We start from the raw sequence: 131591 nt of genomic DNA, 5'->3' as shown, positions 1-131591 counted from the left end.
GGGCGAAGGCACCGCGCAGCCCCACCCCACGCTTCCCTCTCAACGCTGTAGCAGACAACCAGCGAACTGCAGATTAAGCCGCGACTGCGGCGCCGCTACTTCTACGGAGGATTACGACCGCGGCGATAACTTTCCACGCGCTATCCGTGCATGGAGTATTAGAAGCGTAGGAAACTGTATGGTTAGAAGGGCTCCATAGATGCGCAGTATTCGTCTGCGCAAGCGACGAAGCCAAGTGGACGCACCTTCAAGCCGAGAAACTGTGTGAATGAAAGAAATGCCTGGTTTATGTTATCCTTCTTGGCGCTCTTTCTTTTCGGAGTATGGCCACAGTGCACTGGTCTCAGCGGTACGTACAGTAAACGTCAACTATATATATACTCCGTTTCATACATCAGGTACAATGATGTGGAAACTATGTGAGAAGTGCGGTCACCAAAATATGTTACTCCGCGCGTTCCTTGTACGCTTCACTATGCGCCAGTGGCGTTTGCTCGCTCGAGCATGCACCTTGGGCTGGCGCAACGAGCTGCAAAAAAAAAAAAAAAAAATCCCAGGTGTCCTTAGCTATTGCCTAAGAGACGCGAAGGCGAAAGCCTTGTAAAACCTATCGTAATTCATCTTAATCAACCCTAATCCACCTTAGTCCACTGTAGTCTACCTTAATACACCATATTCCACGTTAATCCTCTTTAATCGACCTTAATTTTTCATTAATACAATCACTGATCAATCATTAATTAACTTAGCTAATAATTAATCAACTCATACGCGGCTGTACATGTTCTGGTTAGATTCTGGCCTTTCTTGAGTCACGTGATTGCTATTGCTATGAGCTATTGCCTAAGAGACGCGAAGGCGAAAGCCTTGTAAAACCTATCGTAATTCATCTTAATCAACCCTAATCCACCTTAGTCCACTGTAGTCTACCTTAATACACCATATCCCACGTTAATCCTCTTTAATCGACCTTAATTTTTCATTAATACAATCACTGATCAATCATTAATTAACTTAGCTAATAATTAATCAACTCATACGCGGCTGTACATGTTCTGGTTAGATTCTGGCCTTTCTTGAGTCACGTGATCCTTTCTGTTGCTCACAACGCGACCTTGAAACATAGATACTTGAGGCTTTCGACTTAAAAAAACCAAAAGCAAATTTATCTAAAACATCGTGCAACCGTGCGAGTACATGGTTTGTTTGTTTCTGATTAAACGTTGTTTTCATTCGGAACTGTGCTTACAGACTTTTTTATCGTTGTTCCCGTCGGCGCCACCATGCTTGATCACGTGGTGACGCGTGCATTGCTTGCCTCAGCTGCCCCCGCTCTATGCATGCTTACAATGCATGTGCGTGACGCCATTGCGGCTCAGGAAACCTCATAGCCGTATCTACCTGGGGGTTAAGGGGGGGGGCACCTGCACCCCCACCGCCCACTGTCAAAAGTGAGGGGGCAAAGTATGTCATTTGCCCCCTCCCCCATTCACTTTTGAAAGCGGGCACTAGCACTTGCGGCTGCACGCTGGAAAGTGCATTGAAACTACAGCTGAAGCTAGATTTTCTTTCTTAGTAGAGTGACCCCATAAGTTATGCTTTTCTTTACTACGCATATCCCTACTTGAACAACGACAATTTCCTTCTGTCCCTTCTCGGTATGCCCTGTAGCGGACGACGCGCTGGATTCACCATACACGCTCGCGTTGCCTATAACGCCTGGCGCTGGGCAGTTCCCGCCACAGCAAACTGTCAGCTTGCGCAACTTGCACCACGCCCAGTTTCTTGGGACGGCTATATCGGTATTCTAAAACACAATCAGCTTTTTACATTTAATCTGTAGGTGAGGGGAAGATCCGGATAAAGTAGTATGATCAGCCGCTCCCAACGACAGGTAAGCCTTACGGCCTGAAATCGTTGGATTATCAAACGCAGGAACTGTTTAATCTCTCTCCGCTGCAGCGTTGCAGTCTCAGTACCTTATCATCATAAGAAATCTAATCAAACCTCTTACAGGTATAACTGTCGAATTCCATTGTGTAGTGACAACACGTCGTAGACATGCTCGTGAAAATGACTTTGGTCGAACTCGCAGAGCCATTTCAATAGTAATATAAGGCACTGAGTTTAATTTTACAGCTAGGCTGTTTAGGGCTACTTTCCCCACTATCGTGTTCGCGTGTAGAAAAAAAAAAATTCCCGACCATAGCGCAATGCCGGGCCGACCCACGGCAGTTCGCCCCACATACACAGATTCGCTGGTCATCCTTCTTCACAGAGTGGAAGGGCTCTGAGTTTTTTCTGTAGGTTCATTACAGCCTTTGTAGAAAGTTACTCAATGAAGCGTTCCAGGGTGTCATACTGCTGCGAATCTAGATGTTTCCTAGACTCCTAAAACAACGTACGAGATACGGACGTGAAGTTCCGTGAAAATGGGGAAATTTTAAGCGCAATGCGTTGCGAAACTTTCACGTTCCTGCTTTAAATGCGAGTGTCGCAGGTAATTACTAAACCCTCGTTTTCTCATGCATTTTCGTTGAAATACCTTCAGTCACGAATTGCGATAGACTGACGATAAATGTGTGAAATTTACATAATTCTATCCCAAGGTGGCTGGAGACTCCATAGAGAAAGCAAGTCAAGGCGGAAGAATGAGTCTGTGCATTTTATAGTGACCCATCATGACTACACAGTAACTAAATATTCATTTATTGTACAGTCAGTCATTATACGTTCCTTCATTAAATGTATTGAACCACCCGTTCGAATTACATGCACGGGTTAATTATTGGGCACACGCATTACAAAAAGGGAAGAAATACTTTTTCGCGATTACTACCAAAACTCCCCACTTCAGGCGTCCCGTCAAAGATGGTAGTGCCTTCAAGAAAGCGGTCGTGTGAAGCGATACATTTCACTCAGTAGAGAAATGGGTGTACTTTAAGAAAGTAGAATGTTTAACTTACTCAAAGCTTAATGTTCGTTGTCTATTTCTTGCAACACAGGCACGTACCCAAGGGGGGGCCCGAGGGGGCCTGGCCCCCCTTCCCCCCCGAAATTAAGACTCATACACCACTCCCTCCCCGCCCTACGTCACCACTTCTCACCCACATTCCTAAAGCGCCGCCAAATCAATGTTGAAACTTGACAGCTATTCGGCGGTCGACATTTTGCTGCCTTTTTCACTCCTTTTGGATGGCGGTAGTTATATCGGCATCTCCTGGGGTGTGAAGGCCAGTTTTCTCATCGATTCGGTGCCCGCACGATTAACTCGAGATGCATTCAGTTGTCACCGTTTTTCGACGGTCACGCGCATCGCTGTTGCTTCGTTAGTTCAACTTTGTTTGTTTAGACTGACCGAGGGACCAGGAAAGGGATTCAGTTCGTGGTCAGCTGGTCTGTATGCACGTGGAACGAGTTGCGGTCAGAGAAAACGCCAGTTGCGTTTAACTTTTCCTTTTGCTTCATTATTTCCTCGAGTAACGGCTTGCCGCGACGCTGACAGATCCTCGGAAGCATATATCCGTGATACGGGTTAGATAAGGTGTAAAATAAAATAATGCGAGACAACGTCCATCATCAAACTCTGCAATAACCCTGAAACTCACAGGCAATAAGACTGTCACCCCTAAACTCGTCTGGTTCTTCCCTTATTATAGAGCTCTTTTCGTGCAACATTGCCAACTGGAAAGAAGAGTCGCAAGGAGTTGAGAAATTAGGCGATCTACTAAGGGAGAGAGCAAAGGCAACAGCCAAACAGGAAGTAAAAGCGAAAACTATCAAATTTAACCGTTGTTTATGAAAGTATTTGTGGATCAACATCTTTTTATTTAAAAAGGAAGTAGAACAGAAAAAGGAAGTGGATAACAGTTCCGTGGGTTCTGAATGACGCTTCTACAGTTATCATTAGAACCACCTAACGTAGCCACTTCTTTGCTGTGCTTATGTAGGTGTTTTTCTAACCTTCCGCGGTGGGCATAGTACGTCTAGAATCACAGCATCCTGCGCCCTACGCTGTTGTACGCGACTGGCACCCACGCGTCGTTACGTAACTTCCCAAATAACAATACGAGTCGTTTGTGGCACTTGGTAGAGCATAAACGAGGGATCCAAAAGAACTGTGATTGTTCCGCAAATATATATTTCTGCATAATTACTCCAGAGCTAATTCAAAAAGCGCTACTATAGTCGGGTACAAATTAAGTCTGCAGTGAAGCCCCGCCCACGGCCTCATAATCGCCAGCCACTGTTCCTCCGCGAGGCTGCAAATAATTCGTACTTCAAACTTTTCCTGTTACCCGAATAAGGCGGTAACCACAAAAATTAAATTATTAGCGCGTAATTTTATACCTTTTCCCTTGCGTATTAACCTGTTATAGTGGAATGGCCAAAGCCTCATTCTTTATTGAACTGAAATAACATGCTTGCTTTGCTGCAACTATTTATTGTCAAGTTTCACTTCAGTTCGCACTGAAGTTTCACGAGTAAAACTGGTTCAGCAGTGAAATGAACGGCACCGCAGACTTTTGAAGAGTGAAATCCTCAGGCTCCGTACCCTTTGTCCATGCCTGGTGCACACCTCATTGCTTCCGCCGATGAAAAGACTCTTCAAGGACTGCAGACGCTCCGGAGGTGTCAAGTACGACGCGATTTCGAAAAGGCTCCATGACGACGATTTTGTTTGCTTCTGTGACTGGCTGGCGAAGTAACACAACTCCGCGCGGTTTGTGTGGCTTGGTCGCCAACTGCTGTGTTTCTTTAAGTTGTACTATACTAAAGTAAACTTTATTTTACACTTTGGCTTCTTTACTTGTTCTTGGCAGTGTTCTTCCTGCGCTTCTTTCCTGCGCAAGTCCATTTGGCGTAGTTCCTTGTTTGCCAAGTAAAGGAGAGTTGTATCGCACAGGCGACCTTGTAAAATACACCTTACTTAATTTCTTTTTTGAGGGTTTATGTGTTTTTATGGCGAATGGTGGACGTTATTACATTTGTACTAGAAAACGTACCCCCCCCCCTTCATTTGTATAGAAGTTACCTTGGGTCCCCCCCCCCCCCCTCCCGGAAAAAAATCCTGAGTACGTGCCTGTTGCAACCACTGAACAGTAATGGCACTTCCGAATTTTTCTTCAACTGCGAGGCTTTTCTTTCGAGGAACTCGTATTGGTTTCCTTTGTAGCAATTTGCTACGTTTGGGTGGATGTCTCATTTTCCCTTTATTAGGGCACCAAAAACGGAAAAAAACAAACGGCACAAATTTACCAAATAAAATGGAGCGCGTTGATGTTAATTACGAGAAAGTTTTTATGGTCACTTCGAGAATATAAACATTCAGGCGTGCGACATATTTCATTCAATTTGTGTGACATTTTTTTTTATGCTGACGGTGTGCTGCATATCCATAATGGTGTTTGTTGCTCGAAGAGGCAGCCTGTACATGCGTTACGAATCGCCGAATACAGGATCCTACCTTTTGCGGATAATGATCGAACGACAGGGATGGATGACTGTTGATCCAGAAAAAAATAATGGCTTCGAATGCTTCTCAGATATCTTGCCTAGTCTGCTTATGGACATCTTGGTCGGTACACAGAATAGACGCTAGTAGTTGCAGTTGTGCTAGTTGGTGTATGTAGAACAATTATGAATTTTGCGTCAGAAACACAATCAAAGAGTGATCAGATCTCACAAATCACGATCACAGAGCCCTGTATGTATGCCCTCTCCTCTCACTGAGCGTGTTTATGGCGCTGAATTCATTGTTATTCGCACAACAGAATTCATCATTTTTTTTAAGGAGCACCGGGTCCCACCCAGCGCGCGGGCCGGTTGAGCAATTTTGGACGCTGGCCCGGGCGGGGCATCAGTCGCGCCTGTAACAGGCCCGGTTAACTAGTATTTGCAACTTCGGGAAAAGAGAAGGCGGTGTTCTGTCCACTCTTGTCCCGTTTTCCGCACCTTTGTTTTTATCCCGAAGGCGGTGTACATAAGGTATAGGCGCCGAATGCGGGGGGCTCCGCGGCTCGAGCCACCTCCGAAGTTTTCCGGGGGGAGGGGAGGCGCAGAGCCCCCCTGGCAATGCCGAACGCTGCCCCCCCCCCCAACCTAAAGTATCATCAACAGAGTTTTGTCACCGACATCATCTGATGTTTCTTTTGAGTTGTCGCTACTTTTTCACTTTAGACTGTATTGTGGCTAATAGCTTACTGCATCATTGTTGGCGCGGACGTGCACGGCATTTAATTCATACTTTTGCTTTGTTTTTTGCAAATTCTAACAATAGAAGGACAAGCAAATTATACGCACCAGCAGCGGCTGCCTCATCCGTATTTTCTCACTTCAACATTGTTTAAAATTTCCACTGTAAACGCTGTGTGCATACAGAATATATTTAAATTTATGCACAGCTAGGACAAAGTATGTTATATTTTTGAAAGAGAATGAGGTAGCCAATTAACAATTATTTCTAAAGGTATGGATAGCCCATGCCTACAGAATGAATATGTTGCTGTATGTTCACCTCGCTTGAAATGGCTTTGCGTGCTTTGCTGACCCTGAAACAAAAACAACAACAACAAGAACCCTGCAGACCACATGACCCCTTCGGCAGACTCTTTTATCAATTGCATGCGAAATGAACGTGTATGATATGTGCTTCAGTTGTGGGTGCCTCACCCGTACCCTTAGGGGACAAAGGAACGACAACACAGTAGTGCTAACAATCACAAGGGCGTTTATTGCGCCTTTCATACACTAATGCCTGCTAGCTGAATCGCTATCCACAGAACATGCCGAGGGCACGCAACAAATAGACTATCAACTGAGGTAAACCTCAGTTGATAGTCCAGTCGTTGTGGTGTGAACCTCTCATCTTGTCCTTTGTGTTTTTGACTGGTTTTCTCGTTCAAGTATGTACCAACTGGCCCAGATTTCAACCCTTCTGCAAATCTGCCTGCCGATCTGCAAATCCGCAAGCCTGCCGATCCCGAGCCAAAGAGGAAAAGCCTACGCCTTGTCACGTCCGATTAACCCCGCCGTTAGGTGGCGCTAGCAGCACAACACTCGCGCCATCTCTCGTACTACTCCGCAAATACACCTACCGCAGCCGTAAATCCACGCGGCGAAGCCGGATTACAGAAGACGGGAGCCATGCGGTGAAAACAGCATATCAGAGAACACGTGAGAGTCGTGCATCCCTACACAGTATTGCTTCTCTTTCCTTTCCAGTAAGCAATAGGAACGACTCATGAAAAAAAATCTCTTCTAATAATTTACATCATTTATCGCGGATAAAAACGTCGCGACTTGCATGCAGAGATCATAAATATATATAGGGTGTCCCAACTATCATGCACCAAGATTAGAAAAGAAAGAGAAATTGCGTTACTCGAACAAAGTCTAGTGCGTATTGTTTCCAGTAGAGTGGAACAGCCACGTAGTAGAGTGAAAGGTCATAAATATATGCAGGGTGTTCCAGTGAACTGTCATGCACCAAGATTTAAAAGAACAGCAATGCGTTACTCGAAGAAAACCTTTTACAGTACAGTGAAGTACCTGCCATTATTTTTAATTAAGAGTTTTAAGATTTAATTGGGTAATTGTAATTAATTATCTCACTCGAGACGTACTGTCCTAATTATCAAAGTGTCAACGAGGTATTTGTAGGTACAGCCAGTGGACATCTAACTGCGGTATCTTCAGCGACGTGCTAATTGCGTACGAATGTTTTTCGACTGATAAATAAGCCCGCGAAGTATGAAATATACCACGTGGCTGTGCTCCCATCCGCATCATGAAGCAGCGTCCTCTAACAGGCTCTCTCTGAGTTAGCCAGAACAAAATACAGGAAATAAAGAAAAAAAACATCGTGATTGAGCTAACGCCTTATCTGCCGCGTCCCGGCCAAAGTTACACGTAGCGTTTAGTGTTGTAAACAGGCTGTGACATCATTTGTCTTTGCGTAGATAAAGTGCACGGATGGTTCTTTTGTTTTAATTTTTTTGCCACAAAACCTATCGCCAGAACGGCGAATTGGCAATGTCAGTGCAAATGTATATAGGTTCACTCTGTTGTGTCCCAGTCGCCATGTCTTTCTCTAATGAGCAGAACGCAAGGATGATCCTTGCCTTGGGAGCTGCAAATGGCAACAAGAGGAAAGCCGCAAATATATGTCAGTCATAGAAATGTGGCGGTAGACCGAACGCATCGACGATCATCACAAATTATGAAAAACTGAGACAAACCGGCTGCTTCCAGAAACGGCGGCGTAGGACTCCATCTTCGAGTACTAGCCCGCGCACAGATGTTCTAGCATTTATGGCCTTAAACCGTCATGCTAGAGTGCGGGACGTGGCCGCCCAGGTACCAATTTCCAAGTCATAAGTTTGGAGGATTCTAAATGACCGGCCTTTCACCCGTACCACGTTAACCTGCACCAATGCTTGGAATACAGGAAACTGCAGAATCGTCTAGATTTCTCGAATTGGGTCCTCACAAAAGCCCATGAGTCATCTGAGTTTTCGAGCAGCATCATGTGCACCGATGAAGCCAATTTTTGCAGAAACGGCTAGGTAAATTTGCATAATGCACACTATTGGAGTGACGCCAATCCACACTGGGTAAAGTGCACACAGCATCAGTACCAGTGGTCGATGTGTGGTGCGGAATTTACGCCGGTGCTATAATCGATCCCATCTTCTTCGATCACACACTGACTGGACAGCGTTACGTGAACGAAATCTTTGAATGAATGGTGGATCAGTTTCTCAACGAAGTCCCGCTGTCACGTCTTACACTTCTGTGGTATCTTCAAGTCTGGAGGTCACCTCAGCTCTATAATTTTTGCATAGGTTTTGCTATCCATTCAGTAAGTTATTTATATCCTTGGAAGACGGCCGCATCTTTAAGGCGGTACTGTCCCAATGGGAAGGGTACGGCTGCTCCGGCGCCGGCATCTTTAAAGGGACAGCGCCATCCGAAGGAAGCGAGCGTGGCGGAGGCGGCCATGGCCTCGCAAGGCGTGCAGCTGCCAGACATCAGGGACGATCAGCAGTCCAGTGCGTCATCATCGCTCAGTGGGGACGACTCAACTATCCTCGACCCTGACGAGGTAGTGGCGGATATGGCGGAAGTGGACAGCGACGGCTTCAAGGTGGTGAGTCATCGGAAGCAAAGAACGGTCGGAATCCCAGTGGTAGTTTTGCCAACAGAGAAAGGTGTTGATGTGAGAGAGCGGAACCCTATCAGGCCCTTCGAAGCCATTAAGGTACTGCTGGGGTCTGCTCCGATTCGCGGTCGCTTCATAACGCAAGGTGCTCTTCATCAAGATATCGCAACGGAAGAACAAGTTGACATTCTTCTCTGGTGCTCTCAGATTGGTGACATAAGGGTTAAAGCCCGGTTTCCCCACTCCTACATGACTAACACATGTGTTATTAGGGGAGCACCAGTGTGGTATTCGGAAAGCGACCTTCTTGACTACTTGAAACCGCAAGGTGTTCTGCACATGAAATGTATGATGCGCCGGGTGGAGACTCAAGAAAAAGAATGGGAAGCAAAACTTACTCTGTTGTGCTAACGTTTGCTCCCAACACCGAGCGCCCAGAAAAATTTACCTCGGTTTTACCAAGCATGTAGTCAAAGAATTCGTTGAAACTCCTCCCCGATGCTTTAATTGCCAACGCTTTGGGCATGTAGCCAAAGTTTGCATCAAAGATCAACGTTCCAAACGATGTGGTGGCGCCCACGATTACAAAGCCTGCAAGGCAGATTTTGCTTGTGCTAATTGTGGGGGTGACCATCCAGCGAGTTTCGGTGGCTGCCCCTTCGGGGAAGGACCTTACACCGTCGAGTGCCTTTCATTAGCCGTCCCAAACCACAACTACTGAGAAGCCGATACCTGGAAGTGATGAGTTCCCTAGGTTAGAGTCGGAAGTTCGTGGCCTGGTAACAAACAACGTCAGTGAGCGACCTTACCCTGGCAAGACGGCAAAATCCTCTGTGGGTGAGTCGGTTGTTCAATCTGCTTCAGCCAAAAATGTCCAAGTTCCTCAGCGACCAGACCAAAGCCAGACTCGAAGACAAGGAGGGTATTCCCTTGCCTCAAAAGAGATGAAGAACGCAGCTGCAGCGGCCAAGCGTGGGTCCCAGTCCGCATCTTTTGTTTAAGTTGTGAGGCAGTGCGTCCAGCAAAATAAGGAGCTCGAAAATCGGGATTTGTCCGACCGTCTGCGAGTTTTGTCTGAAGTCCTCCGTTCATGTCTTCAAGCGATGCAGATTGGCACTACAGCTCATTATTTTTTTTTAAGTCCATGATTACCGCCTTCGCAGCGAACTTTACCTTATAATATGACTAGTTTTCTTCAACCTCGTGCAACTAAAAATCACCGGAAAGTGCCGTTTATTATGCAATGGAACTGCGCTGGGATTACAGGTCGATTAGCAGAACTGAAATTATTTTTGAAAGAAACTTGTGTTCCAGTATTGGCCCTCTCAGAGGCTGCCCTACCACGGGGGAGATCTTTGACTGGATATGTCGCACACAAGAATGGCAGCTTAAAGTCATTTCCCGCAGAAAGTGCCGCCATTTACATACGAAGAGAGATTGCTCATGTGGGTTTGAACGTCACAGATCTTTGCACCGATACTATTGAGGTAGCGGCTGTGAGGATACGGCTCGGCTTCCGAACTCTTTCTGCTGCATCTGTATATGTGCCTCCGCGGAAGAATAGCAATGCATTTGTTTCTCCAGCAGCTTTGTGACCGTTGCCCAGCGCCCCAAATTATCTGCGGTGACTTCAACGCCCATCACTCCGTCTGGGGTGACAGGAACACAGATTCCCGCGGACGCAAACTTGTAGAAGTTATCGACAGTTTGGACCTGTGTGTGGCCAATGATGGAAGTCCCACTTTCTTCCAGCCTCCAGCCTCAGCCAGATCTATAGACCTAACCTTGCATTCACCTGACGTCCGTGCATTTAACCGCACGGGAAGTGATCACTATCCAATTTTAGTGTTTACTGCCGACTTCCATATGCGCGGCGCTAAAATGAGCCATGTTGTTAATTGGGACAAATACAGGGAGCAACTTGCAAGTGTTTCTGGTTATGTGATAGACAAAATGATTTATGGTAAGATGGCTACTACCACGGCGGTCAAGTTGCCTAATCATTTTCCGACTCCGGATTTAAAACTCAGGAACCTTTGCGCAGCGCGCAGAAGGGCGGAGCGACAACTGATGCGGAAGAAGGACGACAGATCCTTGAAGACGACCTTCAACAGGCTTAACTCTGCCATTCGACGCCATAGGAACAAGCTCTGTAGGTCGCAGTGGGCGTCCTTCTGCGCTAGCTTGACTATTTTTTCACCGATGACGAGACTTTGGCGAGTCATTGGTAGCCTTGCTGGTGATTCTCGTCCTAGTAAGCCTTTCGAAGCGCTTGTACTGCGCAAGCAGAAACCTCTCGCGTGCTTGGCAGAGGAATTTGCAGATGCATTTGTACGTGCAAGTTCAGGAATTCATCCATGTGCTCTGCCCGTAAGATCTGCGTCTGTTATGGACGCCCCGTTCACACTTCGAGAGCTACAGACAGCACTCAGCAGCCTGCGGCGTCGATGTGCACCAGGTCCTGACGGCATCACCAACCGGATGATGCAGAACCTACCTCTGGAACACCGGAAGATGCTCCTAAGCTATCTCAATCGAGTGTGGGAGACTGGTGACGTTCCTCCTTCGTGGAAGGTGGCTTGTGTTGTCCCAGTGCGGAAGCCCGGCAAAGAAATGACAGATTTGGCCTCGTATCGTCCTGTATCACTGATGTCGAAGCTCATTGAGAAGCTGGCAAGTAAGCGTTTATCTTGGTGGCTCGAAGATAGAAGGGCCCTGCCAACATGCATGACTGGATTACGCACAGGTTTAAGCGCGCAAGATAGCGTCTTGGACTTGATAAGCCACATTGAACATCAAAGAGCTTTCGGCCTCTATTAGCTATTTCCTGGACGTATCAAAGGCTTATGATAGCGTCCTTCAGAGCTCAATACTAAATAGTTTGCAGGCCATAGGCGTACAGGGCTATCTTCTGCGATTCATTCACTCATTTATCAGTGATCGTAAAATTCAAGCGCGGTTAGGAAGTACCACAAGCACCGAAAGGGCGGTATCGCGAGGTGTACCTCAGGGAAGTGTTCTTTCCCCAACGCTCTTTAACGTTGCAATGGCTGATCCTCCCGCTGAAGTGCAAAAACATTGCAGGCATGTCCATATGTCGATATAGGCGCACGACATTTGTCTTTGGTTAACCGGATACCAACACAAGCGTTTAGCTCTGATAGGTCGACAGGCATTACTTTCAGTTCAAAATTACCTTCAAGGTGTTGGGTTGACTCTCTCGGTGGAAAAATCTGGCTTCATCATGTTTCCAGGTAGAGGAAGACGGTATGCGCGGCTGAAGATAGACGTTAATCAATCTTGTCTTCGACAAGTGAAACACAAGCGCTTTTTGGGCGTCATTATTGACTACCGTCAACAGCGGCGATGAGCTGTGGACTCTATTGTGACATCACTATCTCCGCGTCTTAATGTGATCCGTAGAGTTGCAATAGAGCAATGGACAAATCACCCTTCTTCAATGATCAGGCTGCACGATGCACTAGTGACGAGTCGAATAATGTACCAGCTGCCTTTAATTTCCCCCTCACTATCACAGCTAGAACGACTTGAGGTGTTGCACAGAAGGGTCCTAAGGAGGCCTCTTGGCGTTCCGCAGACTGCTCCTAACGATGCAGTACTTTATGAGTCTCTATCGAGACCTCTTAGCCTAGTCGCTTCACAAAGGTTATTGATGCAAATTGGCCGCCTCAAACAGACGAGAGCCGGGCGAGCCCCTCTACAGAGCCTTCGAAAGAGATCTGAGTCCCGTGCATACTTGGCCCTTAATACTCTTGGTTGCCTGTGTCTTGACGCTAGTGGTCGAACTAAGAGGTTGAAACCACCTTGGTCATTCGCGAGCCTCGATTGTTCGTTGACAATTCCTCACGTTCGCGCTAAGCGGAGTTCTCCCTTGGCGGCAACGCGTTCGCTCGTACTGGAACATCTTGAGACTGAATATGCACGTCATCTTCAAATTTTTACTGATGGCTCGGTGGACAAGGTCAGAGGATCTAGCGTAGCTGCTTTTCACATGCGCTCTTTGAAGTATGATTGGTCGGTTCGTTTCACTGCAGTCGTGTCCTCCACAACGGCTGAAAGCGTTGCCATTGAGGCAGCTCTAAAGAAGCTACGGTTTTGTACGCCTCAACCTGTTGTCATTCTTACAGATTCAAAATCCGCCCTTCAAAGGTTAGAGCACGGGTTCCCTACTGATGCCTTATGTCTTAGCTCCCTACGCTCGGTGCACAATCTCCATATCAAAGGCTTCTCCATACGTTTTCAATGGGTGCTCTCGTACATACTATAGGTACGAGATGGCGGACAGCCTCGCCCATAGAGCGCTGTCTGGGAATCCATTGAGAAAAGTGCTTCAAGAGGACAAGAGACTCTTCAGAGAAGCGGTGTTGTGCCACTCCAGTTCTTTGTAGAGCTCACCTCACAAGCCATGTGTGACCATGGGTCTCAAAAGGAACCAAGCCACTTTACTGCTCCGCATTCGCACGGGCTCCGCTCGTACCCCTGCGTGGATGTATAAGACTGGCCTGGCGTTGTCTCCATTATGTTCAACGTGTGGTGCGTGCGGTGACATAGAACATTACGTTATGCGCTGTACTCTGTATAACGCGGAAAGGAGTGTGTTATTCGGATCCCTCAAGAAGGCAGGAATTCCTCACTGTTCTCTTCAGGACATTGTTTTCCCGCGCGGGAACCAGTTGTGTAGGAAGGAGGTTTCTCGCCTTCTTTTAAATTGCCTGCAGGACACGGATTTGGCATCCACATGGTGACCTTAGGAGTGACTATTTGTAGTTGTGAGGTCTGTGTCTGATTTATGTGATTTATGTATTTTAAGTGTTGCTATACGGTGGAGCAATTGCCGGCAGAACTGCCACCAGTAGCCTACAACCACTCAACTCAACTCAACTCAACTCAACTCAACTTTACTCAACTAAAGATTGGGCGCCAGCACACAGCAGCAGCCTAGCACGAAACTGGCTGGATGCGACTTTTCATGCGCAATAGATTGGAAGGCACGGGCCTGTAAATTGACCGGCTAGGTCACCTGACCTCTCGCCACTCGATTTCTTTATTTGGGGCTATGTGAACGATCATGTTCACATGATCGAGACGACGATGTCAGATGTTCTCAAAGGAAGGATAATGGATGTCTGCCGAAGAATGCCAGCGTCGGCCATCAAGAAAGCCACTGATGATGTGATAAAGCGGACTCAGTACTGCGCAGCTGCTGCGGGAGACCTATTCGAACACGTCCTCTAGGCGGCGGCTGGTGTTGAACGGCGCTCACGAATGCACAGACAATAAGGGCACACTGAAAGCTTGTGTTCTTTATTTTTTCGTTTTGTCCAGACGTCCGGACTGTCAATTCTGATCGTTTAGAAGTGGTACATTTACTTTCTTGAACGCATCGGTTTCGCCTTTTCTCTACACGTGGGTCGCTTCTCGGTCTGTTTGTTTCACTTGTATTTTTTTGCCACGAACTTGTTTTTGCAGCATGTATACACTCTCATGAAAAATAAGACCGTCACATTAATTTGGCTTGGGTCCGAAGCAAGTTTCTGGCGCGAAATATAGCTGCGCGCACACTCTTCGATAAGGTGCGAGCAGAGCCGGGATTTCGGAAATTTCTATCCTATTGCATTGATTTTCGCGCTTCGTGCGTGGTCAGAGTGGCGCTTCGATTTCGTTATCAAGGGGCACGGCTAAATTCAGAGCGCGAACTACTAGGAGACGTACCGTCTAAGGCACAAGAAAAGACAGGACACGGCGCTACTCGCAACTGAAAGGTTTATTCGAAACGTTAAAAACTTTATATAATAGGAGCAAGCCTGACGCTCCGTGCACCCTTTTTCTTTATCTCGTGGGCCTCAACCACTTCTCTTGTTGTTCGATGCTTGTGCTTATAAAGAACTGTTGTATTATCAAATTGGGGTGTGCATTTACCTTGAAAATTGCAGTCACTTACGTGCATTGCGCGATGTGCGTGCTCAAGCTCCTTAGTGGAATTCCAATGTTCCTTCAGCCTAGTGTTAAGAGTTTGGCTTACATATGTTTTCCCACACGAGAAAGGCACTCATAGAAAGGCATTGTATAATTCACTCAGTAACCGAAATCAGGCCAAGCCGGATTCACTCGAGATCATAATCACTAGCAGACATGCTCAACAGCTTATACTCGAACTCACAAAAGAAAAAAAAGAAAAAGAGGCTGCAGTTTCTCTCGAAAGGCGAAGCAGTAATAGTGATAGCGAAGTATAAGACAATTAAACAAAGGAAGGATATATATATATATATATATATATATATATATATATATATATATATATATATATATATACATATATATGTTGTAACGACTGTCATCAACGGTGAATTTTCTTTCAAACTTTGATGTAATCGGCATATAGAAAGACAGGCATGTCTATAGGGTACGGAAAGCTGGCCGAAAAGCGTCGGAAAGCAAGCAGACACAACGGTAGTACACCTTTCTTGCTAAGGTACAAAGGAAAGCAAGAGCACCCAGACATTCGGTTTGCAAGTTTTATAATTTCTCTAACCTTTAATTGGTGCATTGAGGCAACAGATCAAGCAAACCACTGGCGTTGGCTCGAATAATTCTCTAAGTCACACTTCACTGTGAGTGACGTCACAGCACTGCCATGTGCGTAGTCGCACTTGTGCGATTGACGTCGGCTATCCGGTTGGGAGCGCGGCGCCTGCGAGGGGAAAGGCAAGCAGCGTTTGGTTTGAAAGTTAAGCGCTTTCCGCGGCACGTTGAGATGTAATGCTTAGCAGGCACGATCATTAGCGCACATCCTACGCACTGCGATTGCCGGCTCAAAATGGCCATACCTGGTGAGGCGCCCTTTAAAGCGTAGCATATGCTCCTTTTCATACTACAAAGCACAATCGTGTTTAAATAGTTTCTGCGCTTCGTAGCGGCAGCATACGCCAACATGCAACAGACCTTTAATCAATCTTTCTTAAGTTCTCATTTGTTTCAGCATTTGCTATATATGTATACTGACGGTTAACGGTACTGCTACATAAATCCGGGGAAAAGCAGCATACGTACTAGGGTATGAATACGCCCAAACTACTGGTATATCTACCTGAAAGGCTGACACCTTTCCGTGGTGTGTCACTAAGACCGCGCCTTACACCTTTCCGTGGTGTGTCACTGAGACCCCGCCTTGACCGCCCTTAGCGTATGAATCACTCGATGAGAAAGCATGGAGATCCATGCGTATTTAATTAGTACGTTTCCTAGCTTTCGCGTGGTACTACAACTTGAAATGCTACAATTTGTTTTTCCCCTTTTCTTTTGAAGACAACGCTTGCTTAGCTGACCTCTCCTAGATTTTGCGCAGCTGGGATCTAGATATCTCGTAACCACTCGCAAAAAAAAAAAAAGGCCCTTTGTGCCTCTTGAGCCTTGCAGCGAGTTGCAAGATGGAGCGCTATGCAGGTCTCAATAAGCCAAAAAGTGAGACTTAGTCACAGAGTAGGAAAAATTAACGGTACGGGCGCGTAATTAGCGCCAATATAGCGTCAATATAGTCTAAAATTAAGCACATTGCATTATACCCCTGTAAAGGGTGCACCGCCGTAGATATGGGCATGTTGAGGCAAAGCAGCCGTATGTCACAGTTTTGGGAAATGAAGCGATGTGTTTCTATTGATGCTTACTAAGATCTTTCTTTTTTTTTCGTGCAAACGTATGGCGTATGTTTTAGAACATCGATCGTTATTATGTCAGTAGTAAAATTTAGTGGGTCTATATATTATCTGAAGTTTACAAGGTGAACTTGCGCTGCTTTTTATTGTTCCATTTTTTACTTGCCGCGGTGGCTTAGCGGCTGTGACTCAGTGCTGCTGAGAACGAGGTCGCGGGAATTAAATGCCGGACGCGGCGACCGCACTTAGATGCTGGTGAAATGCAGAAACGCCCGTGCCCCGTATATTGGGGGCACGTTTTGACCCCTGGTGGTCAAAATTAATCTGGAGTCCCCCACTACAGCATGTCTCATAATAGAATCCTGGTCTTGGCACGTAAAACCGCAGAATTCCTTCATTAATACTGTTTCAAATTTACATGTTCTTTTCTTTGTGCGTGCGTGCGTGTGTATAATACGATTCTGAATATCGTATTGTGTTCAGTATTTCAGTTATAGGGAATGCAAATGGCGTAATTCTGCTACATAGGGGTTGAGGATTACGTAGCAAAAGTTTTATATTAAGATATAAAAACGAGAATTGTGACAAGGCATGCTCTAACTCGATCTTGGTTTCAATGGATGACCGTATTTGATATGATTGTCTGAAATATAGAACATCGTGTGAAGATATAACTGCCTGAATGATCGTTGTTAAGGCGAAAAAAGCCTTAAAGGGCCCCTCACCAGGCCCCATAGCAAATTTTGGTCATACACTGGAAGTTGTTACGTGTCCTCTAGGGAGCAAACGTTCTTTAAGTCGGCTCCATTAATAGCCGAGATAGAAATATTTCAGTGCCGCGAACCCGTGATTTCAGCAGGCGGGCTCCACTGCATAGCGAGACTCCCTCTCCACTCGTCCCGTCTAGCCTTTGCAAGCGAAATTTCTTCCCTGCGTTCTCCCATGCCGGACCTCGAGGTTCAAGTGACGCCTACGTCACGGACCCCGCCTTCACTTTATTTTTCTCCTCGCTTTTTTTTTTTCCTGAGCTACGCATTTACGCTGACCGCGCCGCGCGCGAGCTGTTGTCTCGTTCGCGCAGCGCACGATTTTGCGCGCTGTGCGCAAGGAAACATGACTAGCGGTACAATTCAGTGCTACACGAATACTGAGGCAGAACAAGAGGATCGCAGAGCATGATCACGGGGGGGGGGGGGGGAGGGGTGCGTCGGAACACGGAAGGAGATGGCATAGCTTCGGTACCTGCGCACGTGACCACACGGCCATGGGAACAAGCAGACGTAGCGGAAGTACATCTCTTGCTTCGGTGCGAAGTAAAGCAAACAACACGCAGACATTACGTTTGAGTGTTTTATTTCTCTAAACTTTAATTCATCAATTCAAGCAACAGATCACACAAATAACTGATGCTACCTTCAATGATTCTCGAAGTCACGTGTCACCACGAGTGACGTCACACTGCGGACTCGAGTACGTAGGCGCAGGGACGCGACTACGTAATCCTCTGGCTTGGAGCGCGGCGGTGCGAGGAAAGAGAAAAACGGCGTTAGGATCGAAATTTCAGACCTTTCGGCGGCGCGTAGCGATGTAAGGTTTTGTAAACGTAGCGATGTAAGCGATGTAAAACACGATCGTTATCACGCAATGTATGCTCTGCGCTTGTCAGCTCAAAATGGCCAGACCTGGTGAGGGGCACTTTAAGCGGCACGTTGCAAAGGCTCATACCCGATAAAATAGGGGCGTCTAGTCCAGTGAGACAGAAAATGTGGTCGTCAGGAATAGGATAACCCCGTAAGCAAGCAAATATGCAATGGCTGAATATGAATGAAAAACGAAAGAAAGAACGAAGGAAAGGCAGAAAGAACGAAGGAAACTTTAGGTATATAGTGTATTAGGTGCTCGCAATTGTGTCACTGAGGGGGTCGACCTACAGCGCCATACGTTTACTTCGCACTGTGGTTCGTAATGTCTTGCAAGAAGTCTCACCCCTCCGATCGTGTAGTACTTCAGGCACTACCACGTGTTGCATCAGGCTCGCGCCTTCACGCGTTACAGTAGTGTAACGCCCTGCCGAATTTTTTGTTCTTTAGTGGAAGCTTCATTGTGCAGATAACGCGGGGTGTCCCAGCTGACTTCAGCCAGAGTTAAAATATATGCGAATGCCGCGCAGCTGGACAGAAGCAAGGTAATGTTGTTTGCCGTCACTTAGAGATACTCAAACAATTTTTTAAAATTTCCGCCTAAGTCCATAATTAATCTGGATTAATTGATTAACTTCTCAAATATTTCACCTTGTTCTCGTTCTGCTCATCGACCTATACAGTCGTCACACGTACCGCAAGACAGTGAAGGCATTGTTGAAAATTTTACGTTCGATTGGCCTATTCGAGACTAATTCTCATGGACGTTGACGACCTTCAAGTACATTTTTCCCCGTTAGTTTGATTTTTTCTCTCCGCTGTTTTTTTTTTCATGTTTCATTTCCCCTTACCCTTTCCCCCAGTGCAGGGTAGCAAACCAGAATCTCATCCGGTTAACCTCCCTGCCTTTCCCATCCCGTTTATCTCTCTCTCGATCTCAATACGCTCTACATAAAAGTCTTTTTCCGAGCGTGAACGCAAAATTGCCGCGCGACTGCCGCTCGAGTCACCTTGCGTGTATTCGCAGCCTTCTTTCACGTACTATTAAGAACGGACCGCTGAAGTGCAAGTTTTGCCAGCCAGTTGCGACAGCGGCGTCAACTTTTCGTGAAACGCCACCGTAACCCTCTAGCCTCACGGCGTCAACAATAGCCGCGACCTCGACTCTCCGTCGCAGGAGCCAAGATGAGTTCGACGAAGCAGGCTTTGTGCCTGAACCCGCCACCGCCGCCGTGGTCTGCTATGAACAAGGGAGTCCACGGGGGAACGTAGTTCGAGGTCCCTTCCCACGCGCCGTTCAAGACGCAGGACAATGGGCAACCGGCCGCGCTGCGGGGGTCAGCTCGGGGAATAAAAGGCACCTCTCCTGATGTAAGCCTCGAGTCCTACGAAGCCCGTCTGGCCTCGGTTGGGGACCGTGAACCTCGCGCAAAGAAGTGTGTGTGTGAGTGCGTGTGTGTAATCCCTCGCGCAGAGAGGCAACTTGTTTACGATGACTGGTCGAACGTTTCCCTCACCTTGGGATCGAGGGAGGACCGAGTGTTTATAAACCGTTGTTGTGCGGCTGCCCAGTGCACTTTCTCTCGCAGTCATGCTAGACTGATGAACTGCAACATCCTTATGTAGATACTGTAAATAAACCCATATTCCTCGTTCTCGATGAGAAGCAGTCCTTTCCTTCCACAACGTCCTCAGGGTGGATAAGTTGGACGACGGCATGGGCCAGCTACCATCTAATTCATGCCCGACTCCAATCTTGACAACTGGTTACGAACGGTGGGATTGAGCCCCCAATCCTCACAACTGGATGTCAGCGCTGGGATCGTCCTACAACTCTAACAGTACGGAAGAACACTTTTACGTAGCGCGTATTGAGCAACAGAAAGCCGTATCGGCAGTTTCTCATGTGGCTGTACAATTTTCTCATTGACACTTTTCATCCAATTGTAATATTTGTGAAGTTGGTTAATTCATTAAGACTAATTATCTAATTAGGCGGAATGAAAAAGAAAACATAGTTTGAGTATCTCCAAGCAACGGCAAGCAACATTACCTTTGTTCTGTCCAGCTACGTAGCATTTGCATATTTTTTAAACTCCGGCTAAAGTCGGCTGAGACAGCCTGTATAGCGCACGCTGTAAGGTTTCTGGTTTGTGTCGCACACCTTCTCGGGCTACTCTGTCCCGCATACAAGCATCATTGCTTCTGCGGGCTGCTCTAGAGTATGCATCTATAGATAGCGAAATCAATAAATCGCAAGCCAATATTAATATAGGAGCGCTGACATTGCATTTCCGATTTATTAGTTTGCATTAAATGAAGGTCGTCGACCTCGAAATCCTATCCCAAGCCTCAGCGCGCATTAAATTATAATGTTGCGACGCGAGAACCGTGAATTCCAACTGTTAACCGTTTTTTTTTTATTTTGCTTCAGCACACACCCTCTCCCTCCACCCTTGGGGCTGCTCCCCATTCCCTCTCCTCACCATCGGGGGAGAGTGGAAGCGGCGGGCACAAACCGGTTCGGAGGTGCTCTCGCCGCTCGCTCTTGCCGCCGTGTTGTGGGCTTATCATGGCCGCTACAATACTACTATAGCAGTATTTCTACGAAGCCATTTAGATTTAGTTTCTCAGGAGGCAGAGTACGTGACAGCCTGGGATAACTGCAGTCGCAATTAAAAAGTTACAGAATGACCCATATCGCCAGACCCTGCTTATTACGCGTTGCCCCATTTAAAGGGGGAAAGAAAGAAGAGAAAAGAAAGGAAGAACGCCCTCCCATTCTTACCGCTAACGCGATAAGCCAGAAAGGACGAATGGCGACGCCACTCGAAGTTTCCGCACCAGCGCGCCATGTGACGTCATGGACTTTGACAGCCTTTGCTCAGGCCTTGTTATATAACGCATGCTTTATCGGCTAAAGTGGACTACATTTTATTCTCACGGAGCCAAAGACCGAATTAACGTGGCAAGCTTGAAGAGCTTTATTTTTTATTAGGGCACAACGTGCTTACGAAAAAAAAATGTGAAGAGCAAAGCCCGGTTGCTGTCCAAGAGAGCCTTTGGCACGCTATATAAGAGGTGGTTTATTTGTGGCACTATATAGCAGTGCACTATGTGCGACGGCTGGCGCTAGCTCCACTTAATCGCCACCGTGCTTTATCCGTAGACGGAAGCCAGCGGGCACTTCGAGCGCCACTGCCTCGAGGACTAGTTCGGAAAGCCGTGCAGCGTCTAACGCCCGCCTCTGGTAGCGCAAGAGCCTCGAAGAAAGCGTTAAATGATACGAGGGAAGAATGCGAGAACACTCCCCTCACCACCGTGCGGTACTGCACGGTACGGGTAGTAGCGCCGCCGTGCTGGCCGAGTGCTGGCCAGCGTTTCTAGTAGTTCCGAATTTGACATTGAGAGTCTGAATTGCCGAGAGTGGTTTATTAGCGCCAGTTGCAGCTCACAGCTCTGGTTCCTTAACGGATGACTTCGCGAAAATGATTGCAACCGGCCTCACCTCTACACAGGCCACGGACATACGTCTCCTGCTCGAATCGTACATTGACATCTTTGATTTTGGCGACAGGCCTTTAGGCCAAACATCTGTTGTGCACCAGGCCATGTGATGTCGTGGGATGCGCGAACGGTCCGCGGAACTTGGCCAAGGGCAGTTGCAGCGGTGGGTCCAACGTTACTTATCACTGTGTGCCAACGAGTGAACCTCTCCGATCAAAGTGGTTAAGTGCCGTACCTCTTCACAGCGCGTTGGCAAAGAGCCGACAAAGCGCATAGTGTGCTTGCTGCACTTTCGTTCAAAGGACTACGAGTTCAACGCCGACTTACTGAAGTCGTGTGGAGTGCCTTTCAAAGCAATGCTTTCCCGTAGCGCTGTTCCGTCGGTCTTGCCTGCATTCTCCGAAGCGCAAAAAGAACTGCAGGGTGAAGACGGGGCGGTGAGTGCGGCATTTGGTTTTCACGAAGGAAAAGCTACAAATGTGCGAGTATGCACAGCCACGACATAAGTTGCCGTCGTAGTAGTACGCAACGGCCCTGGCAGCGCGAGCCCTCAGCAGCAGGTCACGTTCATCAGTGCTTAAATCGCTGAAGTCGAGTCCAGCATCGCGAGCCAATGTGTCGTTGTCAGGGACGACCATTGCAACAAGCGTCAAAGTTGGCCTCATAAAATAAAGAACCAGCTTTTTGTCGCGCGCTTTCCCTTCCGCTAGCCCCTATAGTTCCAATTTCGCGCTGCTGTCGGCTCTGTCTTGGGTGTTTCTGGCCGCGCGTTTGCGTTTTGCGCAGAAAAGCCATAGCGCCGTCTGCAAGCGCCGTTTTACTCACCGACGGCGCAACGTTCCTATGAGAACATGACGTCACCACTCCTCGATCGGAGGGCGGGCGATTTGAACTGCGCTAGAGGTACGCGGACGCTTCAGAACGCATTTTCTCCTAAAATAAATCTCTCTTCGCATGAAACAAGCGTTTCGAGGTTTCTGGGATGGTATTTCAACAGTCCACGTTGACTTAATATTAAACTTTAGTGTCCCTTTAAAAATAAGTAAAATGAAATAAAGAAGAGAAAGAAAGACATCTAGTCCTGAGGCATAAGTACGTATCATATCCAATCATAAACACCGCTTGAGTGGCCTGAACGAAAGTAGAACGAATTACACTTCCGAGAAGTGTCGCCAGCAGTTTCCAATGGCGCGACCTTGATGCGGCCCAATTCACATCGATCGTAGCGCCGCTACAGTATTTTTCGTCGTCGCGCACTAGTACACTCTATCGCGCGTCTCACTGCAAAGCATGTGCCGCCCAGCCGCTCGCCCCAATGAACCGTATCCTAGTACACTCGTGATGAGTACACTTGTGATGGAGTATGCAATGTCATCCCCCCCCCCATTAGGGTGGCGGGAGATATGAATTTCGAATAAGGTATTCGGACCCTTCAGATGCAATTTTCTCCAAACTCAGCCTTTTCCTCGCACGAAACAAGCCTTGCGACGTTCCTGGAAAGGTATCTAAACAGTCTAGGTCGACTTAGTATTTGCCTCTGTTAATGATCAGCAAGTATGCGGAACTTCACTAGAGCTACAACATAGCTCCAAGGCACTAACGTGATCTTGATTACACTGCGAGAGCTAGGCTAAACCCCGTTTACTGTTGTGTAGAAGCATATTCTGCCTTATAACAACTGTGCGCAAGAACAACGTTGGATTCCCAGATATTCTTGCCAGCATCTACAAACTTCATCTACATACTACATACTAGGTCTAGGCCCGGAAAAGGCCTCTGACAACATTCTTCACTCTTTCGTTTTAGACACGATCTCGAGCCTTAATCTGGGGAAGCACTTTCATTCCTACACACGATCGTTCCTGTCAGACAGAGAAGCCACCCTTAAGGTCGGATACCTGACTTGAGACATGATCAAGCTGGGGTCTAGGGGGACGCCACGAGGGGCAGTAATATCCCCTACCCTCTTTAACCTCGTCATGATTGGTCTATCCAGGATGCTCTCTGATATTGACGGCATCAGTCACACCATATACGCAGACGACGTCACCATCTGGTGTACGGGAGGTAGCGAAGGACAGGTCCTGCAAGAGGCGATTGATGCTATCGAGAGGTACCTCAAGCCCACGGGCCTTCGATGCTCACCACACAAGTCGGAACTGCTACTACATCGTCCCAAGCGCAGAGGATCCAAACCAAAGGGATGGAAGCCACTCGCCGAACGCGACATCAAACTGCGCACAAACGATGGATACCAAGGGTGGATGCCATCCGGATTCTCAGCATGATGATCGAGTCGAGTGGCTCTAACAACCAGACAGGGCTGCAACTCACTAGGAAGGCGGACAATGCCGTCAGACTAATAAGAAGAGTGGTCAACCGGCAGCAGGGCTTCGGAGAAGATAACATCGTGAGATTGGTACATGCGTTCATATTGTGTCATTGCACTTACGTCACGGCCATGCACAACTGGCAAAGATCGGAGCTAGATAAGCCGAACGCAGTAATCAGGAAGGCAATCAAGAGAGCTCTCGGCCTCTCCCCCCCCCCCCCCCCCCACACACGCACGCACGCACGCACGAACGCACGCACACACACGAAACGTCCCACGAAACGTCCATCCGGAAAACGTGCCCGAGGTATTTCCTGGCCCTCCCTAATATTTTATGTGGTTCCTAAATTTTCTAGGTGGGGCCTTCTTTTTCTCACGTATTTCTGACAACCAACGTTCACTTCCACCTTTTTATCTTTACTTGCACCAGTATTTGAACCATAGACTTTCCTACCGGTATATTTCCCATTTACTGGTCACTTCATCCTGCGGCAACTGCGCCTTCTTTGCCTGCCTGTGCTCTCCGGATGCTTTCTGTCGTTCGGCGATCGCTTCTCGTGTCTCCCTGTTCCACCAGCTTTTCGGTTTCTTTTTTCGTATTTCTGTCGTTATTAAACTTATAAGCTCACTATATTCCCACTCTTTACTTGCCCATTTGCAAAGTTCTTCCTCGACTTTTGTGACTATATTTGTTATTTGTTCAGCATTCAAATTTGGACTGGCCATTTCGACTCTTTGCTCTTTCCCAACTACATATCCCATCTTCAAAATGATTCGTTTATGGTCCCTCCCTATGCTGCTATACCCTTCCTCATCAATGACTATTTTTCTAAACTTATCATGAATTCCTTCTGTCATCAGACTGCAATCAATGGTCGATTGCCGGTTTCCCACTTTACACGTGGTCTGCCCTTCTAGGCCCTGTAACCACGATAACGAGGTCATGCTGTTCACAAACATCTAGCATTGACTTCCCGTTGCTCTCGGTTTAGCGATCTAGCTCCTGTGTGTGGTCATTCATGTCACCTAATAGGATAATTTCGTCATCATTCCCGAAAGCCTTAATATCAGTACTTATGCATTCCAATAACTCTTGTTTCTTCTCTGTGCAATTATTTCCAGTCCACAAATACTTTACGCCCAGCCAAGGTTTTTTTCCCACACATTGTACCTGACTACCAAAGATGCTCTTGACATTTTGAATTTATACTCTTCTCTATTTGGCTCCCTGATAGATGAGCATTCCGACTCCCTATCCCTTTCTTTCCCACTTAGTTCTGTTGCACACTTCCCAAACATAATTCTCAATCACTGGCGGCTCATCCGAGTCTGTGCGTTTCTGTAACCGCATACACCCCTAATTGTCCTCTATTTAACTACTCCTCAATCTCTGCCTACTTTTCCTTTCTTCTGCCGCCCTGCATGTTGACGTAGCCTATTGCATGGTGAACTCTGTCTTATTTTCCTCCTTTTTCTGTTATTGACGGCGATGCTATTCTGAGCCTCCTGAGCGCCCATGGGCCGCTTCAAAAAGCCTGTAATTGAGGTAGATCCCCATCTCAATCAAAAACACCACATCTTCTCCCTTTTCTGTTTACTTCGACAACCTCGAAACCTTTCTCTCGGCTCATTTTCCATATCGCTCATTAGCAGCCACTACGGCTCTTTGAAGGGGATCACGGTCACTGACCAAGCCCGATGGATAATCACGGCTCTTTGTACGTGACTGTCACGCACAGGCACCTCCGGCACCGTGCACACCACGATCTGCACCTGAGGGGAAGTCGTCCACCCCCTTCGCCAAGCGCTGGGCTAATCCTGTCCATTTCCTGTTTAGGACGTCATTTAGCCCACCTGCTACTATGACAAGGTTGCGCACGTGGGCAATTTCCGCGAGCTTTGCTTTTGCTCGCTCCAGGACAGAGCCCAGTGTCCGCCCCGGATATGTCCCAACCGCCACTCTTCTATCGCCTTTCACCCTCTCCGCAATTGCTTCTGAGCATGTAGCCAGGTTTGAGTCGCCGGCGATAATCACCATTTCGCTCTTTCCTTCCTCTCCCTGCTTCCTTTTGTCCTTTTCCGCGTGATTCGGACTTGACAAGGGGCATTGACCCCTGCGCTCTTGCTTTTTTCGCGTGGCGGCCTCAAGGTAGGTGCCGCTCTTTCCAGCTAACCCCTCACCAAGTTGCACGCATTCCACGTACTTTGCTGGCGCTCCCCCTCCTGTCACATCGGGGGACTGCGTTACATTGCCACGACCATCCTCGTTCACAATGGCGGCCCTGTTCAGCTTTTCCTCGGCTGCTTGAAGTGTTTTTCAACTACCTTCCGTGCATCTCGCTCCACATTTAGCTCATTTTTGAGCTGTTCGACGTATTTGACAAGCTCATCCTGGAAAGCCTCCACTTTTTCAGCCTAGCATCGACGTGACAGTGTGGGCCGATTGACTCGATTCCCTCTCCATTCTCATCCGTCCCCTCGTCTGCCTTGAGGGATCCCCCGCACACTGCACGCTTTCCCGGCTTTCTTACCATGTATTGCACGGCCTTTTCTAATGCAAATACTATAATATTACAATAATGCAGAGTACGTGTCTTCTAGCTAAAACCTATACGCACAGTATCTAAATCCTAATAATGCCCCAAAGTAATTCTCACCAATGTTTTAAAAGCAATCAATGCAGCACCGACTTAAGGGGTGCCACGTTTTTGGACGTGTTCAAACACGCGGCCATGCTCTCACCTTCCTACCAAAGCAATATTCCCGATACCAAAGCACACGCAGCAAAACCACTAATAGCTATTAGTATTGCCACTTCCAAGCTACTATTTAAAGGCTATAAAGACAACGTCCCACCCGGTTACACGTGTTGAAGCACGTGGCGCGAAAGGACGCTCTGACAATCCTGCAAAGCCAAATGTACACGAAACACCCGCGCACACGAAAAAAGAGAGGAAAAAAGGAAACTACCCAATTATTATTCCAAGGCTAAAAAAATCAGCAAATCAAAAACGGAAACAAGCTAGCTCGCAGCATGAACAAAAGAGACGATTTCGTCGCCACCACGGAGCGCTCGATAAACATGTCCTTCCGCCGCGCGTTCCTCATAGAATAAAAAACTGGCATCCTCTTGGTCAGTTGTACAGACGTTCACACTTGGTCTCGGAGCAGGCAGAAGCGGAAAAAACTTCGACAAAATTGGTCCACCTAGGCGGAAAATCGGGCGGAAAACTAGGCGGCGAAAAAATCGGTCTCGGATCGATTTTTTTGCCACGGCGAAGCGGAAAACAGTTCCGCTTCACTGGAAGCTGCACTAGCATGTAAACATCCGGTCGTCAAATTTAACATTTTCCGTTGTTCATCCTCCATTTTTAGGAAAAACAACTTGTCTTGTTTATTTACATGGTAGATGAAAATTAAAAACGACACGCACAGTTACGCGAAATGATAGCTTTTAGTAATTGATGGGTCAATAACTGAACGTGTCTTGAATTAGTGTGAACAGCGCCACCACGTGGACAAACGTACGCAAACTAGATGGGTGTGGGCGAAAGTGGTAGTGGCTTCCGCTGCGGTGGCAAAACAAATGTGAACATCTTGTACATGAGCGGAAAAGATTTTCCGGCCGCTTTGGCTTTTCCGCCCGCTTGCCATATCCCAAGTGTGAACGTAGCCTTTTTATTTTTCGCATTCGCTAGGGGCCGCGAGAACGTCCGAAAAAGGGAAGATGACAAAAAATTGACTGCATGTCTTTTACTGATCTTGAGGGCTCAGAATTGCCACAAACACATCCGAAAAAATTGCCGAAGGACTGCCAGTACATTTACTAGGCATATCGGTGCTTGTACTCAGACAGGAGATGGCAGGTGCACGCGTGTATAATTACGGAATACGCACTGTGTCCCGTGACAATTGCCCCCTTTCTACGCTTATGCTTCACCGCGGAACGTTTCTGTACGAAGGCAAAGCTGACTTTCGGGACCCGACACTATGCAACACGCCGTGCTTTCCGACCTCTGAAGCCAATCGCCAGGACCAGAAAGGCGGAGTCGGTGCTATTGCTGACAGCGGCGAATCCTTTCAATAAAAAACATGGCACTAAACGGCAAGAAACTTAATAGCGAACGTCGAAGCAGCTAGGCCTGGCGTTTCTGCGGTGATGGCTACGGCTGCCAGCGGATCTGCGTGAGAGCGCCGGTTCGAGGCACCGAGATACTCAAAGTTGAAGGTGGTGGCTTAGACTAATGCCGTTTCGGACCTGCGGTGTCGGCAAAAAGTCCGGACAATCGGACAGCGAAATGTTCTTGCGTTCTTATACATTGACCCTATGGCATACGTGGTGGTGCCGTGAAGCCGTCGGACGTCGGTCGTCTACTGTACAATGGCACCTCCTCATCGACACGGCTTCAACGATGATTCGTTACGATTCCTCTCCATTTTACTCGAGCCAGCTGGCGTTATCGTGATCTTCGTTCCCTTTCGATAAAATTACAGCAAATTTTCCCTGATAGAAGCGAAAATTCGCCGAGTTTCCCCTGAACATTTCCAGACTATTGAAAACCCTGAGAATTCCCGGTTTTCCCGGTTGGTAGACACCCTGTTCTTGCAAGCTTCTGTGCAGCGCTTTGATTTGGGAGCACCACAATTTTTTTTTTTTTTTGCCGTGCTTCGACAAAGAGAAGGGAGGGAAGCAGTGTTTGGTGGCTCAGCGAACGTTTATTTACAAAGCAACGAAGGCATCACTGTGCTTATCACGGTGGGGGAAGGAATCACAAAAACTCGGGCGGCCTCACAGTGACACTTCTGAGGGCTTTTACATTCTGTTGAATGGCAGGTGGTAGAGCTAACGATAGGCTTGAAATGAAAAGTGGTGGTTGCACATGGCACAAACGTCGCTTGCACAAGTCGAGGCTGTTCATGCTGTCAGCCCCAATTACGGCAGCATAAGATGACAACAGCACAACACCTTACGAAAAACAATGAAATTATTTGCCGCAATCGCAAACAGCACCTGCGGAGCAACCCTTCTGGTGCCGACAGAGCATGTTCTTCCTCTGCATTGACGTCAACGCTGATGGCGTTCACTTTACAGTAACAAACGTTAAACAAATATTCACCCAAAAATAGTAGGGTACAAGTTTTACATTACGGCAACTCCCAACTTTGATCAATTTTTAACATGGCAGAGTGAATGCATTCTTACCGCTAAGTATATAGAGGTAAAAGAGGCCAAAGCAACTTGTAATGTGTTCAGAAGATGCAATGTACAAGTGTTATGGACAGAATAACTTCACCCGATTCTTGCTTTTGCAATGTGTACAGATCCAACACACATTTTACTCTTTGTAAAGATGGACACAGGATATGACACAAAAGCACATTGTGTGAAATTTTTAAAAAAATATAAGAATCTGATGCACAAGATCTAGCTTTAGGCAACAGTAGTGCCATACAAGGAGAGACATAATGCATGAATAATGTGCCAATTGCCACCCACACAATGATTGGGTCTTTTGAGTGAACACATCTTTTGCAAATATATCTAGGGTATGTGGCTCAACACGAGAAACAAGGGAAACGTTCAACAAAAATTGACAAAAGCATTCACGATTTGGACAACCACTCTAAGGACAGCACTTTTCCCCACAAGTATGCCCGACATTTCAGTCAACTCCAAATGTTAGCTGCCACTTGTAATACCATTACACTTCATCAAAGTAAGTTGAAAATTAAGGAATAGAAAAACGCAACATCCTTATAAATGCTATGAAAGTCTATCTTTGATGTTCTGAAACCACAAGCCTGCATTTTGTCTCCTGCAGAATGTCCAGATTAAACAATGCATGCTGCCCTGTTTTTACGTAACATTTTTCACACAGTACTTGATGGTGCCTAAGTTAACATTCTAAGTGGCTTTGAGTGTTTCCAACAGTTAACATGTTGCCAAGGTAGTCTATGTGGCCCTGTGGGCACCACTCAACTTGACATACTTCACCTAGACATCTAAGCTTCTTTATGGGTCCCCATCAGCTGACATGTTTTGCCTATGCCCAAAGGGGCTGCGTGGCCCTGTGGGGACCCACCAGCTTGCATGCTTCACCTGGGAAACGTTGGAAATGTTCCCATGGGTTCCCATCTGGTGACATGCTTTGCCTAGGTGAGCTTCAGGTGGCCCTCCACATACTCTTCAGCTGACAAGTTTCATTTGCTTACCAGATGTTAGGAAACTGCTGTAATACCAATAGGAGGAGCCAGACATCCTTTTTTTCCCTACAGATTCTACGTGCACACAAACGTGCACTTTCACCACAAATATTTGCAGCTCTACATCTCATGGAAATTGTATATAATACGCAAGCAACATTCTCACATGCAGGCTGTATTTACACGGCCGGCTGGCCACATATAATCTACAGACGGAGTATTCCTTGCTGTTTGTACAGTTTTTTTTTTCTTCAACAGAACAAATCGGGACAAGCACAAAATGTGAAATGAGGGCTGAACTTGAAGGAAGCAAGTGCGGAGCTTGCCCGATGTAGCCTTCCCACGTTACACCAAGGAAGCGAAGTCCTGGTGAAGGTTAACAGAAGCATGGCTCATTGTACTGCAGAGAGAGCACACAATGGTCATGATCTGCACAGGGGATCGACACACACAGCATGCTCAGGTGAATGAAGCACAAAGGGTTGCATGCAATCCAGACTCTAATCTGGGAACGGGAGCCACCAGATGAGAACCTAGAAAAAGTACAGGATATTATATAACATGCATTCTGCATAAAACGGGGAACACGGGTGACAGATTAATAGCTTTCTGCAGTGTCATTCCTTCCTTCTGAATGGCAAGCATTTGAGTGGCCACTGAACATCGCTTGAGGCCTCTTGTTCCAGTCGAATACCATCACTGCCGCAGCATTAGGTTCCCACACGCTAGGGTTTACAGATGTGCCTCTACTACCTCGGCTTCAACTCCACCGAACAGAGGGCAGCGTCACGCCATGACTAAGTAGTTGCTACTGTTCAACAGAGTCTCTCGTAGAAGCACAAGCTACAATTAATGTTACAACCACGGCCTTTCGACATCTACTCACTAAAGCACTGGACTGGAAGGGCGTTTCCTACACAATTTTTGCGTGCCGCAATATCCAAATAATGTTGTTGCAAAGCCGTGACTACTTTAGTTCTCGGGGCTGTGCTGCGCTCTGCCTAACAAAGCCAATAAAACAGTTGGAGCCAAGCCACATTTGTAAGAACGGGGGGTCAACAAACTTGGACAGGCTCTGTAAATTTCGGCGACAGTGCGCTACATAGAGCCCCGGGCCATGCCCACTTTACACAGAGCACCCCACTCCCACCTTTCAGTGCTGGCCTATCACAGTCATAGGGATTTGTGTCTTCGATACAGCAGACTGGAGGTGCCTGTAAAGATGGAAGCCTATGCTAGCCTGGTATAATTACTAGAGGCTTGGAAGAATGGGTAAACAGCGTGCTCACAGGTCACTGTACACTACAGCTCAACCGTGTACCAAGTTGGCACCATATATACCAACAGAAATAAGCGATTTCCTCCTACAAAACAAGAAACATCCGCCACAGTACTGCATTGGTTAATAAAGAAACGACTCCCAAACAAAAACAAGCAAGCACACAGTTTACAGCAAGCGCTACGGTGCCAGAAATAAATCAACATGGGAATGTAAAGCAATGTACAAGTTGCGTGCCATGAAAGAACTTTTTGAACAAAACCTTGCTTTAGGCATTCCATGAAGGTGAACCAGTAACACTTTGCGAGCTCTGGTAACTATAAAAAGAAACGGTATGTGAAAAAGATGGATGATGCGAGGAATGAAAGAATGGGAAACAAGGGACACTTTGTTCCATGCAGCGTAGAAAAGGGAGAGCGAGAAACAAACTGCAGCCTTCATTTATAGACTCTTGCAGGCTCCACTGGTGAAATACATCGTTACTGCTACTTTGGCGTACCTGTGTGAAGTGCGCACCGTCATGGCCGCAGAGCCGGATCCGGTGGACGCTCTGCTCACCAGAAATTAGACGAACGAGAGGCTAGGCCTGTTGGCAGTGTTATGGATAGCAGGCAGTCGCGTAACGAGTGTTCATTCACACCACGCTCGGCGCAGCTTCCAGTTCCATTCACCGAAGATCATAAAAGGCTCAGAGGGCAATTTATGTGGACCAATGCGTCTTCAGAGGCCAACTGCAACTGCAAGCCAACTGAGGCCAACTGAAGTTGTTTACAAATGAGGAATATGTACTCCACTAAGCAAAAATATGGACACCAGGGATTCCACGATGGAGTCAATTTTGTTCTGCGCCGATTAATGCAACTTGAAATTGAGGGCTGCCGTGTAAGCTTGGCATTGGGAACATTCCAGTGCACTCGTCAATTCTCATTTGTGCGTCTGAATTACGAATAAATTCAGCCTTTTCGGCGAGCACAAAATATACTTTTGCTCATGAGTTTACTATAGAAGCAGTCATGCCAAAGCTGCAGGGCTGGTAACTATGCCATCTTTAATATTAGCAGCCTTTAAAATGCCAGCTGCAACGAAATTTCACTTTGGCTAAACTAGTTATGAGTAGTATATAACTATTGAAGCAGCCTAGGCAAAGCAGCAAGGCTGGTAAATCTCCAATTTTCTTATCAGCAGCCTTTCAACAGTGCGTAAGCAGACGATGCATGCACCTGGTGCTTAGCGGACATGACGCGAGTCCCCAGCATGCGGCCTACAAGATTTTTTCAGCATGCCATGGGAGGTACCCAATCTCGGAGGCCATGCTGAGAAATGGCATGTTCTGGGTAGTGCACTATCTCTGACAACCGGTAATGGCAGCAATTAAGATTTCTCTTTACGAACTTGTTGCGACGCATCCGCTCGTATTTCGAACATAAAATTTTGCACGAAGGCTGCTTTGTATTTGCAATACGTGAAACGAGGCTCCTTATGTGTTTCAAAATTTTGTTGCAGCTGGACTATAATTTGTATCATTCCCGTTTAAATCTCTCCTGGTAAAACATACATAATGACAAAGTAATCAAGTGTCCAGCACAGGGTCCAGTGACTTACAAGGCCTTTAGGTAAGCCGGCGTACGATTCTGAGACATAGAATTTCCAAAATCACCATGCAACTGCTGCTCTTTCAACTGTTAACACATGTAAATCATTCACGTTACTAACATAATTAAGTTTACAATCAGGTGCAGTACCAAAAAGCAGTGGACAAGAAGCCGAGAACAAATGTGCTAACAAAAGTTCACGACCTATCTCGTCACTGCAAAGTTCAATTAAAAAAAAAAAAAAAAAAAAGGAAGCCCGCTTGGAATGGGGACTACCCCATACGTGCAGAGCCTCGTGATGCATTTCCTTCAATTACAGACCTACGAAGAAGCCAGTGACGACTACCCTGCTAGCCACAACACTCACACAAGCGCCGGTTGGTCAGGTCATCATGTTCTGTCACGTTGCTAAGGCCCTTCTCATTAATTTAAAAAAGAAGAAACACACACACACAGCACCCTAAGTAGGAAGCCACAGTCTTCACAGTCGGGGCTCATTTGCCACCTGCAGCACACGCTGCAGTCTTTTCCTTCACATTTCTGTGGCAATGCAGATGGAGAGCAGATGTTGAGACAAAATGGAACTGGAGGCGCATGATGGTGGAAGTAAAAAGTAACAGCAGAAACTTGAAAAACTGGTGCACTCGGGAAGAGACCTGGCCACCCTTCCTATCGGTCTCTGTTCAAACCCTCAGCTTGTACTCTTTACTCACCTCTTTGCTCAAAACCATAACTCAGCCGGTCAATGCGCCACCGCAACAGTCGCGCAAGTAGGTTGGCTCCTTGGTGAGCTCTCGCAACTGTAGCTCAAATGAAATAACCGAACGCAACGAACGAAGGGGACGAAGCACTGCAGCCTCTTGGAAGTTCACTCCGTTGCCTTGGCAATCCGCACATTGTTTCCGCACACGGACACACAAAACAGGTTGCTTCGGCTCAGACGCAGACGTCTTGAAAGGTGGCCGACTCAGCGGTCAGCTCGGCAGCAGGCTCAGTGGCCAGCTCAGACGTCCAGCATCAGGTCGGGCTCGAGACCCAGTGGCAGGCGGCGAAGGATATTCCAGGCTTCCCGCAGACCACTCATGTAAGCCCCGCTCACGGTCTGTGGGAACATCCGACTCGTACCCTGGTGGGGGGTCGGACAACAAAGACTGGTTTTGCAGCAACTTGTCATTATGTAGCACTGTTTTGACACAGCTCTGTGCGAAGTCTAATGGTAAACTACAGAAAGAAAAACAGAATCAGAAACGGGAAAGCATCCCTCCAGTTTCTGAGTGATGCTTTGGTGCTTCGTTCCAACAATTTACTACAGGTAGACTTCCATTAATTTGATTTTGGCCAGTGCCCGTGCATCTTTATAGGCCCAAACTTTCGCTAATTTGATGCTAACATTGGCCTTCGCTGAATAACTCAAATTTGTCCAGTCAGCAGCACGTGCTTGACGCCTGCGGTAACCCCAACAGCGAACTCTCTGGTGGCAGCGTCTGTCTTGGTGGAGCTTAGGGCACAGTGACGGCATTGGATACGTAGCACCTCCCGTCAAAAACATCTATTTTCTGCCTGGCCTAGGAAGGTTTTCAAACAGTAACAGTAGCTCACGGTGGCTGATTATGGTATTTATTCAATTCTAACAGGCCCTAATTTTGTTTCTTCGAAAAAAAAAAAGAAGAATGGATGGAAATTGCCTTCGCAGTGCAATCGGACACGATACAAAAACTGCCTTCGCGGCTTTCGCATGTCTTACTGCATAAAGCTTGTTTCACATGCTGCAAGTTACGTCGCTCCAGCAATTTCCATCGCATGCGACCAAAATCCCAGATGTTGAACCCACCCTCTGCGACTGCGACCAACTGGTTTGGTTGGTTGCATCATAGCATCGATCGGCAATTTTTGAGTAAAAGAAAAGGACGAGAGAGCGTGAGAGAGAGGTGAAAGAGGATTCGTTGGAATTGTGCCAAGAGCTACTTCGCAGTTTGCTTTGGTTATGGAGGTTGTTGGGAAATGTCTGTCGTTCAACAAATCAACTGACTGAGTGGAGCTGTGGATTGCACAAGCAGCACGCACCATCAGCACCGACACACAAACAAAGCAGATAAAAACTTGTAGTTGAGGTTTGTTTCTGCGATTTCTATGCGTTTGTTGACACGCAATGTTGCTAATCAAGCTATGTTTTTCTCACGATGGCTTCGCATGCTAAGAGTGTGTACTTTTGCATGGCTTTTGGTTATTCATAGGCACTGCAAGTTGTAGATACTACTAGGTGACTAAATTTTCGGGTTTGCTTGCTACTCGCAATACAGCTTAGGCCCATCATAACGTAAGCACTTACAGTGCAAAACTGGCTGCATAATGTGGCATTTTATGACTCCCGTTTACTCTCCCATAGCACGCACATATGCACACCACTTATAGCGCACCCGCGCAAGATGAAATACCCGTTGTAATGCGGCTTCTGCAGGAAAATGCCGCAGACAAGCGCAGTAGTGAGCGCACTTCTCAACATGGTGTGCGGCCAATAGGAGGGGAAAGCGACGAGAGTAGTGCTGCTGCGGAGGAAATGCAGAGTGAATAAGCAAGGAATGGGGCTGGGGAGACGGTGGCAGTGATGTGGGCATGGGCATGACGGGGCTGCCTAGGTGACAGAGAAGCCATTGCTCTGCACAGTCCGCAGGAATGCAGGTATCGCACGTGCAACCTTGCCTGCCGTCAGTTTGAGCGGGGATGTAGCTTTCGAAACTAACTTCCTTATTTCTCCGTTAACTTCCTTTAACTTCCTCCTAAATTAACTTCCTCCCCTGCAGAGAAGTTACAACAAATGATTGAGGGCCTTGACAGAGAGAGTGTAAGACTGGGGTTGAAGATTAATATGCAGAAGGCAGAGATAATGAATAGCCGGGGACTAGTCAGCCTCTAGAGTCTGTGAAGGAGTATGTTTACCTAGGTTAACTAATCACAGGGAACCCTGATCATGAGAAGGAAATTCATAAAATAAAAATGGGTTGGAGTGCATACGGGAGACATTGTCAGCTCCTGACTAGAAGCTCACCATTAGCACAGAGAAGGAAGGTGTACAATCAGTGCATTTTACCGGCGCTGACATATGGGGCAGAGACTTGGAGATTAACAAAGAAGCTTGAGACGAAGTTAAGGACCACACAAAGAGCCACGGAACAAAGAATTTAATTCATAACGTTAAGAAACAGAAAGAGAGCAGTTTGGATCAGAGAGCAAACGGGTATAGCCAATATTCTAATGGACATTAAGAGAAAAAAATGGAGCTGGGCAGGTCATGTAATCCGCCGGTTAGATAACCTTTGGACATTAGAGTTACAGAATGGGTACCAAGAGAAGGCAAATGCAGTTGAGGAGGGCAGAAGACTAGGTGGAGTGATGAAATTAGGAAATTCACGGGCACTAGTTTGAATCGGTTGGCACAGGACAGGGGTAATTGGAGATCGCAGGAAGAGGCCTTTGTCCTGCAGTGGACATAATATAGGCTGATGATGATGATTTATCCTTGGCTTTTGACGAAAATTGGCACAAACATTTCTATTGTCTCCCTGATGCTTCCATAAAAGCTCGAGAGTGATACCTTGAGAGCCTTTTATTCAGCAAAATCGTTCTCCTTTGCACTTTCTGGTGGGCCTGGGGAGCTAAAAAAAATGCAACGGAAGGCTCGTTGAGAATTGACTACACAGCTAAAATGCATTGTGAAGGATGTGACATTCAGGCTTTTCTTTTATTCCGCAACAAAAATTTTTTGGATTGTCATTTTTTTATGTGACCTTTGCATCAGGCACACTTTTGGAATGAACGAACAGCCATAAGTTTACAAAAAGCCAAGCTAAGAAAGACAGAATGTTAAGTCCTGGACTAAAGCTCAAGGAACCTAAAAAAAGGACCAAAAAAGAAGAAAGAAGGGTCAAAATAGGCTAAACGGTAACAAGAAAATCAGCTCTAACGGCTAATCGGGGGAAAAGGAAAGTAATGAGAAAATGGTTTTCTAAGTTTCGCCTTGCCTCCGCTTTTCTAACATCACCAGGATTATAAGTTTGCGGTGTCCTTAGCAATGCAGGGCTTCTTGGGCATGCAGCCTTTGGTCTGACGAGCTTCAGATGGCTTCTTTTTTCCCCCGTAGGGCATCCTTTTCTGCAGGCCTTCGAAGAGGATGCTTTCAAGGATTCAAGCCAAGCGAGGGACAGAACTCCCTGTACGCACGAATAGTTCTGGCAGACTGCCTCACTGATAGCTGTCTTTGTGCAACAATCTACGAAGCACTTTGCTCTTTCGACAGAATTGATCATATTACAGAACAGACTCTTGGTTGCATTCTGCGTCTTTCCTTGCCTCGGCAACAGCCGAGTAGAGCGTTGAGAGGTGTCGATGCACAGGCAGCAGTGCAACCACAAACACGTGTCGCCAGTTTGTATTTGTGTTGGGGCACTGCCTTGCCGTCAGCTTCTGCAGCCCCACATGCTGCACCCGAGGGGTCCTGGTGGGCAGAGCTCACGACGAGGCTCTTCATCTGTTGAAGTAACACGATCGAAGGTTCCCATCATGGCCCTTAGCATATAATCTACGTCACTGTTGTCACGTATGGCCATACCATAATAATTAGTAAGTTCTTTAATTAGGTCTTAATAGCAGACCACCCTCCCCTCAAATTGGTTGATTTCTTCTACTTTTGGGACAAGTGTGCACGGGGCTGTATCTACGCTCTTCTCTATGTGATTGATAGTCTTTGTTGAACGGAATGAAGCCATATGCTTTGTCTTCATAAAGGGCCTGGAAGAATGGCTCTGGTCGAAACTCGCAATAACGAAATCGCCGGAGGAAGCGAAAAAACTTGCTTTCGTGGGAATTTCATTGGCTTGAGAACGAGACAGAAAAGACATGGAAATGGCTTGCAAAACAAAAATTCATTTCTAAAAGTCAGTAAGCTTACTTTGCGAAGCCTCGCTTTGCAGCAACTTGACGGCGCTGCCTTCATTCCCAAAGCAAAAAGTGGTCTATTCCCACGTCGTCGTCATGTTCACTGAAAAATGAACAAATTGCGTGGACACATCCCATGGGTTCGTCGCCTTCTCTTGTTTTGGTCCTTGGCGTTGTCAGGTTTGCACACGTTACCTATGATGGCCTTGTTGGTCATCTTGTGCACAACGTCTTCATCCGCGTGAACAAACCTGTCGATACTGAGGCCATCTGGAACGCCGTTTCCCACAGCACAAAGTCCGCCCCGTGCGTAGGTCAGCGATGGCAGCACTGCGCCTCTTTGAGTGTGCCTTTGGGCAAATCTTCTTCCGGTGCCGCAGGATCGACGACGATTCCTGCCGAGCGGCAATGAAGCCGGCCTGCTTAAAACATTTTGCCATCCCGGCTGGACACACTTCACGGTATCGTTTCCAAGCGCGCCGAGAATGGAGGCCCTGTTTTTCAATATTGCAGACCCTAAACTGCACGTAATTCCAAGGCTGTCGGCGATTTCCATCTTCTTCATGCCATTTTCAGCCTGGGCATTAAATGCAGCCTTTCTTGAAGCATAAAAAATTTCGGCTTTTTTTTTTGGCTGCAGGCGGCACCTTGGTAGGAAGAAGACGGTCCGATCGCCACGCACACAGGAGACGCACGCACACACACACAATCATGTGCACGGTACACAAAGCGTCACTGGAGTCTTCACTCGCAGATGTAGATTTGGCTACTCAGTCATTACGGATCCGCATGCCATGCAGGTGCTCTGCTCCGTTAGCCCATGCCGTGATGGCACACAGGACATAAATGTGCCCACTGCGAGGTCGCCGTCGCCTTATTTTGTCTTCTTATTGTTGTTTTTTAAAATTTAGCATATTACTAGTCAGGACACTGCACAGCACTCGCCCGTTGCAAAGAATAAACTCCAATTGTCATCATCATCGCCATCACCTGTCGCCAGGCGCAACTAACTGCTCCACTGCTGTTGTTTTGTAAACAACAGAGTTGGAAATTTCGGTCGGCATTCCACATTAGTTTTGCGGAGTTGTTGGCGGTGCAGGGGGAGCTTCAAAAATTCGAGCAGGTCTGAAAAAGTATTTCAGCGACTTGCTCCGATCCTCAGATACGTATGGCTGCTTGGTCTACATGTTTTGCACGTGTGCGCCTTTCGAAAAATGTTGTTTTGGTTATAGTGCGGTACGACTTATATCGGCGGCTTATGCTATGAGCAGCCTACGCTGCATGTGAAAACGCCACAGTTGTAGTGTGGTATGCCTTTACAGCCATGTGTACGTATATGTCTCAGGCGTACGGAGCAAATTAAAGAATGTGCAACTACAGCCAAATGATGTGTCAAGGAGGTACAGTTGCCGACCGATATTCTGGACCTCGCGGGGACCAAAAGGTAATTCGAAAGATTCATTCAGCCAAAAAGAAAAAAAATTTATTAGGCTTTTTTAACAGCAAATACCTAATAATGCCCTGCATCGTACTACACTTGGAGGTGATCAGATTCGCTTGGATTTGCACTAGAGCTACATCATCTCCACATAGTCGGCAAGAGTGTAACCGTGCTGGCGATCTCTGCCAATGAAGATCGCCATGGAGATCGAAGAAACGAGCCACATTTCTTCGCACCACTTGGACCTCACAAAGGCATGGGAGGTTTCACCGAGCACACAAATGTCAAGCCACACAAACACACACAAAGATGCGATGTCTCCGACACACACTCCCTCAGTGGACACACAATGTGCAGAATGGCGACCAAACTTAAAATAAAGGGAGAGAGAAATAGAGAAAGAGAAAAATAGAAGAAGGGTATTTTGCACCACATGATCATGATGATAGTGCTGACTGAACAAAAAAAAGCAAGGGGGGGAAAAAAGTCTCCTTAAGCATTTTGTCAGTTAAGGAAGAGTGGGCATGGCCTCCGAGAGCGGAGGATAGTGCGTGCTCTATTGCTCTATTGATAGCATGCACCTCCCAATCTTGGAGGCTATAAAGCGGGCCACTGGAAGCCAAGCCTCGCCATGCCAGTGAAATATCCAACACGGCGTTTTCGAAGATCGGGTAGCGTGGCTTGGAACAGGCGATTTAGTCCGAAAAATCGAACTTTGGGGCCTAAATTCACCTGAAGAATATAATTTGCACGAATGCATCAGCTCTATCGGAACACTGACAATGCATTTATTCTGTCCAGAATATACATCAAGGGCAAATTTTTGGGGTCCGAAAATTCCATTGCCGACTGTATGTTGGGTGGATGCCAGTTTTCCCTTGCATGAATTTTCCTCCACTTTGTGGGCTTCCGCAGGAGTGATTTATTTATTTATTTATTTCGGATACTTTCCTGGCCCAAAGGCATTACGAAAAGGAGTGGTAAGTGAAAAAAAAAAAAAAATACGGTACACAATTATACAATAATAGGTATTAAAAAACGACAGAAAATACAAAAGCTGGCCATTCCCAGCCTACAGCGTGTAGAAAGGCACATCTGTAGTCGGTGTCCTAATTGCAGCCCCCCCCCCCCCCCCCCCAACCTCCCGAGCATGAAAAGGCAATCTCGAAGGCCATGTTTTCGTGCACTGCAGGCATTGGAAGTGATTGCTTCCCATATGTCTTCAGTGACTGACCGATAAGAAAGTGAGTACACCAGCTGAAAAACAAGTGAATGGAGACACCCACCTCGCCAGCGAAGAAGAGCCGATCAGCCAGTGGCTCGGCCAGAGTGGTGTATGCCTCGCCCGAGCCCCCACAGCGCACATAGCTGTAGACCATGCGTGAATAGGGGCTGTCTCGCCAGTGGGTCACGGTGTAGCCCTTCGGGTCAGGCACTGTCTGCACACGTCGTCACAAAACAGCTGGTTACGACACATTTAGCCAGCGAGTTAATCCGCCTCGTACCCCGATGAAGCCAGGCTTAGCATGAATGCAACTGTCCTTTCACTTTTTTGCATGGGCATAGAGTTTCATATTAACACCACAATGCCCCACTTCATAATGGTAGGCCATGCTAGGAAAGCTGGGGAGACTTCTCTCGCTGCATACATTTGTGAGCAAAAAAATTATGTGTTACACATGAAAGAAAGACCTAGGTAAGAGTAATCTAATTCGCCATAAGTAGCGGGATCAAGATTGTCACGCTCAAATTACCAGGTTCGACAGTCCTCGTAGGGCTCGAGAAAAAAACCCAGACATTTTGAGTCAGATCCTCCTTTCTGTTGAATTTGCCACTTTCAGCACTTTTTATAAGGCAACAAATGCACTGTAGTGAAGCTTTACAATGTTGTTTACTGGTGGCATGTCAGCCAACCAAACCCTGCAGTTTGATAACCAAAGCATGTCAGAGCAAAATTTGGACTTGGTGCTGCCCCATGTAATTCTTCTACATTTTGCTGTTGTCAACTTTCATTTGGTCCTTTGTGCAGCGTTAGCCAAACATGAATCGAGTGGAAAAAAAAAAAAACCGTGTACAGGACAGCACGTCTCCTGTGTACTCCTTATTCCGTTGTTTCGTGAGTGCTGCACAAATCACATGATGATTACACACAAACTTGCTCAGTTCTCAATCCTAATGTAACTTTTACTGGATTCGCAGTTATGAAGTTATCGTTCAGCGCAAGACGCACCCTATTGTAATGCGAATTTGTTAATTCTGTAGTGAGTGACACATGTATAATCAGACTGCACATGTGACATGAACAGTGTGCTTTCTTGAGGGTTCACAAGCACCAACGATTACTCTGAAATGTATAGTGAGACATGTACAGTCAAACGCTTTCATAACAAAGTGTTTGGGACTTACAAAATCCTTTGCTCAGCAAAAGGCTTTAACTCCTTTCTGGTTTGAACTTTATCACCCGAGTGAAAATTTTAGACTTTATGCATATAATGCCGGAAAATGGGCAGAAAGATTTCCAGTGGAGTTTTTGGCAACACAATGAAGGAACAAGCGGAGGCATTCCTTTGATTTCTGAATTAACAACCATGACAATGTAAAAGTATATGGCCATAAATTGTTCCAAGGCCGCTTTTGTGCCACCCAAGGCAGGTGGCACAAATGATGGTGTCGTGACCATGGGAGAGCCTGAAAACAAAGACTACATTTCCGACATCGCACCGAGCACAAGTGAAAGTGGGCACAATGAGGAAAGCAACGACGGTCCTTTGCCCACATCCTCCGAAGTGATTAGTGCGCTCGCACTAGACTGTTGCTTCTGTGCGAATATGGAAGGTTGCGGCATCAGCCGCCCTGACTTTTTAGACAATGCAGAGAAGTAAGTGCGTCGCAGGCAGCGAAATTGCTCAAGCAGAAGAAATACAGGACTATTTCATGCAAAACTAAGCTAGTTTCATCAACAAAGTGGTTTTACAAATGTTATGTATATTATGATGTTCAATTCTTTAGCAGGCTTATATCGAATTATGCCCTATATCGAAGTGATAGGAGTTTCTTTTGCAAGTTCGATATGGCCGGATTCGACTGTACTGGAATATCACCTAATTAAATCTGATCGTCTGCGTTAGAATAATTAGATTTTTCTAATACAGTCAAACCCACTTATAACAATATTCAAGTGCCACGACAATTCCACTATTATAGCCGATAATTGTTATAACCGGGTTGCATGAAAAAATCAAAATAGGGGGATGGCAGAGCTGATGCGAGAAAACTATAGCAGGGAGGCCAGCTGCCCTCCCCACCACCTTCCTCCATCCGGGGGCTGACTGTGTTCCCTCGTTTAACTGCTTCCTGGCCGCTCTGATCGCGTGTAACAAGCCACAGCTGTTGGCGCTAAAGAATGGCACTGCTGTAACAACTGCAAAGAGGGGTCACGGGTGGCAAGCGCTATGCGAGCTCCGCTGAGGCATCCTGTTGGTGGCCCCGAAAGGGGCCTTTTTAAAAAATGCGAGAAGGTTGCTGGGGCAGCCTGTCAGCTTGAGAAATCCAGGAGAAATGCTTAGGCGAGATAGCCACAAGCACCTTGCCACATACTTCGCAATGGCTAGCCCGAAAAATTCGTAGTGCAGCAGAAGGTTCCTCACGAAAATGAAACACCGGAGGGACTGAACCATCTGCCGGGTCCTCCTGTGAGGACATTGGTGAGGCAGCCTGGCCTACCGTGCGATTGCTGCCATCGTCACCTAATCCTAATCCATAAGAAAGGGGACGCCAAAGACTTGAAAAGTTATAGACCGATCAGCTTACTGTCAGTTGCCTACAAACTATTTACTAAGGTAATCGCAAATAGAATCAGGAACACCTTAGACTTCTGTCAAGCAAAGGACCAGGCAGGATTCCGTAAAGGCTACTCAACAATAGACCATATTCACACAATCAATCAGGTGATAGAGAAAAGTGCGGAATATTACCAACCCTTATATATAGCTTTCATTGATTACGAGAAAGCGTTTGATTCTGTCGAAACCTCAGCAGTCATGGAGGCATTACGGAAAGATATCTATAGCGGCTGCACAGCCACCGTAGTCCTCCATAAAGAAAGCAACGAAATCCCAATAAAGAAAGGTGTCAGACAGGGAGATACGATCTCTCCAATGCTATTCACAGCGTGTTTACAGGAGGTATTCAGAGACCTGGATTGGGAAGAACTGGGGATAAAAGTTAATGGAGAATACCTTAGTAACTTGCGATTCGCTGATGATATTGCCTTGCTTAGTAACTCAGGGGACCAATTGCAATGCATGCTCACTGACCTGGAGAGGCAAAGCAGAAGGGTGGGTCTAAAAATTAATCTGCAGAAAACTAAAGTAATGTTTAACAATCTCGGAAGAGAACAGCAGTTTACGATAGGTAGCGAGGCACTGGAAGTGGTAAGGGAATACATCAACTTAGGACAGGTAGTCACCGCGGATCCGGATCATGAGACTGAAATAATCAGAAGAATAAGAATGGGCCGGGGTGAGTTTGGCAGGCATTCTCAAATCATGAACAGCAGGTTGCCATTATCCCTCAAGAGAAAAGTGTATAACAGCTGTGTCTTACCGGTACTCAACTATGGGGCAGAAACGTGGAGGCTTATGAAAAGGGTTCTACTTAAATTGAGGACGACGCAACGAGCTACGGAAAGAAGAATGATGGGTGTAATGTTCAGGGATAAGAAAACAGCAGATTGGGTGAGGGAAAAACGCGAGTTAATGACATCTTAGTTGAAATCAAGAAAAAGAAATGGGGGCATGGGCAGGACATGTAATGAGGAGGGAAGATAACCGATGGTCATTATGGGTTACGGACTGGATTCCAAGAGAAGGGAAGTGTAGCATGGGGCGGCAGAAAGTTAGGTGGGTGGATGAGATTAAGAAGTTTGCAGGGACAACATGGCCACAATTATTACATGATCGGGGTAGTTGGAGAAGTATGGGAGAGGCCTGTGCCCTGCAGTGGGCGTAACCAGGCTGCTGCTGATGATGATGGAGATAAATAGCCACTGGATGGCACATAGATTATGTTGGAACTTAACCGTGCTTTAGCAGCCGTCAATCGGTGCGGTATGTGTGTTCTTGGGATCGATCACTGATGGGCCACCCGTACAAACTTATTAGTGGCAAGCATTCTGCGACGGCTTGCGGCTCGTTACCATAATGATCATCGGTGCATTTTCTTCACGGCCATGCTGCCTAGGTCGTTAAGACTAGTCGGCGCTGCTTCCTGAGTTGTCGGCAACTTAAGTTACGGTATGGTACCAAATCGACACAGATCTATTGGCAGTAGCTAGGAGAGAATCAGAAAGTGAGCACACCGCCTCACAAATGAAATCGAGTGCACGCAATGGCAACAATTAAGTTGCTCACGGCCGCTGTCTTTGTTACACAACGTACGGTGGCTTCTCATTCCCGACGCCATTCGTAGATGCACATCAGTGTCTTTTTGCTTTGAGCAACCTGTCACAACCTTAGTTTTGGATTTACACGGCACCGGCAACAGTGCCATCTGAGTAGTGCAATGATTGCCCGGCTACATACATTTCTGCAGATGACCGATGGAGGAGAGAGAGAGAGAAAGGGGGGGGAAGGGCTAGTGCCACACGAAATTTGCTGTGACCCTCCCAATTTCAGAGTCTTTGACAGGTGGCAAATCACACCAAAGCTGACAATGAACAGGCGCCTGCTCTTTATTGTCGACCCTGACTGCAGTCGGCCCACAGAGCACCAATCATGGTAACGCACGGAGCGGTGATGAGTCACGCGATACGCTGTTCACGCTTTTGTCTTTTGCGTAGAATCACCTTATGGTAACCCACCAACCCTAAAGATGGGAAAGCCCTTCTGTATTTTGGAGAAAAACTGGAAAGCAAAACTTTCTATGCAATTATTATAATACAGTCGACTCCCGATAATTCGAAGCCGCTTAATTGGAATTTTCGTTTAATTAGAAGTGAAGTGCTGGTTCCGTCGGTTTTGCATGTAATCTTATAGAAGAAATCGCTCGATAATTCGAAGTCCTCATCCAGTAATATTGTTTAATTGGAAGTTAATTTTCAGTCGGGATCCTCGAGGTGACCGTCATTCTTTGGTAGAATGTGCAATTTTTCAAGTGTTGCAACAGTTCGTGCTCCGCGTTGGTGTCATTGCTACCCAGCCGCCCGCGACGCCATCCTTCTTGGAGCGGCGCGATTATTCATTGCTACGGCTGCCGTGGCCTCCGCGATCAACTCCGGTGGGAGGCGAAGCGGCTCCTGCCGGAGGCCACGCGCGGCTGCCGCGCGTGGCAGGAGCTGATCGTGGAGGCCATGCGGGTGCCATAGGTGCACACAGCGCTGCATACTGGCAGTGGCGAGATTGTGCGAGATTAGTCTTGCAGCGTGCGCAGCGTATGTCGAGGCGTGTGTTGGTCGAGCGCCTTTGTGCGGGAAGCTCGTAGGCTAGGTTGTTCCACGAGTGATTCGGAATTGACTGTACCTAGTCGCGCAGTTCATAGCCATGGCAAACCGTGGCTCTTATCGCACGCTCGACCTGGCAACGAAAGTCGAGGTTTTGAAGGAAGTTGAGAAGGGAGGTGCCGCCAAACAAGACATAGCGCGGAAGTACGGGATCAAGCCGAACAAGCTCTCTAACTACATCAAGAACAAGCGCACAATAATGGATGCATTTGAGAACGACAAGTTCAAGACTTCTCGGACGCGAATGCGCACCGGCGCTTACCCAGAGTTGGAGAAGGCTCTGCTGGTTTGGATTAGGGAGGCCAGCAGCAACAAACTTCCTCTCAGCAGAGACATTGTTGCGATGAAAGCCCGAACGCTTGCAGCAATGTTGGGGATCGATGACTTCGTTTCGTCAGATGGATGGCTGACGCGCTTTAAAGATCGCCATGACCTGGTTTTCAAGAGCGTGTGTGGTGAAAAGGCGTTCGTTAACCAGGAAACATGCGCCACGTGAAAGGACGGAAAGCTGCGTGAATATCTCGCCGAATACAGACCGGAAGACATCTTCAATGCAGATGAGACTGCACTCTTCTATCGGCTTCTACCAGAGAAGACCCTGACATTCAAGGACGACTGTGCTGGGGGCAAACGCAGCAAGGAGAGAGTGTCGGTGCTGATCGCGGCAAACATGACTGGCACGGAATGATGTTGGTTACTTGTGATCAGGAAAGCCGCGAAGCCGAGATGTTTTAAAGGCGTGAAGACGCTGCCTGTGGACTATGAGGCGAACAAAAAAGCGTGGATGACGGCCGAAATCTTCAAGAGCTGGATAAGCAAATTGGACCGCAAGTTTGCTGCTTCGAACCGCAAGGTGTTGTTCTTTGTCAATCACTGCCGTGCTCACGCGAATGTGCCAGCCTTGAGTGCAATACGCCTCGAATTTTTGCCTGCAAACACAACGGCTGTTTTGCAGCCAATGGACCAAGGCATCATCAAGAATGTTAAAGTCCTGTACAGGTGGCACCTCCTCGAGCGCATGATTTTGTGTATGGATAGCTCCACAAAGTACGAGGTGAGCCTGCTTAGTGCCATCCACATGTTGGCGCGAGCATGGGATCGTGTGAAGCAAGAAACAATCGCAAACTGCTTCAGGGCTTGCCGTTTTGTGGCAGCTTCTTCGGAGGATGCCTCTGAAATTTCAGCAGAGGAAGCGTCAAAAAGCGAGCTTGACGGCACTGATTTTGGTGATGCTCTCGGGGACGTCAATTTTGAAGATTACGTCGCCGTAGACAAGGCGGTCGAAATGTGCGGTGCGCTGACGGATAGCGAAATTGTAGAGATTATTCGGCCCCAGGAAGCGACCCAGGAAAGCGACGATGACGTTGAAGGCGAGCCGCAACCTAAGGCTGCCGATGTAGCTGCAGGCCTTGCTCTTGCGGAGCGCTTCTTTGCAGCTGAAGGTAACGCGGAAGAAGCGTTCCGCCACATCTACAGCCTGCAGAACTTGCTTTCAGCAGCGCGATTCGGCAAGAAGAAGCAAAGCAAGATGACCGACTATTTTTCTTAGAGAAAATACTCGATTTCGCCACAAATAAAGTGCTGTTTTTTGTGTTTGGTGCTTAATTGGAAGTTCGTTTAATTCGAAGTTTTTTGCGGTCCCCGTGAACTTCGTATTAACGGGAGTCGACTGTATTGCCGTAAAAAACAGGTCCACTACGGTGCAATCTCAATATAGTAAACATCAGGGGACTGTGGCAATATCTTCGTTATTCTGAAAAGTCGTAGTGAAATGCATCGTAGTGAAAGTCGTAGTGAAAAATGCATCGATTTATCAGTTGCCACTGTACAAGTTATCCACGAAAACCTTACTGTTTGCTTTCCACCCCGACTGTTGCTATGTTCTACACTTCCCGCCACCACCCACCACCAAAGCACATACAGTAAAGGTGGTGTACTCAAGGAGAAACTCAGTCAGCTGAAAAAACAACCAGCAAAGAGGAAGCTCCATGTCGCCTCCAAAGCGCAATGTTTCTTTTTGTTTGTTTGTTATTCACATTCCTTGCTATGGACACTGCAACTGTCTCACTCCAGGAGGACACCTGAACTGTTCCAAAGTGCAAGCGCTGGTACGACCATAGAAAGAAGTGCGAAAGAAAGAAGAGCCATGCGCAGAAAGAAACGTGAAAGAAGAGGTGTGCCTCCTTTGCTAGGCGACACTTGTCTGGGCAGAGCATACGCTCGCAAAACCTGATGTGTGGTCCCCTCTGCAATAGAAAAACGAAACATGCACGTTTTTCTCCTCGAGCACAGTCTGAGGTTCACTTTCTGCACATTGTCGTCTGCTAGCCTGCTGTTCTGGGTGCAGTGAAGGATTCGAGGAAATCTAAGAATCCCCAGATTTCGGAACGTTCATTCGAAGTATTGAGGCATTGTTAGCATGACACAGAAAATGAACGACAGTTATTTGGGAAAGTTCGGTATTCTGATGTTCGTAGTACTGAAATATATTTACATTGAAACTGTAACCAGTTAGCAGGGTATTTAAGAAAAGTTCGTTCATATGGTGTTTGCAGTAACAAGGCTTCACTGTACTAAATTGAGAGACTCGCTGGTATTAAGTACAGCATAACATCACTAACTCTTTAGCTTCAGAGGGAAAAAAGCACTTGGTTCTATTCAACAGACATCTACCGATAAAAATATACAGTCAAACCTTGATATATCGAACACTTCCTATAGCACCTGGAAAATTGCATGGATCTTTAATTTTTTATTTTGAACGGGGCCAGACGTAAAATGGATATCTCGAACTCTGCTATCTTGGATGACTAGCGCTCTGTTGACAGGCTTTCCCGCAACACCCTCAAAGATGGCGGCGGCATGATGGGCGTTCCTGACTGCTACGCACTACAGCTGCACACATTGATCGCTCCGAGGGCACCATTTGAATGTAGCGGCGTACGCACATGGCAGCTTGGCTAGTTCAACAACGTCAATGACACATTGCATTTGTTGCACTGACTCCTCCTCGGTGCTGCGCTCTGCACCTGCCGCACCTCGCGAGGACTGGTTTGCATCCACAAAGACACACTCACTGCGCTCATGAATAGACGCCTTGGCAGACGCCACTTAATACTTTGTCATTGACAGTGTTTCAAAATGCTTCGATTGACGGACGTGGAGATCGCAGCAGAAGTAGTGGCCAAACGAAGACGCTCCCGAGGTTGATCCCGCAAGCGCTGATGTTGCCCCACTCCCGATTTTAAACTGGGGCTATAGCTGCTTTGGCCCTTCTATGCCGCTACTGCAGCACAATAGAGGGCAGCGGCCCATCGCTTGTGGATCGTTTAGACTAAGTTTAGACTAAGCACGGGGCTCCCAATAAGAAGCAGGCTACACTGCTACAGTACTTTCACCCAAATAAACACTTTGTGTGAAGCTTCAAGTGAGTATTTTCTGCGCCACGATTGGGGTTCGTTGATCGGAGCGCGCATTCGGTTGCGCCACGAGTGATTGACCTAGGCTGCGCAGACTTCGCGTGGCTGACGAAGTTGGCACGACCTAGGCCAATTGAGTGTGGCCCAACCGAAGGCGCGCTCCGAACAACGATCCCCGACTGTGCCTTTGGTTCATTGATTGATTTGCGAAAGTTTCTGATACGTGATTTTATATATAAAATTCTGGCTATATTGAACTATTTTGCGATTACTGCGCTGTTCGACATATCGTTCGACTGTACGTTCCAGACCTTCATATATTGGATATCAGCAGTAATCAGAGCTGGCCCAGTACGCCGAAGTTCCCTTTAGTAAGAGCAGACTGTTTACGGCATATCTTGTATGTACCTAAGTTACTGACAGCTTGCTACACTCTTGTCATGCAATGCTAGGATACTTCTGAACATGTGAAGAGCCAATATTTTCTCGCCAAAATTTGCGAGCATTAACATTGTGATAAATTTTCTGATAGTCAATTCGATATACAGCTTTTTTTTCCTCCTTGGTCCAATTTGATGTTCGGTATTTGCACACTCCTACATAAATGTTTGTGAGATATTCTTTCCACGTCAGATATTTCTTGCAAAGCATCACGACTGCTACACGCATCACTGGACAAGAAGACGTTAACAAGAATTCGAGAGATATTTAGTGAGGCCGGCGCTAATTTTTATTCTGCGCACATTGTCTCATGGAATGCACGACTGTAGCTTACTGCTTGTGGGAGGTTCGTGCCACGGTGGTGTTGCTCATGAAAGTGTTCGGCCGTTCTGGCTACTGGGCATCTTCCCATTATGCATTTTTGTTTTTGCAGCAACTGTGAAGTACGGACCGTCCTGTGCAGTCTCTGTTAGAGTGTTAATTCCGGCTGCCTATGCAAACCCAACTCAATGAAGGCTACAAAGGGTTATGGGAGTGCCGCTTAATACGTCTGCTGCAAGCAACATATCGGCTGCCAGGAATGCCTAAATTTTTTTTTCTTCATTGTGGCGGCCTTTGCTGTAGAGGCGTTCACAATACACGTGAAAGATAGGAAATCGGCCAGTACATACGAAAACATTTGTTATAAAGGTCATCTTGTAGAGGGGTTCATCGCAGAGGCATTTGACTGTATAACAATGCGAATGGACTCCGCCCATGAAATTAGATTTGACAACCATGCCTGCCGTTATTGTTGCGATTTGAATGTTGTTTTGCTTTTCTTTTGCTTTCGGCACAGAAAAAATAAGAACAGATCTTGCCTGGTCACGGAAAATGTTCCGCAGCACATCCATGCACATGGCCACCACCTCGTCATCCTTCTTGTTTGCAATCAGGTCAATGGCATCGCCGCTCACGTAGGTCATCAGGACATACGATGGGTTCTTCACGTGGGCATTTGGGATAAAAAATCGGAGGTACACAATGATTTTTCACAAAAGCACAGATGAGTGTTCGCTTAAAGGGCTCCCCTAGCATTGCCATAAACATTAAAAATCAAGCAGGGCTGAACCTTGTCACAACAAACTGGGTTCCAGATACATACGCTACAACAAAACAAAACAAAACAACACTCGGCTTCATCCGTGGACAAAGGTAAACTATTTTGCTAGAAAAAGAAAAAGATGGCAGACAGCATGCTCAACTGTGGTACTTTTCATTGTTTTATGTTCACTAGTGCATGAATGACGTTGCAAGACATGAGAAAACTAATTTATTATGCTCAAATTTATGAAATACGATTACTTAATTTGAGAACAGAACAACTGTTTGATTCATTATTCGAAGGTTTCAATATTTTCACATGCCTACATTACTGCACATTTCCAGCGCTTTCAAATGCCTCAGCAACGATTAGGGAAGCTGGTTAGCAGCAGAGTTCCAATGCGTATTATATTTTTGCCTTGTCTCCTCTAGAAGCCGCCGCAGACGTTCAAACTTGCAAAGCCGCACGAGAAATGCCGCGAGGCTCACACTGATGCATGCAATTCACAACAGAAAAGGAAAAAGTACCAGACTTGTGCATCACTTACGCAAGCTGCTGTAAATAAGAGATTTGTACATGCAAGTCAGAAGGTGTCGACGTAACAGAGGGTGAGGCATAATGTTGCTTGTTTCCTAGCTATAGTAATTGTGTGCATTTTAAAACACTAGAGCAATGCATACGGTAGTTTTTTAAGTGCTGCGATTGGCTACATCTGCGCAGCATTGAAAAGGCTTGAACTGAAATGAGCAGAAACTGCAAAATAAACAAATGACGAGATTGTGATTTTACATAATGCGTTATAAACCCACCTTACAGTGCTGTACGTTGGGCATGTTGGTAGTACTCCAACTTGGATAACATTTTTGGCGCCAGAGGACCAGGACAGAAGGGATACGTTGACAACACAATGTGCCGACTTCAACAATTTATTCCAAAAAGAACACACCTTTATACACCATGCATGGTAATGCCTCGCCTGACCACTACGTCAAACTGAGCTTTTTAACTAGGCCATTTCTTTATCTAGCAGGTCGATAGACGGGGTGCTTCCTCTGAGCACTCCGATTCACAGCCTGTGCCTCAATAATTTTGCCCACATCCTTATCTCTGTGCCTGGACAGAACCACACAACTGGCAAACAAAGGAGCATAGTCGCATTCGTGATGGTGACCAGGCAGGTGACCATCATGGTAATTCTTCACATTTGATCTACGCTCTCTTAAGCGGTCATTGAAACACCGTCCTGTCTGTCCTATGTACTTCTTACCACAGGACAGTGGCAACTCGTACACCACTGCCTCCTCCCAAGCCACAAAAAGATTTCGATGTTTTTTGAAACACCCAAGTGCTGATTTTCGGCATGGGTCTGTCAACCGACGCACACTGTTGAGTTTTTCTGGAGCTGAAAAAGCAACTCTTGCGCTCGCACAACTAGCAATTTCAAGACAGTGTGCCATTCTGTGTACGTAGGGCACAACCGCTACCTTTCGTTTATTTTCTGTCGTCTGTTCATTTGCGGTCTCCAGAGTGCTATTTTCTATGCATCTTTTCCGCAAACCCCCTGCTACAGAAACCTGCAAGCCCTTCGGGAACCCTGCTGCGAACAACTGTTCCGACCGATTCTTCAGGCTCGTGCAAATCCTGTGATGGCACAACTTTTTAATATCTATGCCTAATAAATCTGTGTCTAGGAAATGCACCACCGTTTTGTTGTCGTCTGTCTCCCTTCTGTCCTCATGCGCTGGTGCTAAGAAATGTTATCCACCTTGCAGCAATAAGTTAATTTGGAACAGTTGAGTAAACAAATTAGAGAAGGGAAATAATGAAGCTGGAAGCCCTAAGCACGACACAAACACTCAATAAGAAGAGAGAGTGGATACTAGATGAAAGCAAAGTAGCTGCTCCATTTTTCTGCAGCTACTTAAAGCTATGCTATCTCAAAAGCTTTACAGTTTGTTCACTGCTTCCTCTTATGACACAAAAGCCATCTCTCAATGCAACCAAATCGCTATTTTTGCTCCCAGATGTGGGAAATAAATAAGCTGGGTAGGGGCCCTTAGTATTCCAAGTTCAATACAGTAGTACAGTAATACAGATACAATACAGTAGCTCATACGTCTTGAAGGAAAAAAAAAAAATAAAGAATGCAACAACAAACATACTAACCAGGAAAACGAACAATCTGAAGTCACTAAAAAATTTGCAGCCTCAACTGCAGTTGACATCTACGTAATGCGAAGCGTTGTGCAAATCGCTGCAGCATGACGCATGCATTGTCGTTTTTGCGGCTTTGGCAAGCCTACGTTTGCACTCCTCGAATTCGGCCTTGCGGGAAGTTTTGGCGTGCCTACTCAGCGCAAATAAATTGCTGCGACATGAAAGCGTGCATAGAGCTATAAGGGGGGGGGGGGGGGGTGTCTGATTGACCCAAGATACACAATGCCGTTTTCCTATTTTAATTTTTGTGTTCTCAATCGTGAATGTTGGCGCCGGGAAATCATGCGTAACGGGATTGTATCAACGGGGTTCTATTGCATATGGAATTCATAACAGTTTTTGTGAAGGGGGAAAAAAAAAGTGAGATAATTTTTAATGGCTTCAAATTGCACAGATTAGGAATTTTCAACTGCACCAACATGATGTTGGACCACGCCTTGGAACACACCCACACACACACACACACACTCCTTCGTACCTGTTACACGGAGAGAGAAAGAGAGAGAGAGTGAGTGAGAAGAAAAGAAAGAACTGGCATACAAGGAAGGCTTAGCAAATTTATGTCTGCTGCAGGATAAATGTCTCCCACTCCAGTGATCCAGGCAAGCAAGCAAACTACCACCAAATTTCACAAGAGAGCTGCTGACCAAGTTGGACTGGTTTGACTTATGAATTGAACAAACCTTGAAGGCATAAATCTAAACAAGACACACATTGCCGAGCCAAAAGTGAAGTTCAAGGGCACATTGTAAATTAATGGGCTTTCGAGGCCTGGAGAGTTGACACATTAGCATGTGTTTCGGAAACCACGATGAACCCTGAACACAATGCGTCACAATAAAAGATGCCCCGACCTTCTTGGGCTGCGTCCGGGGGCTGAGGTCAAAGAAGACGCTGAAGAGACCGCGCTGCTCGGGCGACGATGGCACGTGGCCGAAGAAGTCTGCGGACGTCACTTGAGCGGACCAGAAGGGCCGAGAGAACTTGAGGGCCACCTGCAAAGGGAGAGCAGGAAGCATGTGGCAGCAAAGTGAGGCACTAGCATCCTAGGCTCCTAACATCGAAAACGACTGTCCCACGAAAGCTCGCACACATCACTCGGGTCATTCTGCAGACCTTCGGAGGCACCACGTGCGGACTCCACTGCAAGTTCATTGCCGCTACTCAACAGCTAAGTGGACAACAGCTAAGTACAGCTAAGTGGACAACATGGTTGAGGCACGCAAGTGCTGGCTTTTGCATCGAGGGAGAGAGGGAGAGTAAGACAGCTGCTGGCTTGTGCTCTCCTCCACTCACTGGGGAAACGCATTTGCCGGAAATAGGTCCCAGCCCGAATTCCTTTGGGTGAACGGGGATGGGGCACATGTAAACCTGTCAACATTACCATGATGTGCTAAGACATGCTACTGTCACATCCATGTAAACATGGTTAGTGCATCTCTTGCTAAGAGTAATCTATTGAGAACACGGCAACAATCTGAAAAGCCAGGCAAAAGCGCTTTCTTGAGCGTAATATTATTTGGTAATAATAATAATAATAATAATAATAATAATAATAATAATAATAATAATAATAATAATAATAATAAAGAAGAAGGAAGAAGCAAGCAAGCAAGCAAGCAAACACACAGAACAAGATGGCGTTATTTTGTATATTCTGGAGCTAAAGAATTTTATGTTCAAACTGTTTATTCTGACCAGACGAGCACGTTCTGTGCAACTCATGACTATGTGAAAAGCCCTCGGAGCAGAAGTGGCTTGTCTCACCTTTTCGATGACGCCTGCGCCTAAATCCTTGAGTGCGGCCATTTTGCCCTTGGGCAGAGGCGGCAAGAACTGGATCTCCTGCTGCTGCAGGATGGCCAATGGCACCGTCACCAGAGCAAAGTCGGCCGAGAACTTTCCCTCCTCTTCCTCTGCCTCCTCCTTGCCGTTGTGGGCGGCGGATCGCTCCGTAAAGACCCGCACGCCCCCTTCCTCAGAACCGTACTCAATCGTTGTCACCTGCATTCAGATAGACGGGGGTGTTCTCCCACTCCTGATGGCGCAACAAGCAGTTTACAGCTTAATGTGCCCCTCACTGGGCTCTGTGATGACTGAAGATTTCTACTGGCATTCATAGGACACTTTCAGTTTTACTACAGCTAAGCAGGTTTTACTACAACTATTGCACGCGAGCATTTTGCCTACGTCTCCTCCTGAAAAATTTGAAGCGCCGTCTAGGCAGCGTTTTACTCTAGAGAATTCTCCAAATTGGTTCATTATTAGATGGCAGACATTGAAATGTTGTGTCACCATGCTGCCAGGAGGCAAGCTTCACTGCCAACATAGACAATACTCCCCTCTCCCCCTTTGCTTTCAGAAGTGCCTGCAAATGCCCTTCCTTCCCTGCCTCCTCTGATACTGCAGGCTAGAAACTGTGCAAATTTACATCACGAGCCCCGCCTCACTTTTTTCTTCCCCGTCTTCAGTTCTTTTTTTTCTTTTTGGTTACGGTGGCTATTTCGCTCCTTCTGCATTGAATGAGTTACCGAAGTCACACGCCACAACTGATGACATTGCAGGCAATGCACCTTGAAAGAAGAGGCATTTATGTGCATAATCTTTATTCTCCAGCAGGAAGTGTAGCTCCCTCGAGAGATAGGGTGCATAGGTTTTATACAGTGGAATCTTGTTCATATGTCCTGGAGAAAAAAAAAAAAGAAGAAAACTTGTGAGAGAAATGTACTAACAGGGAAAACATACGTTTCGAAGTGACTAGTATATCTGGTAGACTCAACTGTAGTTCCCAATCTGGTGGAACTCGAGGGGCTGAGATGCATGTTGTTCTTGTGGCTTGCATGAAATTATGTTCGCATTCCTCAATTTTGCCCTGGATGAGCAGTTTCTTGAGCAGATGCATATGTCGTGGTGCCAGCGCCCAATCAGGGTGTGTGTAGTTGAGCAACCGCAGCAAGATTCTTCTTTGCAGTCACGGAAGAGAACACGTGTGTCGAAATACGAGGATGTGGTCACAGTTCTCTTCAGGCGGTTTTGAGAAGTAAGAGTTCGGAGCAGTGGCCCTATGCTCAAACAAAAAGCTAGGTCCCTTGGTGCTCTTTTAGGCCACAATGAGTTGAACTCATTTAACGGGTGGATCCAGCACTTCAAAGACATGCAATGGCATCAGCTGCAAAGTAGCGTGCGGTGAAAGCGGAGATGTGAACGACGAGTTCATCGAAGTCTGGCTTCGCGTAAATTTGGAAGTCATGCTGTCGACAAACACGGACAGAGACATATACCATGCTGACAAAGCTGGCATATTTTATAATCTTCTGCCGAACCACACTCTTACGCTGAGAGGCGAACTCAGTTCTGGCCGCAAGGCTTCAAAGGAGTGCATAATGACGTTTTGCGTTATTATGGACGGCACCGACAATTGTTGCCTGTTTGCTTTCGCAAATCGGCAAGGCCACGTTGCTTTAACCCTTTGAAGATTTTTGCTGTACATGTACGACGGAGGTTTTCTGTCCCGCAAGGTCTTTGCCGTACGGGTACAGTTTCAACCCTCCGTTTGAAATTTCGCGCCATAATGATGATGCGTGCTTACTGGGAGGTGCTGCCACCTCTTAGGACTTACAAGAAGCATTTGAAATTTGGGCTACCTTCTTGGGGAGATAAACAGAACTGATTTCTAGCAACAGCACGTCGCGCAGACTGCGGCAACACCCCTTTTGCGGTTTCGCCGTGTGATCGCAACGGAGGTGTGCGAAACATCATTTTTCTCTTTGTAGGCATTCTCTTGCAGGGTGGTGGAAGTTGATTTCTATCTTGATTGGTGCTGCTCTTAGCTTGTTTATCACCACCGCTCACGAGGTATTCTCACTGTCTGCGGCAACATGCTTAAGCAAGAAGGTGCCTCAGACCTCTGCCCAAGGCAGCCGCATGCAGAGATGATGTCATGCGTGTGCCAACACAACTTGTCGCTCCAAGAGGAGAACAGACACGCATTTTAGGTGTGCAGATTGCGATAAGGCGCTGTGCGTAGACCCATGTTTCAAGGAGTACCACACTCCGAAATACTATTGAACATTTTGCAGTTCTGAGTGGTGCCGACACCAAAATGCTGTTCTTAATTTTTTTTTACTATTTATTCCCGACTTTATACATTATGTACATTCAAGATGCTCAATAAAGTAATTTGACCACCTGGGAAAGTTTTTTTTCAAAATAATTCGACCCTCAAAGGGTTAAAAAGCGAGAGTGCCTGCCAGTGACATACAGAGCAAACAAAAAAGCGTGGATGACGGAAGAAATGTTTACGAGCTGGCTTTGCAAGTTCGAGAAAGATATGGTGGCATATAAGCGAAGGGTCGTGCTTATTCTCGACAACTGCACAGCGCATAACATCCAGCCAAAGTAGACTGCAGTCAACGTAATGCTTTTGCCAGCCAACACCACTGGGAAAAGCCAGCCCCTCGACCAGGGTGTCATTGCAACTGTAAAGGCGCTGTACAAAAAGCATATCTGTGAAAGAGTTTTGCTGAACATGCAGCAGCAGCAGGCCTTAAATGATTGCTATTATTCGTGGCAGCATTGTTGCTTCACCTTGCAGTTCAGCCATGGCAGTCTGCTTGAGACGACGAGAATATTGCTGCAGCTCTACTTCGACATGCTTTGAGTGACACATTGAGCGTCCGCCGATTGGTGCATGCGATGGCTATTGAGCTTTCTCGTGTTTTTTCGACAGTGCACGCTTGATAGTTAACATTTCTGTAGCAGCAAGCTGCAAGCAGTTGAGTGCTTTAGCGGAAGTTTATGATTAGGTAGCCTATTTCTAAAAAGATTGCAGACCATATAGTGTGGCATCTTGAGTCCGCGAGTTGTGTTGCGAGAAGACGGCAGCAGTGGTTTGAATCGCTTCAGCTCTCAGTCATTCTTTAGTACCGGTGCAACAACGGCACTTTCAGTCGCGATCAAGCCTGATACGGGTAAAATTTCTTTGGTCACGATCGAGAATGGTAGCTGTTGCATGGTCAAACAGTATGGATCGAACTGGTTGAGCTCACTCAGCATTACAGTGCAGACGGTAGCCTACAATCGCAATTTACTGGATCTGCATCACGCACTATCATGGTCGAAAGTGCCCAGCACCCGATCCAGGTTAGATTCGACAGTGCTCTAAAGTGCCCAAGTGACAGGGTCATAAATTCATCATGGCTTTAGACACCTCGGGGTCGTCACAGTCGTGTTGCGTGATGTGATGATAAAATAATTTCTCTTCGTACTTACGACACGGCTTTTCGCGCGAGTTTCTTCATGCTTCTTTTAGTATTTGACAAGTCTTTTGCCTCTTTCATGGTTTGTAACACGCAGTGACATTGCATCACATCACGCCACTCGCTGCACCTCAGCGAAGCTGCCGCTCCTGCCGACGCTCAGCGGTGGCATCCAGTGGAGGCTACGAGCCTCAGTGACCCCTTTTAATAATGGACCCCAGCCACATGCGAGAATGCCCTCAATTGACTGCGTGATGCGGATAATAATTTCGCATGTGCACAACCGCAACTTACTTGACTGCAAACAACAGCAGTGGTGCACGCTTGTCCTCTCTCTTTTTTGCACTACCTGTCCAGATATGTGTAGAACTTCAAGGGTGCCCGCTGGCCCTTCGTGTTTTCGAGGCTGTTCTGGCACTGAACGGCAGGCTTATGCGGAGAAATGCACAGGAGACAATCTCGCAGCGGGTACTCCCATGCGCAACACGCCTACGTAACCGCGTTTCCTATAGACTTTTTTGATTGGCTCCTGCGAGTGGAGCTGCTCAGCGGCGTCGGTAGCGCCACTAGACCAGGTTGGGAAGTCTAAACGATGCTTACATCGAAACATAATGCTCGCTCTGCGCCGCCTGCAGCAGAGAACGTGAACAACGGCACATTTCGGTTATTGCCTATTAAACGCATGTAATACACTTCCAACAGCAATATGTGCCACATGCTGTGAAACAGATGGGCGAAGGTGCTCATCGCAATAGTCAGCGGCAATAGCTGTGAATGCGACATGAAACAACCCAGAAAGAGATTTGCTGGTACCAGAAGAGGAAACCGAGTGTTTGCTGGAGTTTTCACACGAGACAGGCAGGTGAGTACTGTGGGGAAGCTGATGCGGTGGGCGACTGCCGTTCTCGATCGTGCACGTCTGGTGGCCTTTCTCGTTTAAATGGGATCTAGTACCCGAAAAATGCATCATATGATTGTAGTTTGGCAATGCACTGAACGATGGTGCCCAATGATTGCTTTTCAGGAACCCACAAACCAGTAAAAAGGTAGCATCACTGTATGGGGTCATTTTTTTTTTGTTCTCGATTGCGAACGTTGCCGCCAGGAAATCGTACGTCACAGGATCGTCTCAGTGAGGTTCAACCGTATGCGTTTTTTTCGCTTACAAAATTTCAGCTGCGAGTTGCCACACCATCCTTTGTGCACCGTTTTCGATCATCTACAAATGTGCCGACTCGCCCATCTTTCAGTTCTCCTGTTGCGGAACAAAGTAAGCAGCTGGGAGCATGCAGACCTTGTGCCCGTAACGGATGTCGAGGCCTTCGGCCAGGGCCTGCAGGAGACGGCCGAAGCCGTCCGGGACGAGTGCGTGCTGACCGCTGAACTGGGGGAAGCGCTCGTTCTGGTCCCACTGCAGGGCCGACACCTCGCGCAGTGGCGCCCCGCACGCATACTCCAGGTTGCCAATGTGGAACTGGAGCACGTTGTTCTCTTCCTGCACACCAGACACATACCGAGAGGAACTTAAGAGAGGCGATTTAGTACGGCTGCAGACAAAGTGGGCTCTTAGTTTACTTGCAGCCGCCATTTCGAACAATTGAACAGTCAGCAACCATCGACTGACAATTTCATTCGCAGGGTCACAAGACACATCACACTGATACATAGTGAAAGAACAAAGCAGATTAAGAAAAATGGCAGAAAACGCAATTTGAGGGCAAAATGGCAAGAAGCTATTTCCCGTGTATTGCAACATACTTTGTCAAAATTAAATAAATTAAGTTCTGGAGGTTTGCGTGTCAAAACCCCGATTTGATTATGAGGAGAAGAGCATAGGCGGGGACTCCAGGTTAATGTTGACCATCGGGGGTTCTTTGACACGGACCCAATGCATAGCACATCGAGTGTTTTTGCATTCCGCCCTCACCGGAATGTGGCCGCTGCGGCCGGAATGGGACTCACGAGCTTGAGCTCAGCAGCGCAAAACTGGTCGGCAAGGAAATGGGCAATGCATGTGAAATAGCAGGGAGCATCAACACATTTCGCAAGGGCATAAAAGCCACCTACATCAAATGTTGTAGTAAGGGGGTTACTGTGCCATAAACACGTGGACAACGGAAGTAGAAGTGGACAGGACATGCGCTCTAGTGCAACGTTTCTTTTGCATTGGGCTCTGTTTTTTCTGCGCATGTCCTGTCCATTTCTATTTTTGTTGTCTGCGTGTTTATAGTGCAGTAACCCCCTTATTACAACATGAAATTCCACCAACTAGCCCAACTTGCTGCTCTACTACATCCCATGCTCTTTTTAAGGGGGGAAGTGGGTATTCTGACCCCTTTACCAAATTTAATGAAACTACACAGCCTTGTTCAGTTTTTTATGCCAATTCCAAATATCCGATTGTTTTTAATATATGCCAACTAGTTCTAAAGTTAACTAAAATTATCATTGTTCCTGGGAACAATGGAGCAAAAGCTACTCATCAAAATCTTGCTTTAGGCACATAGCTGGATACTAGGAACCTTAAGCTTCACAATGGTAGAAATGGTTTTTTGGTACAACAATTGTTGCGCTTATGGCACTTTGGCAGTAGTGGCAGCATCTGATGCATGTCCCCTGAAACACATTTTTGAAATATTACAGGTACGGTGGCTTCTGTCTTGTCTACAAACTTTACCCGTGGAATCGTCGGGCGCTCGTCGCAAGACTGTGGTGCCCGTACCCCATCTTTGGCCTACCCCGGTTTCAAGCATTCCCCTTTCTTCCCGGTTTCTTCTGCCACTCGCAGCCTGATTGCCGATACTGCGAGCCCATACACAAGCTACACTACACAAACTAACTTAGGATCAATTCAAACACTCCAAAACCGCGCACTGTGCGCGATAGGTAACTTAGAACGTACTGATACCACTGAACCATACTATAACAAATATAAAATATTAACAGCATCAAAACTTCACACTTACAAATTATTCCTCGAAATTTCACGGCAATTGTGGGAAGACAAACATTGCTTCCAAAGCAAATACCATGGCAGAATGACAAACTATAACCTCAGAAAAACTCTGATAGGAAAACCACGTTGCAGAACAAAATACGGAGATCAAAAACTAGCAGTTCAACTTCCTAACCTTCTAAACGACAACTCCTTGGTATTGAACCTGCTAAATTCTGGAATTTCAAAGCAGAGCTTTAAGAAAACGGCAAAAGAATTGTTACTATCCGAAGACTAATAGAAATGTTTGACTCCAGGTATAAAACATTTTCGTACGTTTTTTTTCTTGTTGTTGTGCTTCAAGTCCTTAGAAAACTGTGTACACTTTACCCTTCTTTCTTTCTTCTTACAGGAATTGTGTACTCAAGTGTTGGAAAATGTGTACTACTTTAATTTCATGTGTGACTTCCTTAAAGCCTGCCACTGCCATTTTGCTGCCAATGTACGGGTGGCACGGCCTAGTCAGGCTAATGTTTGCTTTAGCTGTGTCCCCTAAGACAATCTGTGTACTGTCTTAAATAAATCAATAAAGAAAGAAAGAACAATTATACAGCACATCAAAACTTTCTGTTCAAAATGGGTTCTAAGTGGCTGTTTAATGTACGGACAATAAGAAAGTATTACAACTGAGATACAAAAATCTGGTCCTACCATTGTGTGCATTATTGATGTAGCTCAATACTGCAACAAGAATTACAATTCTAGGTGCCCATTACTGCGAAATCGCTCCCAGAAGGATGCAAATATTCAAAAATTCATGTTTTGAGAAAACGCAAAAAACGGACAAGCGCATTTTTATTCAAACATAACAAAACGTATTTATATTCACATACCTAAATGGTCAGTAGCCACCAGGAATGCAATCTGTCTGCCTACAGCTACCCAAATGGCGTTTTTTGAAGGCTTGTTGCAGATTTTCCACAGATGCAGGCTTGCGGGCTGATGCTGCTGCTCGCCGGTTATCGTTCTCGGCCTCGGGTTCAAATGAATCTCCTGGAGTATGGCAGATGAAGCCATGTCGTTCCCCGAATTAAATTTCATTACTGCCTCAGCCACAGCAGCTTCAACAGCAAAAAGCGAGGCATGCTGTTCCTTAGGTGCCAATGCCCAAATCATCGAATGCAACCATTCATTATTGTTTTCCATCATGTTGTGCTGGCACCTTTGAAGCAATTTTTCTTCTGTGAAGCGCTCATACACTGGTAGAAGGGCTTGACAAACATGGACAGGCAAATTATATCGATGCTTTGGGATGGGCTCACTTTTTGCTTGCGCAGCATTCTGACGGCACCAAGGGTCTGAACCAGATGGGCAGACTGTGGTTTGAAACCTTGTCGTTGGACATGATGTGGCGGCATGTTGCCATCACAGCCTTCTGCGTAGCCTTCACATCCCCTTTGTTGGATATTAATGCCCATCCATAGTAGGCACTGAGTTTCGTGATCAGGTCACCCGCCAATTTTCCTTTGCCACTAAGTGTTTCAGAAGCAGAGCACTTGTGTTTGGCAAGGAGAGTGCGCAAAGCAGTCCCCATCATTTTTTGGACGTGATTCACACAATCTTCCTTCTCGACTGGCACAAAGCCCTACACTTTGGCTTGTTGTAAGCAAGAAATGCACGACTATCACCATCTGAGAGGACTGTAGTGTACCTCAGTTTGTGCAGCTGAAGTGACCTCTGGAACAGTATAAATACCGCTTCAACTTCCATGTCCCCTGCTTTCTTTTTCTGTATTTCTGTAGTTCGGGTCACCAGGTTTTGGACTGCGCACACACCCAGCACAGAAGTTGCTCAGGACAACGTAGTTGAGCACAAGTCCGGAGAACAGTTCGACGACCGTGCCAACTGCGGTGTGTCACGAATGGCCGCGCACCATCCACGAGCCATCGTAGGATACAGCTATATTCCCAGAGTTCGCAAGTTTCAAGTCGTTTACAATGACTTCACTGATAGTGCACACGCGCCCTTCAGCTGTTAGGCAGTAGACGCCGACGCTGGCACCAGCTTCTGCTTGAGATAGCCTTGCCATGTTTTGTTATAAAGGCCACGGTGCGAGATATTTATTGCAGCAAAAACGCTGTTCATCGCTGTTTCTTGATTTCCAGTGCTAACCATCACACGAGTGGTGAGAATGTTCACTACCAAGGGGTTGACTGTTTTGCTGTCTTTCACGCGCGGCAAGCTCCACTCGGAAACAACATCGCCGCAGTTTTCACAAATGGCGAGAAGCTGGAAGGCAAGGCTGTATTCTCGCTCCTGTGAGTCAAAAGACACGGAGCTGCCACAGAGACTGCACTTTAGACGCGAGACCAAAGCACTTATCGCTTTTGCACTGATAACATAAATGCTTGACTCCATCTCCGCCAGCCCGTCCGCACCGTCGTTGACACTTGTGCACGTCCAATTTCCGCTTTGTTGCTGAAGTTCCCACCAGTTGTTGGAGGTTTTCCCCTGCTTGCTTCTTCTGTTAGAGCAATTCCACTGGGTGCACCATCATTATGTCGTGCCGAACACTGCTCCTGCAATCATTATCGGCTGGTAACGTCGTTAGGCCTGGCTCACTGTTGCCAGGCCCGTTGCAACCTGCGTTGCAGCCGTCGGTTTAAATCGAAAGCGGGTGGTCGTCGAGTTTTTCAGCAGAGTCAGAGCACTTTTCAAAGTTGTAGCGCGCTTGCTTTCTTTTCTTGCCAAACTTGTTTAGAGTGGCAAACTTCCGACATTACTACACACTACGCTAGCAGCTCTCAAAATGGCGTCGCGGTTCGCTTTTCAAGCATGTCCACGCGCTGCAGCAGACGATGCCAGCCACCTAAGCTAATCGCAGGACTTTATTTAGTCACATGCACTGAATGGGTGACTGGAGTCGCACACTGAGACTTCTTTTTCGGTGCGGTATTTCTAAATAGCAAGAAGGGGGACGAGTGAAAATGTGGCAGGAAATTGAAGAAGAGAAGTAGTTATTCCCAACGCGACTAAGATGGCCGCGACAGCATACATCGTTTAGAAGCGGCGTGGCATGAAAAAAGCCCCCCTTTTATGCTTCTTTCTGTAAAAATATAGCTCGTGGCTGTTACACAAATTGATACTGCGGCTAAAATATTGATCCATGATGCGGGAAACTTGGTTCAGAACATGCGGCAGTGTTTGTATATTACAAAAATACCACTTTCAAGAAATCCATCTTTTAAAAAAAATTTTTTGGTCTCTAAGACCCATGTCCCCCCTTAAATTGGAGCTGTATCCACCGAGTCCATTGTTCAATCATCGACCACTCTGTCATATGTAGTGCTTTCTACAAGACAGTGCAATGTGGAAGACTGCATTTCATGTACACTCTGTAACTTGCTTCTGTGCATTTAGTGCAATTAGTATAACTTCCCCACTTTGCGGTATGTTTGCATGTAACCCCTTTCACACCACAACTTGGGCCACTGCGTATGCACCACTCGGTCTGTGCCCAAATAGACAACATACCGGACTTATCAGACAACACATCAGAGTTATGTGTAACTGGGTATGTGTCACACTCTTAAAAAAAAAATAATAATAATAATTTCAAATTTCTCCAGTGTAGGGCAGAATCGAACCCACATCACACAGGTTCCTCAAGCGCAGCAGACCGATATTATCTGTAGTGCGCTGCCCCACAAATAGCAGGTTGAGGCAGGCAAAACTCATTTTGTTCCACATTGCTCGGCAATAAACACCAATGTGCCAGTGCATTTCGTGGACACTGCGACGTGATGTATTTGCTTTGTTTCCTTAGCGCCACTAAACACTAGCTCATTGTTGCATGCTTCAAAGCACGAAATGTAACGTCTGTGCTGATGGATGTGCCTGGCATATCCCCGAATGTGTACTGTTGTCGATCTGCCTGAGTGGGCATTCAATGCAACACTCCTTAGTTCCTTTGCAAAGATTTGCCATGCCATGCGTGAGTTATTGAGAACTTTCTGTGGCACATAAATAGCAACTGCATGAGAATAACTTCAGTTCTGATTCACACTAGCTGACTGTGCTAGCCACTAGCGTGCTCAGTAAAAGGTTTATTTCTCTTAATTCTTCCTGGTAGCATGCCTGCTTTTTCATGAGTGCTACAGTGCGAGAATATGAATTGACACTAGAGAGTTTTAGAATTGGGGGCCCAAGCGGCTTGGGGACCCAAGAAAATTGCGCGCCACAAGTGCGCATGCGCAGAACCCAAGCCAGTCTTGGGTTCTTGCGTTCGCGTTAACCCAAGACCCAAGAATCGAAAACTAGCGTGGGCCCCCAAGCCGTCTTGGGCCGCCCTCGCGGGTGACAGTGATGACGTACAGCAGATGGTCGCAGAGCAAACTTTATTTACTTCAACTGATCTTCGCCATTTCACGCAAGTGAACTCAGTTTTTTCGCAGCGCGACACAAGAAAACACCAACTAAGAGCATCGCACACTTAATTTGTAATACTAACCGGTACTAACACAGTGATTACGTTTCTTACATTGTTCGCTCTTTTTGCTCAAAAATGCATTCTGTTCGTTTTCACTTGTAAGAAAGAAGGTTCCTTTTTTTTTTTTTTTTTTTTTTTTTTTGCTTTCGAGCACCTGTGTATTTTCCACACTGCGGCGCCCCGAGCGCTCAACCCAACGCTGTCTGCGTTCGACCCAATCCTCAAACTCTGCCGCTCATCTAAACCCAAGAGCAACCGACGCAACGCGGCTTGGGGGCCCAGTGCCTTGCGCCCCCAATTCTAAAACTCTCTACTTTCCTGTGTGCACCCATTCCCATCTACAGCCGACTATCAATGATGGCAAATTCGTATTTTGCTGCTTTCCAAGCACTCTCGGACAGCTAACGCCATTTATTGGGTTATTTAAGAACTATATAGTCAGTTTTGGTTCTTGGTTCTGCTGTTTCTGCTGTGTACGGATTTTTAAAGCGCCTCCGGAGAAGGGACATGGTTGACGCAATGAGCGCTCTAGTTTCCAAGATGGTGCTGGTGCTGCTCATGCATCTGCACGAGAGATCTTGGACTATGGAAGCAGCACTGGCATGGAAGACAACTTTGGTTTATCGAATTGCCGAACAGAGTCTCGCTTTCCTTGCCGAACCGCTTCAATGCTTCCGGGCACCGATATAAAGATATCCTGCGCATTCTAAAGGTTGTGCCTCTTACCTGCAGGGTGTTAACAACATTCGGTCAGGATCACTTGTTGGCGGCCACGCAGTGAGTCGAGTTGCACGTGAAAAGACAGCTGGGAGCCGACCTTGCCATTGCTCTTATATCTCTACAAATTTTTTACCTACAAAGATGATATTTGCTGGAATATGGCACAGGCTCTTTGCGCTGAAGATGAATATTCTCAAATTTTTTGTTAAAGTATATTTTCTGTGCAAAGCAATGACGCTTTTATGTAACTTCATTTTTTTTTAAACAATACTTTTGGACATTTTTTAAGAATACTTTTTTTTACTAACATGTCATTTTAGAATACCGAATTTATTCGAATCTAGGCCAAAAGCTTTTTAATAATCATCATATACCAAACTGTAGGATCGGCTTAGATTTGGGGATTTAAGAATGCATGCCAGTTTATAATTGAAAATAATAAATATGGTGCATAGCTCATGCCATCTAGAAAAGTATGTATCGCAGCCGCTACTAGCCACATCAGTAGCCAACCGAAACACACGAGTGACGTCGCTATTTTGACCTTTGCCGTATCAGTATGGTGGCGAAGTATCGGAGTGCGGCGTGGCATTTTCGTAATGGCACCAAACAGGCAATGCTACAAACGAAAAGTTGTGCTAGATGCAGAGGTGTCGTCAAACATTCCAAGCCAGGCGGGACTTCAGCATTGATGAGAAAAATGGCCGAAACGAGCAGATGCTAGCGATAAGCACGCAATAACAGAGAGGAGCTCTTTACAGAGATTGCACCACGTCTCGATGCGTATGAGTCGTGCCACACTGTTTGCACATACCGTATTTACCCGCGTATAACCCGCCCCTGCGTATAACCCGCACCCCTAACTTTGAACTCGGCGGAAAAAAAAAAAAAAAAAAAAAAACTCGCGTATAACCCGCACGTTTACCTGAAAAAAAAAAAATGAGCGCTAGAAAGATGCAACTCACTCAGTGATCATTTCGTTTTCAGAACATTTATTCAAACGACCGCCACCACGTCACTGGTTATCCGATTCTTAATCGTCGCCGCTCTCACTACTGCCATCCGAGGCTTCATCGCCACTCTCAAAGACGTAGTCGTCCTCGGAACCATCCAGACTATTACTGATCGCACAATTTTTAAAGCTTTTGCGCACCAAATCGGCCGGTATCGCTTTCCACGCATCCACGATCCACTGGCACAGCAATGGAATATCAGGCCTTCGCACGCGTCCCGTCGGTGTGAGGGCGTAAATGCCGTCGGCCATCCACTGGGCATACAGCCGCTTCACGTGTGCCTTGAACGGCTTGTTCAGACACACGTCGAGTGGCTGTAGCATGGACGTCATGCCGCCAGGTATTATGACGAGGTCGGTGCTGGTCTCGGCAAGGCGAGCCTTCACCGCATCAGTGCAGTGGCCTCTGAAGGAATCTAGTACGAGCATCGACCGGCGTGCCAGCAAGGCACCTGGTCTTCGCTCCCAGATTACTCGAAGCCAGTCACCGACTAGGCCACTGTTCATCCACGAATTTTCTTCCGCACGCACGATTCCTGGGGGCAGTGGAATGCCAGGTAGCGTCTTGCGTTTGAAAATGACATACGGGCGCAGTTTCGTGCCGTCAGCCAAAGCGCATAGCATGACTGTGCAGCGCAGCTTGGCATTTCCGCCGGTCAGCACGCTGACTGATTTGGAGCCCTTTTTTTCCATGGTCGTGTCCATCGGCATCTCAAAGTACACAGGTGTTTGATCAGCATTTCCCACCTGAGACAGCAAATAGCTGTGCTCCTTCCGAAGTGCGATCACATATCGTTGCAAGTTCAACAACTTTTCCTCGTAGGCTTCAGGAAGCCGCTGGCACATGGTTGTTCGCCGCCGCATAGAAAATCCATGTCTTCGCATGAAGCGCTGAAGCCATCCACGGCTTGCACGAAACTCACGTGGAATGTTCAATTCCCGGGCCAACTTCAGGGCTTCCATTTGCGCCATCTCAGTCGAAACAGCGTGGCCACGACTTCTCTGCTCCTCAATGAACTTCGCAAGCTGCGTCTCGAGGTGGGGGTACGCGCCAGTCTTCGGACCCCGAAACGCTCGCCTGTTCCGGTTCGTTGCTTCGAGACTCTCTTTTTTCTTCCTCCAGTCGCGAATGCACGACTCGTCGACGTCATGCTGTCTTGCAGCAGCTCTGTTGCCGATTTCTTCGGCAGCGGCTATAATCTTTAGCTTCTCTTTCGCTGTGAAACACTGCCGTCGAGTCGCACTCATGATGCCAAAACAAAGCAGGCAAACAGTGCAAACTGGGGTAAGTACACTAAACAGCGCCTAACGCGAGGCTCAACAATGCTGGCCTTTCGTTGGCCCTTCATCGGCTTGACAAGCGTCGATGACGATGGGGATGGCGGACTACACGGGGAGGCCGCCGCACATTGCGGTGAAGCCGACCCCCCCCCCCCTCCCAAGGAAAAAATTCGCAGATAACCCGCACCCCCACTTTTTAAACGCGTTTTTTCACATTTTGGTGCGGGTTATACGCGAATAAATACGGTACGTGGGTGTGTGGACGCGGGCCTGGCGTGCCCGCAAGCGTACAAGGCTAGACGTAGAGTGAACTCAGAATGTTCATATTAAATAAATACTGTTTTCATTTTGTGAACGCTGTCCTCACTTTTTTGTTCGGCTTATATTCGAGGTAAGTTTTTATTTTTTCTGGCTTCAGACATTTGGGGTCGGCTTAGAATCGGGGCCAGCCTAGATTCGAGTAAATACGGTAGTACCCTTGGAAAAAGAATTTTTCCTCTTCAATTTGATACAACACCCTTTATTATCAAGCATACTCTGTGATAGGAAAAAAAAGTATTTACTAGACTACACGAACGTCGCTGCTTTTTCTGCGGGCAGGAAAGTGTTAAGAACACGAATGCAAACACCTGTCAAGGCCTGCTGATGCTTAAATGACTAAATTATTCACCCGAGAAATTAACTAAGCACACATTCATTACAACCATTGCAAATGAGGACTGTCAGGAGCTCTGTACTGGTTTCTGTGCCTGAACTACACCCCAGAAATCCCTAACACCCAATCACAAAACAAGCATTTCTGCCAATAACAACGGAAAAAAGATAAGTATAAAAATGAGCTGGTCAACACTTACGTCACTGAAGACCATCTGTGTCTCCTCCAAGAAGCTCTGGTGCATCTCCATGAGTTTGTCTGCAAAGTCAAGTTTATTGTCCTTCATTTGTTGCAAAGGCAATAGCAGCAGAAAGCCCACATTCCAAGTATATTCACACCTTTGTTTGACACTACAGACACTTCAAGTATTTGAAGTACTTTTATGAGTCCCCCAAAACAGAAACTATATGTGATGAGTCTACTCTAACTGACCGTGGAGTTCTTTAATGTGCACCCATTTCACAGCCAACAAAGTGTTTTTGCATCCCCCCTCCATCAAAATTTGGCTGCCATGGCCAGGAGTCGAGCTTGCGACCATGTGCGTACCAGCGCAACAGCACAGCAACTATGTAACTGTGTTTGGAAAGATTGAATGCGCTTTGCAGACGATCACAAGGAAGAAGACGGTACAGGCGCCTGTCCCGTCTTCTTCCTTGTGGTCGTCTACAAAAGCGCAGCCAATCTTTCCAAATACAATGAACCAACTTGCCCAACAATGCATTCTGCTATATAACTGTGGCTGGTCTAGCAAGCACACTGCGGGTGCCACTGTGTTGCCACTGTGAAGCAATGTCAGACAACACAAAATGGCACAAGCGAATACAGTCGACTTCCATTAATTTGATCCCGACGAGACTGCTGAAACTGACTGAAATATCCAGTAGGTTGAATTGAACAAGATCCGGCAAAATGTGTATGTAATTTTTCCCATTTTCCATACTGCCACGTTCTAATGGTAGCACAGAGGAAAATGAAGCAAATATGGGCAGCAGCCACTAACCACCACACTAGGTGTAAAGATTAACTTGGCTTGCTGACTTGGTAAACATAGCCTTTGTTGCACTGTCATCCTGACTCTGGCTTTACCGTGTTGCGACAATATTTTGCTACCTGGTGAGACTGTCTAGCGGTGTTCAATAGGTGTCACTTTGTCATCACTTTGTGATGTGCATAACAATCATTGCTAGTCGAACCATGCAACCAACAGTCCACAGCATCGAGGTTGGAGATGCAACCATTATGCGGGGATTCTTCAATTCGTTTTCTCTCACCCATCGCAGCGAGCGTCCATTACTGGCGATAAGGAAGGCGGCTTCATCTGATCCAATGACAACAGACAAAAGAAATGAAAAATGAATAAAATTTTTACATTGTATGACCCCTGGTTTTCAATGATTAATGCAAGCACGTGTTTGTAAATACTGCACATTCGTTAATTTATTACTCTTTTCAGCAGGCACCTACTGAAGACTGCTTGCAGCGTTACTGTTCTCGATAGCAACATGGCCCCATTCAGCTTATCAGACAATGTAATGATCCAGATGGAGCCTGCAAAATAAAGTTCAGCAGGGTGCCACGGCTGGTCCCATCCTCACCAAAGAGACAGATGTCCTTAGTCTGCCCAAGACGCCACTGCGCCACGGCGTCCAGCATGGCGTTGAAGTGAAACTCGACCCGGTGGTCACGCTCAGACGACACGATGTGACCCTTGGTCGTGTACAGGTCACAGTGGTCGCGGATGAGCCGTATGCCATGGCCAGTCTGCAGGCACAGCGTTGTCAGGGGGCTGGAAAGTGGGAAGGACGGACACCAACTGCGGTTGACATCGGGCTGTTCGAGTGGCCTAATCTCGACCGCGGGTAAACTACACCTGCGCGTGCTCAAACACACGGCGATGACAGGTACATTTGCCGACCGATACTCGGACAAGCTCTACTAGCCTCTGCACCACCACTGGCTCAATACGATGACTGAAATTTCGGACGCTATACAGTGCACCGTTTTCTAATTTGGACTCCACCTGCAGTACCACGTGCCAATTTTGTCAAGAGCGATATTTTTGTTTTCATGTCGCTGGCATGTCCTCAGAGGGGAAACCAGCAAAGACCTAGTTGATCCCGTGGCTGCCGACACAGCCCAAACTTTGGCATAAGCCAAGCACAAGTTGCTAAAACAGATGCATTTGCAGCGTTTGCAGTTTGTTGGGCAAGTTTATGTTTCCGGAACCTGTACCCTTACGTGTTAAATAGCAATGCAGTTTCGGCAACTTCTTTGATTGCTACTATGAAGTCTTGTCACTCAGAACCGTCAAGCAGCTTCAAGCGGAGACATCTACACACTCGATGCCTGCATTGACAATGACTGCATGTGAAGAAAGCCACAATCAATTGGCTACTGCAATGTGGTCAAGTTATGTTTAAGTTGCCAGGGGCCTTTTACTCTCCTCGAGGACTCAAATCACTACAACCACATCCAAAATAGCTCTGAAGCCCCGCCAGTACACTTACAGTGGAATTTTGATGATACGAATCTCACAGGGTCGAAAAAAATATTCGTATTAGCCGAAATTCGTATCATCAAAACAATTAAAACTAGCTAAATTAAAGAGTCAGAGGTGAACTCACTCAGGCACACGTATGTAAAAAGCATTTATTTCTCGAAGAAAAAGTCTCTAATGTCCTTCCTCTTTTTCTTTGTCAGGTCACTTAGCAGACTGTTCAAATCCATAAAAACACGTGCACGTGTCGTCGCTGATTTCATCTGTGGCCATAGCACACCTCAGAACTTCGAGCGCGTGCAGCGTTTCAGCCGCCGGTGGTCGACCTTCACCGTCGCCCACTTCTAACACAAAGAATGCGGTCCGAAGCACAGCAGCTACTCCGTCCAATGGCACGCGGGAAAGGAGAAAAAGCACAAATACAACAAAATTGCCACCGCTTCAAAGTCTTCGCACCCAGTCGCGGCTTCCGCGCTGTCTGGCCTCTGCACTAAACGAGAAAGGGAGAAAACGCGCGACTGCACGCTGTTCTCTTTCGTGGCCGTCGGTGGGGCGGCGAAAGCTTTGGCTCATGCTCGCGATCGCGTCCGTCCGTGCGCTGGAATGGTGCCAACTGTGGCCTCTCCGCGCAGCAGCACAACCTCCTCCCCTCCTTAGCAACCGGCGCGCCGGTGGGAGGCACCGCTGTGCATAGCAACCATGACGTCACACAGTTGCGGTTGAATGAGCGCGCGCGTCGGCCACGTGTCGGCGATGGCAGCTGAGAGGGACGCATGGCACCGAAGCGGCCCAGTGATTCCGCGCCAAGCGGTTTGGGAAAGCGGCAGCGAACGCCGGATTCCCCCAACACCAGAAGAACAAGGAACGAATGCGCATGCGACGACTGAACATGTCACTAGATGCGAAAGCAAGGGAGGCAGAACGGAAACGCCAACAGCGACTGCTTAGATCACAAGGTGCCAAAGGCGAGGAATCAGAACGAAAGCGGCAGCAGCGACAGGCGATATCGCCGAACACCAAAGTGAATGAATTGGAGCGCAGACGGCAGCAGTGACTGGCTATGTCACCGAACAGCAAAGCCAGGGAAGCAGAGCATAGACGGCAGCAGCGTCTGGCTTTCGCTAAGCACACTTTAGAATTTCTAGTGTCTTCGGTAATTTTCGTATCAAACCGACGCGGTGCGAACATTGATTCGCAACAACCGTTCTCTAGCATGTTGCAAAGTATTGGGGCTCGGCCGGGACCACAGAAATATTCGTGTCATCCGGAAATTCGTATTAGCCGTGATTGTATCATCGAGATTCCACTGTATTAAGTGTCGCAGCGCTCGTACTGTGACAGGAGACAGTGATGAGCACATGTGAAATTAAGGGGACACTAGGCAAGCACTAAGGGGGGACGCAGCCTTTGAAAACCGAGAAATCACAAAAAAGTATATTTTTTGGAAAACCACCTATTCGGGCAGTATGTCTTATAAACGACCATTTCTGTAAATATCAACGCCTAATTCATCGTGAAGCTATTTCAATAAAGTGTATAATGAGCAGCACCAGCTCTCGAGTGGCAAGCGAGCACTCAAAATACCCCTACTTGACGCGAACGCAATTTCTTCACCCCTCTCCCGAGCGTCGCCATTTTGGGGTTGTTTTGTTCGTGCATTCTTGAGCTTCTCTTTCCCTTGCCACCTGCGGCCGCGGCGGCAGCAGCGCGGAAGAGACCTAAATCGCTCACGATTGGAGGGCTCACAAGAGCTTTCAAGTTTCCCGCGGCTGAGACGCGAAGCTGAAATCGGGTGAAGCTCGCACTCCCCAAGGACGCAGGGGAGCCCGCGACTCCTATTGGCTGCTGCGTGCGATGACGTAGTGGTCTCCTGCATAATGCATCTAGCTGTTGTCTGCTTCGGCTCCTCCATCGCCGGCGCCCTTTGTGTGTTCCGCTTGCCATCGTATATCTTTGTAGCCATTCGCATATTCTCCAAGTTTCTACCGTCTTTATGAGACGATTTTAAACCATATTTACGAGACCATTGTTGCGTTTAGCCTGCCAATTGTTGTGTGGTCGGCCACGATGTGCTCAAAGAAACTCAAGAGGCTACATGTGTTCGGTGCAAGGAAGCGTTCTATGAAGCTCGCTGCTCGCCCGCGTGCCAACGATGATCGCACCGATGGTTCCTGTGGGGCAGCTTCTGCTTCATCTACGCAAGAGCGTGGTTGTGTTGACGCTTCTAGCAACGTGACTCCTGCTCCACCGGCGCAAGAATTTGTAGTGACGAGTGCGCCTGGTGTCTCGTGCTCATCAACAACGGCTTCCACATCCTCTCTTTCATCTGCCTCGGACAGTGCGAACGCGTCGTCCACTGTGCACTTGAAAACATGTTTCCTGACGTGTGAGGAGAAAGAGGCGGCGGATAAAAAACGCACTGCTGTGCAATGAGGACTTGGCGCTATGTCAGCGACGGAGAGAAAATTTCAAGCAATGGAGCGTGATCCTGAAGCTGCCACCGCTACAAGTGAAGGAAAAAAATTTCTTCTTGTGCAAATGGGTGCCCTAGGCGACCTGCTATCTGGGACCCCGTGCCAGCGGTGCTTCGCAACTGGGATGAAGGTTCAAGGAGAAGAAATGCAGAAATTGAGTTTTTCCGGCGACCATGTGGTCCATAAATTTTTGCTCATGGGTGTAGGTGTCAGAGGTAAGAGCCACTGCTTCAATACCACAGAACTTTTTACACCTTCATTGTCCCTAGAAAACCATGTATTTTGCACCGTAATACAGTAGACCTCTGTTAATTCGATCCCAACCGAAGGTCCTGGCCGGCACCCATACAGTTTTATGGGCCCAAACTTCCGCTACATTGATCTCAAAATTGACCTTCCCCAAATAATTTGAACTTGATGGGTCAGCTTTGCCGCAATACAGCCGCGTTAGGCGGTGAAGCGTACCAAAAATGAAAAGGTGCTGCTATCACTTGACATAGTACACATTTCTTAATTGTACAGGTGCACATCTGCCATCTTTGGTCACAGTGCGAGCACCTAGATGCCTAATAAGCATACTGGTAGGCATTCAGAGCTGTTTATAATGTTGCTGGGACGATATGAGCCCTCGTTTCGCCCACCATGCGCATCTCCTATAGGAGACCGTTACTGATGCCCAATACGTATTCCTTAATTATAAGCACATACGCACGCCGTGCACCAAGCAGCAGAGAAAAGCCTTGGGAAAGCTAGCAAATAGGAAGGTGCTAAGATAAAGAAATCTCTGAAAATCAAGAGGACATTTAAAGCCAACAAAAGAGCATGGGTCTATTTAAAACTCTGAAGACCTGCCAATGAACTTATTAGGCATCTCGGTGCTTGTACAGTTGACTAGAGATGGCGCATGTGCGAGTGTAAATTAAGCGACCTGTGCTATGCACCATAACAGTGGCACCTTTCGCCGCTTGGTATGCTTCACCGCACGACAAGGCTGTATTCTGGCGAAGCTAACTTTAAAGGCAAATACTGCTAAGCGAATTAACAATGTGTTTTGTCATTTTTCTTGTTTTTTTTGCCTTTTGGTTAATTTGACCCACCACATAATTCGACCACCTCCATCAGTACATCCAGGATCAAATTAAGGGGGGACACGGGTCTTTGCGGCGAAAAAATCGCGAAAAAATCGATTTTTTGAAAATGAAATTTTCGAATTCACCAAGTTTCAAATCTCAGGGAAGAGTATTTCCTCCGCAATATCAAGTTATAACATCACTGTGAGCTGAATTCCGCGCAAAAACAGCCCTTTTTATCGCGGCGCGTAGCTCTTTTTCTATGCGCGCGATCGCGGCCATCTTGGTCTCGTTGGAAAGAGGAGCCTTCCTTCTTTAATTTCCCGCCAAAAGTGACTCCGTCGGTACGCCAGTGACGTTGAAATCCGGGGAAGAAAAAAAGCCGGAACGCGCGATCCGATTCGTTGACTAGCGCACGTGACCAAAAACGCGTGCTGTGGTTGGCTACGCGAGGTTCCCATCGTCTGCTCCACTCCGCAGGCGACGCGACGGCGCGTCTCGTAGGTTTGTTGGCACACGCCCAACGATGTCCAGTCCACCGGGGAAGTTCACCACGAGGCACAAGTTCGGCAAAAGGAAGCGATCAGCTTATAACTTTCAAAAGCGCTCCATTGCTTCTCAAAGCATCGAGAGTAGCTCGCCGCCAACCGCAAATGATGCCGAAGCCGCGGACGATGCCGAAGTAGGCCTAGCCAGCTCACAAATGAGTGAAATCGTTACGGATAGCGGCCGCGTTCGGCGTGACACTGCAATGTTGCAGCGTGCGGATTTTTCGCAGAGGGAGATGAATGCTCAAAAAGTTCTTGCGTCAACGCCAGCAACAAAGCGGGTGTTGGATTTGCTCACTCGCGCCGACGGCGCTGCAGCCGCGCCAGTCGACGCCGAGGCAGGCTTCGCTATCCTCAGTAGGACTCCTTGAACGCACTGATGTCGTTTGTCAAGTGCAAGGTGTGCGGCGGCAGCGTCGCAGGAGGCAAAAGCGAACGGTAATCTGGCCTCGCCATAAAGATCGTTATCACATGCGCGTGTTGGGGCGATATCGCGTCGGCGTGAAACTCGACCCGCTTGAACGACAACCTTGCCGCGCGCGCGATGCAAGCCACCGGGAATCGGCGAAAGGTGCCAAACGATGTTTTTGGCGCATTTGGGTGGCCGTGGTCAGGGCAACTACTTTCCTGGTGGCTTTTAGCCACTTTCACTACAAAATAATGCAAAATTATTTCTGTACTTTTGATTAAAAGTGAATGTATTCCTTTTTTCTCGTTTTCTCGAAACACCGACTTTTGACTTGTTGCTGATTTGCCGCGGCGATATCTCTGCCTTCAAAGCAGATAGAGCCATAATTTTTGTTGTGGCTTGTAGCTGAGGGTGCAAAGTACACAATGGTAGGGTCAGATTTTGGAATTTATGCTTTAAAAATTTTCAATTCTGCTTTAGATCAGACAGTGGGGTAGCCACAATTCGAACAGTAAAGATTGAATTGCTATAAAATTGCTAATATTTGATGTATCAAAATAGTATTCCTACCATTGTGTTCCTTATGTTTTCTAGTACCAAGGCATGTGCCAATATGAATTTTGTAGCGCATTTTTTTTCCCTATTGTTTGTGCAAATTATGAACAATGAATTTCATTTATCTTCAGAACTAAATGGCCTATTGGGAAAATACTTACATATTTGAAATCAGCACAAATGTCTTAACAAGAATGGAAAGTTTCATGAATATTGATGGAAAACATCATGAACATTATTTGAAGAGCAGTGTCCCCCCTTAAAGGAAGTCGATTGTATAAAGAAGTGTGTTTATATACAATTTCAATATAATGAAATTTTCACCATCATGAAGTAAAAGTTTCCATTTTACTAACTTTGTTATTTGAGGTTTAACTGCAATTGACATACTGAAAGCACAAAGGTGCACAAACAATATGCGATTTGACAAAACTGTACATTCTCAAATTGCAGCTGCAATATGTGAAGCAATCTTAATTTTGTTAAAGAGGGAGAGAGAGAAAAGGATGCCTAGAATGGCAGGGAAGTTAACCAGATACAGTCAACGACTGAATTTTCGGACATGCCTGATATTTCGGACGTCTTCGCGGCACCGCCACGAGCCCCATAGAATCAATGTATAAGGACATCTGAAGTTTCGAACACTCGAGCCCCCCACTGTTCAATTTTCCGGACTTTTTGACATGACGGAAGGTCCTTTGGCTCCTCGCGCAGCGCCCTTGCGAAGGAAATCGACTTGCAGCCGAAGCATATCACCGCTTTGAACCACAACTAGCCAAATCAAGCCGTCACACACCAATTTGGTCTGGCCACGCTGGCTACGTTCATCGCCGCACTTCCGCCTCCGGCGGAGTTTCCGGAGCGGCGTCATTTGGTTTGTTTGCGTAGGCCACGCTTTGGCTAGCGTGGTGTGTGGTTGTGCTGTTGTGTCAAGTGTGCTCTGCGACGCTAGGCCTAGGTGCTTCGACGCTCGTCAGCGAACTCCACTGTTTGCAACTTGAGGATTTCGCTTGACTTCGATGGCCCCCACTCCTTCTTCGTCGTCCTCGCCGATGCCATCGAAGCGCGGAAAGCAGTACCGTCAGACAATGTGATCAACGACCTCCACTCTGCTGGGGTTTCCATACCCACGGAAATAACTTTTGAACAGTTTGTTGACGCTGACAACGAGCTCGCCTTCTGCGCAGAACTGACTGACGAGGAAATAGTCCGTCAGGTTGTGGGGTATTCAGAAGACTCCGATGTTGAAAATGAGGAGCCAATGCCTGCGCCGCCTACAAGCGCTGAGTTGACGCGAGCACTGTTGACTCTTTCATCGGTGTACAGTGCTGACATGACCCTTGCTCAGGTCGAGGCGAATATGATCGCATGCAACCAGAACGCCATCCAAACAACAATCAACAAGTTCTTCAAGCCACTGCAGCAATAACACCGGCCGCCCGACGATGCACATGTACATAATAAACCGGCAGTCGGCTACATACAGAGTTTTTGAACGCCTCTTTTTATAGCCACTTCACTGATGCTATGGCAGGGTTTTGGAAGCCTGTTACTTTGCTCTTTACCTCTGGAAAAAAAGAAAAAAGGTGCGTTTTTTTGCATGCATTCATTTTTTCGGACTGCCTGAATTTTCGGACGTTTTTACGTTCTCTAGAGGGTCCGAAAAATCGGTCGTTGACTGTATATTGTTTGAAGTCGGAGGCGATCTCACCGCTGCCAACCAGATGTTTCGGATCGGACTGCTGGTACGATCTGTTGGGAACTCGGCGCTGACGCCCGTGGTTGTACCTGGGTCGCAAGCCCCAAGGGTAGCGTTGGCCTGGCGGCCTGGGGTACAACTGGAAGCATCCGAAGGTCCCGGCAAAGCATGAGTCGACTGGTAACAACAAAACAACTTGTTTATTTTAACATCGCAAAGAGTTGGCGGTCAGGTTGACCGAAGTAGAGAGACGGGAGAGCACTTCACTCAACAGAAGAAATCGGAGCCCTCCTTTTTGCGTCCGGGGGCAGCTGTTTTTATACTCTCGCAGTTGAGGGCAAGAAGGAACCCCTCAAAAGACGAGCACGTGAATGTACAATGGGCTAATGGTGACGCACACTGTCGTAGCGATGCCGTAGCACCATGACGAGCACGATCTCGTAGCACCCTGTCGAGCACGATCTCGTAGCACCCTGTTGTAGCGCTGCCGGTCGGGCACAATGACTGTAATGAGAGGATGGTCCCTGCTTTGGCATCGCCTGTTTCGGGCACAATGACTGGAATGAGAGGATGGTCCCTGCTTTGGCATCGCCTGTTTCGGGCACAATGACTGGAATGAGAGGGTGATCTTTTGCGGTCGCATCGCCGCAGTCGCGCCTGGAAACACCTGCCGATGAGTGTTGCGGCGACGACGATCGGGCCAAAATGTCTGCCGCCCCGCCGCAGTCGCGCCGGCAAAACCACGTGTCGCAGGCGAAACGCAACAGACCGCCCCGCCGGGGGAAGGAGATCCCGATGGACAGGGGACTGCATCCGCTGTCCGGAGGGATGTCGCTCGATGATGCTCATAATCGAAGTCGGGCGTCCCTCGACGTTTCTTGAGCGCAGCGCACAGAGAAGGCCTCGTTCTCTTGTTCAGGTTCGCACGGGACACTGCAAAGTGACTTCGGGAGAGTTCACATTTTTGTTCTCGTTCCCGGTAAGCGTTAGAACTACGCTGAAACTCAACCGCTCAGTCAGCAAGCACGGCACAACCCTCACTAAGCCCTGCCAGGCTCTTTCCCCTTTTTATACCACTGCCTAGTTCCTTACAGTAGTCTAGCATCACTCAGAACGCGTCCACAAATTGAAAACTTGCACTAGAAAGCATATCATCACTTTGAAACACTAAACAAAAGCAATATGTTAAAAAAAATCCTGCCTCAGGAAAAAAAACATCAGTAACAAACAATTTTGAGGCTGATTCCTACGTTAGGGGCTTCGACTTAAGCCATCGGCGTTACCGTTGAGACTCCCCTTTTTGTAACGCACCTCAAAGGAATATTGTTGTAAAGCGAGGCTCCAGCGCAGGAGGCGGCCATTTTTGGGAGAGATGGTCTGCAGCCATTGGAGAGGGCAGTGATCCGTCTCAATGATAAACCTCGAGCCGGCTAGATAGCATGACAATTTCTGTACGGCCCACACGAGACACGCACACTCTTTCTCGGTGGCGCTATACGCCTGCTCACGACTGGTCAGCTTACGACTAGCATACAGGACGGGGTGTTCTACTTCTCCATTTTCCCGTTGGCACAGTACAACGCCCATGCCTCGCTCACTAGCATCGCACTGAACAATGAACCCTTTTGTATAGTCTGGCGATCGTAGCACAGGCTGGCTTGTTAGGGCACTCTTTAGGGCGCTAAAAGCTCTTTCCTTTGTCTCGTCCCAGACGACTGTTTGAGGCTCTGTCTTTCTTAGAGCATCCGTCAGGGGAGCCGCGATATCAGAGTACCTAGGGATGTACCTCTGATAGTAGCCGGCGACACCTAAGAACGACCGAATATCGGTCTTTGTGCGCGGTTGCGGAAAGTCTCGCACAGCGGCCACTTTTATTTCAGAGGGGCGGCGACGACCCTGACCAATCACGTGACCGAGGTAGACAACCTCGGCCTGTGCTAACTGGCACTTAGGAGCCTTTACTGTCAAGCCTGCTTCGCGCAGGCGGGTTAGCACTGCCCGCAAGTGTGTCATATGCTCAGACCAGGATGCGGAGAATATCGCTACGTCGTCTAGATACGGTAAAGCGAATTCTTGCTGTCCCCGCAACACTTTATCCATGAGACTTGAAAAACAGTATGGCGCGTTCTTCAAACCAAAACTCAACACTTTAGGACGGAATGTTCCCATTGGTGAAATGAACGCCGCATACCTACTAGCCTCTTCTGTAAGTGGAACCTGCCAATAACCCCTGACAAGATCTAGGGTGGAAATAAACTGAGCGCTACTAACTTTCTCAAGGCGCTCCTCGATGTTAGGGATCGGATAAATTTGATCCTTAGTGATGGAATTAAGCCTGCGGTAGTCGACGCAAGGACGAGGTTCCTTGCCCGGTACCTCAACTAAAATCAAAGGGGAGGTATAATCACTCTCACCTGCCTCAATAACACCGAGCTGTAGCATTTTCTTTACCTCAGCCTCCATAATATCGCTCTGGCGGGGTGACACCCGATACGCCTTGGATCGTACTGGCTCTGGGGAGGTAAGTTCTATATCATGAGTAAGTACCGAAGTCCTACCAGGCCTCTCAGAGAACAGACCTTGAAACTCTTGTAATAGCTGGTGTAGTTCGGTTTTCTGCTCAGGCGACAGCGGTGCTTTACTGATAAGGTCACTAATGACTTGACCGGTGTCTTCCCTGTTCGTCACTGAGCCTAGTCCCGGAAGCTCGACTGGAAGCTCTTCAGGAACGTTTACCATCATGCACACCACTGCTTCCCTTTGTCTATAAGGTTTGAGCAGATTACAGTGGTAAACTTGCTGTGCTTTCCGCTTTCCTGGCAGACTTACCACGTAGTTAACGTCCGACAGTTTCTGAACAATTCGTGCTGGGCCCTCCCACTGCACGTCTAGTTTGTTGTTTAGCGATGTGCGCAATATCATGACCTCATCGCCAACCTCAAAACGACGGGCCCTGGCTGTCCGATCATAATAAACCTTGGCCCTCTGCTGGGCCTTTGTCATTGCTTCACCTGACAACTCCTGTGCCCTTCTTAAGCGTTCGAGGAGCTTAAGTACGTACTCCACCACGACTGGGTCGTCGCCCCTACCTTCCCACGATTCTCGAAGCATGCGAAGCGGAGATCGAAGCGAGCGACCGTACACCAGTTCAGCTGGCGAAAACCCCGTAGCCGCATGCGGCGCGGTCCTTAAAGCAAACATCACCCCAGGCAGACACAGCTCCCAGTCAGTTCGATGTTCAAAACACAACGCTCTCAACACGCGCTTCATGACGGAGTGGAGCTTCTCAACGGAATTCGACTGTGGGTGGTACACTGAGCTGTGTAACAGCTTTACCCCACACCTTTCGAGAAAAGTTGTCGTCAAAGCGCTAGTAAACACTGTGCCCTGATCTGATTGGATTTCCGCAGGAAAACCAACTCGCGCAAATATGGACAGTAGTGCATTAACTATCTCAACTGAGCTGAGTTCTTTAAGCGGCACTGCTTCAGGGAACTTTGTCGCTGGGCAGATCACAGTCAAAATGTGTCTGTACCCCGTGGCTGTTACCGGCAGAGGTCCCACAGTATCAATAACGAGCCGTCTAAAAGGCTCCGTAATGATAGGTACCAATTTCAACGGCGCCCTCGATTTGTCCCCTGGTTTGCCCACCCGCTGACAAGTGTCACATGTCCTCACGAAATGGTCTGCGTCCCGAAAACACCCTGGCCAATAGTACTCTTGCAAGAGACGGTCCTTAGTTTTCTTAACTCCTAGGTGTCCGGACCACGAACCCCCATGCGACAAGCGCAACAGATCCTGACGATAGCATTGAGGCACGATCAGCTAATCGAACTCCACTCCTCTTCGGTCTAGATACTTCCGGTACAGGACTCCACCTCTTTCCACAAAACGCGCAGTTTTCCTGGCGATACCTTCTTTGACATTGCAGCGCACGTTTTCCAGGCTGCCATCCTTTTTTTGCTCGGCTATCAAAGCCGACCGGCTGACTTTTAGCAACCTATCAAGTCCGTCTGACGTAGGCGCGATGAGCAAATCAGTAGATAGCTCTTCTAACTTTCCCGAATCGGGATTTTCCTCTCCAGTATCTGGCGCCTTCAACGCTACAGACTCAATTTTATTCAGTTCGGGCGTGCTCTGAATATCAGCTTGCTGCGCCTCTGACCCTTTTTCGTTGTTTGATAACGTCGGCCCCGCAACTACCGCCTTTGCAGCGAGCTCCCGAACCTTCGATCTGGTTAAGGCCTGAACACTAGCTTCACCAAACAAAAGCCCCTTCTCGCGCAGGAGGTGATCGGACCTGTTTGAAAATAGGTACGGGTACTGGGGGGCAGCATAGATGACACTGCCGCCTCCGTCTCAAGCGCTCCGAAAGGTCCTTCAATAAGCACTTTTGCTACCGGCAGACACACGCTATGAGCTTCCACGGCTTGCTTGATCCATGCGCACTCGCCCGTGAACATATGGGGTTCTACGTAAGACGGTTGAACTACATCCATCGTAGCTGCGGAATCGCGAAGCACTCGGCACTCTTTCTCGTTCACGAAGAGGTCTCGCATGTAAGGCTCGAGAAGCTTCATGTTCTCGTCAGTGCTGCCTAATGAAAAAAACACAACTTTTGGTGTTGTTTCCGGACACTGCGCCGAAAAGTGACCCGGCTTCTGGCACGTATAACAAACGCCCGCTCGCCTCATCTCGAACCGCTTTCTGCGTTTGGCTGCCGCCGTCTCTTTACGTCTGGTCGGACTGCTTTCACTCGCATCCGCACTACGCGTGTCCCCCTTTAATCTCATGGGTGTGAACTTTGGCCTCTCAAACTTCGAGCCAAATTCACCCTTTTGACCGTCCTTAGCTCCGCGAGCCCGACGCGTCACAAACTCCTCGGCTAGCTCAGCGGCTTTAGCCACCGTACAAACGTCTGGCCTATCCAAGACCCAGTATCGCACGTTCTCCGGTAACCGACTATAAAACTGTTCTAGCCCGAAGCACTGCAGAACTTTATCGTGGTCACCAAACGCTTTCTCTTCTTTGAGCCACTCCTGCATGTTCGACATAAGCCTATACGCAAACTCTGTATATGACTCACTTCTGCCTTTCTCATTTTCCCGAAACTTCCGACGGAACGCCTCCGCAGACAGCCGGTACTTTTTTGGCAGACTCGATTTTACTTTGTCGAAATCCTCTGCTTCCTCTCTATCCAAGCGAGCGACTACGTCGGCCGCCTCGCCGGGTAACAAAGTGAGCAAGCGCTGTGGCCACGTTTCCCGAGAGAACCCCTGCTTCTCGCACGTTCGCTCAAAGTTAACCAGGAACAAACCAATGTCCTCTCCAAGCTTAAACGGCCGCATCAGGTCAGTCATTTTGAACAATACTCGTTCTCCTGCACCGTGTGCCTGACTTCCATTACGAGCGCGTTCCATCTCTATCTCGAGACGCTTCATTTCCAAAGCGTGTTGACGGTCACGCTCTTCTTTTTTCTCTTGTTGCTCTCGCTCTTTCTGTTCTTTACGTTCGCGCTCTTCTTTTTCTTTTTGCTCTTTAAGTTCGCGCTCCTGTCTTTTTGCAGTCTCTCTCTCTTCAATGGTCTCAAGGCATTCCGACAGCTCGTCATCCTCAGCCTCTAACTCAAGAATAGCCTTTATCAGTTCTGGTTTTCTTAGTTTGTCTGAGACATCCAGACCCAACTCTCTTGCAAGCTCCAACAATTTCGGTTTGCGCAACGACTTCAAATCCATGGCTGCTCTGAATGCTGCTTTCTCTACTGCTTACTATTGTCTTGCCGCAAACTAACCCGGCAGCAACGACAACCACAATTACCAGCTCTGTTTCTGACACTAACAAAAGCCTGGCAAAGCTCAGAAGAAGAAAGTCCCGCACTCACCAAACCTCGCAGCCAAGAGTCCAGCGCAGTCGTTCCGCTGCAGGCAACCAGTCATCACACAGGGCTCGTTGCACTGCTCCCGGATCGTCGTTGAGCTGCTCAGCATACAGTCAACTGCATCTCTTCGCTGCTGGCCTCCGTTGTCGCGATCTCACCGCTGGCAGACAGTTGTTTGAAGTCGGAGGCGATCTCACCGCTGCCAACCAGATGTTTCGGATCGGACTGCTGGTACGATCTGTTGGGAACTCGGCGCTGACGCCCGTGGTTGTACCTGGGTCGCAAGCCCCAAGGGTAGCGTTGGCCTGGCGGCCTGGGGTACAACTGGAAGCATCCGAAGGTCCCGGCAAAGCATGAGTCGACTGGTAACAACAAAACAACTTGTTTATTTTAACATCGCAAAGAGTTGGCGGTCAGGTTGACCGAAGTAGAGAGACGGGAGAGCACTTCACTCAACAGAAGAAATCGGAGCCCTCCTTTTTGCGTCCGGGGGCAGCTGTTTTTATACTCTCGCAGTTGAGGGCAAGAAGGAACCCCTCAAAAGACGAGCACGTGAATGTACAATGGGCTAATGGTGACGCACACTGTCGTAGCGATGCCGTAGCACCATGACGAGCACGATCTCGTAGCACCCTGTCGAGCACGATCTCGTAGCACCCTGTTGTAGCGCTGCCGGTCGGGCACAATGACTGTAATGAGAGGATGGTCCCTGCTTTGGCATCGCCTGTTTCGGGCACAATGACTGGAATGAGAGGGTGATCTTTTGCGGTCGCATCGCCGCAGTCGCGCCTGGAAACACCTGCCGATGAGTGTTGCGGCGACGACGATCGGGCCAAAATGTCTGCCGCCCCGCCGCAGTCGTGCCGGCAAAACCACGTGTCGCAGGCGAAACGCAACAATATATATTTTTTTCGTTAAATGTGTCATCGTATGACTATGCTATGTCCATAGCTTTTGCAGTGTTGCATACGAAATATGAAACGGAGTATCGTTTCGTGACACGGCTCACACATAGGTCAGTAGACGAAACACGTTAAAGCTGCCATGTTAAAATTTGCATCACCATTTCACGATTGGTGAATGCATTCTCCCAGAAAGTTGCAAGAATGACCCGAGACAAAAAAGACGGGCCCCGAATTGAGGGCGTCCAACCCACCTGTTGGTGACGCCCGTGACGATGTGGGCACCCATGCCGACGCAGACGCCCAAGGAAGTGTCGTCACGCACTCGGCCCCCGATGCGATCCGATGCTTCGAGCAACGTCACCTGCATGCCCAGCCGATGCAGGTGCCGCGCTGCCGACAGGCCCGCAGGGCCCGCACCCACAACCAGCACCCGCTTCTGCGCACCAGGGACACCATAAAGAACAGTTTAAAATGAGCACACTGCATTCCATCGCTCACACCATCATGCAGTTAAGTGTGTTCAAGGGACAATCTAACTATTGTTGAAGGGATACTAAAGAGAAGGCTAAGCAGAGCCGTGTGAGTAAACCACTTGGAATACCAAAACATCCACTCTCACTGTGCCAGGAGGCCTAATAAGGCAGAAAAGATGCAAGAACAAGAGAGGTGGCAACGCTGCCTTGAAGCTCTTGCACCAGCTAGCTACGACATCATGGATTTTGACAGGACTTGCTCGGGTCTAGTTACCTTTTTATTGGTATAACACTAAAGTATTTCAATCTGCTTTTATTATAACTCGCCCATTAGCCCTCCATGATGGGTCAAAATGGCTCGGGCTCTGCCCATGTGGGTGTGTTGCCAGCCAATATGTGCTGGACCCTAGCAATTCTGACCTATCACGGAGGGCTAATGGCCGATTTGGAACAAAAGCAGAGTGGAATAGTTTTACGCTATCCCGACCATAGCAGATACATGTTTGCCAATAAGTCTACACGTCTTCGACTTCTGCAGTACATGTTTTTTTTCCCTATGCTTCACCACCATGCTTAACACCACACCTGACATACCTACGTCCAGCACGGTGTGGGGGGGAGCCAGCGGCACTTAATGGCCCTCAGACCAATGAATAACGACACATTGTTACTGCAAATTCATATTGTGACATATACATTGCAGGTTATACCGTATTTACTCGTATAATGATCGCACCTGCATAATGATCGCACCCCTGAATTTTGTCGTCAAAATTCGATTTTTTTATTTCCCGTGTAAGGATCGCACCCCAAACTTGCCGCAGCGATACGTCGTGTGCCAAGTCTACCTAATAATGATCGCGCTTACCAATGCTACGCGAACAACACTTCAAGACAAACCAAGCGGTCTGCACGCACCAAACATTCTTAAGTAGATGCCTCATTTTATTACTTTCATCACTTTCCGCACTTCCATGACTAAAAGAGGTACAACCAAACTTTCCTTTATTATGTGTAGGCTTTATAATGGTTGTGGTCAACAACAACAAAAAAGGCGCCTTTTGATTCTTCTCATCTGCACGCAACAAATCGCGAGCGGCAACGATAGTAGCCACGTTTACACTGATACGTTAGAAGTGTACCCTATTCATAGGCCGACGATTGTAACACAGCAAAGATATTCACCCACCCTTAGTGGAAACGTGCCGTATTAGGATAGCAGTGAAGACAGATGCCGCAGTTTCCGCAGCATGCCGGCCATGCGTTTCTATGTCACTGGCATCTAAGTGCGCCCATCTGTTTCTGTCCCCTCAAAGTGGACATGGCTATGTTATTGCTGCAAACTTGCCGATATTAACGATATTCTTCATTACTGATACGGAAGAAACTGTGTCAATACACGCAATGTACTCACGAGAAGCAAAAAAAAAAAATAGCGTTCGGCACGTTCGGCTTGCTCCGCCGGCCGCCATTTTTGTTTTGGTGTCCCGCACCAACACGGGACACCCGCATCCCGCAGCAAATGCGAGATGAAAAAAATTTTTTCCTTTTCGTGGGAAATTTAACCCGCGTAATGATCGCACCCCTGAATTTGTGTCAATTTTTCTGACAAAACAATGCGATCATTATGCGAGTAGATATGGTACTGAAGTTCATGTTCATGGCTGAGTGGAGCATTTGCAGAGCAGGCCCATGTGGCACATACTGTAAAGTTTGCCTCCCATAGCAGACAGCTGAACTGTGCGAAGCAATGCCCCGAAGTCTTAAGAACTAGGGAGTGTGGGAACACTTGAATACCACCGAATTAAACTGAATAGTGAACATTCGAATAAGTACAACCGTGAACCAAATATCCCCAACTTGACTTTCTCGAATATTAGGCATATTCGGAGTAGAGACAGACGCAGTACTGGGGACGTATTCTGAAACGTTTGCCTCCGCGAAAGTTTCGCGGAGGCACACGCTGATTTGAGATTTTAGCAAAACCGGAAATTAAACAGCGCCATCTAGTAGTTCTGGCTTACGTCATTTTGATGTCATGGTGCCGATGGGTGCTCTTGACATGTATTGAATAAATGAACATGTATTTTAACGTCTCTTCGCGTTCGGTTGGCGGTGGAGTGTAGTAAAGATAAGATAGGTGGTAGTTTATAGTAGCCTTTTTGGTGGCGTTTTACACGCGTTGTTCCGCGGCGATGTTTGTTGATTTATATAAAGTAAACCATTTCACACCTCCTTATTCAATTTATTTTACCTAAAGAGGCCGTAAGCAAACATAGTCAGTGCGCAGAACCCGCACTGCGGCCACTACACTCGAAAACAACACACCCGAGCCGCTCTGCACTCGCCGGGTGCAATCTATCATGCGATGTGAAGCATTCGAGAGCGCGCGTTGGTAGTGCACGTTGACGTCACGGGTAAGTAGTCGCTTGGCTTATTGAATGTGACTTTCGCTGAAGGCGAACGCTTCAGAATACGGCCCCTGCATGCTGCGTGTGCCGTGGAGTCTCTCGCGCTCGATGACGTGCATTGACAGCATGCTCTTGCCAATGTTGGCCCGATGTGGGGATCACACACACACAATGCCCAAACGCTGCAATGTGCAGAAAGGTGTGGCAGCGGCGGGGACCACCTTTGTCGGTGCAATGCTCGACAGGACAGGTTGAAACAGTAATGTGACGCGGACTGACAGAACGGCAACAAAAAAGCTATTGATAACCTTGCATTGATAAAGAAATATTTTTTAGATCCTCACATTTTAGAAATGAGCTGCAATCAGTGCTGGCATACTAATTTGTAGTTCCTTTAGTAGACCATACTGTATATCTTCATTTCAAGGTACCGTATTTACACGATTGTAAGTCGACCCCGCCATATCGCTTGACCGAAAAAAAAAAAAAAAAAGGAGAGTATACCCGAGGGCGCATTCGATAACGAAAATTTATTAGTCGTTGACATGGTCACTGGACTACTCGTCTTTACTAGTGCTGTCATCGTTGCTGCGGTCCCACAGCGCGTCGTGGTGCAGCGAAATTTCAAATTTGGCAAACGACCGCACCAGGACATCTTGCAGAACAGCAGCCCACGCCAAATGCAGCCAACCACATGCAGCCGTCAGGGAGGCTCTTTTGACAGGCCCAGTTTTCGTAATTTCGCAGGCTTCTGCCGCCAGCCACTTGTTATACTCACGGCGGAGCAGAACCTTAAAATTAAGGCGAAGGTCCGGGCTTGTTTCATGACCACGTCACACTTCAATGGCAGGGACCGATCACGCATTTTAGCGACGTACGCTGCAAGCTTAGCCTACAGTTCCGGAAAGCGTCCAGACTTCGGTACGTGGAAAATTTCTCACTTGCCGTCACAGGGTGAAAATTTTGCTTCGCTGCAGTCGCCCCTCTCACACCACCCGTTTAGAAACATCGAAATTGCGGCCCGCTGCACAGTGATTTGTTTCTTCGGCGTAAAGGATGGCAGCCCTATTGAACGCTGCTGTGAACGACTGCCGAACGGTTAGCGGGCCTGGAGCACTCATGACGACTGAGGAAGCATAGAAGTAGCACGTAGCTGGCAGTCAAGTGGAACGCGTCAAAAAGTTGGCCAAACCAATACCAATGCCTTTAAACAGAGAAAGAGAAACCCGCGTGCGGTGTCTGCTCTTCCATGAACTACCGCTACTCCCCGCAAGCGCCGCCCATATGCGCCGCCGTTCTAAGGGTGCCGCCGGAAATGGAAATAGCGGCGCTTCCATCAACTATTGACACCCCCCCCATGGGGGTGGGGGTGTCAATAGTTGATGGAAGCACCCATGCGAGCACCCATCTAACTCATGGGGGTTGCACGCATTGTAAGACTCTCAAAATGTTGAAAAACCCTTCCGAAAAGCGAACAAACACGTGGGATAGCGAAAAGATACGGGTAGGGCCATAGAGCAAACATAAAATTGTAACTACGTTGTAGCTCCCGTTGGTATCGCTTTTTTTGGCGGGGCCATGTTTTGGTTTTGATTGTAAGTCGACGCCCCAACTTCAGACTTTCAAATTTAAATAAAGGGGTCGACTTACAGTTGTGTAAATACGGTACCCAAGTTACTGCCAACTTGCTACATTCTCGTTATGCAATGTTAAAAGACTTTGTAAGCATCAACTTGTGTGATGATTTTTTTATATTGAATATTCATCTTTTTTTTCTTGATTTGATTCGAAATCTATGATTCAATGTTGGTACATCCCTGCTAGAAGCCATAGCTGGTCTTATTGTTTTTCTCAAATCATTCAGAACCCATTGATACCTGACTCAAATTTGCATAAATAATTAGAACCACACAAGGTGAACGAAAATGGACCCTAAATTGAAATAACCACATAAAATTGCATACACTTGCACAACTTTCCAGCACCATAACTCAAAGGATAAACATAAAAAAAAAGTTTGTCCAAGGACTACGAGCCGCCACCTCAGGTGGCCACAGTAACCAAAACTGCCGGACCATTCTTTTCAATAAAGTTAAATTTTTTCTTGTTCTAACTCCCAATTACCCGTGGACATCCACGGCTGCAACCCTAGATGAGGCAACAATAATAAATAGGGGAGCAGACAGACGAGGCTGGGACGATTGCAGAGTGTCCACCGTGCCTCACCTGTCGGCAAGATGGAGGCAGCGGCGGGGAGCTTCGCAGCAAGGGTAGAGCGCCGTGGTTGATGAGGCCCCGCGCAGTGAAGAACCGGAGCACCCTGTGCGCCTCCAACAGGCACCTGATGCGTGCCAGGCCCCGGCACAGAAGGTGTCGCGACACCCACACCAGGTCCAGCCACGCATGGGGCCGCAGGGCCCACAGTGCGAGCACCACGTTGCGCACACCTAGGTACATCACCTGCGGCCACGACGATGAGCGGCGCGTCACAAATGAGGAATTCCATTCTAAAGGAATTTGTTCATGGACCAGTTGGTACACACTGTTCTCGAAAACTGAGCATTGTGCAGTGCCCCTGTATGTCGTTTGTGTCCCCGTATGTCCCGTCTATGCACGCTGCACAGACCAAGTTTTCAAAAGAAAATTCGCCTCGCAAGAAGGCAACCATTATATACTCGCGGACAACTTTCTGTGGCAATGAAGGGAAAACTACGGAGGCAAAGCGCGCCTGGGTGAGAGCACTTCTGAAAAGAGTCCCGTGATTTCATTCACGTTAGTTTAAGCTGCAGAAGAGAAAACAAACATCTTATTAGGAACAGTTACATAAAATAAAACACTAAATGTAAAAGTTTACTTATGTTGTGGCTTTTTCCTTCCGCGTCTGGGCAAACGCGAACCGTTGCAGGTGAAGCTGCGTCAATTCAGCATCTGTTCCGAGCAATCAAAAGCACTGTCAAACGCTGGCAGACTAGTTGGTTAAAAATGATATTCAATTAAATTATGAGGTTTTACGTGACAAAACCATTTTCTTATTATGAGGCACACCATAGTGGAAGACTCCGGAAATTTCGACCATCTGGGGTTCTTTAATGTGCCCCTAAATCTAAGTACACGGCTGTTTTCGCATTTCGCCCACATCGAAATGTGGCCGCCGTGGCCCAGATTCGATCCCGCGACCTCATGCTCAGCAGCCCAAGACCATAGCCACTGAGCAACCACGGCGGGTGGCAGACTAGTTGGTGCTTTAACATATGCGCAGCAGCCACGGGCCTGCACCTTTCCCTTCATTGCTACAGAAAGTTGTCTGTAAGTATAGAACTACAATATTCAGTTATCACGGGCTGGGGAAGCTACAACAGTGCCTAGTGTCAATGAAACAAGCATGATGACACCGACTACACAAGCATGCTATCAATATTGCCGACACAAGAAAACATTTCGGCTTGTGAAGGTGTGCACATGGACTAAAACTGACTGATTTTGCTGTCCCGACATTGCAACATGCACTTTTCATCATATGTAATTATATGTGCGTCTATGGAATCTATACTTTGTTTCAGTAGTTCTGCGCAGCACTGTAGAAGCTACAGGCTTCTTCAACCAATCAGGACGGCGAACACATTTTAAAGGCGTCCTTCCATGCCCTGTCGTCTGCTAGCGGCAGGTGCTGCAGTGCAGATGGTGGCAGCATCTGCAAACACACTGCAACTGCGCAGCAAGATCAGCTGTTGCGATGGCAGCGGAGGAAAATTCATTCCATATTCACTCTGACAACAAAAAATGGCGTGCTTTTTCAATTTCCAGATACAGAGGAGGAGGAGAGTTGGAGAGACAGCAGAAGCGGAGAATTCAGATGGAGCACTCGGCAAGTGTCGCACGGGATTGTGCAGCATCTCTTTATCCCTATTGTAACATCCACTTGTACACGGTGGATTCGCTGACGTTTGTAGGTGCAGCAGTTTTCTTAATTAGAATTTGTGCACACTTACTGCACCCCTTCCTCACTGTTTCAAGCATGTTCAATGCCAACTTCTTCGTTCCTTTCGTGAAATAAGTAAGAGCAGCTTGGGAAGGATACCACACAAGCAAGTCTGCGGATGCCAATATTTGCAAAGGACGAAGCATTACCCAGGATAGAGTCCTCTATGGTGTTGTGGTTGTGCCGACTACACGCATGTATTTAACCACAATCAAAGCAATTGTTTGAACTATGTAAATGCAAATCAATGTCTATACGGCAGCATTGCATTATTAATCTTTTGTTCCTTGCACCAATTCATTCAAACAAGTGGAGAACCCTATTTTCAATATCATAGAGCCTCAATAAATATTTTATTACAAAATGAAGCAAAAAAGCACAATAAATTGCAATACGGGCTAAGGAACACTATAGCGGATTCACAATCTTTTGATCACACGGTGTTCTTGAAATCTAGGCACATAATTATTTTTGCATTCTGGCCTGCATCACAATGGGTGGCCACTGCCAAGAATCATTTCTGCCACCTTGTGCTAGGCACTAGATCGCCACTAGCATAGTTTCCTACTACAGTTTACGCTCGTTACAACAGACCCATGCACAGCAGACTTTCGGATATAATGAACCACATTTCAGCCTTAGTTTGTTCTACCTATTTTATTAATGCAATGCAGTTCGCTTTTAATGGACCGCACTACAATGGACTATCGGCTACAGCGGACGAAATTAGCGGCATTTTTTTTCAAAATCAGGCGTATGAAATGTACTTTTGCCGTGTTGACAGGGCTGACAACTGACTTGTGCGCGCGCGACAGAGGAAGGTGGAGTAGAAATCTGGCGTCTTCTGTGGTGAACGAGGCACGGGAGAGGGGAGGAGGCGTCGCCTCTCATCGCCTTGGGGAAGTGTTTCTCTTTCCCCCACCAGCAGCCAGCCGCCTGCGACGCCCGCTATGCTGAAATAGCGCCTTTTCTTCTCCACAATCACTTTCTCCCTCTCTTCTCGGTGGCGTCGCCTCTCGTCGCGTTGGGGAAGCGTTTCTCTTCCCCCACCAGCAGCCAGCCGCCCGCAACACCCGCTGTGCTGAAATAGCGGCATTTCTTCTCCACAATCACCTTCTCCCTCTCTTTTCGGTGGCGTCGCCTCTCGTCGCATTGGGGAAGCATTTCTCTTCCCCCACCAGCAGCCAGCCGCCCGCGACGCCCGCTGTGCTGAAATAGCGCCTTTTCTTCTCCACAATCACTTTCTCCCTCTCTTCGCGGTGGCGTCGCCTCTCGTCGCGTTGGGGAAGCGTTTCTCTTCCCCCACCAGCAGCCAGCCGCCCGCAACACCCGCTGTGCTGAAATAGCGGCATTTCTTCTCCACAATCACTTTCTCCCTCTCTTCTCGGTCGCGTGGCCTCTCGTCGCATTGGGGAAGCGTTTCTCTTCCCCCCCCCCAGCAGCCAGCCGCCCGCGACGCCCGCTGTGCTGAAATAGCGCCTTTTCTTCTCCACAATCACTTTCTCCCTCTCTTCGCGGTGGCGTCGCCTCTCGACGTGATGGGGAAGCGTTTCCCCCCCCCCTCCCACCAGCAGCCGCCCACGACACCCGCTGTGCTGAAATAGCGCCATTTCTTCTCCACGATCACTTTCTGCCTCTCTTCTCAGTGGCGTCGCCTCTCGTCGCGATGGGGAAGTGTTTTTCTCCCCCCCATCAGCAGCTGCCCGCAACGCCCGCTGTGCTGAAATTGCGCCTTTTCTTCTCCACAATCACTTTCTGCCTCTCTTCTCGGCGGCGTCGCCTCTCGTCGCATTGGGGAAGCGTTTCTCTTCCCCCACAAGCAGCCAGCCGCCCGCAACACTCGCTGTGCAGAAATAGCGGCATTTCTTCTCCACAATCACTTTGACCCTCTCTTCTCGGTGGCGTTGCTTCTCATCGCCTTGGGGAAGCGTTTCCCCCCCCCCCCCCCACCAGCAGCCGCCCACGACACCCGCTGTGCTGAAATAGCGCCATTTCTTCTCCACGATCACTTTCTGCCTCTCTCGGCGGCGTCGCCTCTCATCGCCTTGGGGAAGTGTTTCTCTCTCCCTCACCAGCAGCCAGCCGCCTGCGACGCCCGCTATGCTGAAATAGCGCCTTTGCTTCTCCACAATCACTTTCTCCCTCTCTTCTCGGTGGCGTCGCCTCTCGTCGCGTTGGGGAAGTGTTTCTCTTCTCCCACCAGCAGCCAGCCGCCTGCGACGCCCGCTATGCTGAAATAGCGTCTTTTCTTCTCCACAATCATTTTCTCCCTCTCTTCTCGGTGGCGTCGCCTTGGGGAAGTGTTTCACTCTCCCTCACCAGCAGCCAGCCGCCTGTGACGCCCGCTATGCTGAAATAGCGCCTTTTCTTCTCCACAATCACTTTCTCCCTCTCTTCTCGGTGGCGTCTCCTCTCGTCACGTTGTGGAAGCGTTTCTCTTCCCCCACCAGCAGCCAGCCGCCTGCGAAGCCCGCTATGCTGACATAGCGCCTTTTCTTCTCCACAATCACTTTCTCCCTCTCTTCTCGGTGGCGTCGCCTCTCATCACCTTGTAGAAGTGTTTCTCTCTCCCCCACCAGCAGCCAGCCGCCTGTGACGCCCGCTATGCTGAAATAGCGCCTTTTCTTCTCCACAATGACTTTCTCCCTCTCTTCTCGATGGCGTCGCCTCTCGTCGCCTTGGGGAAGTGTTTCTCTCTCCCTCACCAGCAGCCAGCCGCCTGCGACGCCCGCTATGCTGAAATAGCGCCTTTTCTTCTCCACAATCACTTTCTCCCTCTCTTCTCGGTGGCGTCGCCTCTCGTCGCATTTCTCTTCCCCCACCAGCAGCCAGCCGCCCGCAACACCTGGTGTGCTGAAATAGCGGCATTTCTTCTCCACAATCACTTTCTCCCTCTCTTCTCGGTGGCGTCGCCTCTCGTCGCATTGGGGAAGCGTTTCTCTTCCCCCCCCCAGCAGCCAGCCGCCCGCGACGCCCGCTGTGCTGAAATAGCGCCTTTTCTTCTCCACAATCACTTTCTCCCTCTCTTCGCGGTGGCGTCGCCTCTGGACGTGATGGGGAAGCGTTTCCCCCCCCCCTCCCACCAGCAGCCGCCCACGACACCCGCTGTGCTGAAATAGCGCCATTTCTTCTCCACGATCACTTTCTGCCTCTCTTCTCAGTGGCGTCGCCTCTCGTCGCGATGGGGAAGTGTTTTTCTCCCCCCCATCAGCAGCTGCCCGCAACGCCCGCTGTGCTGAAATTGCGCCTTTTCTTCTCCACAATCACTTTCTGCCTCTCTTCTCGGCGGCGTCGCCTCTCGTCGCATTGGGGAAGCGTTTCTCTTCCCCCACAAGCAGCCAGCCGCCCGCAACACTCGCTGTGCAGAAATAGCGGCATTTCTTCTCCACAATCACTTTGACCCTCTCTTCTCGGTGGCGTTGCTTCTCATCGCCTTGGGGAAGCGTTTCTCCCCCCCCCCCCCCCCACCAGCAGCCGCCCACGACACCCGCTGTGCTGAAATAGCGCCATTTCTTCTCCACGATCACTTTCTGCCTCTCTCGGCGGCGTCGCCTCTCATCGCCTTGGGGAAGTGCTTCTCTCTCCCTCACCAGCAGCCAGCCGCCTGCGACGCCCGCTATGCTGAAATAGTGCCTTTGCTTCTCCACAATCACTTTCTCCCTCTCTTCTCGGTGGCGTCGCCTCTCGTCGCGTTGGGGAAGTGTTTCTCTTCTCCCACCAGCAGCCAGCCGCCTGCGACGCCCGCTATGCTGAAATAGCGTCTTTTCTTCTCCACAATCATTTTCTCCCTCTCTTCTCGGTGGCGTCGCCTTGGGGAAGTGTTTCACTCTCCCTCACCAGCAGCCAGCCGCCTGTGACGCCCGCTATGCTGAAATAGCGCCTTTTCTTCTCCACAATCACTTTCTCCCTCTCTTCTCGGTGGCGTCTCCTCTCGTCACGTTGTGGAAGCGTTTCTCTTCCCCCACCAGCAGCCAGCCGCCTGCGAAGCCCGCTATGCTGACATAGCGCCTTTTCTTCTCCACAATCACTTTCTCCCTCTCTTCTCGGTGGCGTCGCCTCTCATCACCTTGTAGAAGTGTTTCTCTCTCCCCCACCAGCAGCCAGCCGCCTGTGACGCCCGCTATGCTGAAATAGCGCCTTTTCTTCTCCACAATGACTTTCTCCCTCTCTTCTCGATGGCGTCGCCTCTCGTCGCCTTGGGGAAGTGTTTCTCTCTCCCTCACCAGCAGCCAGCCGCCTGCGACGCCCGCTATGCTGAAATAGCGCCTTTTCTTCTCCACAATCACTTTCTCCCTCTCTTCTCGGTGGCGTCGCCTCTCGTCGCATTTCTCTTCCCCCACCAGCAGCCAGCCGCCCGCAACACCTGGTGTGCTGAAATAGCGGCATTTCTTCTCCACAATCACTTTCTCCCTCTCTTCTCGGTGGCGTCGCCTCTCGTCGCATTGGGGAAGCGTTTCTCTTCCCCCCCCCAGCAGCCAGCCGCCCGCGACGCCCGCTGTGCTGAAATAGCGCCTTTTCTTCTCCACAATCACTTTCTCCCTCTCTTCGCGGTGGCGTCGCCTCTCGTCGTGATGGGGAAGCGTTTCTCCCCCCCCCCACCAGCAGCCGCCCACGACACCCGCTGTGCTGAAATAGCGCCATTTCTTCTCCACGATCACTTTCTGCCTCTCTTCTCAGTGGCGTCGCCTCTCGTCGCGATGAGGAGGCGTTTCTCTCCCCCCATCAGCAGCTGCCTGCGACGCCCGCTGTGCTGAAATAGCGCCTTTTCTTCTCCACAATCACTTTCTCCCTCTCTTCCCGGTGGCGTCGCCTCTCGTCGTGATGGGGAAGCGTTTCTCCCCCCCCCCCCCACCAGCAGCCGCCCACGACACCCGCTGTGCTGAAATAGTGCCATTTCTTCTCCACGATCACTTTCTGCCTCTCTTCTCAGTGGCGTCGCCTCTCGTCGCGATGAGGAAGCGTTTCTCTCCCCCCATCAGCAGCTGCCTGCGACGCCCGCTGTGCTGAAATAGCGCCTTTTCTTCTCCACAATCACTTTCTGCCTCTCTTCTCGGCGGCGTCGCCTCTCGGCGCGTTGGGGAAGCATTTCTTTTCTTCCAGTTTCCCAGCAGCAGATCGCCGACAAGGTAGCACGGAGAGGCCTAGGTTTATCGCACGTGTTCTGATGCCGGCATCATTAAGTACGTCAAGCAAGGGTACCGGAAGCGGTTGGTGCAGCGTCGGCTGGTGGCTATGGAGCGCAGCGAGTCGGAAAAAAAGATCACTGTGCTCGACGCCATGCATTTTATTGCCAGTTCGTGGAACGCAGTGTCGCGAAGCACAATCGCTAACTCTTTCAAGCCCTGTGGCTTTAAGCGAGAGACTGCCTCCTCTGCTGGGCATGCAACAACCTCAATGCCGCTCGAGGCTGATGCAGGCTTCGCCGATGACGATTTTAAAGGAGCACTGACACAAAAATTTGAAGTCGAGATAACTTGTGAGATCGATTTAGTTGGTCACACACACATCGTCTATAAAATATCAGCGGCTAATATAGCTTAGAACATATTTAAAATCAATCTTAAAGTATGTGCGCCCAGCCAACCGCAAAACAGAGCACCTCGCGACATTGACACCAACCGGGATTGTAAATAGCCAAGAAAACGGTACGTCATGTGGCTACGTCACGAATTTTCGTTGGCTGCCATGCGGCTTACATATGCTCTTCTCCTCTGTTGTTGCTTGTTCTAGCTGTTGTACTCGTAGTGGGACGCTCTCCGTGTCGCTGCAACTGCAGTTTTTGTTGTGTCCATCAGATATTTTCAACACTATCAGCTTGACTGCGCTGCCACAACGTTCAACGCCGATTTGTTGTGTCTTACCATTGATTGTGGCCGATGCGAGGGTTTTGTTGAGGTTCGTCCTCGCCATCACCGGTCGCAATATCTGAGTCGCTAAGTGATTGGCCACGTCTAAAGCTCGAGACACATGGCGCGATTTTCTGTGCGATCTGTAGTACGGCGCGTCGTGTGCGACTTGCCGCATGCGGCGATTCGGGACACATGGTACAATTGAGTGAGCGGCGGCCCAGAACCGGCGCCCCTGCGTGGAAGTTTGAAATCCTGCGTAACTTCGAACAGAAAGTGAAAGCAACCGTATTTGCACAGCTATCTTGTTTGAATCAAACGACGACAATATAAACACGTCTATGCGAGCACTGTAGACGTGTTTCCGCAAGGCCGCGTTAGCAGTATCGGATCCGTTGACAGCCGCCGATGGCCAAGCCGGCAGGCATAGCTCGCTGGGCCATCGAATCCGACACCGGTTGCGCTTGTGACACGATCACTTGCAGCTCGTATAACGAAGCGCCTACGTTAGTCTGCACAACGTGTACACAATTATGTCACGCTTAAATTGCAGCACATTTGATTTCTTTGGCGCCAACAGAAGCGAACGAGCATGCCAAGCAAGCTTGCGATCTCTGGGAGACGATGTAGGCCTAGCTCGCCGGCCGTCTATCCGGGGCCGAGGGTCCTTGCGATGCGTCCGCAGCTCGTAATAAAGCGCCTAAATTCGTCAGCACAATCAATGACTGAACATTTATGTTTCTCTTAAGTGAAAATACGGTTAGTTTTCCCGGAGCCGTTAGTAGCGATGAGTAAACAGGCCAGTCAGGCGAGCTGCTTCGTATACAGACGATTGCTGGCGTGTCTGCGCTTACCGCGTCCGAGTAGAAATCACGCCAACGATTTACTATTTCGCACAACGTTTTTTAACTCGCACTCTTTCGAGGTCACTTTATTCTAGGAGTTATTTCGTGTCAGAAACAAATTGTAGCCCATTTATGCGCCGTCGTCAGCGGCGAAAGAGGCCCGCGTTTCGACAAAAAAAAACAAAAAAAAACAAACAAACAAAAAAAAAAAAAAACAGACATGATCGGAGCGGAGAGGCGCCCGCTTGCCGGCCCCGCCCCGCCGGGTCTACCACGTGGCCATGACGTTCACGCTACCGGCGCTGTCATTGGCTGCGGTCGTCCGACCGATGCGGCAGTCGCACGACAATACGTCATGGCTTTTTGCGAACACGTGACCACTTTGTTTACACTCCCGTTTGCCCCATCTCGTTGCTCTCTGGAACCGAAACCTCAACTGGTCGCTACAAAAAAGACTGCAAATAATTACCTGTCGCGCTCTGAAGTAAATGAGGTTTCGTGCAGTGATTACTGGGTCATTAACTACTTATTAAAGCAGAAAAAAACACGTGGATTTTTTTGTGTCAGTACTCCTTTAAGGGTTTAAACCTCACCACGACCTTCGTCGAGTACATGGAGGCCGACGACAATGTTGCGATGTGCGGCGAGGTGTCGCTGGATGACGCCATCGAGGAGGCTTTGCTTAGTGCCGACACCGCTGCGACATCAGACGAAGACAACGACGACGCCACAGATGCTGGGCCTGTGCCTACCACGTCCGCCTAGGTGCTACGGCACATAGGCGGCATCCGGAACTTCATCTGTTCATGCGACACCGCAGAGGACCTCCTTTTGGACGTTGCCCAAATCGAGCGAAAGCTCTTGGTTCACGGATCAGACAAGGTCCAAAAGAAACTTACCAACTTTTTTTTTCATGTTTGCGCCGGCTAGAGGGAATCATGGCAGTGGGCAATGGAGTGCCGTAAAGGTTTGTTTGAATAAAGCACGATTGGTACCTGTACTGCAGCATTAATTTTTATCGCATTTACTTTTTTGGTAATTTGGGTTTCCAAGCCCTGCAGAGTATGTTAGCAGTTTACATTGAAGTTTCTCGTAAATCCGTCGCGCGAAATAAGTAGTATTTCTATAGGCATAATTTCTGTTCGGATTTTACGAGGGCTGCATCTTATAATGCTTTTTCGCAGTCCCGAGAAAGCCTTATAATCGGGGTTCCACTGTAGTTTGATCATTGTGCCATACTTGATGTGGGAAGAGTGGCCTCGCATCATTCACATGCCGTCGTAGCTAATGGCAATATTGCCCCTGTGGCCGAATCACAAAATCTCATAAAGAGTTGCAATTTTCTTTGCCCTTTTGCTCATAGTGGCAGCAGATGCCACTTTAAATGCCGGTGGAACATTGTGTGGTGAATGACGTGGTGAGAAATTCCTACTGCTGCAAAAAAGCTGTTTACTCTTGTTTGGCCATTGCCAATAGCCACCATCGCACGTGCAGCAAGAAGATTCACCTCGAATGGGTGGCACGTTTTCGTGCCACGCACTTTGGGCAAAGTACAGCTGTCTGCGATCTCGCCACACTTCTCACATTCAAGTGATGGCTTGAGGGCAAGTGCATAATCACGGTTCCTTCTGCTGATCGTTACAGGTCCACACCACATGCTGCAACACAAACATCTATTTTCCGCCCTATTGCCAGTGTCGACGAACGTTGCTCGAGCACCACTTTTTCACAGAAACACTTTTCCTTCGCTTTCATGTCCGTAAGCACCTTGGCGTCTTCTTAGACGACCGGAGTTCACCTCAGTGCTGTTTTTGTTGCCATCGCTGCCGGAGGAAGCACGATCAGTCACAAAGCTATCAAACGATCACAGAGTGCCAACGCTTCATTCCCGAAAGCCAATGAAGGGCTGTGATGATTGCTTGGGCTTTTATCCGAGTCTTTTATGCTTTTCCTAGTCAAAAGTGTGCGATACTTTTTCACGCTTCTAAACATGGTAACACAACACCCTGCCGAGATGTAGCACGCAGTACACAGAAGCCTTCTAAAATGGCGCCAAGCCGTACAAATTTCACAAGGCAGCCGGTCCCAGCCAACCGGGAAGTGTCACTTGCATTGGCTAGCCAATGGCATTGAGTGCTGCCCTTCATTTCTGAGGCCTTTTATTTCATCTTGAGAACACTCAGTGTTGTTCACCAAGAAAAATAAAAATCTGCAAATGCATTTCTTCAAATGAGATCATAATGGTGCTGATCAAGCACATAGCTGTTGCGTAGGAATAGAATGTTGCATAGCTGTTGCGGGCAGGAAAGAGCGGCTACGTTGCGGGCGTTCCAAATCTATCTTTGCTTCTCGATGCAGATGGTATCGATGTGCATCACCGGCGAGCCACAGCCACAGCCTGATGCGTCATCAGATATTTGGTGCCGCTCACCCCTGCGCAGCCAGAACAATGTTGCCCAGCCACATCGAAGGACAACGCTTGGACCGTCACCTCTTTTCCCATGGATCCGGCATTGCCATCGTCCTTGACATCATCGGATCAACTGCCTTTAAAGACAGGGCTCTCATCGTTCTCTTCAGTGGGCAGGAAAGAGCGGCTACGATGCGGGCGTTCCAAATCTATCTTTGCTACTCGATGCAGGTCAGTCCTAGCCCTGCTTTGCACTGTGTGTGGTGCGCGACATGGTGCGATGGTCGGGATGGACAGAAGCAGACAAGGAGTGCACGCGCCGAGGCGAATTCCGTGCTGGAAGGAGAAAACGACAACGCCGAAGAGCGTCCGGCACGCGAACGCGTGGCGCAAGAAAAGGAACTAAAAAAAGAAAAGCCAACCAATTAGGAAAGACCACGGGGCGTCAGGCAGCCAATCGGAAAATGACTAATCGGCCAGAGTGGAAGAAAAGGCGAGGCGCGCTGGCAGAAGCGGGGAGACGCCAGGAGAATCCCAGGAAGCAACGCCAGGAGAAGGCCAACCACTGGACCGGGAGTTGAAGACGGGCCGTCGGGTTCCAGACCCGAGCCACCAGGACTTCACTCGACCAGGGCCTCCTGCCAGCCCGTTCCTGTGTGTCGCCAGCCTACCCGAGCGTGCCACCAGCTGCTCAAGGCTGGTGAGCTTCTGCTCGCGTGGGCAGGACGAGAGCAGCCGGGCTACGGGCCTGAGTTCTACGCCCAGCTGCCCGGCCAGAACGCTCCCGCCATCTACTCGTGCCGCCTAGCCGCCTGCTTCTATCTCCAAGCCAGAGCTAGGGCGCTCCGGTCGCCCGGTCAACCATCCTATACCCCGACCTTTGGTGAGACTGGTGCAACTCTTTCCATCAACTTGTCGCTGCTTCTCCGCATCGAGACTGTTATGCATTCCTGCCGTCGTGGCAAGGACGGACACGCGCACTAGTTAACGTCACATTAGCCCCAAGTGTTTCTTACTGCCGTGATGTCTATTTGAGTGTTTATTTTATGCTTTCTATTTCCTTCTATTTGTTTATATTTCTATTTAGTTTTATTAAAAGTTTGTGTGTGTTTTAGAAACCAACGGCTTTGTCCTCAATTAGGTTCTCGGAGGCGCCGCCCATCACTGCAAGCCGCACACGTGCGGTCGCACGAAAAATTGCACGTATCCAGCACCTGTGCACAAATTACTATTTACACTGTGTGCACAGTGTATACCTTACACATTGTAAACCGAAATTTGTGCACAAGTCTTTGATACGTGCGATCTATCGCGCGACCGCATGCGTGCGGTGCGGCTTGCGGCGATGGGCGGCTCGAGCGTAAATCGGCCCTAAGAGAATCGTTAAAACCTTTGAGTACACGAACCTTGCATCACACACTGTAAACACTGTAGCGATACTAGCTTGCTGGTCTTTCCATGCCCAAACACCATGTTTAGCATTATTTGTAACACAATATCGTTAGCTTATATACATGGTGCTGTTGTTCCACAAGAAGAATGTTGTTCTGTACTCAATGAAGTGTTTTCTAAATCATTTTTGAATAATGTGTTGCCCTGTGCTTCTCTACCTGAAGTTGTTAAGATGAATTTTCTTCAGATGGAGCCCTTGTTAATCGATTACGATGGTGTCGTGAACTTGATTCGTAAGTTAAAGATTTCGTCATTATCAGGAATAGACGATATTAATTCTAAATTTTTTGAAAAAATACCGAAGTGTACTCATCCATAATTTCGTGCTACATCTTTTTGCAATCTCTTCTGTCGTGCTCATTACCAAAGGACTTTAAAGTCGGCAAGGTGGCTTCATTATTTAAGTCTGGCAACGTGCATTCACCTTTAAATTACAGGCCAATTTCTCTAACAAGCGTGCCATGCAAAATTCTAGAGCATAGTATAATATACTCTAATCTTATCAACTTCCTAGAAACAAATTTATTTTTTTTCATCTCGTCAGCATGGGTTCCGTAAATCGTTTTCCTGTGATACTCAACTTATTTCATTTACACATGACATCTGTGCAGCGTTTGATAATGGATTTCACATTGACACCATCTTCTTAGACTTTTCTAAAGCATTTGATCTCGTCTCTCACCAATTACATTGCCTAAAATTAAATACACTTAACATTGACCGTAATATTAATTAATTAATTTAATTATGGGATTTTACGTGCCAAAACCACTTTTTGATTATGAGGCACGCCGTAGTAGAGGACTCCGGAAATTTTGACTGCCTGGGGATCTTTGACGTGCACCTAAATCTAAGTTACACGGGTGTTTTCGCATTTCGCCTCCATCGAAATGCAGCCGCCATGGCCGGGATTCGATCCCGCGACCTCGCACTCAGCAGCCCAACACCATAGACACTGAGCAACCACGGCGGGTGTTGACCGTAATATCATCTCATGGATTGAACACTTCTTATTCAATAGAACACAATTTGTCTCAGCTAACAATTTTGACTCTTCGCGTTGTCCTGTCAGTTCCGGGGTGCCGCAAGGTTCTGTTCTCGGACCCTTGCCTTTTCTCATTTATATTAATGATTTGCCTAACTGTGTAGCGTCCTCCATAAGGTTATTTGCAGACGATTGTGTCATTTACAGAGTAATATCATCAAATTCTGACACTCTAAAACTACAATCTGATCTAGACAAGGTAACTAACTGGTGCAACACTAGGAAAATGCGACTTAACAGGCAGAAGTGCAAACTAACGAGGATTTCCCGCAATACTGCTTCGTCTAACCTATTTAACTATCACTTGAAGAACTCTGAACTCGAAGAAGTCAGTTCCTATATATACTTAGGCGTACATAACATATAATTTTTCCTGGCAAACACACATAAACCACATCACTAACAATGCAAGCTGTACGCTTGGTTACCTCCGTCGCAATTTCTCTATGGCACCCGCTAACTTAAAGCTCCTTCTATACAAAACACTAATACGCCCTAAGCTTGAATATGCCTCTTCTGTATGGGACCCTGGCTTGGATTATTTAACAAATGCAATAGAATCTATACAAAATCGCAGTGCACGTTTCATTCTTACTAACTATTCTCAGACATCAAGCTTATCACTGCTGCACAAAATTTATTACAGTCGCTGACCGTTTATTCGGACCTCACGGGGACTGCGGAAATGTCCGAATAAAGAGGTGTCCGAAAAAGCAGATTAAAAAAAAAAACAGAAATCCTTTATTTCCACGCACTTATTTGGGCTCGGCAGTAAGCTTGAAGAAATCGTGAATGCGCCGTTGCACGCTGTTCCATTTACGCGCAATCAGATAAGCCTGAATCTCGGAGAGGGTCGTACGGTCACTATAGGCGGCTGAAAGCACGGTCACTTTTGTACACGCTCCGCATGCGACGGCAGCGTAGAACATGGTGCGTCATCTTCCAACTCAAGAGTCATTGTCTGGCGGTGCAACAGAAACCTGACGAATAATCTCGCCGTCGTCGAGTTCTGCGCACGTCAGTACAGCAGTGTCAGCACCTGTGAAACTGTCAAATGAGACGGTGTCCGGAGTCGCAATGCAACCACTGCGCAAGTCTCGGCAGAACACTTGCTGCGTCGGTAGGGAGCATATCGGAAGGCGTCAGATCTTAGGCCTCCCGGCACCCGTTTGCCGGCATTCCCCAGCGCAGTCTGCACGAGCACTGTCGGCGCCATTAGAGACTTGACGCGATGTTTCCGTATGCCACGTTGGATCACCGAAACCTCGACACAGCACACAAAGCACACACCACCGTGCCGACACCAGTCCCACAAACGAAAAACATGGCCAGAAATCAGTCGGCGACTGTATTACAATCCGGAATTAAAAAGTGAACTTTTGTCCGAACCTGCATATATATAATCTCGTACTGACCATCGGAATAAATTGCGCGTTCCACACTGTCGCACGAACCTATTTTTTTATTCATTTATTTCTAAAACTACCAATGAATGGAATCATCTGCCGGCCTCAATTGTTAACATAACCGATACACCTGCTTTTAGAACTACTACTGAAGAGTACTTTTGTTAATCCGCACTTTATAATTTTTTTTTTGTTATTACACCCTGTTATCTGCACATGCTCTGTATTTTGTTCCACTCCCTTCTGTAACGCCTTCGGGCCTTGAAGGTACAATAAATGAAATAAATGAAATAAAGAGCCAAAATCCTGGGCTGTTGGTCCTCAATTTAAAGGGCCGGGTCATCATCCGGCGGTGCAGCAGAAACCTGACGATTGATCTCGCCGTCGTAGAGTTCTGCGCATGTCAGTACAGCAGTGTCAGCACCTGTGAAACTGTCAGATGAGACGGTGTCCAGAATCGCAATGCAACCACTGCACAGGTCTCCGTAGAAAATTCTCGGCGACAGTAGGGAGCACATCGGAAGGCAACAAATCCTATGCCTCCCGGCACCCGCTTGCCGGCATTCCCCAGCAGAGTCCGTGCAGGCACTGTCGGTGCCATTAGACAATTGACGCGATGTTTCCGTATGCTGCGTTGGATCCCCACAACCTCGACACAGCACGCAAAGCAAACACCACCACGCCGTCACGCTGACACCAGTCGCACAAACAAAAAACGTGGCCTACTCGCAGCATCAAGCATGAAGAAAGAAGAAAATCAGCTGCTGGATTGTCTTGACATGGCTTACTAAGCTGAGACCAGAACTGCTGTAGCCACGAGCCAGGCAGAAACGGTAATGATGAGTGGGGATTTGCAGTAGCGCCACTTCGTGGGGTAGCAAGGAGGCTCCGTTCAAAACAAAAATGGCATTCAGCAAGTCGAACCATGCACCGGTCAGAGTCGGTGCATGGTGCTCTCGATCGAGTTGGCTCAAGGAGCGTCCGAAAAATCAGACGAGAGGTTGCAAGGTGCCAAACTTTCGGCAGTTGTTATACACTATGGTCTATGGGGAGAATGGCAGTGCTGCGAAGCAGACCGAATAATCGAGCATGTCCGAATTTTCGGAGTCCGAAAAATCAGTCGGCGACTGTAGGTGCAGAAAGAAGTTAGGAGCATACATACAAGGTGAGCGAAAATTGGATTTTTTGATCGGTTTTCGGTCCCAAAGTTCCACATCCCCCCTTAAAAATCATATAACTCTCTGAGCATGCCAAATGCAGAGCTCCACAAACGTGATGCAACACATCAAAAGTGTAGCAGGCAACCAAAACGAACCGACGGAGTCCTTATTGCCATTGTCGTCAATAGAAACTGTATGGGAACAGCAGGAACACCATTGCCTAGTGTCAGAAAACAAGTGCAATGACGCTGACTGCGTAACGGTGCCACCAACCACTTGACAATGTGGCAACAACGTAACTTGGACAACCACACTGAACGCGTAACCAACCTCCCATATGACAATAAAGAGCAATCTTGCCAGCTCTACAGTGTCTGCAACAACAATGCGAGGGCAGAGGAAAAGAAAACGCTGTCAAGGATGCAGTAGCTGACCAGCTCAATAAGGCTGTCAGAGGGACCAGTTGACATGACAGAGTTTGGGTTTGAAATACGCCATTTAAGAAATCACTCACAAGGAATAAGCTTGTATGCGAGTCGGCCGTGCGAGCACACCTTCAGTGGCACTGGGAGAATTGGCTTTTAGAGTTGGTGACAACAGCTGGAAAGGGTTGTGCTTGTAAAAGAAAGAGCCCATTAAAGCTGATCTTACATCTTCTGTTCCATTGCACTTGTCATTTTTTCCTTTTTTCCTCAAGACCCCTTTGATGTGCACGTTCAAATACTGAACAGTTGGCAGCGACCCAAGCATTTGTTCTCGTCATTCTTTAGCACAGCAGAGCAGAACTTGCAGACCACACAGGGCAACCACACCGTCCCTCTTAGAGCAAGGACTAGTGCAGGCACTTGCCTGTTCTCGTGCATACTCCGGGAAGGCGTCCATCTCGTAGGTCTCCATGATGTCCGGGTGGAAGCACAGTGCCTTTCCCTGTTCCCCGGGGCGGTAGAAGGGCTGCAACAGCTGTGCCAGCTGCCCTGCACACAATCATCAAACATCACAAGATCAGGGGTGCGGTCGTCATGCGGTGCTGCAAGCTGTACCATCTCCAATATCGGAGTACACAGCCATTTTCATAACCGGCCAACCTGTGAACATGAAAACTCGCAAAAATCTCGTGGGCACGGCATTTGAGGGCAGGTAGTGGGGGAATAGCAAGCGTTCAATCTAGAAAAGCGTGTTTCATATAGACGAGCGCTGCGGCCACACTGCGAACAAAGTTGCGAAGCCTTCGCTGCTGCGAGCTCGAATCGGTCCTGCGCTGGCGAGAATTGCAGCTTCTGCACTGCTGTCATGCAAAATAGAAGCAGGATTTGTCGATTCATTCAGTAAATAAAAGTGTGTTGACATGGTAAGCGTTTGTCTATATTTTTCTTGATACTCTTGATAATTTGTCCTTCAGTTATAATTCGAACATTCTTTTCTGGTCCTGCGAAATTTGGACTAACCACATTTTACCGTATGGTACACTTTCTTTTCATCCGAGTTGCAACCAGCAATACTAAATCACTGCACACGTAACAGTCTTGTTAAATAAAACAGCAATCAAATTCTGGACCAAGTCAGCTGGTTGCCCAGTATGTTGTCTGTAGCAGTACTGTAGTTTACAGTGTAGATGTAAATTTTTGTGCATATGTGATGTTTCATCTTGAGACAAATTTTTTTTTCTTTTCTTCTTTGTGAGTGCCAAAAAGCTTGTGCACCTCAGGGGCCTCACCTGGCTCAAGGTAGCAGTTGGTGGTGGTGCCATTCTGTTGCCGTGTGGTCTTCTCGGGAGCTGCAGGAGCGGCTGGATGACACAAAGACACCAGCAGGTTCATTGGACTTTACCAGAAGCACTGGACTAGTTGTTTCGAGCACTCTAGCAGTGCTCCATATGCGGTACAAGCATTCATCTGTTGCACGCCAATGTCAGCGACCAACATTCTAGGTTTCATCATCATCATCAGCCTACTTTATGTCCACCGGGACGAAGGTTTCCTACCTCTGTCCTGCGCCAACTGATTCCAACTTGCAACTCCGAATTTCCCAGTTTAATCACCCCACCTAGTCTTCTGATGCCCATGACTGCACTTCCCTTCTCTTGGCACCCATTCTCTAGCTCTAACGGTCCACCTGTCATCTAACCTACGCATTACATGGCCTGCCCGGCTCCATTTCTTTCGCTTAATGTCAATTAGAATGTTGGCTATCCCCATTTTCTCTATGTTCCACACCGCTCTCTTTGTGTCCCTTAACGTTACGCCTAACATTCTTTGTTCCATCGCTCTTTGCGAAATTCTTAACTGGTTTTCGAGCTTCTTTGTAAGTCTCCAAGTTTTTGCTCCGTATGTTAGCACCGGTAGGATGCATCGATTGTACAGTCAAACCTCGTTAATACATACCTGCTTAATGTGCAATTGCGGTTTAAACTTAGTTGCGAAAATTCCCCCACCCACACCCCATTGAACCCCATTTTAACCCCACCCCATTGGCTGACCATTTTAAGCTGTAATCACTCAGTGCCCACCAAACGGTTAGTGCATACTATTTTCTTTCTTGTTCTACACACACACTCACAAAATCAGCAAAATGTAATCTGTGCAGCCGCCAGCGATAGTGATGTTTAAACATGGCCACCATGACCATGGCCACCATCTGAACCTGCCAATGTCAGAACGTTATCTAGTGAGGTGAGGAGGATGAAAGAAGCACATACAGTGCTAAAAAGCGGGCACATACTGTGCTACCGAGGCTTAGCGGAGAGACGAGAACTAGGAGTTGGATTCCTGATTAATAAGGATATAGCTGGTAACATACAGGAATTCTATAGCATTAACGAGAGGGTTCAATGGCAGGTCTTGTGATGAAACTTAGTAAGTCATGATGACCAGGAAGTCCGCACGAGTCACGAGTCACGGCCGCACGAGTCAGCAACCGAGATCGCGTTGTTGGAGGCGACGCGGGTCGTAGGTCTCTATTGCCGGCAGAGACGGTGTGCATTTCCAATGCATCGTGCGACAGGGACATGCAGCCTGCGAGTGAGCCCCAACCGTCGACGACCTACATAATGTATGGTGACTCAAGGCTCACCAGACGAATCGTCGCACGATTCAGACGCGCCTCGAGCCGCGTTTTGTGTCAGCGGTGACTGCAGAAGTGCAGGCATGCAGCGTTCGCGACTCCCTTCGCGCAGTGTCCGCAATTGAGCGGAAGCGGCAAGGCCAAGAACAAATTTCGGCCCCTTGTGACTGTGAGTTCATTATTATGCCTGTTTCCGCGACAAACTCTTTGATAGCTAAAACTTTGTGCCCAAGATGCCAACAGCGTTCTGTGGGTGTACACTGCGATACCAGGCTCGGTCTGGCAGTGAAAATGGCGGTCGTGCACTACTCCAGACGGCTCAAGAAAAGGATAAAGAATGCCTGAAGAAGGCATCCAAAGCCCACCAAACAAAAAGGCAAAGGTAAGAAGATGCCTGACAGCAATGATTCAAAATATTGCAGCCCTGGTGCTTTTTAATAAATTTGCAGTGCTTTTAAAACTTTGCAGCCAGTTTTCTCAATTGCATTTTTTTGTCAATCACCTTGCTCGTGGAAAGTGTAGCACAACAATGGCTGCACCAATTTTGGTCCAGTTTGTTTTGCTGTGATCCATAAGCTGTGCTGTACTTAAAGACAGTCTTGAAATGTTTCTTTATTTTTCCATTATTTAATTATTTCACAATTACTACATGGCTCCATGCAGTGAAGCACAGTCCCGTGCATGTTATGTTGAGCAAAAAATTATTAGCGAACCAAAATAAAAAAAAAATCGTACACTGTCTTGATATAGATTAGACATCTGGGCATGCAAAGTATTCAGTTCCCTATCATGTTTCGTTACTGTGCCAGGCTTTCCACAAGCAAGGAACATATAAATTCTTATAAAACAAACACTAATGAAGATATCCTAATGAAATTTTAGATTTGTCTCTTTAATGCAATGTGCAGTTGTGTGCCAAATTTCAGCCCTTTCTGTCAAGATTGGAATGCATCATGTAACCGCACAAAAACAAGGGACAAAGAAGGAACACACAAGACAGGCGTGGTGTTTTTGTGCGGTTACATGATGCATTTCAATAACGACCACCAACTAGCCTACTTATCCCTGTTAAATATGTTTCTGTCAAGAAGAAAAAAGTTAATTCTGATCCCCTCCTCCTTCCTCCCTTAAGGGATAAGAAAAGAGCAGACTGGGTGAGGGAACAAACGCGGCTAAATGACATCTTAGTTGAAATCAAGAAAAAGAAATGGGGGCATGGGCAGGACATGTAATGAGGAGGGAAGATAACCGATGGTCATTAAGGGTTACGGACTGGATTCTAAGGGAAGGGAAGCGCAGCAGGGGGCGGCAGAAAGTTAGGTGGGCGGATGAGATTAAGAAGTTTGCAGGGACAACATGACCGGGGTAGTTGGAGAAGTATGGGAGAGGCCTTTGCCCTGCAGTGGGCGTAACCAGGCTGATGATGATGATGACCATGACGTAGCTCCTGCTCATACAAAAGCGTGGCCTTTGAGATTCGCTTCCGTTTCTGGTAATGCGAAGAAGCTGCCGGTAGGGTGCGAATTTGCTGTTGCCATCAAACCCAACCCAACCCAATTCAGTTCAAGTAGTAACTGTGCAGAAGCACATCTTTTTTTTTTTTTTTTAGATGCATAGGAATTTTAATGCTTAAACAATGAGAAAAATGGCCCTCCGTCCGTCCATCCCGTAAGACGGCCACTTTCAAGATAAAGCCCGCAGCAGCGAGCGACTGTACCTTCCTACTGCCTGTCGCTTCAATGCGAAGGAGGCGGGCGACGAGAACATAGCGCTCACGAAGCTCTCGGCGCAAACCGCACCCTGCCCTTTTCGCAGATCGCTTTGAAGATGTGAACCCGCGTGTCTCTCTTCAGCGTGCAATGGCGGAAACGCAGCTAGTGGAGCTGTTAGCAGTTGGCACTCTCTGTCCGCATTGCGTATTGTTTTCAAGATACGGTCCGTGCGGCTGTGCCATATACGCAGGCGCCGCCTGTGTAAGTTTCATCACGGTTTGTGATGGTTCGACGTGGATGGATAAGGCGCTAATGAGTGATAACAGCTTATAATGATTGGAACGTCATCAGCGCATCAGGTACCGCCACCTGCAATAATCTGTTTGCGTTATCAATGCACCCTGCGCTGTGGTTTGTTTGCACTGGCCGTATCAAGTTTAAAAAAATTGATAATGACACTGGGCTGTGTGGAGATGAGCAAGTGGCACAATGCTTACCCATACTTAGACAACTCCCAGAGAACTTCCTGCAGGCATTTTTTTTCTTCATTCCGCCAGTGCGTTCGCTGTTGTGGCGTTCAATGGTCTTTGCTGTGGCGGGTCGTGTTTATGTTAACTGAGAAGTTGATGTACAGCTGCGGAGTTGCCGGATAGCGACATTTTTGCTGTCGTCGCACCTTGCCCATCTTCAAGTGAAAGTGATGATGACAATGACGATGTGAAAGTGGACGACGGCCCTTCATTGCCTGACGCGGCACGTGCTATGAGTGTCATGCGAGCCTTCGCCAAGAAGTGAGGCCTCGTGGAAAAACTTGCTCGCGGCCTTACTGAGTTCGATGTCGCGGCAAGGCCACCACGGCGACAAGTGAAGATCGCAGATTTTTTGCTGCCTACCCACAAATAAAATCTGTCTGAGTGCGTGTGTTTGAGAGCATCGTGATGTAGTCCTTTTCCGGCTGGTAAGCAGCTTCTAAATTGGCACTGGCAGTTAATTTGTACATCGTTTAGTGTGTACCTAAACGTCGTTCCTGGCTGACTATGTATTAATGAGGTTTACTGTACACCTTTCTTTTCAATTATATGTAGTGGTAAGCTTCCAGTCAGGATCTCGCAATGTCTGCCGTATGCACTCCAACCCATTTTTATTCTGTAAATTTCCTTCTCATGATCAGGGTCCTTGGTAAGTAATTGACCTAGATAAACATACTGCTTCACAGATTCTAAACGTTGACTGGTGACCGTGAACTTTTGTTCCTTCAGTGATAACAGGTAAATAATTACATCTGCGCTAGTCACTTTGAAATTCTACTGTGCACCCGTTTCATTCGCCCACACAACCCTTCAGCAGATCCTACACTGCACTCGCCCAGCCTGGCAGTAAGAGGTGAAATGTGGCTTACCCTTGGGGCTCTCGGAGGAGGGACTCATTCCAACCCCGTCGGCAAAGTAGTCGCCCAGGAACTGCTGGGCTGGAGAGCCGATGAGAAATGGCGGCTGCGTCAGCGTGCAGATCCACTCGGGCTGCATGGCGGCCGCAGCATTCTGCACAAATGTCACCGCCGGTAGATGAGAACACACACGAGTGAGCGGACACTTTCGGCGTTTGTCATGGCTAGATTAAAATTTGTAACCCAGTTGTAACTGGTACATCTCAAAAGATTAACTTAGCAGTGTGTCTCGGTGCAACTTAGGGGACAGTGAATGTGTTAACCACAGGTCAGCTCCCGCCATCATTACGCCACTTGCGTAATGATGGCACCCCTGAATTTTGTCGTCAAAATTTGATTTTTTAAAATTTCCTGTGTAATGATCGCACCCCGAACTTGCCGCAGCAATATGTCGTGTGTCAAGTCTAGCTAATAATTAACGCGCTTACCATCTGTCGAATTCTATGCGAACAACTCTTCAAGACAAGCCAAGCGGTCTGCATGCACCAAACATTCTTAAGTAGATGCCTAATTTCATTACTTTCATCACTTTCCGCACTTCCGTGACAAAAATAGGTACAACCAAGCTTGCCTTTATTATGGGTAGGCTTTATAATGGCTGTGCTCAACAAAAACAAAAAAGGTGCCTTGCGATTCTTTTCATCTGCACTTGCGTGCACGCAACAGATTGCGAGTGGCAATGATAGTAGCCACGTTTACACCGATACGTTAAATGTGTACCCTATTCATACGCTGATGCTTATAACACAGCTAAGATATTCGCCCACCCTTAGCGGAAACGTGCCGTATTAGGATAGTAGTGAAGACAGATGCCGCAGTTTCCGCAGCACGCCGGCCTTATGTTTCTATGTCACTGGCAGCTAAGCGCGCCCATCTGTTTCTGTCCCCTCAAAGTGGACATGTCTACGTTTTGCCGCAAACTTGCCGATATTAACAATATTATTCATTACTGATACGGAAGAAACTGTTTTAATGCACGTAATGTACTCATGAGAAGAAGAAAAAAAATAGCATTTGGCGCACTCGGCTGGCTCCACCGGCCGCCACTTTTGTTTTGGTGTCCAACACCCGCATCCCGCAGCAAACGCGGGACGAAAAATATATTTTTTTTTCTTTTCGCGGGAAATTTAACTCGCGTAATGATTGCACCCCTGAATTTGGGTCAATTTTTCTGACCATAAAGTGCGATCATTATGCGAGTAAATACGGTATATTGGGTCCTGAACTAAAAGCGGTTACGTTATAAGTGGCCTAAGCTCAAATTGTGGGCGAATGCCGTCAAGGATGACAAATGAGACTCACCGGGTCTTCAGGAACAGAGCAGTCGTCAGTTTTTGTGTCTTCCTGTGAACATGAGAGAGAAAGAAGACAGTGAGGATAGAAAGGCAGAAGCTACAGGACATGCGTACATAGGAAAAGTGATCACTATGGAAAAACACACTGCCTAACTTCCCTTATCTGAAAGGAAGCCTATTTAACCCTGTGTGGTCACGCGCACTTAACCAACTTGCGACGATCCCGGTATGGGACCATTTTTGCCCATCTAGATGTGAAGCAGGAAAGACGCTCAGGTAAACTTACGGTTTTTAAGTGATTTATTCCAGAATATTTATTTATTCTGGAGGTTCCCAACAGTACTTGAGCACTGCGTGGTTGCCCTCAAAGCACTCTCGAGTGTGGAGGCCAAGATTTCCATTGTGAGTCTAGGGTCCTTCACTGTTGCTTTCTTCTAGAGTGCCCTTGTCCGAAGACATTTGCCTAGGATCTGAAGATTTCCATGGCACTAAACTTATCTTCCGATTTGTTGAACTCGTGTGAAATCTGTCCGCAAAACTTATGCACAGATGTTGCCCTCCTGTCAGCACTTCGTGTCACAAATCGCACAAGGATCCCTTCAAGCATATAGGATGGACAAAAAAAAAGTGTTTTCCTCATCTGGAGACACAGCAAAGTGCACTTATTAGTCGAAAAAGCCCTCGAAACCTAGCTCTACGAAGGCAAACAGCCGGCAAATGTGAGCACGCACACCTGTGGGGCACTTCCTGACATCTAAGCGGAATGGACGTTTTCGCATGTTGGGAGGAGCCCGACACGTGACCACCAAGGGTTAACCCTTTTCATACCACAGAAAACACGGAACATTTTACAAAATTTCCAATGTAACCATTCAAGCAGCTTATAAAGAGACAGACTTCTACACAATGCCACTAACATACAAGCATTGCTACTTGGTGTCAATAACTAACTAGGGTCAAGCTGATGGATACAGAGTGGAACCTCGTTCATAGATTTTCGGGAAAAAAAAAATGACAAAATGTACTGACCAGGAAATCGTGCGCCCCGAAATGACTAAAGAAACTGGCAAGCTCAACTGTAGTTGACATTTACGTAATGCGAAGCATTGCACAAATCGCTGCGGCATGAGACGGTTCAAGACATGCATTCCTGCGGGTTCAGCAAGCTTACGCTTGCGCTCCTCAACTTCGATCTAGGTCTGCAGCCTCTTTGGGCCGGGCACTTCGGCGGTAAGTTTAGACGAGCTCACTCGGTGCGAATCGTTCTGGGTACCACAGGCATCAGTTGGCAAGGCCTGAGCATCACATGTTGTTGTTCTGTTGCAATCGAGCTGGTAGGCTTCACCAGAATACGATGCCACCAGAGCGAAACATGAGGCTCACTTTTGTGCAGCCTGCAGCAGGAACCGACGGAACGTTTGCGTTATCGCCTTTCAAAAGCGTGCAGTACGCTTCCAATGACAGCACGCCACTCGTGCAGCGACACAGGTAGGTAAAGACGCTTATCAGAATAGGGTTAGTGGTGATGACTGTGAATCCAGTGTGTGACGACCCGCGAGGGTATCTACTGGTACCGGAATACGAAACTGAGTGGGCACCGACATTTGCACGTGACACAGGCGGGCAACTACTGCGGGGAAGCGGCGGCGCCAAAAGGCTACTGTTCTCAATTGAATGCTTAGTGACTTTTCATTTTTACATGGAATCGTGTGGCCGGAAAACGCATAATACGATCGCAGTTTGGCAATGTACTGAACGTTACTGAACTTCAGCGTAGAAAGCTTGTGTTTTCTGGGAACATATCAACCTGCAAAAAAGAAGCGTAACTGAACTGGGTCATTTTTTGCATTCTCGATCACGAACGCTGATGCCAAGAAATCATACGGAATGGGATCATATCAACGAGGCTCTACTGTACTTATCAGCTTTACTGGTACCAATTCTGGTGACGACTATACAGCGAACCCGGTTGTGTCGAACTCGCAAAAACACACCCACCAGTTTGATATAGGGCATAATTAGGTACAAACGTCCGAAAAAATTGGACAACATAAACACGCATACAATTTGTAACAGCATTTTACTGACAAAATGGGCTCGCACCTGTATGACATGGCCACTTTCTATCGCGATCAAGCTCGATACGAATTAGATTTCTCGACCACAATAAGTCGAATCTTGTAGCCAACATCTTTTCGCGGTCACAGCAGAGCTGCCAAGCAACTTCTCTTCGCACTCCAAATGCTGCACGCCGCAGTCAGTGGTAGATCCCTGTCGCATGCCAGCACTGACTTCTTCGTGCCATGTTCGAAAGCACGAACAATGTCCAATTTTTCTTCTATGCTGAACACCCAGTGTTTTTAACTGGGCTTCAGCCCGACACCACAATGCCCTCTGGCATGGTGCCAAAATGATGTTGATGTTGACGTGCCTTCACGTGCAAACACACAGGGCACTTGGAGGCCGTTGTTCTGATCTCTGAGGCTTGTTCTGCCGGGCTGCACAATGGGGACGGCCCACCACCGTGATTGCGAGATGAAAACAGGAAACGCTACATGTTAACCAATACATACGCAATAAGCTGGCTGGTACGGTTCATGCAGATGCAAAACACATTATGTTAAATGGCCACTGAATGAGGGATTTGACTTTACTACATAAAAAAAAAAAAAAAAAAAAACTGTATAAGCGGGTACAGTTTAAGGGGGGATGAGGGTCTTGAAAACTTTTTTTTTTATTTCTTAACATATCTTTCTGAAAATTGGCATGCAGATGTATCTTTGAATGCTGATCCCAAATATATATCCAGATTTTATATATCTCATCCAGAAATGAAGATATTGCAAAATAATTCATCCCACATAGGTCTTTTCTTACGGGCCATTATGATAATTTCTTAATTAAAAAAAACTAGTTTTAAAGTATAGCTGTCATTTCCAAGGGCCCACTGCACATCCTAAAGCTAAAGAAATTTTCAAAAAGTCATCATATAGGTCATGAATGAATAACAAAGTAGGAAGAAAAAAACAATGTGGGAGTAATTAGCTTACATCTGACTTAATTGCTAGTCTATTGGGTTTAATGAAAAATGGAAAGCTTTAGGATGTAGCCGAGGTCTTACTGAAAAAAATGATACCTAATTCAATAAAATCAGTTGATGCAAACATTATGAAAAGTTCTGTAAGGCAAAGGCATTTGATCGAAAAAGCACAGCTGAGAAAATTGCATTCAAAGTTTTGCTTACTCTACCCCTTTTGTTTACCTATCACATGGAAAAATTTAATGCTTTAGCATGCAGCCCAGTCATTACTGAACACAATAACACCAAACTCAACGAAATCTGTTCATGTAAAGATTGTGAAAACCTCTGTATTGCATTGGCACTTGACAAAAAAAAAATAAAAATATAGAGCTCAGAAAGTCACTTGCTATTTTCTTTGAATCTGCCACACATTCACAAGAGTCCTGGGCAGTAGTCCTGGGTTCTGTCAGGCTTGTGCTTCTTGGCCATCCTCTTCTTCACCTTTTCAGCATTGGTGTGACTTTTATCAGACCTGCAGAGCCTCTGATCTTTTTCAAGGCTCCTACGAATGAGGTAGCTCCCAGGACTGTAACCAAGCTGTGCTGCAACAGCTCTGCTGGTTCTCTCACTGCTCTCTCTCACTGCACTTTGCGAGTTGGAGAGTGGCCAACCCACACTTACTGCAGCTTGAGGACGCAAACAGCTTCTTTAGCACAGAGAGATCAACGATGATGTACTCTGCGCCGCGATCGTCGTCTTCACTTCCTGTGCCGACGTTCATTAGCTTGAACTTGCGGGAAGTCGCGGACTTCTTCGCCAATGAAGTTTTAATGTTGTCTGCGTATTTTTTCGTGTCCCGCGCACTCCGCCTCCGTGAAAAACACCATGTCAAAGCGTTCAGCACGCGAGCTTGGTTCAGCCGCGTCCGTCGGCACCGAAGCGGCGTGCGGAAACGCCGAAGTCGACGTTAGGCTTCGGTCAGCCGGCTCGGCCGCTACCGACGACACGGAATCCGAAGCGACTTGCAGTGTCTCAAAAGTTGGCATTTTCGACGGGCTTAGTCCAGGCGCATCCACCGGCACTGCAGAGACTTGCGGTAACACCGAAGTTGACACCAATTGGCACTGTCCAGCCGCGTCCACCGGCGAAGCTAGCGTCGATGGGGTTTGTTCAGCCGCGTCCTCCGGCGAAGCTGTTGTTGGCGAGCTCAGTCCAGCCGCATCCACCAAGGGCACAGCAGCTTGCGGCATCACCGAAGCTGTAGTTCTCGACGATGTCGCGCTCTTCTTATTCCATGCGTGTCTCTTTTTGCTGACTGCTTTTCGCGTGCTTGCTTTCAAGCGCACGTCTCGCGCCATCGTGACACGCGGAACATAGACACCAGGCACGCAAAAGCAAGAAATTCGTGGTTAAAAGAAGCGACTCAATAGCCAAAATATCTACAAGAACGATAAAGAAAAAGGCAGAACGAAAAATACTAGGAAACAAAGAGGAGCGCGAAAAATGACGTGCATGCAGGCGAAAGCAGACGACGCGGAGGAGTCGAACAACGCGGCCGCAGGGCCGCGGCAGGCGAAGCATGCGTCACGGCCAATCAGAGGGCTGCCCTCGAGGAGGCGCCCGTTTCACCCAATAAGCGGCTGTCTCGCGACGATTTCCCGCTTGAGAACGGGTGCCGCTCGCTCCGCTGCACGAGGGTCTACAGCGTGCCGAGGGGCGCCAGAATGGAGAGCGGGAAACCAGCTTTCAAACGAGACCAAGATGGCGCCGATCGGTTTGCGTCGCGCGGAGCTACGGCAGCTTGAAAATGAGGCAAACCTTCGCGCTTGGCGTTCAATTTCGGCTCACCGACGTTTCTAAATTGCCGTTTTTTTTCTACTTCGAGTAGGAATTGAGCCATAATATTTTGTAGAGGCATAGTTGGGACATTAAAGACTTCAAAAACGCAATTTTTGAAAATTGCCATTTTTGACCATATTTCGTGATTTCAAGACCCGCGTCCCCCCTTAACAAGGTTTTACTGTATCGGTAGTGGCTGCCATTTTTGTTCAATCTAGCCGTATCATTTGCTATATGTTCTCACTCTAAGAGAATGATGTTAAACATAGTTCGACATAAGGGATAATTCAATGCAAACAGGTTCGATAAGTCGGGTTTGACTGTAGACTCGTCAGTGGCTCAGAAAGGGTTAACAATCATCAGGGATTCGGAATAAGCGAATGCTCCCACCGTGCTGTCGTCGTACGACGGAATGTCGCTGCAGGTGAACGAGTCGACGAACTCCGGTGTGAGGTCGTCCCCCTTGGGTAGGCGACGCCACTTGCGACAGCGCACGCACTGTGCCCAGAACGGCAGGACCTGGTCGGCCATGAAGAGGCGAAGCGAGGCCTCCGAGCGGGCGTTGTGTGACCAGTGCTCCCGCCAACTCGAGTACTCCACGTAGCCGGGCTTGGTACTGAGGGGCAGAGGAGGACAATAACAATGAGGCCGCGACATGTGTGCCAAACCCTGTGGAGTTCCACACTAAAATTACTAGGGGGAAATCTGGTGCTGGTGTCGATGCACGCCACTGGTACGGCGCTTCATCCAGCATGGGAACGAGGATTAGTACACGAATTTAAGCATCGTCCGACCGGCTTCAAACATCTTGCTTTAATAGGACGGATAACCGGGCAAAACGTGTAGCGACATTTTGATGGAAGATAAAACACCGTGATTTATAGTGATATAATTGAGCCCGCTGTTCACGGTTTAAAGAGGAATACTGCTACATGCGTGCGGTATTTGATTGTTTATCTGTTAATCTCTATTAAACAGAAATTTAAGCTCCTCTGCAAATTTTAAGTTGGCACAGAAATTTGCAAAAGACGGTATGTTGCACTACTGTCAGCAAAGCCTTTGCACTTAAGCTGCGGGCTGACCATGTTACTGCAGATAACTGTATATAAGTCGGTTGCGTGCACCACATGCAGTGTTTAAAATTGCAGCCTTTATACTATAGTACAGGTGTTTTTACTTTATTCTATAAAAAAAAGTTTACGTTAATAAGCAGCGCTGCCTTCGTGGCAATGAGTGGAATTGCAGAATTGTATTCTACATGTGCAAGTTTGCGAGTAAGTACCTTGAGTTCTGTGGTCTCGCCATGAGACAATGCCATTGCATGAACAATGCCTTGATAAACAAAATACGAGTTCCTTACAGCCAAGGCTGCACTTGTCTGCTTCCCACCAATGCTAGCATAGATGGCTAGTATGCTTGCCTATCACTATTTCCAGCGTATGAGTTCATAAACACAAATGCGGCTGCAGACAGGAAAAATTCTGTTGAAAAATGTTCCACAACGTTTGCCACACAACTGTCGGACTGCACGCTCGGACTAGCCTTCCATTGCAATAATAAAAAAGGGGGCACCATATAGATTGGTTGTCGCCGTCCTTAAACCTAGCATCGTCATCTCAACTTTGCCGTGTGGAAACAATTGGCCCCAATCAGTATTTAACTTCTACCATGCCATCACAAGTGGGGGCATTGTGATGCATTCGTTCAATCTACTGCAGGTATCTCTTCAGTTGCCACGCAGGGGCACAGCCAAGGGGAACATGTGCAGCACTCTTTTGCTTCTTCTTTAGGAGCATTGTACATGACATCAGCAAATTTTGCTCTGTAAGAATGTCCGGGCAATGTTGATGATGCCAGATCCAGCGCTTCGAGACCAACTTTATCAAATCAGAACATCTTATAAGTCTGTCCCAACCTTCACACTTATTAAGCATAGCCTTTTCAAGCGTAAGAAGCATGTGGTAGAGACTCTAAAGCTTTAGAAATATGAGGTAGTACGCCTCCCATTTAATTATTAATGCATTTTGTATTCAAAATTGCATCTCTTGCCACGTGTGAGCAGCTGGTCAGAAGTGGCTACGACCCCAGTCACCACCTGAAACTTTGTTGGTTACACGTGGCATGGAAGAGCTTGTCACTCAGCTACCCTCCCTTTCCCTATATTTAGAGGCTCTGGGCTCATTCACACCGGCAACTGTCGGAGGTCACATGACAAAGCTGGTCACAAATGGCCAAAACAGGACTGTTTTGGTTCAGTTTTTCAGTAGCGCGACTGCAGTCGGAGAGTTGCCGAACCAATTAGCGGTACGCGAGCAGAATGTCTGCATATGCTGCTGCTTATTTTACGTGGCGATGGTGGTGCAAGCAGACGCGAAAGACACCATTCGCCGGGCAGGTCTCACTCGTCTGTGTGGAGAGCAGTGGCCGTAAGTCGCTTCTTGGTAGCCAGTCACGGTTGGTCTTGTCCCCTTTGTAAATCACCAGCATGGATGCACCTATCAGAAGTAAGCAACCATGGTAACTAATGCACTGACATTTGTCAGCCTGAATTCGTGAACAGTTAGGTTGCCCTTCAGTTCAGTAAACTCACCAGTGCCTTATAACAAAAAAACCACACACGCACACACCGGTTAGCACACTTGGTGTTGTTACCTGCGATAATAGTAGTCGAAGCACTCGTTGCAGAAATGTTCACCCGACGAGAGATGGTACCACCGGGAAGTGTAGCCATCACCACAGCACCTGCACGTAACAAGTTATTTTTTTGGATGAGAGTTTTTGGAATAAATGAATTAAAGAAATATTGACAAGAATTTTTCTTTTTGTGAAGCATTTTTTTTTATGAGTCAAGCCAGTTTTTTGTACTTTGCCGTCTACGTTCAATGAGCAGGGCTTCGATGGGGTTGGCATTCCGCCGATGGTCATAATAGGTCCACGCAGACAAACCTCGAGTGAAACGGCAGTACACGACATTGTGGCGCTGGCTCCCGAGTCCCCTGTTGGTTACAGACGCCGCCAAAGTTTAGAGGGGCCTAGCAATATTGACCACGTGTTGCGCATACAGAGCGGGGGTCCACTCCGCTACGCGTCCGGGCGGCAGCCACGTGTATCTTGTTTTGAGCGCTGAGAAGAGCCCGCGCGGTGTTGAGTGACAACTTGCAGTGCGCGCCGTAGATATAGGCGCGGTGCGCATGCGGAGATCGCATTCGGAGAACGTCGTCTTGAGAACACCGAGCCCGGATGCCACCAACTGTCATTATTTTTCCATGCGGAAAAACATTGAGGGGGGGGGGGGGGACTGCGGTACACGGTGTGACACCAGCGCCCGAGCCCCCTGCTGGCTGGAAACGCCGCTGAGGTTCGAGATGGCCTCAATAAATCGTGCATGCCTGGCGTGTTTAATGAGGCCATCACTGACCACATGGAAATGTGGTCAGTGACGGAAACGAAGTTGTGGGAAGGAGGAAAACAGGGTTGTTTTCCAATACATTTACTTTTGAGAGTAAGGCCAACCCTTTGGGTTGTGGCTTAACAAACTTTCAACTCTCATTGGCAACTGCTTGTGTGGGATGGGCTAACAGTTCTACCACTCTTTTTCTTTGTCCCTTTCTTCTGTAACAATCGAGACGAGGTGTTTGTTCCTCAGTATAGGCTGTAATTTCTAAACCTGATAGACCAGTATGACTCTGTACGATGCAACGCTAGTCTGGGCCGTAACCACTTAGTGGTAGAACAGTGAGACTCGGTTGGTCTTATGTAGTGACAGTTGTCCTAGGCTTTAACTTAAGAAAAAGTAGAAGAGCAAGGCGCTGTTTACTTGTGTGCTTTGCATCAATGTTCTTTTTCTAGCTCTGCATTTGACTGTGTAAATATTTTCGTTGCAATATATTTTCAAGTTTTGTTGCCTCCAACCTGCCTCCTGGTTCATCAACGCCGATAATCACCTTGAAGAGACGTTGGTCGACTTCAAGGAGGAAAGAACAAACTTAACTCGCGGTACTGCAGCTAGTGGATGGGGTCAAGGACCCTCTTTCAATCAGGCGCCCATTCTTTTTCGGCCCTGCTTCCTAATGAATAGTTCTTTGTAATTTCAAAGAAGAAGTTTGCATTTAAATGCAACAGGTTTCCTTTGAAGCAATCCGGTAGTTGTCTCGTACTCTGCATTTCACTTGTACCTCAATGAGCAACTTGGAGTCGACTAGGAGGTGCTTTGCTTATGTAAATAGGTAACAAATGAGTAGAACATAGCACTGAAGATACCTTGGCAAAATTGCATGGCTTGTAATTGACTAATTTTGTTAACAGCTTTCAAATGGGTGAATCTAGTGGTTAGTGGATGTAAACGTGACCCAAATTCCAGCATGTTGCCTTTGAGGTTGTCAATGTGCCACAAGCCCTGGCTAGTCTTAGAGACCGAGCTGAGGAGCCATGCCGATTCTTAATGTGCTGGGTGGCGTGTCATTTCAGTGCACTTTTAGTTTTGCTGTCAAAAAACTTCTCATTTTGCTAGCTTTTTGAGATGCACACATACTTCAAATGCAGACAAATTTTGCACAAAGACTGCTCTATATTTACCCTACATAATACTAGGCTTTCTACGAGGTCCAAAATATTTGTTTCAGTTAGCCTTTAAGGGTTTAAGGGTAATCTAGGCGATTGGGTATCCGAGAGACTCGGTTACAAGAGTCCGCAAAAGTGGGGGGAGGGGCTTGCCTCTTAGAGGTGCGGGCAAAGCAGCTGGGCCTGGTCTCGTGGCAGCTCACTTTCTCACACTTGCGCACCATCGTGTGGTTTTCGTCAGCCGGCTGCCCGCTCAACAGCTGACGCTTGGCCACCCGCGGAGAGGCTCGCGGAGGCGGCGCCGCTTCGCCGTTGTTCTTGATGCGCGCCCGCTTGGGCATCCTGCTGGCACTCTGCGTCCTCCTGCAAAGACAATTCGGGATCATTGGTCGTTAACCCCACAGAAAGGAAAAAAACAACAGCCAGGAAACGAATCCCTTGGGGATGAACACCTATGTTAATGCAACTAGCATTCAAGTGGTGGTTCTTATGTAATTTGGCGATGGGGAAATTCACTATTATGAGAGGTTTTAATGATTATGTTCCAATTACACACACTTAGTGTGTGTAATTGTGTAATTGTGTGTAATTGTGTAAATGTGTGTAATTGTGTAGTGTAAGTACCCAGTGGTGCTTGTTGTCTGCGAGCATGACAGCAGCAGCCAACAGATACCGTGGCCCAAGTGAGCAGAGAACCTGGGTCACTGGAAAGAGTATGAAGACACTAGCTAACAATACCCCACCTCACAAGTTGGTCACAACACTGTGGAGCCAATAGGAAGGCCAAATGCCCCTCGAGAAGGGTTTCATTTGTGCGACGTCGTCTGCTCCGTGGCTGTTGAATTCACGGCATGTGACGTGCGTGCGCAAAGGTGCCACCAAGTGTTGTAACAGTGTAACATGCCATGCACCAAGCAAAATCAAAGCTCTGTAGTACTGCCATTAATCGGACAGTTACACCCAGGACTACGCCCCGCTGCACAAAGATACTGCCCGTGTACGCTTCGTACCTTTGGCAGTGCTGCAAGCGACTTGTCAGATGGAGTATAGATGGACAGATACAAAGTTGCTGAAGGAGGCTAAGAAAGCTAATTGCATTAAAAGGTCAAACACAAAAAACTGCAGCCTCCCCCGTCTTCAGCATTGGCCACTGCCACCCCAAATCCACGTAACACATCTCCTACCTTCATCATCCTGGTTCGTCAACCCTATTGGGAGAACAAGCTTACCAGACTAAGTGAAACCCTCTGCTTTTATTATAAACATTTTCTGCAAAGTTGCATTCCACCATCATCCATCATTTAACCCCCGAGGAGTGAACCAAATTGGCATTGAAACACTAGGTTGAATAAACCCCATTTTTTGGTTTAAGAGGTTATTAAAACCTTAATTCATTAGCTCAGTCAGACGGGCAATTCTGCCAAACGCTTAGCTTCCACTCTACCTCACAACTTGCATTTCAACAAACCAGCACCGAAATTGAAGTGGGGGCACAAACAACAATGCGGGCATCATGTAAATTGGGGTAGATGCTTTGCAGAAAATTACAGAAGATGAAAGGGAAGGCTGATATCCACATAAAAGTAGCATTGGGCTACATATGAGGCCTGCAAGAGTTCCTCATGAAGCTATCTTTTCAGTTGGATAAAAATTTATTCAGGCGCTGGGATCTAACCCAATACTACCACTTTTTTGGGCAGTCACTCCAACAAGTAAACTAACCAGGAAGTCAGTAAATGATAGAGAAGGATGTACTGAACAAGGGTCTGGATCTGAGCTAGTTGCTACGGCATCATTTTCCTTGTGTGCTTGACCTGCCTTATTGAAAATGACAGGGAGATAGGGAGAGAGTGTATTAAATGACAACTTGAAGGCACAAGAACATTGCACACACAAACGAGTTTTAAAGAAACCAGCAAGGTAGAAGACGTTTCCCAAAATAGTTCTTTAAAGTTTCGGTGCAGAAACATGGGAACGAGTCCCAGAGTAGTTAATTGCAAGTTAATGAAAATTACAAAAACCCCTGGACATGTTACTACATGTGACAACTGTGCACATGTGTCACTTTAAACCACACCGCAGCTTCCTATTGCAACTAGGAGTCACAAGCCAATGCAGTTAGGCCACAAACTTATGCCCCGGCTATGTAAGTGAGAAAAGCAGGGTCCCTGCCAGCTGGCTGATGGAAAGTTAATGCAGAAAAGACATGTGATCAATGAGGTTTTGATAGATTTTTCAAGTATAGGTGGTGTCCACATTCCTAATTCCCAGACAGGGTGGATACCTCATAGTCATGGAAGCCACTCTCAAAGGCCATGCAGACACTGGAAGTATGTCCTAGCTGTCATGTTTTGAACATCACTTATCTCATAAGCATATTGCTGTTTCTGAAACATTTGCATTGAATTTTAATCCAAAACATTCAGAAGAAAATCCCAAGTGGAATATGATGCAAGGAATAGTAATACTGCATCCATGTAAAGGTTTGTCTGTTGAAGTGGCATCACGAGGTTAGTGTGGAAGGGCAAAACACAAGGTGTTTAGACACTAACGTGGAAGGGTGGTTGATGAACAACTACTCAAGCTATGCAGCCATACTGCATGGCACCATTTCTCTCTATCAGTGACTTCACATCTACAGAGACAACCGGGCACACCTTTAATGAGCACTTTCGAGACGCCATGCACAGGTATCAACTGCTCTAGCTTAGGGATCAACCTTGCTTCAGCCAAATGTTGCTGGCCAGTTAAAATATAACTCAGACCCACACAATGAAAAGGCAATGCATAATACAGCTTAAGGTACAGTGTGCAATGACGTCTACTCCCGTGAGCAAGCTGCCTTTCTGCAGCACTGCACAAGTTAGCCAGGTGACAAAGTTGTGAACTGTGCTCCTGACTGCCAGCTGACACGAATTGATGTAACTTGATGCAACGCCTGCTTCACATCGGCAAACCAAGATTTCCAAAGCATGACACAACACTCTAACCACACTGCTAGGAATTTGGCAACCACAATAAGGCAATCAGTGATCTGCGTGAAAGCTTGTACTACTTGCTATCTAAACCCGCCGTGGTTGCTCAGTGGCTATGGTGTTGGGCTGCTGAGCACGGGGTCGCGGGATTGAATCCCGGCCACGGCGGCCGCATTTCGATGGGGGCGAAATGCGAAAAACACCCGTGTGCTTAGATTTAGGTGCACGTTAAAGAACCCCAGGTGGTCAAAATTTCCGGAGTCCTCCACTACGGCGTGCCTCATAATCAGAAAGTGGTTTTGGCACGTAAAACCCCAGATATTATTATTATTATTACTTGCTATCTAGTGGAAAACAATGCAATGCAGGCTCCTCAGAACAGCAGTGCACTAATATAATACATTTTTCTCTCTCAGTTATTGCATCTACAGAGGCAAGGTCATCTTTACTAGGTGGAACAGTATATGTTATGCATGCCAATGCCAAAAAACAGGGTTACAATACGTAGGGCTGATGCAGTAATGTGCTCATCTTTGTCCTCAACGTGACTTGCACATGCCCTCTTTGCATTAAGATGAGGCTGATTGTGACAAGATTACCCTAATAAGCCCGGCCGATATAAGAAACACGAAGAGGTGTCGTATTCTCACACTTGCCACTCCATGCCAACACCAGTAAAACTAAAGTGTCAGTACTGCACTGCTAACAGCACCTCTACTCTTAAATCCGGCAATGAAACAGCAACAGCTCTTCTACCATAAACACTGCAATATGCAACCACTTTATCTGAACCATGCAAAATTGATGTTATGACTGCACTACATAGTCAACCAAGAACCCCACTGTTCGGTTGGTTATGTCCCATAGATCTGCGTCTTTGACCACGTTACAGGAACAAGACTGTCTACATGTCAATGTTCTCAATTCCTTATTCCAAGTCAAATATCTGCTCGGACAAGAAGGCAAACACCACACTATCCAAGGTTGGTTGCACACCACATTGATTTCAGGGGCAGCCGCATGCATCTCAGACCAGACTACACTGTTCTAAAATAAACTGGCACTCGCCTAAGGTTCTAAAGGAACAAAACATAAAATGATGTTTCGAGAGCGCTACGAGTCCCTTGTTCACAATGAAGATGAGCACAGGAGGGGGCGATTATTTATGTGTTAGCTGGCGCAGAGTGCGCATGTATATCTCAGGGAGATTGCCTTGTGTCTGGTTAATCGCGTTTCTAGTCGTTTGAGTATGTAAAGATTATAAGAGTAGTCTTGAAGATAGGCCCTTTTCTGTCGCGATTATGCTCGCAGCATCGAAATCGATGATGTGGTTAGTAGCCATGTGATGATCAGCCAAGGCGTTTGAACTTGCACTGCCCTTCCCGACATCGTTCTGGTGGTGCTGAATCCTTCTTTTAAAATTCCCAGTTTCACCTATGCAGGATGCATCATAATCTTGCGCTCACCTTCAATATGAACAAGGGACCCGTAGCAATCTTGAAATGTCATTTTGTGTTTTATTTCCTTTAGAACGTTAGGCGAGCGCTAGTTTATTTGACAATGTATCACCCTCACCTGATGAGTTTTCGTCGAACTTTGGACTACTACCAGGCTACACCGTGTCTTTCCTGCTCTTTATCAATGCACGTTACAATGCAGCCTGTGTGAGGAGCGTGTGCTTGCACCACACGGCTGTGCAGCCCATCAGATAAGCAGACCACTTTCTTTTTGCTATCTAGGCAACAGGCATATCTCTCAGAAAGCATAAAAAATATGCAGCAAGTGAGCACGTTAAACTAGCTGCTTGTTTCCAGAGGTGCTGGCTAGGTTTCTAGTGAGAAGCCATAATTGCTTTTCTCGAGACAGGAAGTTGATCTAAATCAGCGCTGCAATCAAAAGTGTGGTTAAAATTAAACCACTCCCAATTTAGGGCATTTTGTTGCAATAGTGAAGATTAAATTCAAAACTTCATACACTGACAGCTTCAATTTTTATCAGCACACTTTCCCCAAATGTTGATTAAAGCTGGCAGAAACACAACTATACGAATGCAAAATGAAATCACGCAGTGCCTAAATTAACAAAACAGAATATTATTTTACACAGTCCTCCGACTGACACTTGGGGACCGCTGTGGCATTGTGACCCGTGCAATGTGATGTTTTCTTGGGGAGAATAAGAGTTTCTGCAGTTATCTTAACCTAAAAGTTAGTGATAGCTACGGCACTGGCAACACCAGTACCCTACCATTAAACTACTGGCAGAACTTCTGCACGCTTTGGTGTGATGTGCCATGATAGTTTCGAACATAATTCCACAGTAGCTTCTCTGAAAAGTGTGCTTGCGGCAGAAGAAAATGCGGTAGGCGCTTTTCATTACAGTAGCAGACACCACACCAAGTTATGACTACGCTTTCATAGCTGTGTAGCAAAAACCAAGAAAATAAAATTAACGAGGATTAACCGATTCATTTTCTAGTATTACGAACAACACTTCGAAATGGCACGAGCCGTTAGTGAGCCAAACTAACCGAAATCGGCCGACCTGCCTTTCGAAACGCCAACAGCACTCGTGGTCACGCGGAATGGCAAGAAAACGTGCTCAGCGGCTAACGGCCTCCTAGCTTCGCGAGGAAGGACTCGCGTGGCCCGAACGCTGCTCCCAGCGATGCCGAAAAAGCAGCGGCCTATGGATGACGCCAGAGATGTGTCTTTCAGAGAACAGACGCATTTGGCCGCGCACGGAATCGGCGGCGCCTCGCAGCAGGCAAGGCCTGCTCACAAATCGTTCCGAACGGCCGTGCCGCAAAGCCTCTCGAGACAAAAGAAAGTGTGCTCTGGCGCTTGCGCATTGTGTCGCCCGCCAGTTCGTCAATGAAAGAAAGCGCTGAACGCCAGAGAAGGCACGAAAGGTCAAAGAACTAGCGGGTTCTACGATCGCCTCGGAAGTAGCCTCGTAATACACACGGATACTGCAATGGCACAATACACACCAAAATCCACGAGTAAAATAAAAAAAAACAAATAAAGAAACAGGAAAAATATGAGCGGCGCCTTTGACAGGCCGGGTTTGCGACAAATACACACAAAAGCAACGGCGACCGTCGCCGTTCGAAACACTCGTTCGGGCTGTTGCAGTGTTCGTTGAATCGCGCTCGCTACGACGGTCGACTACCGTTTCCTAGGCGCCGGCACACCAAGCGTTCGCGCGGCTCGGGTCGGCATAGACATCTTGGTCCGACAAAAAAATATTTTAAAAAAGAAACAAAATGCCGCGCCAAGGAGCGCGCGGAAGCAAGAAAAAAAAATAAATGAGTCTGCGGCAACGCATTTTCCTCTTTCCGCGTGCGCTGCTTTGACACGATAATTGTATCAGCATAGGATACTTTGACACCGCCACTAGTAGAAACGAGGGAGCTTGCATGAATACGTACTAGGGACGGCTTGATCGAGAAAACAGCGGCAAGATTGACGCGGCGTCCAACGCGGGAGAAGAAGCCGAGAGGGCCGCCATATTGGCTGTTTGCGAAGTAGGGAAAAACCGATGCGGCGTGCGCTTCTTGTCGAAGGGGAATGGCGCCGCACGCCGTTGGCACGAAATTTGAAGTTGGTACATGACAGCTAAATCAACATATTGCAATTACAAGATCTAGAAGGCTTCATATTGTGAAACGTGCTCTGTATTACCTCAGATGCAGGTTGGCAGCGCCTTGATTGCTGAAACTGCTGGAGGACTGTGCTGAGTGTGCCGGGTGAGCAACCCAGACACTACCGAAAGAAAGAGAAATCCCCTCCCCAACCCCCCCACCCCGTACACGCACACAAAATACATAATTGTTTATTTTGGGTACGCGCAGAACGTGCCACGGGTTGGTTGTGATAGTGCCCGTAATGGCAGAGAATAACAAGAGGGCAGGAGCTAATACCAAGATATTGTGAGGTTTTATTAAATTACGACTGCGTGCACGCCGTAGAATGGAGACACATAATGCAAAATCGATTGTGTTTTGTTGTTTGAACCAGCGACTTTTTCGCAAAATTCTCGTAATTATCCTTCATTAATTCATATCATGCAAATACTTGCCTTCTGTTTGCATTGTTTTGTCCTGTAGTTTCTCGCATTTCCTGCATACTGTGTACACACCGGGCATGGAAGAAAGAAATAACAGGAGGGACCGCCTCCATGTAGGAGGGAGCATGCCGCAACGCGATTGAATCCGATGTGGCGGCCATCATCATCATCATCATCATGCTGGTTACGCCCACTGCAGGGCAAAGGCCTCTCCCATACTTCTCCAACAACCCCGGTCATGTACTAATTGTGGCCATGTCGTCCCTGCAAACTTATTAATTTCATCCGGCCACCTAACTTTCCGCCGCCCCCTGCTACGCTTCCCTTCCCTTGGAATCCAGTCCGTAACCCTTAATGACCATCGGTTATCTTCCCTCCTCATTACATGTCCTACACATGCCCCCCCATTTCTTTTTCTTGATTTCAACTAAGATGTCATTAACTCGCGTTTGTTCCCTCACCCAATCTGCTCTTTTCTTGTCCTTTAACGTTACACCCATCATTCTTCTTTCCATAGCTCGTTGCTTCGTCCTCAATTTAAGTAGAACCCTTTTCGTAAGCCTCCAGGGGCCCTATAACGTAAACCTATTCCAATATGTTTCTATTCCAATCTCCTGACGTCAAATTTGCGTAACCACCGACGCAAGCACCGGGCAATCACGCGCAGGGTAGTCTGAACAGACCAATCAAACGCTCTCCTCGCTCATAGGTGGTCACTTTTGTTTGCTTGAAAAACGAATAACGTTGCCTAAACTGAGCGGCTTGTCGTATCTAA

At 47.6% G+C, this 131591-nt stretch overlaps 1 protein-coding gene across 4 annotated transcripts; it reads right to left on the bottom strand.

Moving 5' to 3' along the window:
• Window positions 1-29011: 29011 nt before the first annotated feature.
• Window positions 29012-130505, bottom strand: LOC142579955 (lysine-specific histone demethylase 1B-like). Of its 4 annotated transcripts, none has more exons than XM_075690642.1 (18): window positions 130432-130505; window positions 123924-124133; window positions 121863-121952; window positions 119601-119826; window positions 114357-114398; window positions 113007-113148; window positions 108550-108621; window positions 107685-107809; window positions 90919-91152; window positions 86060-86244; window positions 71369-71559; window positions 69973-70031; window positions 59976-60176; window positions 55191-55427; window positions 54278-54418; window positions 50983-51105; window positions 41050-41202; window positions 29012-34516 (listed from the first exon to the last, which is right to left on the bottom strand). In XM_075690642.1, the coding sequence occupies exons 2-18, from the start codon at window positions 124109-124111 to the stop codon at window positions 34394-34396; spliced, it is 2532 nt and encodes an 843-aa protein (XP_075546757.1). In that variant the 5' UTR covers window positions 124112-124133; window positions 130432-130505; the 3' UTR covers window positions 29012-34393. The 4 variants fall into 4 exon arrangements, with proteins under 4 accessions (XP_075546757.1, XP_075546753.1, XP_075546756.1 ...); XM_075690638.1 differs by lacking the exon at window positions 130432-130505 and adding an exon at window positions 130179-130264; XM_075690641.1 differs by lacking the exon at window positions 130432-130505 and adding an exon at window positions 129832-129928.
• Window positions 130506-131591: the final 1086 nt, after the last annotated feature.

Source organism: Dermacentor variabilis, chromosome 4 (genome assembly GCF_050947875.1).
Source record: "Dermacentor variabilis isolate Ectoservices chromosome 4, ASM5094787v1, whole genome shotgun sequence".
Taxonomy (NCBI): domain Eukaryota; kingdom Metazoa; phylum Arthropoda; class Arachnida; order Ixodida; family Ixodidae; genus Dermacentor; species Dermacentor variabilis.
Note: the sequence above shows the minus strand (reverse complement) of the source record. Positions and strands in the feature narration are given on the sequence as shown.

Bases quoted from the DNA above. Each gene is read 5' to 3' on its own strand.
- LOC142579955 (XM_075690642.1), bottom strand. From the start codon at position 124,111: ATGCCCAAGCGGGCGCGCATCAAGAACAACGGCGAAGCGGCGCCGCCT. The intron at 86,245-90,918 runs GTGAGGCACGGT...CCTGGTGCGCAG, and splicing joins TGCCTCCATCTTGCCGACAG to AAGCGGGTGCTGGTTGTGGG. The intron at 71,560-86,059 runs GTGGGTTGGACG...CCCACTTTCCAG, and splicing joins GTCACGGGCGTCACCAACAG to CCCCCTGACAACGCTGTGCC.